Source organism: Mya arenaria, chromosome 16 (genome assembly GCF_026914265.1).
Source record: "Mya arenaria isolate MELC-2E11 chromosome 16, ASM2691426v1".
Lineage (NCBI taxonomy): Eukaryota > Metazoa > Mollusca > Bivalvia > Myida > Myidae > Mya > Mya arenaria.
Genome location: NC_069137.1, coordinates 4,756,343 through 4,900,521, shown reverse-complemented (window position 1 = coordinate 4,900,521; position 144,179 = coordinate 4,756,343). Strand labels below are relative to the sequence as shown.

At 34.0% G+C, this 144,179-nt stretch overlaps 2 protein-coding genes across 7 annotated transcripts; one reads left to right on the top strand and one right to left on the bottom strand.

Annotated features, from left to right (window-relative positions):
• The first annotated feature begins 7,640 nt into the window (after positions 1-7,640).
• Positions 7,641-38,888, top strand: LOC128221080 (unconventional myosin-Va-like). The gene is made up of 11 exons (XM_052929523.1): positions 7,641-7,651; positions 24,667-24,787; positions 28,945-29,022; positions 29,819-29,912; positions 33,328-33,474; positions 33,772-33,923; positions 34,320-34,560; positions 35,180-35,307; positions 35,937-36,094; positions 36,697-36,868; positions 37,801-38,888. Exons 3-11 carry the CDS (start codon positions 28,984-28,986, stop codon positions 38,038-38,040), a joined length of 1,371 nt encoding a protein of 456 aa, XP_052785483.1. The 5' UTR covers positions 7,641-7,651; positions 24,667-24,787; positions 28,945-28,983; the 3' UTR covers positions 38,041-38,888.
• A 25,005-nt stretch (positions 38,889-63,893) lies between these two features.
• On the bottom strand, positions 63,894-127,404 carry LOC128221069 (uncharacterized). Of its 6 annotated transcripts, none has more exons than XM_052929508.1 (4): positions 127,261-127,404; positions 124,930-125,136; positions 66,441-66,592; positions 63,894-65,474 (listed from the first exon to the last, which is right to left on the bottom strand). In XM_052929508.1, exon 4 carries the CDS (start codon positions 65,234-65,236, stop codon positions 64,292-64,294), a length of 945 nt encoding a protein of 314 aa, XP_052785468.1. In that variant the 5' UTR covers positions 65,237-65,474; positions 66,441-66,592; positions 124,930-125,136; positions 127,261-127,404; the 3' UTR covers positions 63,894-64,291. The 6 variants fall into 4 exon arrangements, with proteins under 6 accessions (XP_052785468.1, XP_052785471.1, XP_052785469.1 ...); XM_052929509.1 differs by having other exon boundaries at positions 127,271-127,398; XM_052929513.1 differs by having other exon boundaries at positions 124,930-125,149; positions 127,271-127,389.
• Between the last annotated feature and the right edge of the window lie 16,775 nt (positions 127,405-144,179).

The following is a 144,179-nucleotide window of genomic DNA, read 5'->3' as shown; positions in this document are numbered from 1 at the left end:
TGCTTGTTACGTTTACAGGACATTCATCTGCTGACTGGATTCAGTTTGACCAAACTGCAAACAATTTAATTGGTCGACAGTCATTATTGTATGAAATGTTTTACTAACTTAAACCAAAACAAAGAATTAACAGGTTTAATACAGTTGGGAGGAAAAGCTGATTGACCGAATGATAGATTGACTTGAAATTTTGATAAAGGACAAATTTGTGGTTATTCAAATTTATAATCATTGAGGTTAATAATAGATGATATGAACACTATTAAAAGTAATATAAACAATGGTTAAGGTACTTACAAGTTGTAAAGCGCAGCCATGTATCTTCGTGTGAAGACATGTTTCTCTTTTACATAGACCATATGATTTCATAATTAAAGGGAAACAGTTCGCTGGGATCTTAAATTCATGAAATTAATTTCCCACGGATATTTATGATTTTACAGTATATGTCTTCAAAGGGCCAATCAAACCTCATCTAACAGAAATTCAATCAATCAAATCATATTTTACAGAATTTCAACCAATCAAATCATATTTTACAGAATTTCAACCGATCGAATCATGTTTTACAGATGGTGAGGAATGGGAAGACCAAAGAAAGCTGCTTGTCCAAGAGATTGAATCAGAGCGACAGAACAACCTGAGGCTGGTAAAAGGAAATAATATACTTCTACAGAGATTTGAGAATATGCAAGGGGAAATGCAGGTTCGTTCATTGATTTTATCTGTTCCCATCGATGCTAATAAGTTATTATGTGGGTGGTGTGTATGTTTTTTTTATACTTGCGCTTGGCCAAGGCCCATTCGACGAGTGCTCTGATAAGATTGATAGTCACTTTAGGTTTTTTAACAATAGTGCACAGACAGGATGCAAACCTGGTTATACTACCCTAGTTCTTTAACAAGATGTTTTATGCTTTATTAAATAAAGGGTCAGTATTTCTTTTAGCCGTAAAGCATTCATTTTTTGATCATAAATATAAGAAGTGCAATCTGATCTTTTGTCAGCAGTCTTTTATCTTTTGTTTCAAGACATTTACTAAAAAATATTCTAAGACAAAAAAATAATAAAACGATCGAACCGTTCAATCTGTAAGAGTACAGCTTTGAAAAAGTGATTTAAAACAAAACCCTACCCTCACACTATAAATGGCGTTCAGGTAAGGCTAAACACAGTACTTAATAATTGTGGCCTTATAAAGAATAACATCATATTCTTCTATACTTACCAGATGTTACAAAGTCCTACGAATGGCCACAAGCGTACACCATCAGACATCAGCATGCTGAGCCTGGAGTCAGTGACACCGGAAGGACAGAAGGAGGAAGAAGACAAAGACAAGGATGTAAGTGCCTTTATAAAAGGTAAACGTGCTGGTATAATAATATTTATGCCTGAAAGTACCTAAATTATGATATAAGCACACAAATAATGGGTTAAAGGGACATATTAAGGATATTAGATCCTAAATGATGATATAAGGGTTAAGTGGCTGAATAATAACAAATAGTGCGTAAATAAATATAGTGTCTAGAAGTAATGATAAAATGTGGGTTATGACTATCAAAGTGCATAAATTATGATATGCCTTAATAATCATTAAAGAGCCTGAATAATGATTTAAATGCCCGAAACCTTTTTATCCCAAAATGTCTTCTTTATGAATTAAGCGCCAGAATAAATTGAACAAATATATTTGCACAAAAAATGATTCCTCCTTAACGATACCTGAGATAACAAAATAAGCTGATACATTTGTTTATCCTTTTGCCGGGATCAGGGATACGGTACGGAGAAAAAAAAGAAACAAGCACCTGCCCCTTTTAGTGTTGTTGCCATGGGAACAGTTATGAAAGAATCCTCTCAACCGATTGCTTTTGCTGCTGCTGCTGCATCAGAAAAATCAGACCAAGAGATGGTATGTTACCTGATTTATGGGAATAGACTTGGCCTATGTGTTTTTAGGTTAAAACATTTAGGGCAGTTCCAGAATTTTATTTTATGGGGAGGTGGCGACACTACCCTCATTTTTCCTCTCTTATCCCCTATCACCTATTGTGAAGAATTGAATAGGGAAGGTAGTTCTTTTAGGAATCTAAAGAGTAATTTCAATGGGTTATTATCGCTGCTACTGGGAAATTGGACTATTGAATGTAAATGTTTGATGATGAAAAAAGGAATAATATACTAATGATATTAAACTAAAAATGTTTAACTTAAGTAAGATGTATATTTTTGGCGTTAGTTCCTTTTCTAGTGACTACTGTTTCGTTTTTTGTAGCTGGCACCTCCAACACAAGAACATTGGTGTGTTCAAACGTGGCATTGTCACCACTATAAAGTTTCTATTCATAGCACTTTTTGCTATTAATAGCTCATTGATTCTATTTATAGCACCCTATTTCTATTTTTAGCCAGCACCACCAGCGCAGAACATCGATGTTGGTCTTATGTTGAAACTGCAAAACAAAATTAAAGTACTGGAAAAGGAAAAACATCAACTCAGGTATTCACTCAGAGTATTGTTAAATCGTTCTTTTGTTGTTGTTTTTTTTAAAGAAAAGGCCGTTGAGGATCTTTGTGTTGTCTTGAAATGGAAATGTGACGTCCTTTATTTTGTCATTGGCAAGGTTTTTCAACAAAACTAATTTTGTCATTGGTTAAACAAATATTACAAGTCAAATAGTTGATTAAATCAGTTTAAGTAAATGATGTACATTACAAGTGACAGTTAAGATAATTCAATTGACAATTGCGAAATGTATAAAGTCAATGACTTTAAAGTTTTAGTCCATGATTGAACAGTTCAAGTCAATGATCATAAAGTTCCAAGTAAATTATTTTACAGTTCAAGTCAATGATCATAAAGTTCCAAGTAAATTATTTTACAGTTCAAGTCAATGATCATAAAGTTCCAAGTAAATTATTTTACAGTTCAAGTCAATGATTTAACTGTTCAAGTCCATGATTTTACAGTTCAAGTCAATGATTTTACAGTTCAAGTCAATGATTTAACTGTTCAAGTCCATGATTTTACAGTTCAAGTCAATGATTTTACAGTTCAAGTCAATGATTTTACAGTTCAAGTCAATGATTTAACAGTTCAAGTCAATGATTGAACAGTTCAAGTCAATGATTCAAAGTTGAGGTCAATGATTTAACTGTTAAAGGCAATGATTAACAGTTCAAACCCATGATTTTACAGTTCAAGTCAATAATTTTACTCTAAAAGTCAATGACTTTACAGTTCAAGTCAATGATTTTACAGTTAAAATCAACATTTGTTTAATTTATGACAACGACTTTTACAGATAACAGTTCGTGTCCTTGATTATATAGTTCAAGTTATTGATTTTACAGCTTAGTTATTCAAGTCCATGATTTAACAGTTCAAGTCAATGATTTAACAGTTCAAGTCAATGATTTAACAGATCAAGTCAATGTTTGAACAGTTCAAGTCAATGATTTTACAGTTCAAGTCTATGATTTTACAGTTCAAGTCAATGATTTTGCAGTTCAAGGCAATGATTTTACAGTTCAAGTCAATGATTTACAGTTTAAGTCAATGATTTTACTCTTAAAGTCAATGATTTTATAGTTCAAGTCATTGATTTTACAGATAGACTCATTAGTTGTTAAATTTATGACAACGACTTTTACAAATTACAGTTCATGTTCATGATTCTATAGTTCAAGCTCTTGATTTTACAGCTTAGCTGTTCAACTCCTTTATTTTACAGTTTAACTTTTTGATTTTCATCTTAAGTCCGAGTTTTTTTCAGTTCAAATTCATGATTTTATAATGGATGTCATTTTTTTTACATTTTTACAATTTAAGTCCCTGATTTTTACAGCCCAAAATAATCATTTTCCAGTTTGAAACTTGACAAACTGGAAGAGCAGATTAAAGAAGGAACGCCGGGTGACTTGGCCTTTAACACGCTTAAGGTAGGTTCTCAAATATTAATTTGACATTCATTACAGACGTTTATGTCCATATAACTTTGCATTTAATGGTACATGGTTTGCCATAGGTCTTCAAGGCAAGATACAAGGAATTCAAATTTCATATTTTTGAGCTTTTTTACAGACTGTGAATACCTATTAAATTGTCAAAATATAATACTGTAATCATTTAATATGTTAAACTTTCTAGGGTTATAGGGAAAACTTCGGAAAGTCATCAAGTGAAGGAGTTAGTCTGTTGTCAGAGAGTAGAGCGTATGAGAGTTTGAATGTATTCTTGGTATGGGAAACACCCCTCATTACTTGGTCTAATCTGTTACCTTTGTATTTTAATAATGGGAGTGCTGCACTCTCACAGATTTACCGTTTTTACAACAGTTTTGCCTTGGAATGAGGAAATGCAAGAAATAACAAGACAACGAGCATTTACAATCAAGAAAATGTATTATATGCTTGAAGGTGTTTTAAAGAGATGTATTTGTAAAATAAAAATGTTCACTCTTTTAAATATAACCAATGCTCCCTATTTGAAATCAAACATCAGTGCGCACTAGGGTTAAAACACATACTCAATGATGTCATTTCCGAAATGACGTTCCGTTCGCATACATTTTGAAGCTCTTTTCTGAAAAACTTCAAAAAAGATCTCACGTTATATCCTTTTTGTAATAATAAGATTTTTTTTGTTTCAATGTAAGATTGCAAAATACTTCATCTCATTAACACTGGTGAAATAAGGTTTTTGTTGCTCACTCAGTAAAATATAATGCAATCTTACACAGACGCAAATAATAACCCTTTATATAAGGAGGAAATTAATCTGTAATGAAGTTTAAAGCGCATTTTCTTAATACAATAATTTGGTCCTACTTAGTTACCATGTTGATTGAAAAAAGCAAAATACTGATAAAACTGGTTTATTTCGGCCATGTGAGGGGAATAATCCACATTAATTTAAAAAGTATGTTCACTCATTTGAAACTATAGGGGTATCATATTCATTCAGTGACACCTTTTCTTCATCTGTTTTCATAGATGCAAGAACTGGAAAATGAAAATGATAAACTGAAACGTGAGGTGGCCAAGCTGATGGAATCAATCTCTAAGACATCAAACTTCAACAAGGGACAGAAGCCTACAGCTGCTGGCAAAGAATTTTTAGGTGAGTTTAAAAAATAAATAAAAAAATAAAGATAAGAAGAATATTCTTTTAGTTCATCCTAAAAAAATAATTTGTTTTTTGCAGTGGTATTACTTATTCTCTGAAAATGCCCTGACTCATCTTTTTATAGACTCAATGGGTGCTATTCATTCAATATGGGTCTTAATTGGATCTAAGATTGGTGTAGCATATCGGATTGGGAGGTGTAAGCAACCAATACAGTGAGTAAGGTCAATGGTGTATGACAATGATATTTACTAAAGATGCATATTTCAATACAGATCCCACTTTTATAATCACATTTGTGTGATCCCATATGCTTTGAAAATAGAAATAAATGTCATTTAAGGAAGTTATCTCAACATGGGTAACTTAAGGAAACTGATGTATATAATGCCATATTCAAGCTAGGCTAAATTGTTTTGTTTTTTGTGTAATTTATTGTATGTTCCCATTTTAGGGGTTCTGAAACTAACATTATGTCAATTAGCTTAACAAAAATCATGATGAACTGTTATTTACTTTGTAAAATCATGTTTAAGTAAGAAATTAGGCTAATTGAAATAAGATACTTAAGCTTCTCCTATTTTTATTTTTTCATGAAAATGGGGCCTCAAACTTTAATGTATAAACATCATTCTGGAAAAAAGCTTAGTTTCAAAATTGAATTAACTTGTTAAGATAATTTGACTGCCGTTCTTACACACTTCAAAAATGAGATCTGTTAGGAAGTTAATTAGTTTTTGTGATATAAATGAAGGTCGTAGAATAGGCATGAGACGTGGGAAGACTGATGGAGACGGAGCGGAAGACGGAGCTAAAATTATTATCGGTATTTAACCTTAAATAACCTTCGACACCAGTCTTTATTATATGCAATCTTGACCTTCAGAAACATGTCATATTAGCCTTTGACACCATTATTATATGCACTCTTGACCTCCAGCAATTTGTCACTCCTGTGCAATGGTATGTCATAATGTGACCCCTTTAACTTCATTTTGAAATAAAGGTTGAAAGCTTAAAGGTTCTGAGTGACATTGACTAAAGGAAAAGATAAAACCTTTTTGCTTTCTTACCTGGAACAGCAATCTACATACCATGTTACGCCGAATCTAACTTTAATATATACTGTTACTAAAAACATTGCATTGTGATTTCTTAATGCTTTTCAATGAGTAACCTTTAGTGATCCATGACCTAAATATTTCATGTCAGCAATTTTTTTGGCTCTCCCAAAAAGGTGCAGATCATTCAGTGATTTTTATAATATCAATATTGTTTGAATCAAGCTCTAAAGTTCTGAAATCTGAATTGAGAGATTTGAATTTCAGACTTTTGGATTATGTAAAGATTGTTTATTGCTCATACATTTGCAGCAAAAACAGTAGAAAGTAAATTTTGGAACCAAAACAAAAGACTTTGAAAACAATTTCAAAAGGGTATACTCCCTTCAACCTTGCTTTGGGCATGAGTCCCTCATATTCAAAGAACTATTTTAAGGTTGGACAATTTTAAACCAATGGATAATCAATTTATACATCTCATCAGATAAGTGGAATTTTATCATCATTGTATGCAACGTTTTCTTTTTACTGCATATTATACTTAATGATAAATACTAGTAATATATTACCTCAATTGACCCTTTGCATCCGAAAGGCACAATGATGATCTATGCAGGCTTACAGAACACGGTCCTGTGCATCAAATTGCATTTTATCCATATAATCATACCTTGACCGTTATTATCCTTTGACCTCTATTGCTTGTTTCCCCTTTTTCCAATAGCCAAGCACATTTATCCATTCTAAATGGCTGCATGTAGTTGTAAATGGTTCTGTCTAGTCACTGCAAATCATTATAAAGGAATGAAAACAAATATTGTAATAAAGAAATCTAAGTCTAATCTAAATGTTGTGTCCTATACAAATATAATCGACAGAATGACCTCCCTTTATGAAAATGGTTGTCAAAATTATCTCCCTTAATACAATTATGAAATAAGATTACTTAAGTAAAATGTACTGCATTTTTAATTATAGTCGAAAATATTACATCCCTTTATGAAAATTCAAACAAAGTAACCTCCCTTTGTCAAATTTTAGATAATAGTTATAATAGTAAACAAATGATGAATCTCCCCTACAGAACAATTTGAAGCTCAGGCAGATGAACTAGAGAGGAGGCGTGAGGAGTGTCTACAGATGCGTGTCTTGTTAGCAGAAAAGAGCATCGCCACACATTCTATTGCCAAGCTGTCTCACAATGGACAGGAGGAGATTGCTAATGTAGACAATGAGCTGACAATGGCGTATAAATCTCAAAGGGACATCATTAGGTAAGTTTTTCATATTTTGAGAGTTAGTTCCCTTGGATTGATATGATCGTTTAAACAGAAAAGAGCATCTCCACTCATCATGATTATTGCCAAACAGTCCTACAAATTGGCAGGAGGAGGAAATTTTAATTGAAGACATTGAGCTAACAATGACATTTAAATCTCAAAGGGACATAATTAGGTAAGTCTTTAATATTTGAGAATTAGCTCCCTTGAATTGATATGATCTTGTTAACAGAAACGAGCTTCTCTGCATATTGTATTGTCAAACAGTGATACAATGGGCAGAGGGAGATGAAAAGTGAATACAATGAGCTGACAATCTCAAAGGGACATAATCAAGTTTTTACTACCTTGTTTACCTTGAAATCTCAGATGTGTCTAGTAGATGAGAGTATTGGTACCTTTTTTGTGGCCAAGTACTCGAAAAAGACCAAAAGGAAATATTATGAAGAAAGTGAGAATAGCAAAACTTCCTCTGAGGGACATAAGTTGATAAGGTATTTTGAGAGTAAGCTCCCTTGGAATGATAGGATTTTATTTTGTGTTATTGGGTAAAGTGGACACATTTCGCAGCAAAGCACTTATACATTGAGCAAGACGATTTCGTAATGAAGACACTGAGTGATAGTGGAGTACGCCTCTCAAAGGGACATACTTACATAAAAAATGTTCTTTTTAAGTTCCTTAAAACTTAATGTAATGAGAGGACTTGCTATTTTTGAGTGGCCTATAGGTAAGAGAAGGGTAGAAGAAAACAATAAATTTAGCAATAGTGTACATATTTCAAAGTGGCATAATTTGTCAGGGTTTGTGATTGTAAGTTAAGTTCCCTTGAGATATGTTTTCTGTGTGACTTACATAGAAAAGTAAAAGTCTTTAAATTGAAAGTTACCAACACTGGCAAGTGGGCAGTAGTTGAATGCAAGTTTAATTGGAAAGTGTCTAAATCCAGGCCTAATTAGGAAGTGGCTGAATGCAGGCCTTATAGGAAAGTTGCTGAATGCAGGCCTCATTGGAAAGTGGCTGAATGCAGGCCTCATTGGAAAGTGGCTGAATGCAGGCCTCATTAAAAGTGGCTGAATATAGACCTCATAGGAAAGTGGCTTAATGCAGGCCTCATTGGTTAGTGGCTGAATGCAGGCCTCATTGAAAACTGGCTGAATGCAGACCTCATAGGAACGTGGCTTATTGCAGATCTCATTTGAGAGTGGCTGAATGCAGGCCTCATTGGACAGTGGCTGAATGCAACCCTCATAGAAAAGTGGCTTACTGCAGACCTCATTTGAGAATGGCTGAATGCAGGCCTCATTGGAAAGTGGCTGAATGCAGGCCTCATTAAAAGTGGCTGAATATAGACCTCATAGGAAAGTGGCGTAATGCAGGCCTCATTGGAAAGTGGCTGAATGCAGGCCATATTGGAAAGTGGCTGAATGCAGGCCATATTGGAAAGTTGCTGAATGCAGGCCTTATTGGAAAGTGGCTGAATGCAGGCCATATTGGAAAGTGGCTGAATGCAGGCCTCATTAAAAGTGGCTGAATATAGACCTCATAGGAAAGTGGCTTAATGCAGGCCTCATTGGTTAGTGGCTGAATGCAGGCCTCATTGAAAACTGGCTGAATGCAGACCTCATAGGAACGTGGCTTATTGCAGATCTCATTTGAGAGTGGCTGAATGCAGGCCTCATTGGACAGTGGCTGAATGCAACCCTCATAGAAAAGTGGCTTACTGCAGACCTCATTTGAGAATGGCTGAATGCAGGCCTCATTGGAAAGTGGCTGAATGCAGGCCTCATTAAAAGTGGCTGAATATAGACCTCATAGGAAAGTGGCGTAATGCAGGCCTCATTGGTTAGTGGCTGAATGCAGGCCTCATTGAAAACTGGCTGAATGCAGACCTCATAGGAAAGTGGCTTATTGCAGATCTCATTTGAGAGTGGCTGAATGCAGGCCTCATTGGAAAGTGGCTGAATGCAACCCTCATAGAATAGTGGCTTACTGCAGACCTCATTTGAGAATGGCTGAATGCAGACCTCATTGGAAAGTGGCTGAATACAGGCCTCATTGGAACGTGGCTGAATGCAGGCCTTATTGGAAAGTGGCTGAATGCAGGCCTTATTGGAAAGTGGCTGAATGCAGGCCTTATTGGAAAGTGGCTGAATGCAGGCCTTATTGGAAAGTGGCTGAATGCAGGCCTCATTGGAAAGTGGTTAAATGCAAGCCCAATAGGAAAGTGGCTGAATGCAAGCCTCATTGGAAAGTGGCTGAATGCCGGCTTCATTGGAAAGTGGCTGAATGCAGGCCTCACTGGAAAGTGGCTGAATGCAGGCCTCATTGTAAAGTGGTTGAGTGCAGGCCTCATTGAAAAGTGGCTGATTGCAGGTCTCATTGGAAAGTGTCTAAATGCAGGCCCCATTGGAAAGTGGCTGAATGCAGGGTTCATTGGAAAGTGGTAGAATACAGGCCTCATTGGAATGTGACGGAATGGAGGCCTCATTGGAAAGTGGCTGAATGCAGGCCTAATAAGAAAAAGTGGCTGATTTCAGACCTCATGGAAAGTGGCTGAAATCAGGTCTAACTGGAAAGTGTGTGAATTAAAGCCTCATTTGAAACCTATCAGGTTTTATTGGAAAATGGCTGATTTCAGGGCTCTTTTCAAAGAGGAAATGAGTGACTCTGGTGATCATAATGAACTACAAGTTGCCAAGGGGCTTCCCTACAGTATTTCTCTTTGTGGAGAGAAATATGAGAAGGATTATATATCAAATGAAGTTTTATAAAACATTGTATAAGAAACCACAGGAATTAAATAAGGAAAAAATAACATATATCAAAATATCACCTTACTTGAGATTACATATTAATAGAAAATAAAGTTTGAAAAATGTGGTTGAAACTGATGAGATAGGAACTTGACTGGGCTTTTGTAAGAACATGAATGTGGTTGTATGATGTTCTTGTAAAACATGTGTGATAAAGATGAACAAAGGCAGTCTTACATATATGGTTTGACTGATGTTATGCTTTGTTTGTTGGGCCATTGAAGTCAGAACTTAACATTAGTACTTGACATGCATTTCCATGACAATTAGTTAACGACTTGACACTGGTAGGAATGCAACTTTTGGGCAAATGTTTGAAAAGTAACTTGTCCAATTAGTAATGCAAAAAGGAGAAATGACAAAAATGAATTTTCTGCCAGGGGCATAGCTTGTGATTAAAGCTATACTCTCACAGATTAACCTTTTTTTATAGCTTCTTTAGTTTTTGTCTTGGAAGTAGCAAAGGTTTGTGTACATATCTAACAACCAGTGATATAAGACTGCTGACAAAAGATGAGATCGCAGATTTTCATATTGCCTTCGAAAAATTAATGTTTTATTGCTTAAAGTTATACTTACACTAAGAGAAATGCATAAAACATGAATTATATAATATGAAAACCTGCAAGCTGATCTTTTGTCATCCGTCTTATATCACTGGTTTCCATTCATTTTTTTACTAAAAAATTGCTCGTTCAAGACAAAAATGATTTTTTTTCAAAACGTTAAATCTGTGAGACTGCATCTTGAAGATGTGTATAAACATGCCTGACATTTCCTCCGAAGTAAAAGAGAGTTTTGCTGGAAATTTCTGAAATTTGCAAACATTATAATTGAGGGCAAAGGGATTTGTTAAGGCCCTTTATCCAGTAACTTGTGTTAAACACTGATGATATTGACTAGTGTTTGAAAATCGGACTTCATTTGCTATCGATAATCGAATTGAATCGGGCCAAATATTTCGATTTACTATCGGACAATAATCGATAGTTCATAATATCAGTAAGGAATACATTCTTTAAACAAAGAGTCATCATAATCATTAATGACGGAATAAGTATGATGTGTGATGCCATAATCATGCTTTTTGCAAGAGAAACTGCACTTCCATTACCTTTTTCTGTCTTAAATAACTTAAAGAAAACACATAACAACACAACACATACTTTATAAGTACACATCAATTGCAAAATGATGCACACCTCATCAATCAAGTTACCTAAGCATGTTATAAATGTAAGAGCATATTATAGTTTAGTGAACCTGCTTAACATTTAATAACCTGCTATATTGAACATTTAATTAGAATTTCTTAATTTCATAAAACTTTCACAAAAAAGTAAATTAGTTAATTACAAACGGTACCCAAAAATGTTTCAAATACAGAATGCATCGGAATTCCGTTTTGTTACCCTTCACATCATAGAGACAGGTTTGATGAAGGTTTTATGGAATACTAAACAATTGAAATCATATGTAATTTTGGGAGAGTTTGTATTTTTAGCAGAAGTGTTAACATTTACTGCAGTTGTGTAAGCGAGTGATCATCCTTGTTAAAATGAACTTAACGGGAATTTACGAAAGGAAAAATTTACATTTACTCGACTTTTAGCACAAAACAAAAAACTATATGTAGATACCGGAAGTAACATTTGCGACATCGAATTTGGACAACCACTATCAATTGTCGCCGACATAGCATTATCAGCGACGATTAATCGATTGTACTCGATAATCATTTCATCACTAATATTGACCATGTTGTTCCTCTTGAGTGATTATTGTTACTAAGCTTTAAAGCTACACTCTCACAGATTGAACCTTTTGACAACTTGTTTTTTGTCTTCGAACGAGCTATTTTTGCGAAAATCCATGAAAACCAGTTATATACGACTGCTGACAAAAAAAGCAGATCGCAGATTTTTATATTTAAGTTCAAAAATTGATGTTTTATGCATTTTTCTTAAACCGTTAGAAACGTTTTAAGCCAGAAAACATTAAATGAAAGGAAACATAAAAATCTACGATCTGATTTTTTTGTCAGCAATCTTATATCATTGGTTCGAAAAAAATGTTCGTTCCAAGACAAAAAATGAACAAGTTGTCAAAATTTTCAATCTGTGAGAATGCAACTTTAAATTATAAGCAGCTGAGTGCCCTATTTATCTCAACCTTTGTTTCAATTATCAGCTTATGACTCTGTAAGCTTACTATATTTAATGGCAGGGATAAAAACACTTCATCAATCATATTATTTTGCAGGCAGTTTACTCCTTATGAGGTTTAGTATTGATCATGCAGTATTTAGATGAGAGAAAAATATTTCCTACTAGGTTCTCATCTTATGTTTTTGGAAAGAAAATAATGAGTGGTTGTATTTTCTATATATCATTTATTTACCGAATTATACATAACATAGTACAATGAAAGTCTTACATGGTACCAGGAAAATGACATCGAGCTGAAGCAAACAAAACAAAGTGTGAAATTCATACTAAGGACCGCTAAAATGACATCTAGCCAAGCAACCTAAACAAAGTGGGACCGAAAAATAACATTGAGCGTGTAGAAAAATCGACCCCTGAGAAATCGAGCCATCCAATCAAATTTTAGATAAATATAAAGACAAAAAAATGGTCCTTTTAATTTTGTTCAAGCCAACGAGGATATTTATAGCCATGCGATATAGAGCCAACTTAAATTAATTGTTGTTGTTTTACAATATTTCGCACCACTTTTCCTTGTGTATGTTAATTAACTCACAGGAATATTTCGTAACAAAACAAATAAACAATGTAAAACTTTAACATGTATGTGTTCTTTACATTCGTTAAATAAACAATTTCTTGGCTTTTACTGTAAATGATAAACATATTTTCTTTATAGTACTTCGTTAATAATAAATCAGTTCTGAAGTGACAATTTTTTGTTGCCAAATATCTTCAAAAACTGTAACATTTTTGAGTCTAGGAGGTATAATCTGCAATTTGAAAGGTGAACACGAAAAAGGTGTAACTGATATTTGACACTATATCAGATGGAAGGTTTTTGCTTTTATTATTTGATGAAAGGTAGATAAAGATTTGGTTTAACATTGCAGTGTTTAATAAATGTTTTGCAATATACAGTAGGGTAAACTGTGTTTGTAAGGAGAAATTTAAAACTTCAAAATACAGTTTTTTTAAAAGGATATTTAAAGGGACACGTTCATTTTTTATAATATAATGTATCAAAAATAAATAATTTGTATGACACATGAAAAAATGCTTGTTTCGATGATATTTTTTTTCAAAACTTAAAAGAAAAGCTCGATAATGCTAATTATTATTTTAGAATGTGAGAAAAATGCTCTTATTTCCCTTTAAGTGTATTTTATTTTAAATTGTCAACAAATATTTGGCATGTAATCTCCTTAAATTAAATAATGGTAAAATAGTGTTAGTGATAATGAACACAGTAGTATACATGTATATGCAGTCAAATAACAATTTTTTTGTGAAAGTACAAACTTACAACTTTTAATTTTATATTGTGTTCACTACCTACTAGCTAAGTTGGTCAGCCACTGAATATATCTACAACTTCATGTGATTAAAATCAGTAACAGCTAATTTACTGAAAATAAATGTATTGGAAAACTTGAATAATGTTGCTGTCTCTGAACAAAATATAATTTTCACTAAAGGAAACATTGTATCTGAACAATTATGCATGTTTCTGTTTTTAAATTAATTGTATCTTAATAAGTAGTTTAACATGCACCTCCTGATGTTTTAAGAGTAATTCTTTCATGCTTGAATCAGTTCATGAATACAGATAAACATGCATAACTATAAATATATATGCAAAACGCTACAGAAACATGCTCAGTAACAAAAATTTAAACATAAAGCCGGTTTAATGGCAATGAACAAACGCCAAAGACATAGAACACAAATTCACAAACAAGACACATAGAACAGCACACAACTCTACAAAAGCAGAGTGCATAGATACTATATAAACTGAAAAAAAACAACAATAAATGTTACATGTTGTAGTGTCTACTCCTGTTCAAAATTAAAACTTCTTCAGTGTTGAAAGCAGCTTAAAGCTGCATTCTCACAGATTGACCATTTTGACAACTTTTTAATTTTTGTCTTGGAATGAGCCATTTTTTCCGTGAATATATGTAAGCCAGTAATATAAGACAGTTGTTCATGTTTACCATCGAAAATTGACGAGAGTTTAGCTTTAACATGCAGACTTTGTATACGATGTATTGTTATAGCATGCCTGAATTTGCTTGAAGAATGTGAACAATCTTCCTCTGTCATATATTAATATATATATATTTTTAAAGTAAAACTGTCTACTCATGTTTAAATTTCAGACGTCTTAATTAAATGATGGCCAAAAAATATAAACTATTGTACAGTTAAATGGTGTCTTCTCCCTTTTAAAATTCAGACTTAATCAATTCAGAGAATAGCTTAACATGCAGACATTCTATAATATTTATTGTAAAAGCAATGCTGAGTTGGCTTGAAAAAGGTTAATTACATGGCCAAAAAATGTAAAAATTATAATGTGAAACAGTTTCTACTCATTAAAATTCACACTTAAGTAAAAACAGTAGCTTAAAATGCAAATGATGTTAAATGATTATTGTCAAACTTATTAAATGCTTAAATTAGCGGACAACAACAGATAAACTTCCTTTGCGGTGAAGCGATAGAAATGTAGTGTATGAAACTGGAGTTAAACTGGTTTTACGGAAGTTTAACTGCATTTTATACAGTATACAGAACAGTAGGGACACACCTTGTCGGCCAGTTTATGACATCATTGAAATTTATACCTTTAATTAACCTGTGTGGATTTTGCGATTTTTGTTGTTATTTTGTAAAAAAAATGTGATGGTTATTTAATTACACCAAAATTAGATGGGTATTTTTAAGATTATAGATTTTATACCTCCAAATCTTCCGTCCCGATTCACAAAAAGTTGCCATTATGTGGTTTTAATGAAAAATGTGATGTTTTTTTAGAAATGCCAAAATTTGATGGGGACTTCTGGGATTATGGATTTTATACCTCTAAATTACCTGTGCAGATTCACAAAATGTTGTAATTTAGTAATAATGTGATGGTCACTATGGAGATTAAGGGATTTAAGATTTAAATAAAATGTCTTTATGGTGGGCGGATAGTGACAGTTTGGGAGTGTGTGCGTATTTGAATGAAAAGTCGGGACAATTTGAACAACTTGAATTGTGAGAATCAATTACTATCAAGGTTGTATAAATATCCTCTAAAAGATGATTTATTTGATTTTTTTAAGAAATACCTACATGTAGCTAGCACATGAGACTGTATTAAAATTAGAACATATGAAAAATTAGCGGACCATAAAACTGCAGTTTTATAATTACACATTAATACCATGAAAGTAAGTTCAGTATTTGAATGAATACTGTGGAACAGTTAGTGAATTAGTGGAGCTTGACTTCATCTTAAGTTGAGAACAGCATTTTCGCAGCCAACTTTAGTGAAACGAGGTTGATATGACAATTACTACAAAATGCTGGTTTGTCATTTTAACATTCAATTGACAAATGAAAGGATTATGTTTCATCAATAGAAAAATGGAGGATGGTTGTATGGATTATTTTAACATTCTCTGACATACAAGTGACAAAGCAGAGCTTAGCTACCATGCATGTCATGTTTACTTGCCAAGTAGTTACGTTTGTGAAAACCAGAGACGCAACCTGGATAAAATAGGATAAAATAGGAACAGAACAGAACATTTTTTCCCACGTTTGTGAATACCAGACACAAAATGTGGATAAAGTATGAACAGAACACATTGTTAACTGTTCAACATTATACAACTCAATTCAATACAAATTCAATTCAATTCACTTATTCAATAAGTGACCATTGCGCAGACCACAAAGCTTACATGCATGTCATGTTTACTTCCCAAGTTTGTGAAGATCAGAGACAACAATTGGATAAAATCTGAACAGAACAGAACAGAACACCAATTAATTTCAACATATACAGTAAATTGTCGTTACAATGACATGAACACATGGCAAGGATACATCTGATTATAGCTTGCTGAAGATGCATTAAGACTGATCAATGTTCATTGGTGGTTCAAACTTTGAAAAAAATCTGAATACTCAGTTTTTAAAAATGTAGGTTTGACATGGATGAGCGTGGACAACTATAAATCTGATTAATTTTGTTTGTTGTTTTCTTTAAGATTTATTCAGTTGGGTTAAACATTTAGTAAAGGAAGTATTAGCTCAAACAAGGGTAGTAAATAGGATTAACAAAATTATTCACAGCAGAGGATTACCAAAAACGTTGTTTCATAGCCTGTATAATTATGCACATAAAAATATGTGTCAAATGGTTATTAACCTTATGATGACAATTGAAATACATATCCTGGAGGTCATGAACACTGTACTAGTCCAGAAGCCACCCCCAACATATGGGTTTCTAACATTAGAACAACAGTGGATTAACTGCTTATGGAGTGGCAGCCAGCTGATCAGATTTTTTTTCCGGCCGCCTCATTTTGAAACAATGGGTGACCAGGGTTTTATTTCTGGTCTGGGCGCATGTGTCAGTGTTGTTTGTAGTTACTTAACCAGACCAGTGGGTTTTCTCCTGATACTCCAGTTTCCCCCACAACACAAGGCCACATTGCGCGGAAAATCGTGTCAACGAGAGTGACTTAGTAAGTTATCATACCTTTCTTTACAATCGTCATATATGTACTGTTTAATTAAACTTAAACGGTTTACTTCACACAACTCAGGTATAACATCTGTCACAATGCATAAATGCAACTTACATTTCTTAACAAAGTAATGCATTTTTAAATCAATGCAAACACATGTATAAACAAACATACCTTTTGAGTGATAAACCTTTAATAACTTACTAAATAATGCATTTAGGGAAAATATTAATTACTGATAACAAGAATGTAAATTGTATTTAATAGCTGAAAACGCACATTAAATGAGTGGTGAATGCAAAAAGATTTATTGCTATCTACCATGATCTCATACGGTAGAAATACCGTTGTTTTGGCATCATCTTTCAAATTAAACTTGGTATCCTTCATAAGAACCATTGTTTTCGATATTTATTCATCCTTTTCGGTAATGTAAAACAAAAGTGCTGTTTAATTAGTTTAAGGACAAGTACTCCCAATTTCAAATTGTTAAACAGACATTTTGTCTGTCTCAAAGTGTTACACGATCCTATACCTGTACTCCAATGTAAATTAAAAAGAGAATAATTTGTTATTTTCACCTTACAGCTTGGCTTTTTATGCAATCATTAGAATAGCTGACAGGAGTCGCCACGAACTAGGAGTCCCAAATTATCTTTAAATAAATCCAAAAAAAATATCGTTGCATAATTTCTGTTTGATTCTGAAAGAACATATCTGTGTTTTCTAAATAATGTACTGCCAAAAATTTATGATGTCTCTGATTCGGAGTTTCTAATGTCCCTCTAGTCTGGGGACGACCCTTAACTTTATTCCCAGAGATTCCAGATATTAGCAGATAAAACCTTTTATGGGATTTATACATTATTTCAGCTTGAAAACATATTGTGTTTCTATCTAATGTTCTGCCAAACAGATATGAAGTACTTCACTTTGACATTAACTGTATTTCCTAGGATCCCAAATTTTCACAAATAAAACCAATTTTTCGATCGAATTAACTAATTTCAGCTTTAAACTTTAATTAATACACATATTTTGTGTTTTTGCATGCAATTTTCTGCTAAAAAAATGATGTTACTTTGTTTAATGTGTACTTATACCCGTACGTAGCTCTTGCTTTTAACAGAATACTGAAATTGCTATGTGGATATGTTGGGGTTCGCACCTATGACCTCTAAAGTGATACAGTATAAGTGGCATTATATACGTTTGGAAATTTCCAGGTAAGATATTGTTGGAAAAGTTAATGTTCAGCATTTAGCTAACTAATGTACAACAGTACTGTTTTGTTTCTGATTTCAGGAGCCGTTATGTCATTAAACATATGAAACTCTAAGATAAAATTATTAGACATAATCGTTTTCAGTGCGTTGAAATTGATTGTTAAGGATATTTGGAACCACTGCGATCATGGGAGATATTGAAGAAGTTTTGAAGAAACTGGAAGCAACCAACCCAAGGACTGTCAGAAGGTTTCCGAGCAACCTATCCTGTGAAATCATCTTTGTACCAAATCCCTAAAAGAAAAAAAAAATGCTGAGAACTCTGCATTTTAATTTATTAAGCAACCCTCAGATTATGGTTTTGAGACAAATGATCTGATTGGTCAGTCTGGTTTTAACCCTTTTGATACTGATGATCTGATTGGTCAGCTTGGTTCCAATCCTTTTGAAACAGATGATATGATTGGAAATGAGGATGATTACTATGACGATCCATTTGAAGATGAGGGGGCTGTTGAAATGTTGGCAAATTTGATTTGATTAAGGATGGTGGCTCTGTTCCGAGGGAATCCAGTTTGTCCCAGTATGATGTCGATGTCAAACAGTTTCAGCAATTCAGGAATAAGAACCCAAGAACTGAAATAAGTGAAGATAATGATATGGAAAAGGAGAACCTCAAACCTGATGGAAGTATAAGACTTGGTAATAAAGACAAAGATTGTATTGGAAAAATGGCTTTGTCTTTAAAAGGTGAAAAAGGAGAAATCAACTATCAGCAAAAAGATAGACCTGCTGGTGAGGATTATGATGATGATTATGATTACATCAATGATAATATTGATGATAATGAGGAATATGTTGAAAACACTTTCACTAATAAAGTGTACTTTACTGTTGGTGAAGTGTAAAAAGAAAACATAAAGGCTAAGAAACCAGCGGACTTGGAAGAAACCGTTAGACAAAATACTGAAAGTGACCTCAAACTTCCTCCAAGGGAGGTAAATCAGGGTGAGAATCTGAGGCAAAACATTGCAAAAGAAGTCAAGTTCTCACCAAGGGAGATAATACGTCAAAGCAGCGATGCAGGGTCAGCGAAAATTGTCTGTGATTGTGAAGATTGTATAAATCAGACTGATGTTGCGGAATGTCAGTGTGAACATTGCTCACAGTCAAGGGATGTAATTATCAATCCTGAATATTCTGAGGATCAAAGGGAGATAACCTGTTACTGTGAAGAGTGCTTGAACCATTGGGAAGAGGTGGATTATGTTTGTAAATGTGAACAGTGTCAGTTTGATAGGCAATGTTTATTTAAACATTTTAGCCAATCAGAGATGCCATGTCATTGTCCAGACTGTGTTAAGGATTTAGCTGTTATTCATACTGAGAATGGTGCATGTGATTGTGAAAGTTGTAACCAGTCTAAACATTCTAAAAATAGATTATCACATGACTTGTCAGCTGTTCATGATTTGGAGATATCTAGAAATTCTGGTCAGGAATTGCGTCAAAGTGATCGATCTGTTGAATTTTTAACTTTGAGAAATTCCTCTTTAGAAAAGAGCTTTGATTCAAAGGGAAGTAATTCTCCAAGATCAATAAGAAGCGGGAGTAGTAGAAATAGTGGCGTTCATCCGAATAGGCAGGCTGATATTCTGTTGCATAATAATGAACTGTTTAATGGTGATCATGTTCATGAATACATTAACAGTCTTGATATCGGTCAAATGAAAATTGGTTCTGATGAAACTTATCAAAATTTAGACAAAGTTGGGCCTAATGGTGTTCAAATTGGTTCCCAAGTGGGAAACAAAAGTAGTGATGGTAATTCAGCTGGTATTAAAAACAATGATAAAAGCAAACATGTGGCACACAAAGTGTTTGACCATAGTGTTGATCGTAACAGTTCAAACAAAAAGGGATTTGAAATGTCAGTAAAAGACGACTATGCAAACTTACTGCATATGAGAGAAAATGTGAATGAGGCTAATGAAGAAGGAGCCAATTCACACGGAGGGGAAAGTGTTCACTCTCGTGAGGACAGCCTGGTGGAGGAAGATAGGGCATGTTTGTGTGAAGATTGTACCAGCTCACTCCCCCCCTTCTCATAAGTTTAACAGTCAGTCATATCACACGGATATCACAGGGTAGGTCATAGAGTATATTGATATAATATACATGTACCAGGTAGCCTCATTATACATTTTGTTGGATATTTTTGAATTTAGTAAGACATCTTGAAACACCAGTTAAAACAAACGAAATAGTTGTGTTGTGAATTATCAGTCTCTTTGTACTCACAGTTTCAAACTTAAGTTGTTTATCCACACTTGTGGTAGGTTGATGGGTTTTATAATTACATAAATATTAACCCAAACTTAAGGTAAGTTGATGGTTCTCTAACCCAAACTTAAGGTAAGTTGATGGTTCTCTAACCCAAACTTAAGGTAGGTTGATGGTTCTCTAACTCAAACTTAAGGTAGGTTGATGGTTCTCTAACCCAAACTTAAGGTAGGTTGATGGTTCTCTAACCCAAACTTAAGGTAGGTTGTTGGTTCTCTATCACAAACTTAAGGTAAGTTGATGGTTCTCTATCACAAACTTAAGGTAAGTTGATGGTTCTCTAACCCAAACTTAAGGTAAGTTGATGGTTCTCTAACCCAAACTTAAGGTAAGTTGATGGTTCTCTAACCCAAACTTAAGGTAAGTTGATGGTTCTGTAACCCAAACTTAAGGTAAGTTGATGGTTCTCTAACCCAAACTTAAGGTAAGTTGATGGTTCTCTAACCCGAACTTAAGGTAAGTTGATGGTTCTCTATCACAAACTTAAGGTAAGTTGATGGTTCTCTATCACAAACTTAAGGTAAGTTGATGGTTCTCTAACCCGAACTTAAGGTAAGTTAATGGTTCTCTAACCCAAACTTAAGGTAAGTTGATGGTTCTCTAACCCAAACTTAAGGTAAGTTGATGGTTCTGTAACCCAAACTTAAGGTAAGTTGATGGTTCTGTAACCCAAACTTAAGGTAAGTTGATGGTTCTCTAACCCAAACTTAAGGTAAGTTGATGGTTCTCTAACCCAAAGTTAAGGTAAGTTGATGGTTCTCTAACCCAAACTTAAGGTAAGTTGATGGTTCTCTATCACAAACTTAAGGTAAGTTGATGGTTCTCTATCACAAACTTAAGGTAAGTTGATGGTTCTCTAACCCAAACTTAAGGTAAGTTGATGGTTCTCTAACTCAAACTTAAGGTAAGTTGATGGTTCTCTAACCCAAACTTAAGGTAAGTTGATGGTTCTCTAACCCAAACTTAAGGTAGGTTGATGGTTCTCTAACCCAAACTTAAGGTAGGTTGATGGTTCTCTAACCCGAACTTAAGGTAAGTTGATGGTTCTCTAACCCAAACTTAAGGTAAGTTGATGGTTCTCTAACCCAAACTTGAGGTAAGTTGATGGTTCTCTAACCCAAACTTAAGGTAAGTTGATGGTTCTCTATCACATACTTAAGGTAGGTTGTTGGTTCTCTAACCCAAACTTAAGGTAATTTGATGGTTCTCTAACCCAAACTTAAGGTAGGTTGTTGGTTCTCTAACCCAAACTTAAGGTAAGTTGATGGTTCTCTATCACAAACTTAAGGTAAGTTGATGGTTCTCTAACCCAAACTTAAGGTAAGTTGATGGTTCTCTAACCCAAACTTAAGGTATGTTGATGGTTCTGTAACCCAAACTTAAGGTAAGTTGATGGTTCTCTAACCCAAACTTGAGGTAGGTTGATGGTTCTCTAACCCAAACTTAAGGTAGGTTGATGGTTCTCTAATCCAAACTTAAGGTAAGTTGATGGTTCTCTAACCCAAATTTAAGGTAAGTTGATGGTTCTCTAACTCAAACTTAAGGTAAGTTGTTGGTTCTCTAACTCAAACTTAAGGTAAGTTGATGGTTCTCTAACCCAAACTTAAGGTAAGTTGATGGTTCTCTAACTCAAACTTAAGGTAAGTTGATGGTTCTCTAACTCAAACTTAAGGTAGGTTGATGGTTCTCTAACCCAAACTTAAGGTAAGTTGATGGTTCTCTAACCCAAACTTAAGGTAAGTTGATGGTTCTCTAACCCAAACTTAAGGTAAGTTGATGGTTCTCTAACTCAAACTTAAGGTAGGTTGATGGTTCTCTAACTCAAACTTAAGGTAAGTTGATGGTTCTCTAACCCAAACTTAAGGTAGGTTGATGGTTCTCTAACCCAAACTTAAGGTAAGTTGATGGTTCTCTATCACAAACTTAAGGTAAGTTTATTGTTCTCTAACCCAAACTTAAGGTAGGTTGATGGTTCTCTAACCCAAACTTAAGGTAGGTTGTTGGTTCTCTAACCCAAACTGAAGGTAAGTTGATGGTTCTCTAACCCAAACTTAAGGTAAGTTGATGGTTCTCTAACCCAAACTTAAGGTAAGTTGATGGTTCTCTAACCCAAACTTAAGGTAAGTTAATGGTTCTGTAACCCAAACTTAAGGTAAGTTGATGGTTCTCTAACCCAAACTTAAGGTAAGTTAATGGTTCTGTAACCCAAACTTAAGGTAAGTTGATGGTTCTCTAACCCAAACTTAAGGTAAGTTGATGGTTCTCTAACCCAAACTTAAGGTAAGTTGATGGTTCTGTAACCCAAACTTAAGGTAAGTTGATGGTTCTCTAACCCGAACTTAAGGTAGGTTCATGGTTCTGTAACCCAAACTTAAGGTAAGTTGATGGTTCTCTAACCCAAACTTAAGGTAGGTTGATGGTTCTCTAACCCAAACTTAAGGTAGGTTGATGGTTCTCTATCACAAACTTAAGGTAAGTTGATGGTTCTCTATCACAAACTTAAGGTAAGTTGATGGTTCTCTATCACAAACTTAAGGTAAGTTGATGGTTCTCTATCACAAACTTAAGGTAAGTTGATGGTTCTCTAACCCAAACTTAAGGTAAGTTGATGGTTCTCTAACTCAAACTTAAGATAAGTTGATGGTTTTCTATCACAAACTTAAGGTAAGTTGATGGTTCTCTAACCCAAACTTAAGGTAAGTTGTTGGTTCTCTAACCCAAACTTAAGGTAAGTTGATGGTTCTCTATCACAAACATAAGGTAGGTTGATGGTTCTCTAACCCAAACTTAAGGTAAGTTGATGGTTCTCTAACCCAAACTTAAGGTAAGTTGATGGTTCTCTAACCCAAACTTAAGGTAAGTTGATGGTTCTCTAACCCAAACTTAAGGTAAGTTGATGGTTCTCTAACCCAAACTTAAGGTAAGTTGATGGTTCTCTAACCCAAACTTAAGGTAAGTTGATGGTTCTCTAACCCAAACTTAAGGTAAGTTGATGGTTCTCTAACCCAAACTTAAGGTAAGTTGATGGTTCTCTATCACAAACTTAAGGTAGGTTGATGGTTCTCTAACCCAAACTTAAGGTAGGTTGATGGTTCTCTAACCCAAACTTAAGGTAAGTTGATGGTTCTCTAACCCAAACTTAAGGTAAGTTGATGGTTCTCTATCACAAACTTAAGGTAAGTTGATGGTTCTCTAACCCAAACTTAAGGTAAGTTGATGGTTCTCTATCACAAACTTAAGGTAAGTTGATGGTTCTCTAACCCAAACTTAAGGTAAGTTGATGGTTCTCTAACCCAAACTTAAGGTAAGTTGATGGTTCTCTATCACAAACTTAAGGTAAGTTGTTGGTTCTCTAACCCAAACTTAAGGTAAGTTGATGGTTCTCTAACCCAAACTTAAGGTAAGTTGATGGTTCTGTAACCCAAACTTAAGGTAAGTTGATGGTTCTCTAACCCGAACTTAAGGTAAGTTGATGGTTCTCTAACCCGAACTTAAGGTAAGTTGATGGTTCTCTATCACAAACTTAAGGTAAGTTGATGGTTCTCTAACCCAAACTTAAAGTAAGTTGATGGTTCTCTAACCCAAACTTAAGGTAAGTTGATGGTTCTCTAACCCAAACTTAAGGTAGGTTGATGGTTCTCTAACCCAAACTTAAGGTAGGTTGATGGTTCTCTAACCCAAACTTAAGGTAAGTTGATGGTACGTTGATGTTTTTTTAACCCATACTTCAGGTAAGTTGATGTTGTTTTTTTACCTTTTGAGTATATCAGGTGATTGTCTCCCTTTTCCTTAATCTTATTAATTGTCTGGTGTTTCTTTTATGACTTATACGACTTAAAATTAAAAGAAGTCAGAATTATTTTTTGAAATGAATTGATAATATAGAAGATAACTGCTTGGGATATGTATTTCGTTGAGTGAGCACTTTTTCAAATGTTGGATTAATCGAGATATAATCCACCGTTTTATTTCAATAACCCATTGGAAAGCATGACTATACATATAAACACATATATATTATTCTTAGAAATGATTTAATATTTTCAAATTGTTCTATTTTTAGATTGTTGGAACAACAGCTACAAAATACAGAAAAGGAACTGAACGCGAAGACGAGCGAATACCAGAAGGAGATTACAGACCTGAAGAAGGAAAATGAGAAACAAAACCAACTCATACAAAAGGTAAGATATCTGGAAAGGTAAAAAAATACCGATACCCATTTGGCCAAAAAAGTGAAGGCAAATCACCTTTGAAAAGTAAAAAATAATACACCTGTGGCCAAAATAATTAAGACAAAAGGCCTACTAAAACTTTAAAAGTACACCTTTTTAAAGTTAGAAATACACCTTTCACCAAATTTGTATGGACAAACCATACGTACAAAGACCACATCCATAAGTACAAAACCTCATGCATTCGTATATATTACTGGAAATTTAGAAAATACACATTTGGCTTAAGTTATATGGACAATCAACCTTTGAAAAGTTAGAAATACTCCTTTGGCCTTCATTGTATGTTCAAAACCAATACTTTATTTGGTGGAAATACTACACAATTGGAAATTTTGTTGGAGACTTAAAGTATAATTATGAATATTTTAGATAAATGTATGCTCCAGTTAATAAAATTAATGGCTTAGTTTTTTAGCGATAAAACATTCCTTTTGTTCAATTCTTTAAAAAAGATACACACAATCTAATATGAACTATATTTCATACAAAAAATATAACCATTTATACAATATCATTAAGAATGATAGCATGGAAATAGGTAACTGTGGACCACTTACCACAGGGGTATAATTCGACAATTGAATACATTTCTCCACATTACCTCAAAGCTGAGCGATATCAGAGCAGTATGTATACCTCAGTATTGTATTATAAGTTTATGTTTAAATTTGCATTAATTGTGGCATGATTTAGTATAATGAAATATATTACTGTAAAAAAAATATTGTGACATTGTATTATTATTTTTAGCTCGACTATTCGAAGAATAAGGAGAGCTATACTACTCACCCAAGCGTCGGTGTCGGCGTCACCCCTTGGTTAAGGTTAATTAACCAAGTTTGATAACTCTACTTTGCATTTAATGCCAAAAATAGGCCTTTATTATTTGACTTAGATATTCTGGTTAAGGTTTTGCTTGCAAGCACACATAGGTTAATATCTCAGCAACTGCTTGAGGTATTGCATTGAGACTTGATACAATGGTACTCAACCATCCAACCTACTTAATTTACCAAGTTAGATAACTCATGTTTGCATTTAATGCAAATAATTGCCCTTTATTATTCGACTCAGAAAATCTGGTTAAGGTCTTGCTTGTTAGCACACTTTTATTTTGCCGAAGAACTTCATTGGTGTCTTCAATAAAAAAATAAACTAAAACAAACATATGTTGTTATTGATTAATTATTACAATTTCGATAAGTAACAACCTGTCCTGCAAACTTATGTACTCATTTTTAACCTACCTCCAAATAGAGAGCTCACAGTTGACCGCCATTTTCTTTGAGTAAAACAAAAACAGTTACCGCGAAAGTCGATAATTGTCCGTTGAGCTTGAACATTTTTACACATTAGGAAGAATTTTAGCATTTTAGATTTGCTTAAAAGTTGACCCCGTCTTATAAGCGAGTCGAAACAAAAAGCACCAGATTTCATGGGCAAAGTTAGGGGGCCGTATTATAAGCGAATCGCCTTATAGTCGAGAAAATACGGTATTGCATTGAGACTTTATACAATGGTATTCAACCACCCAACCTAATTGGATAATCTAGTTAGATAACTGTGTTTTGCAAATAATGGCCCTTTATTATTACACTTAAAAATTCTGGTTTAAATTTTGTATGTAACCACATTTATGTTAATATCTCCGCACATCATGTATTGCATTGAAATCTAATCTAACAGTGATCCATGCATGTTTTGCAAAAACTTTTCAATCCTTACACTGAACAGCGGCGGAATAGTCGAGCGCGCTGTCTCTGTGACAGCTCTTGTTATGTCAAATTGTTATCAATTTTGTTTTGTGTTGTTTATGTATGTAAGATAGCTAAAGGTTATATTCGTTTTCCTCCTTACTGAATAGTTGTATTACCAGGGTAAAATCATGATTACCGGTACAGTATTTATCCTCATATGGGTGCCCATTACAAGAAATAAAATACAAACTTTCATGTGTTTGTATAACAAAACTGAAAGTAAAGAAAACTTTGTTTTGAATGGGGATGTTATGTATGTAAGATGATGACTTGGTTAAAGTAAATATAATTATACCACATACTTGAATCACTTTGGTAAAACCACGATTACCGTTTTTGTTGTCATGGATGTGCCCACTACAAAACGGAACCAGTACTGAAACTAACAAAAACAAATGTTTTTTGTTGATATGTATGTAAGATGATCACAATACTTAAGACAAAAATAATATACCGCAGAACTGAATAACTTTGGTAAACCATGACTGATGTATTTGTCATCATGGATATGCCCATCATGAGAAAGAAAAAAATGCTGGAATTGAAAGAAAACATTGTTTTGTGTTGTTATGTAAGTATGACGATATCTAGGTTTAAGACCAATTTTCCTTACTGCATATTTGAAATAATTTGGTTAAACCATGATTACCATATTTGTCCTCATAGATATGCCCAGCAGTCAAAACTTTATAATTCATTCTAGGATTTTCATGTAAATGTAGGAAACACAAAAAAGTCTTGCATAGAAACATTAAAAAAAACAAGGATACAAAGTTTCAGGGTTTGTTGCATTTCAATATTGCTTAACTGTCCTTAGAATGCCAAAAAACGAAGGCAAGAACGGGTAAGTTCAAAAGCATCATGAACCATCAGCCTGGAATGTAGAGTGATTGCATTGAATCAACCTGGAATGTCAGTAAATTTCCTCATCAATTAACAGAATGCAATTTGTGACAGTAGATCCAAAATCAGAAAAAGTAACATTAGTGGTAACTGTGTCCGCCTCTTACCCAATAGGTTCTGCGTCCAATACCCTTCAAGGAAAATTTCTCTCAAAAATGGCACAAGTTTTACGGTTTCTACCCAGGAAAGGACTTAAATGTGATCTATATCAGCTTACAGATGTTTTCACAATAAAACTTGAATAAATTAGTATTAATTGATATTTTAAGAAAACATTTATTTGAATGTCATGAAATTTAACATGTTTGTGTTTTAAGGCATGTTTCAGTTTTTGAGTAGTTGAGTGGGTTACATTTAAGTTTGTCTAGGTATTGTTTTAGCATCAGTGTCGTTGGTATCATCGTCATCGTCATAATGTAGTAAAAACTTGGCCATATTAAAATGTTCATGATATCCAAATGGAATATAGTACACCTGTTTTGAGAGATATTATGAACATGTACAGCAAGGTCAATTACTCTGGCTCAATTAGAAATTGAGTTGTGTCCCTTGTTTGGCTTAAAACACACACAAAACAATTGAGTAACGATGTGTGCTCAAGGATGCTTTGGTATGGCATGCATGAGTAAATGTTATGTATTTAAATGTCTAGGACCTGTTTCAATAACATATCTTCGTCGTAAAACCTTACGCTGCTTTAAAGAGTGCTCCGATTCAACTGTAAAATAACGGGCTGAATCTATTTGATAAATGTCCTTAGAATATCTTTATTGAAATGCATCTTACACCAAAAACAAAGATGGAATAGATTTAAAAAAAAAATCCTTTTTTTTAATTTTATGAAAGGTATAGTAAAAACAAATACTCAATATTTTTTGAAGTCATAAACAATTCTGCTTTGTATGGAGTGTTACCCTTAATGTTGCATTATTTGTGAATTATGAAGTCTTATGCATCTATGTTGGTTGTCTTTAGTGTATAAACGTTGATTCAATACGTTTTACTGTACAATATTTAGTATTGAAGTAAATTACTCTATTTAAAGTAAGAACTAAACTGAGGGCTATTCCATTTAAACATATATCCCCCAGGGGGACGGCACTTTTAAATTATGCCACCCCTCTACAGAAATAAAATTACTCTTGTGGGGTCCAAATTAGCAAGAAAAGACACCCACCTATATATTTTTTTTAGATAATTGCCTTCCCCCCATGGGTTAAATGTTTTACTGGAATAGCCCTGAAATATTTGTTATTTAAATCATTTTAAGCCCTCTTATTCAAGTTCCTAACTCAATCTTTGTTTAACAGACGACTGGGGAATATTTTGTCTGGCAGCGTCGCCATTATGTGTTTGCACATGTAGCACGTTTTGTAGATGTTCCATATCGATTTTTTGTTTTTGGGTATAAAGGTCAACTAACACCCATCTTCTACATTTCAGTCGCTGTCCCTTACCAGTGAAGCCAAGATCGATGCTACTATGCAGCATGAAATCACCAGACTCACCTCAGAAAACCTGGTAAACCTTGTCTTAATTATCTCGTCTGTTTTTGTTTGAAGATAAAGAGTTGTATGTGTACTGTGGTATTATTGGCGTCATTGTCGTCTTTTTGCAAACACCTTGACCTTAGCCATAAACAGTGGTCGAAATAAGTACAAGCCCGCAAGCCCTGCACTGGAAAAATGTCTTCATGGCTTGCTCAAATCCTGAATTTTATATAGCAGGGCTTGTTAAAATATTTGATTCCAAGCAATAGTATAAGATTTCGGGCTTGTTGATCCAAAAGTCTAATTTCAATGACTGCATAAATAAAAAAACACTTTTAGGTTATTCAGAAGAAACTTGGTACACTTGTATAAGCAACTATTGCCACTATTACAGCATTATACACATACTCTAGCTTTTATAAAAAAAATAGCAAATTAGATGCTACATGATCTGAAAGCTCATATTTCATGTAACTTTTTAATGTCTAAATTGGACTGCTAAAATATACATAAAACCCAAAAATTACTGCGAAGACCCTGGCAAAGCATGGCAGACACGTGTAGATAAATTTGTTTGAAATTACTGTTTACGTCAGCCTCACACTTTCAAGTGCGGTCAATAACTATTGACTAACTTGTTATAGAGTCTTTAAACTTGGTATGTGTCAATGTATTAAGTGCGGTCAGTGGATTAATTTTTTTGATTTTTGGGTCATCAGGTCAAGGTCATGGTGACGTTTACTAAAGTTATGTGTGGGTGCTCCCAACAGCTTTGCGGAATTATAGTCTTAGTTTGATCTTTATAGAAGTGTCTGCATTCATTTCAGGACCTGAGCGAACTTGTAGACCAGCAAGCTGAGCAGATCAGAAAGCTGAAGAAAATGCTGAAGGTGTATGCCAAGAGGTTGAAAGAGGGTGAAGGTAGGCTTATTCTTGGTTCAGTTATTGCCTTTAATCGAAATTATTACCAAAGGTATAAAAAGTATCTACAAATGTACCAAAGAAACAAACTTCAGCTGAATCTATGTTTTAGTTAGATTCTTAATGATTTAGAATAGGTGGAGTGAGCGCAACGAACATGTCCTTCTTAATCATTAAGATATTACTTCAGATCATCTAACTGACTTAGAATACAACCTGGTAGATACATTGTCAATGCAAATTCTGACGCAGGGAGTGTGTATCGATGAGTGGCAGTAGGCGGACCTTTTAAACACACACAAAAGTTGAAATTCTTAATGATTGAGTCTACTACTTAATGATATCTCTTCTCCAATCTCATTGGCTGAAACTGTAGGTTCTATTCTTATTACTATAAGCTAACCTTGCAGTGGGAAAGTAGTTCAAATTCAACAGATCCCCAAGGAAGCCATGTGGTTCTCTATTTGCATCCTCAATGCAGGGTAAATTCTATGTCAGATTTTCCATGAGAAAATTGCTCCTATGTGTTCAAAATTGGTGAGAGAATATTAATTTCAGTGAGATTTTTAATAAGAAGTGGATAATGCAGTGATAAAACAATGATGGACAGTATTGTATTTTGTGATAATATCAATAATTCTATAACGTACAGGTAGACCATAGTCGACAACCACGCTGTAATCCATAGGCGTAATCTATAATACCATGATGCTGTTATGCAATAAACAAGAAAAACACGAAAAACACAAACTGAGCGGAAGTGCAAGAATATCTTTGAGTTATGTATTTTCAATGCAATTTAGACAATTATTATGCGAGAAATTGCGAAATTGCTTATCAGAATTATCCCTGTCAATGTCCATCAGCTATGGAACTCTGTCATTAAACATAGTTAAATGTTTGTCAGGTGGGCCTGTCCTGTAGCTTATACTGTGTTATTATAACTCTGTTTCTTGACCAATGCATACTAAAGGAGCCCCAGGGAGACCCTACCGCCCCCTATTTACATCCTCAATGTCCCTTAGCCCTACAACTGGTAAGAAGAAACATGTCAATGTTTTGTTAAAAACGAGTGGCCCGATTGTTCAGAACTTCATGAAAGTTAACATCATGGTGAACATCAGTGCACTAAAAGTTCCACGGACACACTTGGTACTGGTTTCTCGAAACTTCATGTTTTTTCATGATTATCAGATAGATAACTTCAATTAAATAGTAAAATACTTTCCAAAAAAAGGAAATATTTCACCAATTATGGTAGAACAAAAATAGTGAGCTTAGCTTAATCAGGTTATAACAGACTTAAGTAGTTCGAGAAATCAGCCCCTGTGTTCTGCAGTTTTTCTGAAAATATTTGAGATAACCGTTTAGTCTGTGCTTGTTTTATTTAGATATATATGAGGTCAAATAGCTAGTTCACCTTTTAAAGTTAACAACGAAGCTGTTAATACCATTGTTAACTTAAAACAAATTTCTGAACATTCAGCCAATTTTGTTTAAAATATTAAACGCTTCATTATCACTTATTTTATTGATTTGCTTCACTTTGCATGGCAAAAAAATGTTTATTTTTTGATAATTTGTAAAAATAATTCAAGAGAAAATAGGAGGTGTTTTCATTGTGACCCAATGAAATGTATTCTTTAATAAACTTGTTTTAGATACAAACGATTGATTCATTAGTACATCTTACAAACTGTACACAACAAGTTTTAAACTACTTCTAGGGCTTCAAAAGTGAAATAATAAATTTTAAGCAGCCAATTGTGGGAAAATGGTTATATTAATGTTTATTGATTGGTCCATATTTATCCAGTAATAACCGTTGACCAAAAGAAATGCTTTTATGTCCAAATTAGTCGAAAGACCTGTGAAAAAAATATATTCATATTACAACAGTTGGCTTAGATTGCCCTTCATAGTAAGATGGATAGGTTATCTGCAGGCATCAACATTTCACATAATTGTACATTCAATACTTTACTTAACTAAACAGAAAATGCCTTATTGTGAAGGCAAAGAACAGAAGTTTCTTACTGTAAGGAAGAGAAAGCATTGTCAACAAACACATATGTTTATTTTCCTTGTGAATTTTGCAATGTCATTAGAGATGATAGATAAATAAATGGCAGGTTCAGTGGTCGAAATTAGCACAAGCCCGCAAGCCCGGCACTGGTAAAATGTCTTTTGGGCTTGCTCAAATTCTGAATTTTATATAGCAGGGCTTGTTACAAAATTTGATGTCAGGCATAAGTATAAGCATTCGGGCTTGTTCATCCAAAAGTCAAATTTCGATGACTGCAGGATATTAGTTACTGTTGTTTTGTTCTAAATCCTCTTACTTTTTTATTAAATACTAACAATGGTCGCATAGTCTTTAAAGGGTTGCATGTCAAATGGTAGTCACTACCTGTATTTGTCAGGACCAAGTTACATCATTCAAATAGGAAGTTTGGAAAGTGTTTGTTATCAGTATTTAATGATAGGACGTTGTTAATGTCCATTTACACTTGCTATTGATCAAATTAAAGTAGAAAGTGAATATTGCATGTTTCGAGGCGAGTTTCGATGATTTTTTTTCATGTTTATCTGTTATTGTGGTTTCTTTTAATTTAAATATTTTGTTCATTTTTGTCTTTAAACATGTAATTTCTTCAATTGTGAATGAATCAGTGTTGTAAAAATATATTGTCAAGGAAATGTTTATAAATAAAATCATTACAAACTTTTATAGCATCTATATTAATTAATGCAAAAGATCACAGCAGGAAGTAAATTGTAAAAAAAGGTCAAATTTAAGATTTCTTTTCATATATTTCTTTGATGTAAACCACTTTCCTTTCATGCATATTTATCTCCCTTTTTCTTCTACAAATAAAGAGCAAAATAATACAGAATGCTTTGAAAATAATGCTTAGGACAATCATAGACATGGTTTATAATCTCCGTTTTTGTGGCAGAAAATCAGGCCAAGTATAAGGAGACTAAAACCCTGAGTTACTTCCCTAGGGTCATCATTATTTCTCTTCACTATTTTTAACTGTAGAGCCTCCAGCAGATTTAGAAAAAGAAGGAGCTAAGAATATGGAAAACGTTGTAATAGATGAAAAAGTTATTTCCCTTGGATTATAATCAGTCCCTTATATCAGTGAGAAAAAAAAATGAAAATAGAATTGAAACATTGGAACAGTTATGAGCCAGATCGAGCAACAGTTACTTCCCTAAGTCATAACCGCCCTTTGATTTAATTGTCTCCCCATTTTCAGTGGCACAAGTTCAAGCAAAATAAGCGAGAATAAATAAAAAAGAAACAAGATATGTAGCACAAAAGAAGCCAACAAAAGATGCTTTGGGAAAAGTTATTATATTTGAACATACATTACTTGCCTTTGAATTGATTATCTCCCCTTTTCAGCTGCTGAAATTCAAGCAGAGTTAGAGAGAGAAGAGACGAAGAGCGTGGAAAATGTGGCCCAGGTGAAACATCGGGAAAGGAACTACATGGGCATGTTAGAATATAAGAAAGAAGATGAAACTGCGCTGTTGAAAGCTATAATACTAGGTACTGTATGTTTGTCTTGGCATGTTTAGTCTCTTTCTGGCCATTTTGTCTTTCACAGTTAAACTGCTTTAGAGCTTTCTTTGCATAGACATTTTATAAACTAGTTTCAAATTTTATGAAATAAAATGATGATTAAATTTGGAGCTGTAACGATGATGATGATGATGATGATGATGATGATGATGCTGATGATGATGATTGGTATTGTGATGATGATGATGATGATGATGATGATGATGATGATGATGATGATGTTAACTAACTCAAGATATATAAGAATACAATGTTGTTTTTCAGAGCTAAAACCAAAGGTGGCTTCTGGCCTGTTACCTGGGCTTCCAGCCTACGTCCTGTTCATGTGCGTTCGTCACACTGACTATGTGAACGATGATGAGAAAGTTAGATCATTCCTGACCAGCACCATCAATGGAATTAAGAAAGTTGTCAAGGTAATGTTCTATTGATTTGATTTTTTGCAAATTTAATGATAATTTTAGTTAAAAAGTACTGACACAAATTTGTCTCTTCATCCTTACATGGGCTAAATGTTAGTTACATACAAAAAAAAATGTTGATAATGATATATTCATTGGTATTATCCAAGAATCTTATGACAAGTGCTTCTCTTCCTTGACCTAGTCTGGAAAAACTTTGTAGGAATGTTGTTCATCATTTTATCACACAGAAAAACAGCACACTCTGTGAAACATCATGATGACCTTCATAGTTTGACATTAAGTCTTATTGCCTGCCAATTCTTGACAAATTTTTCACTCATTGAAATGATACAAATCTTGTGAAATCCAGATCTATTTTTAGAATCATTATGTAATATCTAATTTTAGAAACATCATGACGACCTTGACCGTGTCACTTTGTGGCTTGCAAACACCTGTCGTTTCCTGCACACATTAAAACAGTACAGCGGAGAAAAACAATTCCAACAAGAAAACACTCCTCGGCAAAATGAACATTGTTTACGGAACTTTGATCTTGCCGAATATCGGCAAGTCTTCAGTGACCTTGCCGTGTGGATTTACCAGACGTTAATTAAGCTGATGGAAGCCACAATACAGCCATCTATTGGTATGTTTTGGGTTTAAAAAAATCTTTAAAAAAAGAAACTAGAAGTTAAACACACTTTATCTTTTATTTTGATGGATCTTTTACACAATAATTGTTTTGCTATTCAATTGAAAGATTATTTTTTAGCCTATCTATTTTTGTTGAGGTATGATAGTTTGGATGTTGTTGTGGGCAATGTAGAAAGACTGTAGTTTCAGTCCTGGCTTAAAACTGTATTGTACTGAATAGTTTGTTAGGGTAGACATATTGTGATTAAACTTGGTATGTAGGAAGACCTAATACAGGACTACCATGGGATTGCATTTGGAGCCAATAGGGTCAATGTCAAGATCACTGTTACTTAAAATTGAAAAAAAAAAACAGTTTAAAACAGAAACTGAATCCCACAACGCAGTCTGGAGATATTCACATGAAACTGATTACAAACTTGTTACAGTACATATATGTAGAGCATGGCCAATAACTCATTGAATGCTTAGATAATTATTGAATTACTCCCCTTCATCAGCTGCTACACGACATACCAATGCTGATGTTCTCTCCGTTATAATCGTGTTGTATAGGTACATGTATATGAATAGCTGAGAACAAAATGGTCAGGATTTTCTTCCCTTTACAGTGGCAGCAGTATTAGACCATGAAGCTATTGCGGGCCTTACGGGTAGCAAACCAAGCGGGCTCCGAGGTCGCAGCTCCAGTCGTGCAGATGACACGCCAGAACATTCCCTCGATAGTCTCATGAAGGCTGTATGTAATTTTTTAATATTTTATATGCTTTATAGATAGTTAGATAGATTTATTTCAGAAATAAAATAACATGGCATTTAAATGATAAAAATACAAAATAAATAAATGCATCCATGTTAAAACCATATTTATATTTTGTGTTATAATTTAAAATACATATATAAGACCTTTTGGATATCAGTTGGTTGGTCAAAGGTCAAGGTCAATATTTGTATGAAAACTGAGTTCACAGTTCAAAGTTTAAAATGTTTGTCTTCACTTTCCTAAGACAAGCATTAAAATCAATGATTATATTCTTAAACACCTTTATTCAGTTCTGAACAAGCAACCCTCAAGTTGTTTAATATTTGACAAACATCTCTTGTTATAATATGCATAACATGTTCTGTTCTTACCTTTATACAACTCTAACCAAGCAGCCCTCAAGTGGTATTGTATTTGACAAACATCTCTTGTTATAATCAGCATAATAAAAAAGCTGCTTATGCAATGGATTCTTAAGTATTTTTTTTTGCCAAGGCGGCATGTGTGAGTAGTTTTATCACTCTTGTGTTTGTAAAATTGCACATTTCTGAATGGGAAATCCCATTAACATAAAAATAATCATATGCTTTAACTCTAAATTACAGATGAACCAATTTGTACGAGTTCTTACACAACATGCTGTGGACCCGGAGATGGTTAAACAGATATTCCGTCAAGTGTACTACTTCCTCGGTGCGAGTGCACTCAACAATCTCCTACTCAGGAAGGAGATGTGTAACTGGTCCAAAGGCATGCAGATTCGGTGAGTCAGTGGTTACACACCCTTTGTATTTTTTACTCTTTACTGATGCTCAGACCCAAATTTCTAAAAACTTCTTAAGCTTAACAGACTTAAGTAGCTTATTTCAATTAGCCAAAATACATACTAAAATTCATTTTTGATTTATGAAAAATGGTTAAATGTAATAAACATACAGATAATTACTATCTAAAGTATAAAAACTCTTAAAGAAGTAAATATTATACAAGTTATTGAAAAAAAATTAGTGAGTTTAGCTTAATCCTGCTTTAAGAGACATAAGATGTTTGGAGAAATTGGGGCCAGATCATAGGATCAGATCACAGGTTTTCATCAATATTGTTTATTATGCCGAAACAATTATGTTTTCTTAAAGCATTAGTAGCACTTTTGGCCATTAAATGTTAACTTCCTCAAGTAAATATAAAAACTCCGATCTGATCTTTTGTCAGCAGTCTTATATCAGATGCAAAATTGGCTCATTCCAGGACGAAAAAATCAAAAGTTGTCAAATGGTCTCTCTGTGAGAGTGCAACTTTAAAATCTTTAAGCCACCCATCGCATTTCTTGATGTTGAACTATCCATTAACCTTGCTATCTTCCAGGTACAACCTATCCCACATGGAACAATGGTTACGTGATAACAAACCCCAGGAATCAGGTGCGGGTTCCAGCCTGGAACCCATCGTCCAAACCTCCCAGCTTCTTCAGGCACGAAAAACCGACGCTGACGTGGACAGTGTGTGTGACATGTGCTCCAAACTCACTGTTCCCCAGGTAAAGGGCTGTTTTTACTGCATAGAACTGAGTAGTGTTATAGTTACTGCAGGGCTTTCAAATTTACCAAGTAGATGGATAAAAAATAGCAATTAGTGGCAACCCAATCAGCAGTCTTTTTATTGCGCCTTTGAAAACCTGTGGTTGGCGGTCACCCTTATCTCCACCAACCAGTAGTTGAACAGCTACCTTCAGTTGAATGAAACTCCTTATATATGGATCTCAGAATTTTGGACCTGATTTGTATGGACTCGAGTGATATTATATGGAGCCTAGTAGTGCTATATTGAATACCGATAACAGTGTTATATTTAGCAGCAATTGTATTAGCTGTTGTCATATTATACCAAAAGATAGACAGCATTTTTAAAATGAAACAAGACATATCGCCTCTCCTCTGTCCAGGTAGGGTCTGGTTGCATTTATAATTCCATAATTCCTGTGAGAATTATGTACTGATTTTTTTCGATTTTAAGATTGTCAAAATCTTTAATCTCTTCTGGGTGTATTCGTAATTCCTGTGATAGCTCTTGTATTATGTTCTGTATTTTGAACTATTTTCACACAGTCAAAATCTTGAGCTTCAACTGGGGGTGTTCATAAATCCTATTATAGCTGTAGTATTTTGTTCTATGACCAGACTGTCAAAATCTTGAACCTTGGGGTGTTCATAAATCCTAGTATGCTATGCAATATGTATTTTGTTTTATTTACAGATATCTTGAACCTAATCTGGGGAATTAATAATTCCTTTGACATTTATATAAACAGTAAAAATCAGATTTGACCATTTTTTTAGCCATTTTCTTTAACTGCAATCAGTCCAGCGAGATCAAAATCGGTCAAAACTGGCAAATGTTAAATTGTCCGATTTTAGCAGCATTTTCTTTGTTACCTCTATTAATATGTACTGTACTTTATTCTATTTACAGATTGTCAAAATCCTGAACCTCTACACACCAGTGGACGAGTTTGAGGAGCGGGTTCCAATATCGTTCATACGCAAAATTCAGCAGAAGTTGAAAGAACGTGTAAACACTGACAATTCCCTCCTTATGGACCTGAAATTCTCGTATTCTGTTACATTCCCGTTCACCCCTTCCAAAATCATCCTAGAAACCATAGAAGTCCCTGAACAACTGCATATAAACAAGCTTGTTTCGAGATGTTAGCTTGTAGCTTACACGCTCTCGTGATTCATTAAGTGTGTAGCTATGGTAATGATAAAACTGGACCAATAGCAAAATAAAAGTTTAGCCAATGATATGCCGAAACAACTGCAGATGCTAGCTTGCCAATTGCCATGTTTTATATAAAATTGTAGCAATTGTAATGCTATGTTGTACCAATGAAAAGTAATAGTAATGGTAAACTACACTTAACCATGGTTATGTTAAATTGTACCAATTCTTAAAATAACATTGTATCCATGGTGACCTTTTAGCTACATGTAAGATATGAATGGCTTATTTAAGGTGTAGCCATAGCTATGGCAAGCTGTAGCAATGTCAAATATGAAAGTTGTAGTTGCCGTAGTTATGTTTTGTTGTAGAATGAAGATAAATTACATGTTTTCGAATCACATTTTTTTGATGGATTGATATTATTTTGACACTTAACCATGTTTCAATGATAATGGTCAACTTTTTTACCTATACTCATGTGCACTATAGATCCAAGGATGATTTTATCTATTGGATGAAATCTTTTCCACTTTTTCTGTAAATCCTAAATCACCTTAGAAATACATTTAGCTGTGCACACTGCCATAAGTGTATGTAAACAGTTGTCTCATTTAATGAAGTCAGCCTAGGATTGGATAAAGATTTTTTTATATAGCAGAATTGATTCTATCATTGTTGTACATTATATCATTTTTAAGTTGGTAGCAAAAAGAACTTTATTCAATAACTTTATTTAAATAAATAAAGAGGCAATGAGTTCATTGTTTATCTCATGCATGTTGTTAAGTGATGCTGTTTCATTCCAACCCCAAATCTCTCTCCCAGTGATCCCATCGGATAGTGTAATAAATGTCTTCTTATCACAGCCATGTGATTTTGTATGCCAATGTGAAAAGTCATGCTGATATTCATGGCTTTGTTGATAGTCATATTGTGATGTGTTATCATGAGTGGTTATTTATTGCATGCTGATCAGTAAGTATAAGTGAAAATATAATCTTTATATCACACGTTGTGTACACAAATACTTTTTCAAAATGGCTTATTATGAAAGAAAAGGATGATTTTGCATGCTTTCAAGTAGTGCAGTTCTATTCCAACCCCAAATTTCCCTTCCATAGAGCCCAATAGGTTTTTTGTTTTTAAAACATTATTTATCAATATGTAAATTTTGTCATATCCAATAGTGTGTGTTTCGAGAGTAGTGGCTAATAATGAGTCATATGGCACATTCCATAATTGTACTTGAACTACTTTAGGTTTCTTTAAAAGTAGAATATAAGAATTTTGATTATGTATTTTAAATGTATAATTTATAATGATAAAACAAGTATTGCTATATTGTTATAAATAAATGATTGTTGTTATGTTAAGCATTGTTTTATTTGAAGAATATCATGAAAGTGATAAATATCATGTTAAAAACAAACTCAGTTTAATGCATTGTTTTTCAGTGTTTACAATATAGGGATATTTTTTCTGTTAAATACTTCTGTTTGCAAATGAATGTAGCAGAGCATACTTTTCAGTCTTTTAATAAGTTTTGGAATTAAAAATAATTTGTACTGCTAAAAAATCAACACTATTTTAAAGGTATGATTCATTAATGGATAACTTGGGGTGTACTTAAAGCCATGAACATTCAATGCATCAAAGACTTGAAATGCTACGTTCATTTGTAAACAGTAAGTTATAGTTGAACTTGCATTTAGTGTGTATAAAAAATGGTTGTTAACTATTTAAGCATATCATTTTCTTGTTGTTAAAATATAAAATGACATAGTTACTACTACATGTCCACTGTTTTAAGAGTTAAATGGCATACATTTTGATATGTGAGTGCAAAAAAGCTTCTACATATTCATTACATGTGTGCTCGATTTATTGTATCAAATCATTTTGATATCTTTGTCATTTGTTTATGAAGTTCATGTAATCATGTAATCATAAATATGAGCAGATTTCATTAATATACTGACACAAAAACTGATACCATACAAAGGATTTGTCTGTCTCAGTTTTTACAGAGACAATCTTTTAACTTTGTTTGCAGATTGGAATAGAAATATACAGCATACATTTCAGGATATAAATATATCGACTTAAGGCATAAGTGTTAACATTTGTTTGTCAATTTAGTTTTGACCTTAATTTTTATATTCCAGGGGCATGTCACTTAAAATAACCTACTCCAGAATGGAACTGAGTTCAATTCTTGTCTATGATTTTGAAATTTTAAATCTAAGGTCAATTTTGTCAGTCGAATAGCACATATAATGTTAATAAATCATATGTATGTTCCTTCATGTAATTATCCGGATAAATATACACAAAGCGCATACATAATATGTCAAACATTTTTGTAGTTTGTTTAGAAAATTGTGCTTCTATTTTGTACTTTTGTAGACAAGAGTTTGTATTGAATATTCTTTAAAGAGCTACATATTAAAACATATTTTTTTTATTTACAATTCGCATATTTTTTACCGTTTTTTTAACATAACGAAAACACTGTAATATTTTTATTAAATATTTCTATAACTTAATAAATTGGTTCCCTCTGCATGACATTTTTTTGGAAATGTTCAGTGAACTGTAGAATGCTTTAATTTCCATAGACACTAGTTTCACTATTTTTACCAAAGTTAATGTCTTTGGCCTATTTGGCGAGGTCTAAATTATGCGAGGCCCTTAATTGCACCTAAATGCAATGGTGAAAAAAATATTGTGTTAGATTTCAAATTGCAACCTGATTGATTGTGGAAACTTTGCAAAACTTAAACATTTGCGAAATTAAAACAAACTACAGTATACTAGCACATTCAAGTATGTTTTCAAGTATGCATTATTTTATGGTTAATATACACATTATACAGATATTTTGTTTACTTGTTAGATTTTGTAAATAAATTTACATCTGTTAAGTTTGATACATAGACATTTTCTACAAAGTTTTTTCCCCAGATACATATATGCAATATAATTATAGGAAAATGGCTTTTGTTACTGTTATGAGTTTACACAAATGTCATTAAATATTGTATTAAATGTATAATAAATAAACAACGGGCCGTTTGTTAAGAACTTTGTTAAAGTTAACAACGTGATAAGCGTCATTGATTTGAAGTTTTAAAGGTGAAACATTTGATGATGTGCGCACATATTAAACTATAATCTAGTTCAGCTAAAACAGTTTTTCAATTTTAGTGAGATTAAATACAGCTGATCACAAGTGTATCCATTAATCTTCCAGAACAGTATCACTTTGAAAGTTGACGATGACCACGGTATCAACGTTGTTAATTCAACTTAATATGTATATGTACCGACTTCAAATAAAGATGCTTGTATCTTGTTGTTAATTTTAATACTGTTCTCAACAATCAGCCCATTGAGTGATAGTCATACTTGATTGGATATTTATCTAATGCGTGTTTGTTGCTTATTTGTTGTATATGTACATTAGAAATGTGCTCTAGTCTGCTTTTACTGTAAAAATCAACAACAGCAACACAGGAAGAAATCTATAATGTACCATGCTGAAAGAAAATATTATGGTCATTTTGATGAAAATTGGTATTTCGGAGGAAAATGACAACAAAATAACTAATGTATTTATATAATGGCACAAAGATGTTAGCAACTTAGCATGCAGTGTCGACATATTCCATGGTCATGGGCATCTTGTGGATGGTGATTTACTGTTGTTGTTGAAGTATATTCCGTTGAAACAATAATAAAAACATTTTTATATTCCAGATATACAAAATATGAGCACAATCAAAGTATTCAATGTGGTAATTATACGTTCAAAATAAACAAATGGTGTATGCTAAAACGATTTTTTTGTGAATTATACGATGTCAAGATATATTGTCAAAATCTGAAATTGATAAATAATATTTGGCTTGTCAAAGTCTGTAGTGCATTTGCATGTTCTGACCCATATTTCTTGAAATCTCTTAAGTCAACATGATCAGTGTAAGTTCACAGTATTTGTTTTAGTACAATTTGTGAATATTTTCTATTTGAAGAATTCTGAGACTTTAAAAAAATATTGTGTTTTTTTCCTGGATATCTAATGCTAAAGATTTAGTAGATAAAATCAAATTTGTAAAACAGACTACTTCAATGTACATTTATTTTATATAAGATTGAACTATATTAATATTTTGTAACACAAACAAAAACAAATCATGTACAAATATGAATATAAGATCATAAACATTATATGTTGTTCATATGAGCTACCCGGAAGTATTTAGATGGTTAAAATGCATTCCATTGATTTCGTCTTTCAATATATTTGATATTAATGTATGCAATGTAATTTTTAGCTTGTCTTATCATCAAGCCGTTAGCAATAGTATCATAGGTTTGATATCTTTTGATCCAATATAATTTTGGTAGAATTTCAAAGACGACTAGAGTAATGAATAATGATATGTAATTTTATACAAAAAAACAACAACAACAACTCATTGTATGTCGTTATTGCACTTTGTTTATCTACTGATGTCGACCATGAACTGACCAGTTTGGTATGTTTTCAAGGCGAGAGAAGATGTTTGGAATAGCTTACAGTATCAATTTTAACATATTATTTCTATTCACATCACACCCTGTCAAATAATAGCAGAATACTATAGGATCATTGGGCATTTAAATATCACATGGTTGAACATCGGGTACCAAAAATTTAAAAAAAATATACACACAATTTCTGCAAAAGCATAACAATGGCAAACTGCAATAGTATAAAGAATGTTGTAATTCGTATACCTTGATAAGCTGCTACATCTAAACCAAGTTATTTTATAACTGTATGTTAAAGATGATACTTAAACTATATTATTGTTGTTGTGTGTAATTGTCTGCTTCCTTGAACGACTTTTTTAGTAGATTTCTAGATTGCATTAAATACCTGAGCCGTTAAGAAGGGACTCTCACAGGTTGTATGGGGATGATCGTTGTTTTTTTTTTCAAAAATGTGATACAATTGAGTTGATTTTTCCTATCTTAAAGTCTTTGTTTAAGCCGAATATGAGTAGTCTTTAAACTTGATATGCACATTGCTTTTGGTCAGTAGAAGACCCGTATATAATTCGTCGTCAGTAGTTAAAAGGTCAAGGTCGTTGTGACCTGTTTAAGAAAATATTGATGATCACTTCCGACAGGCGGCAGTGAATCCGCTTCGCGGAACTCTAGTTTTACATCTTTTGTTGATATATTCATCCGACAAGCGACCCTGAGATTTAGTTATACATTACTTCAGTCTGATACTATAAAACGTTAGAACGCCCCTTTAAAATTGTGGTTATCATTGTAGTTTTAAATCATTTACTATATGGCATTTAGTGTTTACTAAACTGTGTCAAATATCAGAGTTGTTTTAATATGTTAATTGAGTTTTGCATTCAACCCACTTGTACAATGTATATTTATTTTGAATTGTGATTGCTTACTATGGAATAATAAAGCGTAACATGCATCGTGCATGTTCAAAACATCGTCTTTTAATATGCTTTAAGTGCGCAGTAAGTATTACCTTATTTTATGCTTGACTTTTCAGTACAATATCATGTTGTTGTTCTTAATTCTTGACAGCGCAATAAAACATGGTGTTATTTTATGCTTGACTCCGCAGTAAAACTTATTTTTAATTCGATTATTCGAATAATAATGAGGCTCATACTACTCGCCCCGGTGCTGGCGTCGGCGTCCGGTTAAAGATTAAGGGCAGGTTGGCATTTTCACTTCTAACTCCAAAACCCTTTTAATGCACTTAATACATCACAGAATTGATCACACATAATTAGTCAGGACCATCACACATGATGTTTCATAACTCCATATTATCATAAATACAAATTAATTATGTCCCGTGATTGACGAAGGAACTTAGGTTAAAGTTTTATGACGCACTGTGTCAGGTTAAAGTTTTAGCCTTCATTTTAATGGCACATTAGACTGAATACTTAACACACTTATTCACGACCATCTTGCAATTAGGTCACATAACTCCATATTAGCCCTTAATACAATATATGGCCTTTTAATTATACTTTCTTTACCTTGTATTGCTTTTGAAAGGCACATTGTTTTGTTTGGTTTACACAAAGACTGGTTATTAGAATGACTTGTGTCGTTGCTCGGGCGGGAGGGCAGCGTCAAATTCACCAATGGTATCAATTAATTTAAGTAAAGGTTTGTCATATAGTGACCAATCTTGGTATATATGATGAGTTTATTGAGACCTATTATGGGATTGTGTTTGGGGTCCCAAGTGTCATGATCAATGCCACTTTCTAAAAATAGACAAATGGTTAGTACTGAATAACTTATTAAGGGTTGACATATTATGACCAATCTTGGTACATATGATGAGTTTATTGTATATTTATTTTGAATTGTTATTGCTTAAATCGTGCGTGTTCAAAACATCGGTTTCTTTTATGCTTAAAGTGCCCAGTAAGAATTGCTTTATTTTATGTAAGACATCTTGTTATTTTATGCTTGACTTCGCAGAAAAACATCCTGCTTTTTATCTTTAAAATCACAGTAAAATATAGTTTAATGAATGCTTGCTGTGCAGTAAAACACGGGTGTTATATTATGCTTGACTGTCCAGTAAAACAATGTGTTATTTCATGGTTTACTTCGAAATAAAATATTGTATTTCGTCATGCTTGATTTTCAGTACAATATCCTGTTTTTTTTTATTCTTGACAGCGCAATAAATCATGATGTTATCTTACGCTTGACTCCGCAGGAAAAAAGTGAGTAATTATTCGCTCGACTTTTCGAATAATAATGAGGCTTTACTAATAGCCCCCGGTGCTGGCGTCGGCGTCCGGTTTACGTTTAAGGGAAGGATCCTCCATAGGATCATTAATACAAATTATGTCCTGTGAGTGACTAAGGAACTTAGTCCATTTGCAAAACATTCAAGCAAATATTGTATTTATTCAAGTAAAATGTTATCAGCTCGTGTACAATTGAATATAAAACGGCATTGTTGTTAACAAAGAGACATGTTGATATTTAAATATTTGTCAAATAGCAAACTAAATAACAAGCTAAACTGCATACACATACACATATGTTTACACAACTAGTTTATTAATGATTCATTCAACGGACGTCAGAGAAAATATTACGAAAAGGAAAATACAGGGACATGTCCATTTGCCAAACATTCAACAACATGACGTCAACTGTTAAACGTCGCTTGGCTCGTGCCCGAAATACAACGAAGAAGAGACTCAATACGTATAAACAACTCAGACAGACTATACATGCATCAACATAGCTTTATCAATAAATGCTGGGGCTACCACCACCTTGGAACAATCAGGTTGGGAGGTACAACTAAATAATCATTGTGCAACCTCACACTTGTCTCAATGACACTCAAAACCTTTAAAAATATAAATATCGTAATATCTGCTTAAAGTCATATCTAACAAAATATGTCATTTTTTTATTCTTAATGAAATACTTCAGGCGATATTCAAACCATTGCTTTTAGACAGTTGTAATACACTATGCGTAGTATATTGCCTCAATATTAACCATGAGGAATATATCGAGGAGGCAAGGTGGTGCTATGGTCAATACTGCTAGATAGCATATTTCCTCAATGTTAACCAAGATGGGCATATCGAGAAGTCGAGATGGTGCTCTGGTCAATACTGCTGCATAGTATCTTGCCTCAATGTTAACCATGGGGCATATATCGAGGAGTCAAGATGTTGCTATGGTCAATACTGCTGCATAGTATCTTGCCTCAATGTTAACCATGAGACATATATCGAGGAGTCAAGATATTGCTATGGTCAATACTGCTGCATAGTATCTTGCCTCAATGTTAACCATGAAGCATATATGGAGGAGGCAAGGTGGTGCTATGGTCAATACTGCTGCATAGTATCTTGCCTCAATGTTAACCATGAGGCATATATGGAGGAGGCAAGGTGGTGCTATGGTCAATACTGCTGCATAGTATCTTGCCTCAATGTTAACCATGAAGCATATATGGAGGAGGCAAGGTGGTGCTATGGTCAATACTGCTGCATAGTATCTTGCCTCAATGTTAACCATGAGGCATATATGGAGGAGGCAAGGTGATGCTATGGTCAATACTGCTGCATAGTATCTTGCCTCAATGTTAACCATGAGGCATATATGGAGGAGGCAAGGTGGTGCTATGGTCAATACTGCTGCATAGTATCTTGCCTCAATGTTAACCATGAAGCATATATGGAGGAGGCAAGGTGGTGCTATGGTCAATACTGCTGCATAGTATCTTGCCTCAATGTTAACCATGAAGCATATATGGAGGAGGCAAGGTGATGCTATGGTCAATACTGCTGCATAGTATCTTGCCTCAATGTTAACCATGAAGCATATATGGAGGAGGCAAGGTGGTGCTATGGTCAATACTGCTGCATAGTATCTTGCCTCAATGTTAACCATGAGGCATATATGGAGGAGGCAAGGTGGTGCTATGGTCAAAACTGCTACATAGTATCTAGCCTCAATGTTAACCATGAGGCATATATCGAGGAGGCAAGGTGGTGCTATGGTCAATACTGCTGCATAGTATCTTGCCTCAATGTTAACCATGAGGCATATATCGAGGAAGCAAGGTGGTGCTATGGTCAATACTGCTGCATAGTATCTAGCCTCAATGTTAACCATGAGGCATATATCGAGGAGGCAAGGTGGTGCTATGGTCAATACTGCTGCATAGAACCATGCTTCAATGTTATCATGGGGTAATATATCGAGAACGCAAGGCGGTGCTATAGTCAATACTGCTGCATTGTATCTTGCGTACATGTTAACCATGAGACATACATCGAGGAGGCAAGGCGATGTTATGGTCAATACTGCTGCATATAATCTTGCCTCAATGTTATCCTGGGGTAATATATCGAGAACGCAAGGCGGTGCTATAGTCAATACTGCTGCATAGTATATTGCCTCAATGTTAACCATGAGGCATGTATTGGGGAGGCAAGGGAGGCACGTATTGGGAAGGTAAGGCGCGCGGCGCTATGGTCAATACTTCTGCATAGTATATTGCCTCAATGTTATCCTGGGGTAATATATCGAGAATACAAGGCGGTGCTATAGTCAATACTTCTGCATATTATATTGCCTCAATGTTATCCTTGGGTAACAGAGAATACAAGGTGGTGCTATGGTCAATACTTCTGCATAGTATATTGCCTCAATGTTATCCTGGGGTAACAGAGAATACAAGGCGGTGCTATAGTCAATACGTCTGCATAGTATATTGCCTCAATGTTATCCTGGGGTAATATATCGAGAATACAAGGCGGTGCTATAGTCAATACGTCTGCATAGTATATTGCCTCAATGTTAACCATGAGGCATGTATTGGGGAGGTAAGGCGCGCGGTGCTATGGTCAATACTTCTGCATAGTATATTGCCTCAATGTTATCCTGGGGTAATATATCGAGAATACAAGGTGGTCCTATAGTCAATACGTCTGCATAGTATATTGCCTCAATGTTAACCATGAGGCATGTATTGGGGAGGCAAGGCGCGCGGTGCTATGGTCAATACTTCTGCATAGTATATTGCCTCAATGTTATCCTGGGGTAATATATCGAGAATACAAGGTGGTCCTATAGTCAATACGTCTGCATAGTATATTGCCTCAATGTTAACCATGAGGCATGTATTGGGGAGGCAAGGCGCGCGGTGCTATGGTCAATACGTCTGCATAGTATATTGCCTCAATGTTAACCATGAGGCATGTATTGGGGAGGCAAGGCGCGCGGTGCTATGGTCAATACGTCTGCATAGTATATTGCCTCAATGTTAACCATGAGGCATGTATTGGGGAGGCAAGGCGCGCGGTGCTATGGTCAATACTGCTGCATAGTATATTGCCCCAATGTTAACCATGATGCATGTTTTGGAGAGGCAAGGCGGTGTTTTGGTCAATACTGCTGCATAGTATATTGCCCCAATGTTAACCATGATGCATGTTTTGGAGAGGCAAGGCGGTGTTATGGTCAATACTGCTGCATATTATCTTGCCTCAATGTCATCATGGGGTAATATATCGAGAACACAACGCGGTGTTTCAGTCAATACTGCTGCATAGTATATTGCCTCCATGTTACCCATGAGGCATGTAATGGGGAGGAAAGGCGGTGCTATTGTCAATACTGCTGCATAGTATATTGCCTCATTGTAAACCAAGAGGCATATATCGAGAACGCAACGCGGTGTTTCAGTCAATTCTGCTGCATAGTATCTTGCCTCAATGTTAACCATGAGACATATTTCGAGAACGCAATGCGGTTTTATGGTCAATTCTGCTGCATGGAATCTTGACTCACGGTTAACCATGAGACATATATCGAGAACGCAATGCGGTTTTATGGTCAATTCTGCTGCATAGTATCTTGCCTCGCGGTTAACCATGAGACATATATCGAGACGCAATGCTGTTTTATGGTCAATTTTGCTTCATAATATCTTGCCTCACGGTTAACCATAATACATATATCAAGAACGCAATGCTGTTTTATGGTCAATTCTGCTGCATAGTATCTTGCCTCACGGTTAACCATGAGACATATATCGAGAACGCAATGTGTTTTATGGTCAATTCTGCTGCATAGTATTTTGCCTCACGGTTAACCATGAGACAAATATCGGGAACGCAATGCTGTTTTATGGTCGATTTTGGTGTATAATATCTTGCCTCACGGTTAACCATGAGACATATATCGAGAACGCAATGCTGTTTTATGGTCAATTCTGATGCATAGTATCTTGCCTCACGGTTAACCATGAGACATATATCGAGAACGCAATGCGGTTTTATGGTCAATTCTGCTGCATAGTATCTTGCCTCACGGTTAACCATGAGACATTTATCGAGGAATCAAGGTGGTGCTATGGACAATCCCGATGCATAGTATATTGCCTCAATGATAATTATGAGGCATATATTGAGGGGGCATGGCGGTGCTCGTGTCAATACTGCTGCATAGTAAACTTGCCTCACGGTTAACCATGAAACACATATCAAGGAGGCAATGTGGTGCTATGGTCAATCCCGCTGCATAGTATCGTGTCTCAATGTTAATTATGAGGCATATATTGAGGGGGCATGGCGGTGCTCGTGTCAATACTGCTGCATAGTAAACTTGCCTCATGGTTAACCATGAAACACATATCAAGGAGGCAAGGTGGTGCTATGGTCAATCCCGCTACATAGTATCGTGCCTCAATGTAAACCATGAGAAGTTAAATTAACCGCCAAACCCCGTTATACAATAATACTTAAAATCCGATTCAATGCTTTGTACATGTATTTAAGTGATAATCCTTTTAGATGTATAATAGTTTCTTAGCTTAAATGGGTCATGTAAATAAGATTAAGTTTTTAGAAAAGACTTAATTGTTTTTATCCTTTATCAAGTTCAAGTTCAATATTTTATTTGCTTAAGGCCACCGGCCCAACACAACAAATATGTATATTACACACATGCAAAAGCAACAATGTCAACATCGGTTGAGCATGTATAATATGATACAAACACAATTTCAAAATAACAAACACAAGAACCCAACAAAAACACAAAACGAAAGCTAAAGAGTTAAGAAATAAGGAAGGGCGAGTCGGAATACAAGTTTGAATGTGTAGCATGCATTAAATTCCTTTTCGAAGCGAAATAGAAAGGATCTTCAGAGTACACATTGTAATCAAATACTATACACGATACTATGGCACAGGAAGCACCCCTGCAATAACTTGCATCCCATCTAAGTCATCGAGACGTCACCCACCCAGATGTGGTTGATCTAGTGGTACCCACCGATACGTCAGGCACACTTCTTAAGGACCCTCGAGATCACAAGTAATTACACAACTACAACCATTACTGCACACAATACACACATGACTGAAGTAAGTATTAATACTACTTATAACGATTTTATAAAGCTTGTAGTAAAATATTTCTATGTCGCATTGCAAAGTATATATACATAGCAATATCCCTTAACATTTTTTGTTCACATCAAGATGATACAATTGTTAAAAGTAGCATTTTCATAATATTTATTTGGTATATTTTTTTTTGTTTTGATTATAATACAATAAAAACGATATTTAAGCAAAAAATGGTATTCTGTTTCAACAACATCTTTACATAATTTACAAAACCTTTGATCTCGATGAATATTAGAGTATCGACCATATTCAATCTCAATGTTATGTTACGGAAATACGCAAGAGCATTTCTCTATTTGCGTATATTGACGCAGTCTAAGTAATTTTCAAGGCACAAACTTGAATTAAAAGAAGAGAAAAATTTAATTTTTACAGAATCTATAAAAGAAGAACGCCATTCCTCGCGATACTGGCCATTAAGTGATTGCTTCAACAAAACAATAAAATGAGTTTCATTTAATACTTCTTGGATATACCAAACGTATCCAAATCCACAACTAAGCAATATATTCTTTACATATGTCACCCAATTTCTATGACCATGTTGGTCTGCCATCATAAGCATATTATAAGCCTTTTTAATACATCTGTCATCTCTTACCTTCAAAATTATAATCCAGTAATTAATAACAAGCTTTACAGATATATACAATTTCAATATACATAGAAAAACGACCACACTCGCCTAATACAGCAACATTTGTAGTTTTTAGTAGTCTATAAATTCACCACGATAATACCATTTATTGGCTCTTGATACTATGCCCCCATTTTTAAAAACCATGAATATAGTATTTCTGGTGTTAACAAATAGTTTTAATTCGACACAAAAGTCACAGAGTGCATTCAGGAAACGCTGGAGACCACATGGGGTATCCGCTAGCATAGCAAGATCGTTAGCACAGAAGTGTTCTGTCCGGAAAAAAATGCATTTCTTTGTATTTTGGTGGATGTATAAGGCTTATAAATCATTTATATACAATATAAAGAGTATAGGAGAGGTCATGCAACCTTGTTATTAAACCTTGAGGACAATCAAAACTGTCTGAGACATCACCTCTTGGAGAGCGAAATCGGGCTTAAACACATTTGTACATCGAAGTAATTGTAGAATATAGTTGTCCGGCAATGCCATTTCTTAACAATATATTAAATAGGCGTATTCTATCAACAAATTCAAAAATTGTTTGAAAATCAACAAATGCCACATAAAGCTTTCTGCCCTTCATAGATAACTGACGTTTTGTCAATGCATATAGAATAAAAGCATTTTCCGTTGTGCGATATCGCTCTCTAAATCCACCCTGAGACTCAAAAATCTGGTCGTGAATATTGACATAAAAAGAAATACGTTTACATAAAATAGTAGTTTTTATTTTACTAAGTACGTTTAACAACGAAATGCCCCGGTAGTTATCATAAAGAGTTTGTAACAACTTTTTTAAATATAGGGATTATAACATTTCGCACCATTGATTCGGGTATACTCCAGAAATAAATATCCTGTTAAAAAGATTACTCAACAATGGAAGAATATGATGTATACTGTGTATGAAGCATTCTGGCACTAAACCATCATTACCGCCACTTTTACCAGCTTTAATCCCTTTTATGGCTCGAATAATTTCGTCATCTCCAATGTTTGCATTTAAGATTGTATCTGTTATTTCATTAGTTTCAATGTCTGTTACTTCTTGAAATGTCTTTTCCGTAGTATCAATGTCTTCAATTAAATTTTCAAAGTGCGTTTTTCACTCAGCAATAGATATATTTTCAGTTCGTCGTGTGCTAAATAAACGTTTAAATTTAAACCAGAAATACTAAGTGTCATTGCAATTATCTATCAAGTCATTCAGTATAGATTCATTAAAATGTCTTTTTTCTTTTGTCACAATAATCTTTATAATCCTTTCTTGCTATTATGTAACTTGCAAATTTATATCTGACCTATCTCTCCTAAATTTACGTAACCTTTTCTATCCATCAACAATGTCGAGATATGATTTTTAAGTCTCCTGTAATTCAATTTTATGCATGGATGTGCACTGAACTCTTGTTTTTTTATGCTTTGTCATGTTGTGTTCAAAAGTCAAATGAGACTAAACTATAAAACTGAGATATTTGATCAATTCATCATACGGATGTTTAGTCCGATAATTATATACTCGCACGGTTTATCACCTATCTAAAATGTCAACAATTTTATCGTGTGGTGCGGTCTCCATCACAAGCACATTAATTAACGCCTGACTTTAAATAGCATCGTTTACCTCTTATGTTCGTTAATTTGCCCGTTTCGTATCGGTTAAGAACTGGTTGCAGATTGCCATATAGGATAATATAGCATGAATGTCTCAGAAGTTTTATTTTTGAAAAAAAAATCAGAACGTGCGTCAGGGCTATTCCATTTAAACATATAACCCAGGGGGGGGGGGGGCATGTTTTTGGTGGGGTGTCTTTCTGGCTAATTTGCATCTATAGGTGGTTGTCAAATTTTGAAATTCGCTTCTGATGCTGGGTGTCGAAATCAAATATCGCATATGATGGTGGAATCAGACTGATCGAACAGAATATGCTGTCGGATTTCGGGTATAGGGTTTTCGTATTTTGGAATTCTTAATTCTTCGGTGTTTTTCGTAGAGCATTTTTTGGCAGCTGCTTGACGTCCAGGGTCTTTCGAACGCCCTTGAAGAAAGAGGCTTTGCCCATTTTGCAGAAAGACTGAAGGCTTGTTTTTGATATTTTGCTAGTTATATATAAAACGCTGTCAAATCCAATTTATCAATACTTTCATCGTTGGCAGCTGCACGGTTCGTACAGTACTCGTATGTCTTCGTACCATTTCGAAAAATGTGCGAATCGTTCTATTCTGATTAAATAGCTTTTAATAAACTCTGACAGCTAAAAATAATCGAATAAAAAAGTAAAATGTTTTTTAAATTTATTCTAAGAGTACTACTGTAGTATCACTAGTGATTTAAATGATAAACATTTCATTTGTAATTGAAAAATGGACCATAAAAAAACTAATTAAACATGTTATATTTAGCATCTAGATGAAAAATAGGGTAGGTCTGAAAAGCTGAAACAAACATGTTTTAAACCTTAGATTTAAAGTTTTTTCTTTGCATTATTAAAAAAATGTAGATGTTTTGCACAGATGTATCTTTTGTTTTACATAAATCTAGATTTACTTCATCAGCAATATTTCCTGGTTTAATATGCAAAACTTTTGGATTTAAAAAAAATATGAGCAATTTTAGGAAGTGGTTGGCTGCCTTATCTTTTATAAACAAGGTATAGAAACTACATATATGTGGGATCCTTTGTGCAATCTGCTAAACACTTGACAAGGCATTGGATAGTTGGTCCACCAGAGGTGATATATTTGATAAATATGTCAGATATTGTTTATCTAGACATCGGAAACATTCTTTTCTTACATAGGGAAATCGATATATTAAGTACACCAATGGACAGATGCCCACTATGCATTGTGAAGTGGTTGACCAGCTTTCCAATGGCATGTCTGTCAGACTTAGTATCTTTATTTCTACATGTATGCAATTTACAATGCCACATGCTTGATTCACTTCTTAACATGCCTTTTAGAAATGTCTTAATAATTTTGTTTCTCCTCTAATTAAATAGTCTGGCTATTATTTTTTTATAATGAATTACAGCATGGTTTAAAGGTCATATTTGGCCTTGCAACATATTTTAGATTGGAAATTTCATCTATTATTAAAAGTTCAAACAAATAGTGAAAGTTCCTGTTTTCCCAATGAAGACTTAAAATCCTAAACCCTTGCTCAGAGTAATGTATGTTTCTAATTGGCGAAACAATATGTTTATATGAACAAAATATTATGAATGCAAAACAAAGCATATATCTAGATTTTTGATATTCTTATATATTAAAATGTTAAGTGTTTTTATAATTCAAAATGAGGCTACCAGCCTTGTAGTTCAGTGATTTGTTTTGTGAAATTTCCTGCCTTTTTAATGAGGTTTCCCCTTGCCTAATAATGTCCATTTTCCCCCAAATATAACTGTTTCCCAATTTGATAAATGTAGACTACGTTAATGAATTAAAATGCAATAGATTTCTTAAAAAATCAAAACAATCTTGACAATACTTTATCTTTAACAGCAAAATGTATGTATACATCAAAAATTGAAAACATGTACATGTATACTTGTCCCTATGTATGTGTGTTACGTTTTAAGATGATCAACCTTTCAGACTTTGATAATTAAAAGTTATTAATCTGAACAGAATCTGCTTTCATATTTATAAGAATTTGTTATAATTGATCTCATCATCGTTGTTAACTCCCCTGTAGCTGCAGTTATTTAACCCTGGTCATACTAAATTTCAACTATTAAATTTAAAACAGTTTGGGTGTTAACTGTCATCACTAGAGACACGGACACAACAGTTTCAAACATCAATGTTGTTGATCCAGGGTTGTCGGACAATAAATCGGGAAAAGTGACAAAAGATCATTATGCTGTTATAGTCAATACCGTTGCTGAAAAACCGCAACCTATCCGAAAGACAGTGACATATAGAAAACTGAACTCAATTGATATAGACTCCTTCAAAAGTGACATTGAATCATCAGAAATTTTACGTGACAATCTTGAAAGCACAGATCCCGAACAACTTGTAGGAGTATATACAAATGTACTATCCACCTTACTCGAAAAACATGCCCCACTTCAAACAAAGACAATAGTGTTACGACCTTCTTGTGCTTGGTATACTCAGGAGTTACATGACGCAAAACATCTGCGGCGTAAGTTAGAAAGAAAGTGGCAATCATCTAAACTGACTGTTGACCACGAAATTTACCGAAATCAATGTGCAAAAGTAAATAATATGCTGGTAGAGGCTAAAGCGAATTGTTATTTGGATAAGGTAGCAGCTTGTGATCGAGATCAAAAACAATTGTTTCAAATCACAAAAGATCTACTGAACGGTCCAACTGAGACATCTTTACCTACAAACAAAAAAAAACTCATAAATTGCCACAAGAGTTTAGTGACTTTTTTGTTAAGAATATAGAAACCATCAGAAATGAGATAAAATCAAAATTAGTTCTTAAACCAGTCGAATCAGAAACAGAGAAATTGAGTGTTGAAAATAGTCGGACTCACTTTGAAACAACATCAGCAGAAGAAGTTAAGAAAATAATCAATAAATCTTCCAATAAATCATGTGAACTGGATCCGAAACCAAAATGGCTATTGCAATCATGCCTCGATGAACTTTTACCATTTCTTTCGAACATTATCAACATTTCGCTCAGCACAGGAAACGTTCCATCAGAGTTTAAAGGATCTTATGTTCGACCTCTTTTGAAAAAAACAAACACTGGATCAAAACATTTAAAAAAAATATAGACCTGTTTCAAATCTATCATTTGTATCAAAGACACTAGAAAAAGTAGTGAGTTCTCGCATTGATGAACACTTGACAGAAAATCAACTTCAAGAAAAACATCAGTCAGCCTATCGTAAATCCCATTCGACAGAAACTGCACTTATCAAAGTCCAAAATGATGTTCTTAAATCCCTTGACCATGGTAATGCAACCATCTTAGTAATGCTAGATCTATCTATCTGTTACAAATACTTGAAAATGTGTTCGGAATCGCTGAAAAACCACTGGAATGGATAACATCATACCTTCAAGATAGAAAACAGACAGTATACATTGATGGGGTGCTGTCAAACCCGGTCACACTGAATTTTAGTGTTCCTCAGGGGTCCGTATTAGGACCGAAATTTTATACAATGTACACTAAACCCCTTGGTGCCATTTGCAAAGAGCATGGGCTGCAATACCATCTTTACGCCGATGACTCACAGCTGTATTTATCTTTCAAACCATTAGATGGCATTTCTAAGGAAGAATAATTACAACGCATTCAAGCGTGCCTACGAGACATAATATCATGGATGAATCTAAACATGCTCAAACTTAACACTGATAAAACAGATGTCATCATGTTCTCATCTCCTCATAACTCCAAACACATTGAAGATATATCGGTAACCGTCGGTGACTCGAAAGTTAAACAGTCTGTTAATGTAAAAAAAAATAGGTACCATCTTTGATTCAAACATGAACATGGAAGACCACGTTAATTCAGTATGCAGATCATGTTATTTACATCTTAGACAAATAGGCAGAATTCAGAAATATCTGACAATTGATGCATCTAAACAACTTGTTACTTCAATGGTTATCTCGCGCCTAGATTACTGCAATGCACTACTGTATGGAGTTTCTCAAACATTAGTCAACAAACTGCAGATTGTTCAAAATATAGCTGCCCGCATCATCACCAGAACCTTGCGGTACGATCATATCACACCTGTACTTAAAGAACTACATTGGTTTCCAGTGCAATACAGAATTAAGTTTAAAATTTTAACGCATACCTACAAAGCTTTAAACGGAAAATCACCAGAATATTTGGAAGAAATGCTATGTGTTTACAAACCACGAAGAAATCTGCGATCTCAAAACAAAGCACTTACTTTAGTGATACCAAAAAGTAAAACTGTAACCTACGGCGACCGACGTTTTGAATATGCAGCTCCGAAACTGTGGAACGACCTACCATCCGGGGTGAGAGACTCAAGTTCATTGTGTTCTTTCAAACGTGCACTTAAAACACACTATTTCAAACAGGCGTATGAGTAGCATTTTTACCAGGAATGATCTGTGACAGTGATTCCCGAAGTTTGTGTGACCATTATGTGATTTTAAACATAATTTTACAACCTGTTTTAATTCTACCATGATCTTTTAGTACAGTTACATATCCTATGTAAACGGTTTTGATTATTGATACAATATATAAATACAATTTATATGTCAGGCGTAAATTATATTAATATCATTTTTAATTTTTTTTCAAAATTTCGCTAGACTATTTTTTATCGTATGATATTGATATTTATTGTTTTTAATTCAGACGACCAGTTAAATACCACATTTCATTTTATTGTGTTTCATATTTTTAGTATGTTGTACATTTATTGTTCAAAAGCTGTCTAGTATTTTAATGGTATTGCTGGTAGTTAGCTAGCAGATTATATCGTTGTAAAGCGCCTTTGAACGTGTATATGAAAAGGGCGATATATAAGTTTGGTAAATAATAATAATAATAATAATAATAATAATAATAATTAAGGCCAGCACTTGTTTTTCATGGCAGAATGTTTGCCTGTAAAAGAATCAATTTGCTTTATAATAATAAAATGAAGCATTACACTATTCACTTGAAATAGCTATTGATGGTTATTTTTACTTTTGTAGCTGGAGTCACCATCGAATCATTCAACTGATCCAATACATGTTTCTAACGAGCCAACTACGCCAACCATACATAAATCTGACGAGCCAACTACGTCAACCATTCATGTATCTGACAAGCCATTTGAGCGAACCAAGTCTGTACCAAAACATGTGACCCAATCGCGTGCCACTGTTCAACGACTTCTTGGGTCCTTGATGACAGTGGAAAAATATCAGACAGGCAAAATTGAAAATAAATAATTAAAAGTTTTATTGTGAGCTATTGTTATCTGTCAGTATCAGTCTTTAATCGTTCGTCGTCATGCATTCAATTTAAACGGCATTTCCTTCGTAACTGCTTGGCCATTTTTTGTTAAACTTTATAGGTATGTTTCTAGTGTGGTCTCCCTTTCATTCGTATTCAAATAACTCTGGTTGCCACGTCAACCGAAAGGAAAAAAAAATATATGCATATGACAAAAATCATATGCATAGAGCTTAAATTATTGGTGTCTAACATTGTCTTGTAGTCTTCTTCTTCTAACCAGAAGGTCTATTGTTCCTCTACAAATATTGTTTATAGTATGCCTCTGAATTAAAAGCTTGCTTATTCCCGTTTAACTTACTCTTATTTTTGAGGTACTGGAATGAAATATGGACCTGTCAACTTTTGTACAGTTTAAAAAACAAATTTGTTGTGCTAAGATGACCTTTACTGGAAATGAAAATTTTGTAAATTTTCGCATGTTTAAAGTTTGTTTTGTTACACAGGTAACACCCCCTAAGAGTTCATAAGGTGAACGACTTTATAAAAGCACAGCCTCCAATTCGACAGTTATATAGGTTTCGGAATGAAGAATCCTTAAAATTAGTAAAACAAAAGACCCTAAAAAAATAATTGATGGATTAGTTATAAACAAGTGGAGAATGACAGGACGGGGAGAAGCGTTACAACAGGTGTCCATTGCAAACATACCCAAAAAAGACATGAATCCTTTCGAAAATTACAAATTCAAAAAAATCAAGATTAGGATCTACCGCTTTGGATGTCTGCATACTTTCAAATCTTTCACCTAGTATATCGACTAACACAGATATTTCGGAAAAAGTGATGCCTTTACATATGATCAGACTCTTCCTAACAGTTATCTCATACATCGACTCAGATGAACTGCTGAATAAACCTGAGTTTCGCGAAGATGATTTTTGGCATGAGCTCCACGTAGTTTTACCGTTTTTGAATTCGAGTGTTTCCTTCTTGGGTTATCTGTGTGGATGGAATTCTTTTGTGGAGCAATTTTTAGGAAACTTTAGAATATCCTTTATTTCCTCTGCACTTAAAGTGCTTTCTACACATTCTGAAAATTCACCAACAGACATCGCTCCTAGACGGATATATTGGAACGCGTTACCAAGAGTGCTTTTAAAATGTTTTACAGAAATGTCGGATGGATTTTTTTTTATTTTTATCTAGGTTTCTGTCTTTGTTAAGTCCATCTTTGATTTCATGATTTTTTGCCCACTCGATTGCCCGACGAAGTATGGTCTTTTCATCAACGTGAAACGTATCTCCTCTAAGTATGTATTCGAAACATACCCAAAAAAGACATGAATCCTTTCGAAAATTACAAATTTAAATACAAAAAATCCAGAAGAAGTTGAAAAAATTAACAAAATGATTGAAAAAAAAGAAAACGAAAAGAATTCGAAGAATTAGAAGAGGGCATCTAGATCTGCATTCAAAAAGAAACCTAAACAAACTTATAGATGCTCATAAAAAACGACGAGAATTATTAATGACAGAAGTAGATACTTTTGGAAAGAACTGGGATAACGAGCTGAAAGAAGTATATTCGTGAAGGCCGACCAAAACGAAGGGGGGGGGGAATCAAAAACCGTGTTTAGAAGCGCAAAAGAATTAAAAAAGAAAAAGAGTCATGAATCGTTTGATGGTACGGAAATGGAGAACACTCCTGATACTCCAGATAATGACGCCACGAAAACTGCCTTGGGGGAAATCAACAATAACAGATTCTTAGGAAAAGAACCGAGTGGGGACATGGAACAGGACATGGAAGAACAGGACATGGCAGAACAGGACATGGAAACTAGGTCCTGGCAGAACAGGAAACGGCAGAACAGGACACACCAGAACAGGATACGGCAAAACAGGACACGGGTGAACAGGATATGGCAGAACAAGATATGGCATAACATGAGGGATGCATCTAAAACAATGAAATCTCTTCACAGGAAACAAACAAGTATAAATCTCCAGCTCATAATGAACAACTGTCACTCTTTTACAGGGAAAGCATCGAAATAGAGGCAATCATGTCCGCTATGTCTCGATATCAATGCGGTGTTGCGAGTATTGAAGAGGGCTCGAGTGCCTGTATGGGTATTTCATTGGACATGGCCATGCAGTTTTTCAAAGGGGGCGTCTCTTAAAAAGGCACAGAAATGCCTGGGATCATAAACCAATTTGTTGCTACTATTCCGGATGTATGTAACACATGGCATGAAAACAAATTTGGTCCTTTATTGCTAACTGAAGCAGATGAAACGCTATGTTTTACTTATAACTTTAGCATTGAAAAATAAACTGGTGGGAAGAGAATACTGGAGGGAAAAAGCAACTAGTACATGAACTGTTTCAGGATGCTTCGGAATCAGATGGACGGAAAGCAGTCATTGTTACACTTAAACCAGCCCACATATATGTTGTCTTAATAGGTATTCTTGAAGTAGCTTATGCGCTTGAGTTTGAGGGATGTTCGAAGTTAAAATGTGCTTGGTGTTTGTATCTTGACATTTGTGCAACATAGTGCAAGATCTTTCTTTTTGAACAATTTACCTGTCGTAATTGTCTACAAAGGAAGTGAAAATGGCCCTATTGCGTATTTGACAGAGACTACAGGGTGTTGATTGCAGTCGGATGATAGACAGTTTACAGTGGTCAAATAAGGACCAAACAGTAAAATCTTAAATTGGATCAAAGTTGAAGTCATTGATTGTGCCTGCACTTGGGTTTGCTTCAACTGAAAAGGACAGGAAACTCCTAAAGTTTGTTCTAACGAAGATAACAAGTAAAACATACATAAACAAGAAGATGAATAACCTAAGGTTTAAAAAACATGGGCTAAAGCGCAATGATAATGAAATGGCTTCTGCTCTTGGGGAATGGGAAAATTGTGAACAAACATATGACACGAACTATGAAGTAAAAAATAAAAAAATAGCAGTATGACATGAAGGCTCCGACGACCATTGCTTGCAGAAAAATATTCAGTATTAACAAGTTGCATGCTGTCATTGTCAGGGTAAGGGTTTGCAACATCACCCTCGACTCATATGTGAAACACTTTTTGTCGTCACTGGCTGGCAGTGTTAATTATGCAGCAAGCCTTATAGCAGCATATACTAACACTCAAAATTTGAGGTCAAAATCACAGCTAGCTAAGCGGCATCATTAAGGGAAAATGTAAATCCAGATATTTCACTGCAAAGGACAACTCGCGATAGAAGTACTCCATCAGTGAATAGTCACTATGACATGCATGCGTTGCAGCTTTCACTTAATGAATTCAGTGAAAACGGTTGTGTTTTGACCAGAGATGATGCGCGAACACGAAATAAATCTGCTCAATTTTGTTGTTCACTTCTAAGGTGGCTCCTTGACCTAGATAAAGTGAAAGTACAAAGTTTGGCAGAAGGGGACTCAAAATTCCATTCAGTGGAGAGACTGCCCAAAGCAGAAAATAGATCGCTAAGTCAATATGGGGTGAATTCCAATAAATCTGCCCATGAAGTGGAACTTGATTACCAAAGACATTTGATTAAGAAAAGTTTAGGGAATATATGACAGCTGCTCAAGAAGAAACAGTACGCAGAATAGACACAACTATCAAAATTATCTAATTCAAAATGGAAACATGATTGGAAAGGATCCTTTTTTCAGTGGAAATACTACAGACAGTAAAGGTTTCAATTCTTATAAATCCAAAAGCTAACATAGATGTATACACTTACACAGAAATTATAGAAAATAGAATCACAGCTTTAGACATAATTTTAAATGAAAAGGAATACACCATAATAAATATATATGGACCTGCTAGACAATGATGAAAAAACCTTTATTATTGGTGGTGATTTCAATACTGTTCTAGACTGTACATTAGACAAAAAATGGTATGATGGACATCCCAAAAAATGCAGAAATACTTTAGCAAATATAATAGATTTTTGCGAATTAGCCGACATATGGTGTTTAACGCATCCCTCAAAAATGCAATATACATGGCATATGAGTAGTAAACCTCATATACACTGTCGACTTGATTACTTCTTAATATCAGATAATATTTTAAACTACATAAAGCATAGTTATACAAAACCAGGTTTTAGAACGGACCACTCCGTTGTTATTTTAACGATAGATCATTTAAAAAGTGAAAAAGGCCCAGGGTACTTTGAATTGAATAGCTCTCTTTTATTAGATACAGAATATCAAACAAAAATAAGAAAGTGCATCCGTAAAACATTAAACTTAAATTAAGAAACCAATCCAAACATTTTATGGGAAATAACAAAAGGTTCAATCAGAAATGAAACAATAATATATGCATCACATAAGAAATCAATATTACAATCTAAAGAAAAAAACAACAACTAATAAGCGATATAACTTATATGGAATCAAAACTAGACAAAATTACACTTAATATTATCGACAGCATCACGCAAGAAAAAATACAAAAAGAGAAAGAACTAGATGGTATTTGCAGCAATCAAATAAAAGGAAATATTTTAAGGGCAAAAGCAATACACGTTGAAAATAATGAAAAGAACACAAAATACTTCGCAAACCTTGAGAAAAAACATGCAGAGAAAAACACAGTTAACCAATTGTGTGTTAAAGAACTGTAGTCAAGTTAACAGTGAATACTGTTTATAACCGTATGTTTTATTGTTTTTACATGAAAGTTCAAAGGTTGTATTTTTTGTCTTTTTTTCCATCTGGATTTTGTTGGCGATTGCGGTGTTGTTACTGTATCAGACGTTCAATTAAAGGGTCATGGGCTCAAGTCCCACTCAGAACTTCATCCATGATAGTACTGGTTATCATACAGGGAAGGTTAAGGGTTCTAAATGGCTTTTTATATTAAAAAGTATACATATCTTCGTCGCTTTATAGGAGCTCTGCACAGCTACTAGCATGTTCATCTACGACTTTTCCACTTTTATACTTAGGCTATGACATTTTGCCGGATATAATTGTGTTCGTAATGAATTCCTTTGAGCAATACTGTATTGACTGACATCACACCAAAAACAATTTCTCTTATATCGCAATACAAAAAACAACAACTCTTTATAACATTTTCATACACTAATTTTAATCAAAGCAAAATAACTTATTTTTCATGTAACTAATAAATCCATATGAATATCACAAGCAATATTGTAACAAGCAAATTCGTTGAATTGATGTCCCCCGCCTGATTAGGTAAAGTTAATGGATTGGAAATGAAAAGTAGGTGGAATATTATATTAACATGTAATATGGCTGCAGAGAAATGGACCGTTATGAACGTTGGATATAAGTTGAGTTGTTTAAATTATTATCGTGTGTTTAGACATACATGTATGAACATAATCCGAACAATCACTACAATGAAATGGTTTCGGACAAGATTTTTGTAAGATTTGACCTAGTGACCTTATATTTATCACATGTGACCCAGTTTCCTATTCTTTTAATCAGATGTGTCCCAGTTTTAAACATAAGAGAGTTCATCAAGGAAAACATTCTGATCACGTTTCATGAATATTAGACCATATATAATGCCTCTAATGTGTTCCAAAGACTTTTCTAAGATCTGAGCTAGTGCCCTAGTTTTTGAACCCATGTGACCCACTTTTACAAACGGTCCATATTTCATCAAGGGGTACATCCTGACCAAGTTTAAACATAATCTGACCAACATTACCATGATATGGTTCCTGACAAGATTGGACCTAGTGATCTATTTTCGATCTTATGTGACCCAGTTTTATATACGTCCAAGAGTTCATCAAGGAAAACATTTTGATAAATTTTCATGAAGATTTGACCATGTATAATGCCTCTAGTCTGTTGCAAATATTTTTTCTAAGATTCGACCTAGTGACCTAGTTTTTGACCCCATGTGACCCACTTTTACAAGTGGTGGATATTTGATCAAGGGAAACATTCTGACTAAGTTTGAATTTTTTGATCAATGCCTACCAAGATATGGTTCCGGACGGATGGACGGAATGACAGACAACGCAAAAACAATATACCCCTCCCGAAACCTTTGATTCGGCGGGGGAATATAAAGGATGTTAATTTTAACAAGCATCTTTATATATTAAAGCAAGAAATGATATCATGAAACATAAAATAAGTTAAAAAGTTAACAGGTCTGAGTAAAATCCAGAGCAAAGCAAATAGTTATATAAATACTAAAATTATCATGTCAGAAAAAATATTAATTAAATCAATTAACACAGTCTCTTTTATCACAAAGTTATGTCCTCTACAAATGGAAATGTTGTGAAACCGAAAGGGACAAAAAGGCTTATGCCAGTCTGAAAAATATTAAAGTTGTTTTCATTATTAAGATTAAAACTTGGACCTTTTATGCTTGCAAATCGCTTCTGAATGAGATTATTCTGGGTCGAAAAAAACAAATAGTGGTAGGACCCCCAAACGGTTAATTTGCTTCTGTAGGGGGAGGTCTAGTTCAAAAGTGCCTTCCCCTCGTGGGTTATATGTTTAAATGGAATAGCCCTTAATAATATTGCATCACACTACTGAATCATTTTAAAGTTAAATATAGCAAAGCTTCAGTGTAAACTGTTCCCACTTTTTTTCACATAAGTATTGTTACTTTCCATCATCATCCATTTTTTTTCTTTCCTTGCCTTTCGAAACTCTATTAGAGGTGTTCGAAAATAGAATTTTGTGTAATATGGAGAACTGATTATTCCATTCCACTTTTGCGTTTTCTATTTCAGCTGATCCTACGCCACATTGGTTCGTTGTGAATGTTATATTGAGAGGTGTCGGTTGAAGTTCCATTTTAACAACAACTTTGTAAGGATCCTCCGATGCTCTGAGGCAAATTGGTGAATCGAATTCGAGATCGTACGCGGACAAATCCTGTATTGTAGTTATGAAGCTGTAATTAAGCCTCGTACGAGCGATTTTGATGTTCATTTTAACGGTAAAGTCAAGATTAGGATCTACCGCTTTGGTTGTCTGCATACTTCCAAATCTTTCACCTAGTATATCGACTAACACAGATATTTCGGAAAAAGTGATGCCTTTACATATGATCAGACTCTTCCTAACAGTTATCTCATACATCGACTCAGATGAACTGCTGAATAAACCTGAGTTTCGCGAAGATGATTTTTGGCATGAGCTCCACGTAGTTTTACCGTTTTTGAATTCGAGTGTTTCCTTCTTGGGTAATCTGTGTGGATGGAAATCTTTTGTGGAGCAATTTTTAGGAAACTTTAGAATATCCTTTATTTCTTCTGCACTTAAAGTGCTTTCTACACATTCTGAAAATTCACCAACAGACATCGCTCCTAGACGGATATATTGGAACGCGTTACCAAGAGTGCTTTTAAAATGTTTTACAGAAATGTCGGATGGATTTTTTTTATTTTTATCTAGGTTTCTGTCTTTGTTAAGTCCATCTTTGATTTCATAATTTTTTTGCCCACTCGATTGCCCGACGAAGTATGGTCTTTTCATCAACGTGAAACGTATCTCCTCTAAGTATGTATTCGAGACACATTTCAGAGACCTGTAAAAATCCATCCGTTTCGATCACCGTTATGGCATTTTGATCGATATAATCGAAGCTGCATTTCTGAGACCGACGTTGCCATATAGCAAAGCGAGTTCTAGTATTCCACAAACGCTGTCGTCTCGGAAGATGCTTTGAATATATTGACTGCATAAGTTGATAAGTGCGGGTACTTGGTAGAAATATGCCATCTCAAACATCGGGCGGGCAGTGCTTTCTGTAATATGTGTCTTCTCTGAATACAAGTACCTGTAAAATCGAGAAAAAAACACTGATATATCTCGACAGCTAAGACCGAGAAATTGTCAGGCATTTTACGAGTTTGTACAATTGAGCAAAAACATGGGTTTGGATACTTTTTCGAAATAGGGAGTACCACAATTAATACAAGTGTTCTAATTTAACGAAAAGGATGAATACATATCGAAAGCAATGGTTCTTATGACGAATACTGTGTTTAATTTGATAAAAATGTGCAGAAAACGCGGTATTTAAACCTTATGTGACGATAGTTGATCATAGTACACCTTTTATGACCCACAAGTCATTCAATATGTGTGCGTATTTCACCTATTAAATGCACTGTTACAATCGTGTAATCAGTAATTAATATGTTCCACAATGTTATATTTAGTAAGTAGTTAAAGGTTTATTATTCAAATTTTATGTTTGTTATACACGCATGTGTAATGATTGCATAGACCAGTAACACTTAAACGTTTAATAATCATCCATTTTGACACATAGTATGACTGATCAAGTGGGCAATTATATCTATCATAGAATATCATTTTCGAAAATGACTAAATCACATCAGTACTGAAGGCTACAGCCGACACATAATTTTCAAAATTATCGCTTTTGAAGACGAACAATATGTGTTAAAACTGAACGGTTAGGAATTATTTGATTAAGGTTAGACCATAATGTCAGTATATCTCTTGAGCGTGCTCTTCGGTGTCTGTAGTTTCTCATTCCAAGATATAATGTTAAGACACCACAAACTATGTCCATCATACCTTACGTGCATTTATAAGTATGTGTTTTCGAATTGTACAGAACAATGTCAAATTAAATAGAATAATGAAAACGTTACCTTATAATATTTAATGCCAAATAAATCTGCAGCTTGGTGTCAATTGTAAATCAGAATTAAACGGATCTAGTAGACGTAAGAATGATTAAAATGCACAAAAAACATATATGGTAACTTACTTTAAAAGTAAGTCCATGAGTTCGTAACTGAACGTTGAAATCTGTATTATATCTACTTTGTCAGCCGCTGGACCAAACAACATGGCCTCAAAAACAGTGTTGCGCGACGCCAAGATCATCTTGTGGGCTTTTATGAACTGCACGTCTCCATTCTGAATAGACAAAAAAACATTTTTTGGTTAACTGTGGCGTTAAGAAAAATAATATCAACTGTAATATAATAGTAAAAAGGCACACAACATTACAATGCTATACTACCTTGTGAAGATGCACATCAATATACTGTAAACCGACGGTGTGAAAGGACTCAACATTCTACTGTTTTGTTGTATAATTTTAGTCTGTTTATATATATTTATCAGTTATCAAAAAGCGGCTTCACCACTCGTAAACTAAATCGTTTGGTGCTCTTTACTATGGTGTGAAGGCACACATCATTCCACTATTATTCTATGATGTGAAGACACATACAGTTTCCTGGTACGCTTTGGTTTAATTTTATAAAAAGAATTACACTATACCCTATTATACCGTTAAAGTATGCTTTTAAGACACACATTATGTAACTGTTATATTGCGGGTGACTACACTCATCTTTTAAATGTTAAACGTAGGTGTTAAGACACAAAACATTATATGCATAAAATTATCGATCGCTATAGTTAAAAGCTTGTGCTTTTAAAAAGGAAAAAAAAAAAAAATTAACCATGCTCAATTTTTTTACGAAGAATACCAAGTCACCTAGTTTCTTGCAGGAATATTTTGGATATAATCAAAATGAGTTATTTAACATAACAAGCAAAACAGTAACGTTTTAAATCTACACAGCACACACTATTCAAAGAAAAAGAAACGTGGCAAATGTACTAGATTAGGCCTTGTTATGGTTAAATCATATTGACCTATAATAAACTTTGCCCATGGTTATGTTCATTGATAATGGGTTTGAGCGAATATTCGAATATCATTTAATGAATGTCAACATAAGTATTGTATAGGACATTCGGACAGACGGGATGAAACAATGCAATGCACTCATAAATAATTTATCTTGTAAAAATATAAAAAAAAAGATTTTAAAAGGTATTTCTTTTTGGGTTTGTGCAAATGGAATAAAATGGAAACACATTCTTTCAATACACGGTTCATCATGCATTTAGGCTTTACACATGGCCATTTGGGAAAAACAATATTTTATTATTTTAAGATATAAAAATAAAATAACATATAGGTGATTATTATGTTACAAAATATGTAAGTGTTCAAATCTTGCCACACTTCAAACGCGTTCGAAATACTTAATACGGGCTCTAAACCGAGCGAAGCTCGGCAGAGCCCTATTACGGTCACACATAGCACTACTTTTGTTCAAAAGTTGCACATACTATCAGCCTGAAAAAAAGACGTAAAGGTGATGGAACCAGTATTTTTTTCTGTTCATAAACTATATTGAGCGCGTGCATGCCGGACACCAACGTCATCAGAGCGTGACGACACGAAAAAAACAGGCCCATGAAATTTAAACTATGCGATGCGGCGAAATAGCGCCCCACTAGTTATTAAAATAATTCAAAATATGCTTATAAACAATCACTATGAATACTTTTGGTGAACCTCAACAATGGATGAGTGAGATGTTTTGACTGAGATCAAAGGATGGGAACACCTTTCAATTGAAACTAAAAAGTTATACAGGAATTGTGTGACAGGTGAACTCTTGTGCCATGCAACACCACTTTTGTGTCAATTAAGTTGGGCGAGAAAGGTGCGGGAGTGGTATCCCCTCCTGCCAAGTGAAACCATGGCTGAGCGCAAGAATATGACTGAAAAGATCAATGGACGGTTGCGGTCTGACATCATGTGAATGATAAAGATTGTATGTTATATTAAAATATTTGATATGTAAAAATATACGACCAAAAGTGGATTATTTGTTTATTATATGTATCATAGAGTACACAGTGACAAACACAATTTTTATAATTCTCAGACCAAGAGATCACCCAAGGGACCGAATCGCCCCAATCAGATAGCTCGACTGGCCACAACTGCAGTCCAAATACCAGGTAACAGAAATGCAACACCACTTTTTTGTGACAGATGTTATTAAATTAAGAAGTTGGAATGGGAGGGTGCGGGAGGGGTTTCCCCTTCTGCCAAAAAAATCATGGCGGAGTGCAAGATTATGACTGAAAAGATAAATGGACGGTTGCGATCCAACATCATGGCTTTGTGAGCTATTGTGACTGTAAAGATGAATGGTTTTGCTTTGATCCACAGATTGTGTGAAAGATTGCAAATAAATAGTGCCGAGTGACCCCTCGTGCCAAGCAACACTATGGGAGATGAGAGATTGTGACTGAATATGTTGAGATAAAGGCTGACACCATAAGAGTGCAAGGTTGTGATTGAAAGACAAATCGGCAAATGCGGGTTGATGGTTTTGCTGTTGGCCACAGATCGTGTGAAATATTGTAACCAAATAGTCAGTCCAGGGTGTGGAGAAGGCGAACCATCCTGCCAAACAATCCCAATGACTGAGTGAGAGTTGCCATACCCTTACAATGAAACAACATGGCTTTGTGAGAGAATCATCAATGTTTCTAAAATACACTTACTTTACAGGTGCACCTGTATGTTATCAAGCTGTGCAATTCTTTATTCATACGTTCTGTTCTATATATATTTTAAAACTTTAAAATGGAGTTGCACCTCTTACATAAATACAACTGCACCTCTATATTTACGATGGAGGTGCACATCTTCAATATACCAATGCACCTCTATATTTAGACCGCCATGCCTTTTCTTAGACCTGCACCTTAGAAAATTAGGTGCAACTCCATTTTTTCAATTTACATCGCCGATTAGTAATTTTTCACCCAAATGGTAAGTCAAACTGTACTGGCTTGCTCACACTCAATTTCATGGTAAAGTTTGTTATAAAATTGCCATTGTGTCAAAATTTCTGCTTAAAGAAGTTTGTGTTGTTGACAGTAAATACTGTAAACACTATCTGCGATTCACTCAAATCTGCATGCGATAATGCACCAGTCAATTGTACCCCCCCCCCCAGATCCGGGGAATAGTATGGACTTTGACATTTGGTCCAGCCAACCCTGGCTAAAATCACCGCCCTGGGGGGACGAATGATGGTAAGGTCCCCGCCAAATGCCCCTGCACCCCAGTGACCCTAGGTAAGGCCCATTCCCCGCTATATTTAAAGCGAAGACAAAACCACCGCATACACCCGGCACTGCGGGCCACCTGAAAGGTAAACACACGGCCCATTTCCCCGTCTATCCCCTATATACCCCCGGACCTGGGGGGCGTGGTTACAATTGACTGGTGCATAAGACCCCAGCTTCTCGATAAATCTTAAGCGTAACAGACTTAAAAAGCTTGAACCTTTTATAAAATGTTTCCATAAATTAGGACAAAGAAACATGACATACAAAATAAAAAGTCATGTACATACAATGTACTAATGCTCAATAGCAATATGTTTGGTCATAAAGAAGTTGTGTTACTATAGTTTAGATTTCAGTGTAAATCACTTGTAAATGGGATATGTAAGATTAGCACAAATTACAGACTATTTTAGTATTTCAGAATGCATCCATGCCACCTGGTTTTTGACATTACTGTTGTGGACAGATTTTCAGCAATGCAGGTATTGCCATGTTATGTATTACTGGAGGCAATAAGTTTGGAAAAAAAACCCAGACTTTTGTCAAGGTCTCCCTGAAATAAATTGCCATTATTTTTCTTGCTCTTTCATATTAACATTCGCTTGTTATGACATCATGATCAGTGTTTATTTCAATAACTCATTGATGAACTGTTTCTTTCCGAATTGAATTTCTTTCATGCCGTTTTTGTTGCGGCTTTGAAATAATATCATTTTCTAATAAAAGCTGCTGACCTTCATTGGTCTTTGGACTGTATTGTGCATCTATTCGCACTTTTTGTTTGTTCTTTTAAGCAAACATTGCATTAATTGCAAACAAGTATCACAACTTACTACACATGATGCAGAATTATGTTTCATTTAGTGTGCATATGATTTTAAGCTTATGAACATGAACAACATCTACTTAAACAATCACAGCAACATAATGAGATCCCTATCTAAAGAAATATTGCTACTTTTCATTCATTCATACTGTCAATCATTCATGAACCTATTCATTTACTTGAAGTTAATACATTGAAAAAATTTACATCTCTGATGGCAACAGCAATAAAAAGTGAGTAGGGGGATTGAGATAAGTACCTTTTCCCTTTATGCATTAAAGAAAAACCCTAAATACACTCAAAATGTCTTAAAGAGTACACCAGATTGGCACCAAAAATATTATTTTCTGTAGCGAATTTCGGTACAAATGTTTCATAAAATTTAATCAAAACGTTCAACCTGTGAGAGTGCAGCTTTAATAAATTAAAACACTAATTTATTGTTTATTTTATATAGCCATCCTGGTTGCTGAAGCCACAAAGGTATTTTCAAGGACAAGAACCAATTCTGATCAAAACATGGTCTAGTGATGGAATTCCATACCCGTTCTTGGCAAGGATTTTTTAGAAAGGAATATTGTCTGCAAGTAAGAATGATTTCTTAGAAAGTCTGGTTAAAAGGCTTTCAAAATACATCTGGGTACTCGATTAGTAAAGAATAACCTTTGAGTTGTTAAAAAAGTTATTGCCAATTGTCTAAAAGACTATATATTTAATATTTTTTGTCATAAATATTTTGGAATTAATGAACTTTTCTGCACATTTATCACATTGATGCACCAGTCAATTGTAACCTTGGACCCTCCAGGTCCAGTGGTAAACCGGGGATAGCCGGGGAAAAGGGCTGTGTTTTTACAATTCAGGTGTCCCTGCAGTGCCGGATGAATGTGTTGGTTTTGTTTTGGTGCAAAATATAGCAGTGCCGGGCATTTGGTGGGTATTTTAACATCATTGCTTCCCTGCAGGGCGGGGATTTTACCCTGGGTTGGCTGGACTGAAAGTCAAAGTCCCCGCTATTCTCCGGGCTTGGGTGGTGTTTACAATTTACTGGAGCATAATTCCTACATAAAAGGTTATGCATGTCTCAAATGAGTGTTTACAGGCATTTTTCATACTTTTACAGTAGAAGAAGATCTTATTCTGTGTCAAACATTGATTTTGTGTCTTGCTTGCAGAATATGATGTGCCAATAAGCTCCAGTTTGCTGCGGCTTTTCGCCCATGCCAGTGGTCCTGCAATCTTGATCCAGGAGTTGCAACTCTGAATCTAATATTTCAGAATGAAGATGTTAGTTAACTTTGTAGTACTTGTTTATGTGTAAATGATTCCAAAGAGTGAGATTTATACTAATCAGGTGTAAATAAGCAACTTATAGACACTGGTTAAGAGCTGTAATCTTAATTTTAAGGCAAATCTAGCCTTCAAAACATATACTTTAAGCATTTTCATTTTAAACTTAGCATAATTATGCTATCACTGCATTTTCTACATCATGTAGCCATCTCATACAAAACAATAGCAGTTGTCATTAATCTTTTAGTTTTGGTGTTTTTTGCCATTCCCTTTGCTGCGCCATTTGTCCCTGGAAGCATTTCAGTTTGGTTCTATGTCATTTTTTATATAAACGCTAAGCTGATAAAGTGGAATAATCTTATTTTGCTTTGAAAAATCTTAATAGAGTAGACAGGCCATATTTATGGTGCTGTCTTATATATATATATATATATATATATATATATATATATATATATATACAAATCCAACCTTTGGGATATTTTGCCTATTTGAACAACCTTTGGAAGACATTATCATTACATGCTATATATCCTATAATAATATATCCTTTGCATATTCCTTCTTAAAATATGTATAAATAAATGTAGTAAAGCATTTTTACTGATGTTTTTTTCCAAAAATACTAGCCATCGAGAATATACAATTTTTGACTGTCGCCTAAAGGTAAAGCGCCGGATGTTCATGAAAAAGTACAACCTTTGGGAGAAGTACCCTAAAGGTTGTACTGTATATGTCGCCAATGGTTCAATATAATATATAATGTAATGACTACTTAACTCAGTCGGTAGAGTGGTCTCAATGGCTCGCGACAGACTCTGTTCGAATTAAAGCGGTAAATATCGGTTAACCTAATTCTTTAGTCCTACTGACAACGTTAACATGCCAGTTCGGTAACCATGATTTAAATAGCCATCTCTTCAATCCTTTCAATATATTGTCAAATTATTATTTCTTGCATTTTGTTTGCTGTGTTCATGACAATATTTGAAGCTTATTTTAATTCAAAGTCGGGCTAGGTTGTGATTTTACTCTCACACTAAGACAAAGTTTTATGAACCTTAATAAACAATAACAACAAAATCTATGCCATTATTATTAAACCACATACATGCTGTTTGTCCAATGACATGCTCTATTGCCGTTTTCATCATTGCATTACTCTTGTAAAAAAGCAGCATTGTTTGCAATTATGACGGGGTTGCTTAATTGCTTCAACCACCCGTTGGAGTGTAAGCTTCTTTACACTCGCACTCGGGCCTTGCCCATTCGACGAGTGCTCTGGTAAGAGTGTTAGTTATCTAAAATATTTCGAGAATGGTGCACAGACACAATAAAACCCTGGTTTGAGCCAATCCAATTCTTTGACGTGCCGCAAAGTTTGCACTGTCACACGGGACCCTGATTAACGTCCATCCCGGAAAATGATTAGTATATTAATGTTGCCGTTGGGAATCGAAACTGTTGTCCCTGGATTGACTAGTGTGACACAAGACCACGGAACCACCCGAAAAACGTTGACAAGCTATTAACCGTGTATTTCGGTATTATCTCCCTATAAATGGCGATATCAGTTAGCAATGCGATGGTTGTCGGAATACATCCTCCGGCGGGATTATGTATGCCAAAAACGTGCCCTGATATCCAAAAGCGTAGTAAGCAGCTAGCCTATTTCATTTTCGTGAGCTGGAAGAACATCACTAATTATGAAACGGGTATAAAATTACAAGTTATTATGGCTATAGACAAAATGCAGCATGGATGACTCATTTAAGTAAAAGTTTTATAAGAAAAGTTGAAATTGTTGTGTATAATGTCCTCATCCTGTTATGCCAATGCCAAAACGAGATTGTCTGATGGAGGGGCAGACATCGACGGCCCTAAACTTGGAGGAAGAATTGGCGATTGAATTTTATATATGTCTCTGGTGTAATGTCGATTGTGATTTCATACGTTTTCTACTCAGACTTAAACAGACGTGTCGTTGCAAACCCACTGTTCCTTTACTTTAAATAACAAATAGAAATCTATATACATTGTAAATTTATTATGTTTTCAATTTGAAAAGCTTAAATGCTATGAATATATGTACATATTCATTTTGTACATATTCACTCGTATCTGTTTGATTGTTAAACCATTCGAATTAATTATGTTAGGCTTTTTTCCAAGAAAATAATGATTGCAAATCAAATCAGTAACGTATTATTTCACTTGAGAAACAACCACCAGAAACCATACATTAAAATTACACTAAGAAAAATGATTTGTTTTAATAAATTTAGTGCAGTTAATCTCTCCAAAATAGATTTAAAGGTGCACTTGACAATTATACTTGAATATTTGATACGGTATAAAAGCGGTAACAGCAGGCGAGAAAATGAACAATATAAGATAAGAAGGTACAACACTCGCCCCAGGCGGTAGGTCCTGGCGCGAGGTCAAGACTGTCTGTACATCATCTTTCCGCGTATCTATACCCCATTTAAACAAAGCGACACACGAACCTTCCCTAGATTGAATATCAAATTGATATTGCCACTTACCGTTTTTTTCTTGATTCCATCGTGTATGCGGTCGAACAACTTTTTCCTTGTGTCGATCTCTTTGTGGTTAATAAAGGTGATAGGTTGCCCCTCTTTCCCATTTCTAACCTACGCCCCTTAGAAGGGGTTTACATACTTTATTATTATACGGCTCCAGACATTAATTAAGTAGAGTCCGAAAATTAAACCGTGGTGTATTAAACATTGTTGTTGTATTTTAAACATTGGCATAACACATGTAAATGGGGGTAGACGATATATAACAAATATAAGATATTTTGAACATTACGTTTGAGATTCAAAGATTCATTTAAATATGTATCAAAATAAATCTAGGAACATTTTAATTTATTCAAAAATGATTCTTATATAGTTTTCCCATCAATTTATAGAAGTTATTTCAATTACAAATCGAACTTCAGTTTCACAGACAAACTCATTCGTTTCACGATGTCTCTCCCAGAGGAGTCCGACTGCAAATATTAATTGTTCAGATATTAAGAATGTGTTCATTGGTTGCACGACACCTAGTTTAGTTTCAACTCATTTTACTTATTTGTGGGATTATATTGTTCCTGAAACAATTCTTAGTCAGTAAAACCTTTAAAATTGGTTATTTTTTTTTGTATTCGAATAACAAGGGGCCACATACATCCGCTGGGGACTTTTGGACACCAAATAACTGGGGGTTGACGTTTTCACTTAAACAAGATTATGGTTACACCATAAAAGTCGAGACCATTGAAGTATAAAAAAACCGAAAGGAATGAGGTCACAGGAGCGGAATTTTATACGGGATAATGAGGCCTAAATTGAAATTGATTCGACTATGTTTTTTATTGAAATCCCTGTAACGGAAAAAGATTCATCACAATTTTAGAAAAGTCCTCGGTACACACAGAACACAATGCTTGACAAACCTATTGACTATTTGACATAAGATTTTGTTTTATTTTGACTGACGAAGAGGTGTATCACTGTTATATTATTGAAAGGCATTTACTGCATGATTTAAAGACTAATTAACCCATAACAAACACTTTGCAAACACATCCTAGCAGTAAATGAACAGTTGTGTTTATGTAAGGTTTCTTCGTGTTTCTTAACATGACTTTTTCCTCAATTATACACCAATGATATATCTGAATCAATACGTTGAATAAATAACTGAGACGGAAATAAAAACGTATGTTTTATAATTATCAAGGTTTAAACGAAATCCTTATTTAATTTACATGGAAAAGAGCTCTCATTTAAAATACGTTTAAGCGACATACAATATACATTGATTTTTATTACTTCTTCAGGAAGGATCGATTAAGATCATATCGTTATTTACATGAAGCTTACATAGGCCATTTTTCCGGCAACAAATTAGAGGGAAGAACGGAACAATAACACTAACATTATTTTACGGATTATTAACATTTGTTTGAATTTTATTAATAATCTTTATACGTTCTTAACCATACGACTTACACTGAGCAGAGATTATCAGTTGAAATTTTAAAACAATTCACACTTCTATAACATATTAGACTTTGACCTTGCTTTAAACATGAGAAATTAGTGAGAAACGCCAATAGTGTGATTTTTATTCCCCTATATTTTGGGACATACATATTTGCATTGGTCCTTCAGTACGGATGTCCTGAAAATCTTGTGACAAGCATATCATCAACTTTTATGTATTTACTTCAATCTTTGATTTCGCATAACTTGACTTAAGAACGTGAAGCTTTCTGTAAGACACAACCGCTTCATTCACTGGCAGGTATATTGTCCTTAAGTCTATAATAAATTCATATAGTGTACTAGATGCCATTTTTTTCTAAATCAAACAGCTTATAGAATATTCAGTGTTTCACATATATCTTACTGTATGAAATTATGGAATAAAACGAAAAGGACTTCATGGACTTATGCATGGCATAAAGAACGATATAATAATTAACTTTTAACATTACCGAGCCCGGTAAACAAACTTATTATTACAATTATTTTGATGATGTATTATCAACGTTGTGATGACAAAACTTTTTTTTTTTCTGTTTTCCTTTTTACATGAAAGGATGAGGTACTTTAGAGTTTGATTTTACATATCGGTCTAACCATAAACTATTAAATACATGTCACCACAAAAACATAACGTCAAACGAACGAACCAATAAAGGAAGAAAATATCGGAAAAAATGTATAAAATATAAAGGCTCAACCATTTTTCAATTCTTCTTATTTAAAGATTGTACACAACCATTGTAATAATAGAAGTCCAAAACGATACATGGTATATGCTATGCAAGGTGATGGTGTTATTTTGATAAAGCTTCGGGTCCAAGTACATTGTAGGTTTTTGACCCACGCCTAATTCATTCAATAAAAAAATATTCAAATCGAGAAAATAAATTATATCCAGTGAAAAAGAGCATACACTGGACCAGGGGCGACATGTTTATGTCTAGATAGTCCAGTATGGGTGATAATTACCTCGTACTTGAATACTTAATTGGAAAACAATCGAACGCGGGCCGTTTGAAAAACAAAAAACAACAACAAAAAAACAACATACATATGTAGATGAACATTTGAAAAAAAAAACAATCAGAAAAGTAAATCATTAAAACATGTCAACGTATTCTATGGTATTGAAGAAGTTTTAGAATTCAGACAGAAGTGAGGCAACTGGGAATTCATTCAACATTAAAGAGGTCAGTTCACATTATTATATATGTATGCACATTGGACGAGACGTCCTGTTCTCAGAACACTCTCTTGCCTAGGAACTGTCCGCGAGTCTTACTCATCCTTTAAAAATATCAAAGTTACCGTACTCTAGCTTTTAGATTTTTAAGACACGCATGCTATCCAATTTTTAAATTACAACAAGTCAAGACCAATGAAAAAAAAAACATATCCAAAATTCAGAGCTGTGGGACCACATGTTTCATTCATCGTAGAGCCCGTGGTTACTCATTTGGCGAATTTCCCACAAACAAATGGGATTAACCCACCCCTTGGCCTCAAAAATATGTTTCAGTTACACTTGTGGCTGTGAGGGAGTCAAGCCATATTGCAGCCTCTATATGGTGCGGGCTGACCTTTATAAACTCAACAACGGCAATCATAGACGCCAAGTTGCGACATGTAAAGCCCGATAAATGAGCCTCAGACACAGTCAGAATGTTTTCTATGTTATTGCAACACAGACTTACATGGAGTTCAACAGTAAGACGAAAAATATTTATATTTAGTATGTTATATAATTTTGTAACGATCAACTTGGAAAATCTCAACTGTTGACCTCTCAGTGTTATCTTAAGACCTGGACGATGTGTGTGCTACGTCGCCTTATAATTGTGAAACCGTTTTGAAAATCCTACTATGTATGATCGATACAGCCAGGACAATGTTTGCTCAGGATGGATTGATGTACTTACGTTTTGTTGAAAATCATAGTATACATGACTAAGTTCAGTCAAAATAAGTTCCATCAACAATACTCATTTTGATATTTAACTTGTATTGTGTCCTTGACATTTGACGTACAAATCAGTGTTTTATGCGCTAAGGGCTTCATGGTGATACTTTCTACATGGTAAAGATACAGTTCGGATGAAAGCACTAACACACACTTACCCACTTAGTGATTAACTCTTTTGTATAATCATTATTTAACTTGACACTGACGCTGAGGCACCAGTCATTTAATATGTATGCGTTTTCAGCTATAGGCTATACGGTTATAATTCCTGTTATCAGTTAATAATATTTTCCGTAAATGCATAAATAAGTGAATGTCACTTGAAGGAAAAAGAACTATTGCTTGTGCGTTCAAACCGCTTGTATGCATCGTACTTAGGCGGGATTCCGATCGTTTAAACTACATAAACAGACTGAAAAAAAGCTACGACATCGTGGCTTAATAAAATCTATCTTGATTACAAGAACAAAATAGACCATTCCGAATCAACAGTATTTCTTAAAAAACGCTTTTCTACGATCATCATAATTATCAAATCACTATTGAACCCTCGGACAAATCCCGCCAAATATGAGATTCTGCGATGACCGTGATAGTATGCAACTGACTCACTGGTATGTTTTGCCTATTAAGCGAAAATAGTAATCTAAAATCTACAGCGTGCTTAAAAGACGAAAGAGACCGTTTAAAATTATAAACATATTTATATGATATAGCACCATTACTGATGATAACATTTTACTGAAAATAATTTATCTATGTCCTATTCTAGCATGGCACATAGTACTCTTACTGACAATATATTTTCTGATCCCTAAACAATACTTTACTGTTAGGCAGAGATAAAATATAAATGTCATGCGTAGGCAATTTAAAAGGCAATTTACTTCTATGCCCTTTTATATTAAAATGTGTTTACACCTCAGAGGAATAATTTTGGACACTATATTAAATCATTTTCTTGCTCGACATATTTTACGGGTAACAAATGTCGCATGTGTCTGGTTCAAACATGCAATTTGCATTTTTGTAATTTTATATGAAGTTACAAGAATGTGATCCTCACCCTACAGTTTGTGGTCCAAGTAGGCACATAACAGGTCAAAACAAGTCCTGAATTGTGCACAAAATGACCCCGGTTTATGGTTGATGCCCTAATAGATACATATTAGGGACACAATAGGCACGAAGTGAACAGATTATGACGTTGCATAATTTGTCGCCCTGGTAACCGTATAAGCTAGAATTGCTAGTCCATAGCTGAATTTATAGCTATATCCGCCTACTGGTTGTTGCCCTAATGACACATCAGAGGGAAATTCCAGTCCTAGACGAAAACCTTTATGTTTATAATAATATATCAATTGGTTACAATCAACTTTGAAAAGCAAACAATTCGAACCTCTTAATTTATTATATACTTAGTTAATGAATGAATCAACAATACTATTTAACTGTTGACCTCTGAGTGTTACCTTTAGACATGGCTGATGTGTGCACCACGTCGCCTCATAATGATGAACCTTCATGGCAAAGCCGTTTTGAAAATCCTATTATGAATGATCAAAATACAGCCAGGACAATGGTCGGTCAGGATGGGTGGATGTACTCACGTTTTGTTGAAACTCATATAATGTATTGTTCATCCCGGACTAGCTTCAGTCTAAATAAGTTCTATCAACAGTGTTCATTTTGATATTCAACCTGTAAGTGTGTCCTAGACATTTGACGTACAAATCTGTGTTTATGCGCTAAGGGCTTTATAGTGATCCTTTATATTGGTTAAGATACAGTTCGGGTGGAAGCACTTACAAACATTAACCCACTCAGTGATCTTTTTTAATATTTTCCAGTAAATGCATTAATTCGTGAGTTGTTAAATATTAATCTCTCAATATTCATCTTTGTTATACATGTGTACGGATACAATTTGAATGAGAGTGTCACTTTAAGGAAAAAGAATTATTGCTGTGCGTTCATACGGTATGTAGGTTCGTATGAAGGCGCGCGCCCAATCGTTCAAACTGCATAAACCGACGGAAAAAGGTACATACATTATCACTAAGAAATGGTTGCGTAAATAAAACCTATCTGTGTTAATTAGACCATTCAAAAGCAACAGTATTTCTTCAAATCCGCTATTCTACGATCATCGTTATTATCAAATCACTATTGAACCCTCAGACGAACCCGTCAAAAATGAGATTCGGCGATGACCGTGATATTATGCAACTGACTAGTATGTTTTGCCTATTAAGCTGAAACATTAATCTTAAGTCTACAGCGCGCTTAAAAGACGAGAGAGACATTTAGAAACGTTTAAAATTATAAAAAATAGTATGTGTTGTGGCACCATTATTAATAATAACATTTTACTGAAAATAATTCAGCTATGCCAAATTCAAGCATGGCACTAACTACTCTTACTGACCATAACTGTTCTAAACCCTAGGTAATACTTGTCTTTAAGGTCCAGGTAAAATGTTTATGTCATTTATATGCAGCTTAAAAGTAAATATAAATTTATGTCCTTTTATATCAAAATTGTGTTTACACTCATCAGAACATTGGATCTACAAAAAATATAACAAAAATAATAAATTGGACAACATGAAATTCAAAAACAAACATTTGGAAAAACAAATTATTATTTAACATAATACCGTTTGGATAACAACCGTTTAAACCGTCTGGTAACATACTTTTTAGTCTTCAAAATGTTGCAACGATATAACCCAAAGGTCGGATTGCCAAACCATTTCGGACACTTTTTTAAAGCATTTTCTAGAAAGATTATTGTTGTTCTTTACATATAACTGACCGAAAATTTCGCGTATGTCATGCTCAAAGTGTTTGCATGTTGGGGGTGGGGATGGGGAGAAGGGAAGGGCGACTTTGTACATGTGATATATTCCTTTCTTGTTAGAATGTTTATTATTCAGTTATAGAATTTACATTGTATAGTAACACATAATAGCCTTACTCGGTAACTCGATTTTATCTTAAGTGACAACAGAGTGACATCATCCAACTGTTTGTGGCCCAAGTACCAACAATAGGGACACACTAGTCCTGAACTTCAAGTGACATCCGCATTATGGTATTAAGAATTATGATATAGACATGCTTGTTCTGAATTAAACATATAGTGTTTATTGGCATGCCATGGCGGGCTAGTAGGCATAAGGGGGCTACACTGGTACTCAATTGTACATTACGTGTCATCGCCTTAGTAAGCACACAATATGAACGTACCAGGCACAAACTGAAACTATATTGACCTCATCCTACATTTGGTCGCTCTGATATACATACTTAAGCGATATATTAGTCATGTAATGAGCATCATGTGACATATGCCGACTGGTTATCGTCAAAATAAGCACATATTTAGTAGGGTCAAATCGGACCTAAACCTCACATAGTGGCCTCCTCCTTCTTGTTGTGGCTCCAGAAGATACCTTTTAAACCAGGTTTCACATAGTGAAACCTTGTTATCAGAATGACGAACGTCGTTGTTCGGGAAGGCGGCCGAACGGCCTGCCAGGCGCCAAACATACACACAACAAACATCAAATCAACTTAATTATAAATAACACAGGCTGAAGCTCTTCTGTCAATCATTAAAAAAACAGGTTTCGTCTCACTGTGGCGTTTCTTGTGGTATTTGGCATACTGGTTGTCGCTCTCAGAGGAATATAGTGATATTCTAGACCTAAACAAACCGATTAGTGACTTTCGCCTTACGATTGTATACAAGTACAAACATTCTGAACTGACCATAAAGTAATATCTGCCTACTGGCTGCCGTCTTTAAAGCAGACATCAGTGTTTTTACCTAAACAGGATATATTGGCCTCAACCTAAGAGTTGTGACACTACGAATTGTCGCACTAGCGACAAACTAGTTCTGTAATGGACATTGTGACCTCCGCTGACTGATTGTCGCTCTCCATTTTAGGGACAGGAATTCTTTTAAATTTCCTCCGCAGTAGGAACCTAGGGACAAACATATTCGTAACTGAACGTTCATCGTCGTGATAATGAGTGATTAATGAGGTAGTATAGTTCAGATATATTGGCATATTTATACAATCTAAATATCAATTAGAATGTATATCTCGAGAAATCAGATCACTCCCTTAACCTGCTATCGAACAATGCTAAGAAGAGACTGGTCAACAACCTGTGAGGATATCTGGATAGGTAACTTCATTTTTAATATATAGATGCTTTTGCTGTCATTTTGATTTACATGTATAACGTTGTTTTAAGAAAGGATTATTATGACAAGTTATTCGTCCTTTATTTAAAAGGTTTTTCAACATACATTTATTCTGAACGATCACTCAACCAAAATGTTTGTAACGTGTTACTGACATTTTAATCTTAACGACTAAACATTTTTACGTGACCAATAATTTGCCAACACTATATTTGCCTAAAAATGTTAATTCATCCGAAATCAATCCGAAAGTTTGCCAAGGACATAAATGTTTATAGTGACATTCGCTGACTGGTCGCTGACACATAAAAGATATATGATTGTACCGAACTGAACTGAACTGAATATATAGTGATCTTTGCCATAATTTGGCGCCCAAGTAGATTCATAAACGTCTCTACTTAGCCTGAGCTAAACATTATAACTGTTGTAGGCGATCTACAAAAAAAGAGTTTAACGAACTCTGTTTTGGACAAGGCATACTTATTTAAGGATAATGCGAATATTTAGTACATGTGGAAATTAAGTGCCTTTAATCACATTTATATTTAAGATTGTTTCTTGAAACAAAAGATATAAACGTTATTTCGGTTTTAATGTTGTTTAAAGAATGATTTAAATTGTTGTTCATTTATGCCGTATGTATGTATGCATGCGCGTCCCCGATCGTTCAAACTACATTAATGGACAGAAATCGCATATCACTAAGATGTCGTTACGTCACAAAATCTATGTTTATAAACTGATTATACCATAAAGAAACACATTGTTTCATGAAATCCGCTATTCACCGATCATCATTATCAAATCACTTTTTAATCCTTGGACAAAAAGTAGCAATATTGTCAGGGTTATTGTGTTACAGCTGTAATCTTACGGTATTAATATACATGAAATGCAGCAGCCCGGTAACCTTAAACTCTAAATGTTGTTACAAGGTTATATCATGTTCGTATTGTCCTGATATTTATATCCTGTGATAGATCCCCTCGGAGATGGGATTCTGCGATGACCTTTATATTATGCAACCGACTAGTATGTTTTGCTTATTTCAGCGATATAATTTTAGTAATCTTAAATCAATACTGCGCTTCAATGACGAGTGATATATTTGTATTCGCTTCTAGTTATACACTTATGTATATATAATAGCATCATAACGGATGGTAACGGTATAATGAACATAACTTTATCGGCATATTCTAGCATGGTACATTCTACTGTTACTGACAATAAATTTTCTGATCCTAAACGATACTTTACTTTTAGGCAAAGGTAAAATATTCATGTCATGCGTAGGCAATTAAAAAGGCAATTTACTTCTATGTCCTTTAATATAAAAATTGTGTTCACAACTCAGAGGAATAATGGATCAACAAAAGCAAAAATTAACCGAAAATAAATAAGACAACAACAAATAACAAATGCGATTACAGTAAATATTAAAACCCGTATGCAGAACTGTATTCTTTTTAAACACAGTAAATTTCGGGCAAAAGAAGATTTTGTCATCTGGTAAAATAATAGCATGTCTCCCAAAGGTCGCAGCGATGTTACCCAAAGGTCGGATTGTGTTAAACATAACGGACACTATATAAAATCATTTTCTTGAAAAAGCACTGTTGCTCTTCATATGTTATGAGGAATAAATGTCGCATGTGTCAGGTTCAACGCGGGGGAGGGCAACTACTTCAATTTCAAACATGCACTTTATTCATTTTTTTTGTAAGAATGTTTACTATATAGTGACAAAAATACCCGTGTATAACAATACATGACAGCCTAAAGCGTACAGTCGATATTATTTATAATGTTATGTGAAATGACAAGAATGTGACCTCATCCTACAGTTTGTGGTCCAAGTTGGCAGATAACAGGTCAAATCAAGTTCTAAGTTGTGCATAAAGTGACTCCGGTTTCTGGTTGATGCCATAATATATACCTAATAGGGAAAATAATGTCCCGAACCGATCATTTAATGTACTTTGCCATGACAACGCGGCAAAGTAGTCAAAATATGGGGACAAACTGGTACTCAGCTGTACATAAAGTGTCATCGCCCAATAAGCACATACTAGGAACATACGAGGTATGACCTTAGGCTATTTATGCGATGTTGCGGAGCGGTAAATATTTAAAAAATAATTATGCTCTTTCATTAAACAGTAATGAACAATCTCTGTCTATACAATTCATGATTTTCTAAAGTGGACACTCGAGCCTCTTATAACGTTACATAGTGTGACAACAAAGTACTGTTTGTGGTTCAAGAGAGCACATAATAGAAACAAAGTGGCATATCACCTGACTCTATATTGATCTCCGCCTACTGGTTGTCGTCCTGATATAAATATTATAGCGATAAATAGGTCTTGAAAGGAGCCTCAAGTCACCTCTGCTTTCTTGTGTTTGCACTAGTAGACACATATTAGGGACATAATAGGCACGAAGTGAACAGATTATGATTTATGTACATTATCTGAACATATAGTGACCTCTTTCTACTGATTGTCATGTCATGTCATGCGAGTTTTGACAGCCAATGTAATTGGCCCATTTTTCAAATCCTATATAAGGCGAGTTTTGTAGCCAATCAAAACGGAGGAAACTCATATAAGCCGAGTTGTGTTGATATTGGCAGAGTTTGGTCGATATGGAGCGAGTTCTGGAATATATTGTCTTCATTTATCTGGTATTGGTACCGCAAATGTCTTATAGTAATAGTTGATTAATAATCATATATATGCATGCCTTGTTACAATGTTATAGAATAATATAAAGAAAATCCCCATTTATGATATAATGTTATTAATTAGGTGATATCATAGTGGCCTAGTTATTTGTCTGAGGTTAGCTGTATTTGCCTGAGCCCGAAAGGACGAAGGCATATACATCTGACCGCGGACAAATAACTGGACCATTATGAAGTCACCTAATTAATAAGTATAAGTATTTAATTAATTGACTTTTACCATTTTCGTTAAAAACAATCTTATAACTTACCAATTCACATTGAAGCCATATTTATCCCTTATTCATTCATGGTGTCTGCTTATCTAGAATTGACTTTGCTGATTTTTACATGCATCTTCAAAGTGACATTGCAAATTCTTATGAAAAAACTCTGTACATTAATGATTATAAGGAAGCATTTCTTTTCATCTTAATTTCGTAAATCGTTAGCCAAACGTCAAATGTTTTACCTTCGTCGTCCATGTTGTCGGTGTGCACAAAATATTCGTAAAATACAAGTGTAATATCAAACCGTACAAAGTGGTTCAATCATTCAATAGGTTCAAGTATTCAAAATAAGTTAATACGATGCACGCAATTTTCAAAACAGTCAGAAAACGGAAAACAAAATGGCTGTTTTAAAAATGATTTCCAGCATATTTCTCATAATAGACGAGTTTTGAAAGCCAATGAAAATGACCCATTTCTCAAATCCTATATTAGGCGAGTTTTGTAGCCAATCAAAACGGAGGAAACTAATATTGACCTAGTTTTGTTGATACTGGCCGATTTTAGTTGAATTGTCTTCAATTGTCTGGTAATGGTACCGCGTTTTCTCTGTATCTCGTCAAATACGTAATAGTTGATTAATAACAACATATTCTAATAAGTGACTTCTAGGGTGACGACCGGTCGGCTAAAGTCACTATGTGTTCGGCTCGGACAAGTATGCTTATTTTTAATGGTGACAATCAGTAAGCGGAGGTTATTATTTTCAGTTCAGAACTATTATGTCGCTATCATTTGCCTACTTGTGCGACAACCAGTAGGCGGAGGGCACTTTTTCCTGTTCAGGACTTCAGTGTCGCGTTTAAGTGCATTATAGGACGGTAACAAGAAAGCAAAGATCGCTTTATGTTCATTTCAGGATTTATATGTCCTTGTTATGTTAATTTACATTATGAATGCATACATGTGCTTTAATTTTGATTTACATATATTTCAAATAAAACAAGTATAATCACAAGTTATTTGTTATTAATTAAACACTGATTCGACATAATTATATACTGAACTATCACTCAACTAACATTCATAACGGTGTTAAGGTGTTGCCGACGATGCACATCTTCACGACTTTATGTTTTATGTCACCAATAAATCGCGAATGCTGTTTTGTCTATAAATTGTTTGTTCGACATATCGTTAATCCTTATTTCGACTAAGGATTAACGCTGTATAAATGTGTATATTGGCATCGGCTTACCGATTATTGCCCTAGAAGAAACAAACCCGAGACATGCTAGTACAAATCTGAACTGAACTGAACATAAATGGTTATACGCCATGAACTGGCAGCAAAGAATTCTCATAAAACGGACATAGTAAACATCCACTAAACATTAAGTGCTGTAGGCAATCTATATCATTCGAGTTTAAAAGGGATTGTCTCACAGATGAAAAAATAGCGAAAAAAAAATAAAATTGTCGAAAAATGACATAAACTTGGCATCGATGTGTACAATGCATTTGGAAAAATTAGACCTTTGGGTAACATCGTTGTGACCTTTGGGAGACATTGAAACTTTTCACCAGAAGGTCATATCTTCTTTCGACCTATAGTCATTGTGTGTTTAATAATAAGATATTATATTGCGTACGTCTTTTTATCTACTAATTATGTTATACCAGTTATTATTTGATAAATATGTTTGAGTTTTGTTTTGTTTTAGAACCAACGTTCTGATGAAGTGACTACACGCGCTTTGATTCGGATGGAGAAATAAAATTTGCTTTTTTAACTTCCTAGACATGACACCTAATTCATTGTTTACTTAGGAATTGATAATTAAGTATCGTTTGTGGTTACAAACATATTGGGTTGGTAGTCAGGATGAACTATTTATATATTCCTTTTTTATAGGTTTTTACACTGATAGCCAGAAAAAGTCCCATAGTATTTTAGTTCATTTAACATTCATCAACTGTTATTATGCTATTATTTATAAAAAATACTACAGCATAAATGAATAATTGGGATCGTATACCAAATATCTTGCTCTTCTTTGAAGCGCACTTAAGATTTGGAGTTACTTGTTTGGCCTAAAAGAGTCAAAACTTACATAAAAACTATATCACGGTCATCGCAGAACCTCCCATCCGGCGGAATTCGAGCCAGCATTTAGAAATTTAGCTAACCGCGCTGCTGTATTTAAACTATATTATTATGTTGAATTTTATTAGAGAACTGCTTTGACATAATTACACCGTGAATGTGCCTTGTTTTAGCCCGATGATTAAAAGGGATTCGATGATTGTAAAGTAGTGTAGAGTATTAATGATAGATCCAGATTTTCACGATAAATTCTCGGCAATTTTTATTTGCATGATTTTATTCAGTTTTTGTAATAGATTAGGAATGGGAGTTGATAAAATAATGTTGTTTTTGAATGGTTGATTTAGTTATGTTCAACATATATTTTGTGACGTCACGATTAGGATTCGACTGTTTTATTTTTTATTCACAAACATGTGATATTGATCTATGTTTGCCCTCTTAGTGAAAAGGGAATATCTCCTAATTCTGTCATTTTACGCAGTATGTATGATCGTTAGCGTACCTACATACGAGCCTACATCCTGTATAAACGTACAGTAATGTAATAATTCCTTAAACGACTTCGGTGGTCTCTAAATAGTTGTCAAAATGGCGGTCCCTTGTAGATGCGTGTGTGCGTAAGTGTGTCAGTGCTTGTGTAAGTGTGTCCGTTCGGCTTGTCAAGACTGTAAGTTGAATATGCATAAAGGTTCACCATGGCGAGGCGGCGTGCCGCACATAGTATTCTTAACCATGTACCTCAAAGATCAAGGTCAGTTGTTAATTGTCAGAGTACTGTTAAAAGTAGTGATCTATAATGAAGCTTATTCGGGCAGTATCTTAACCATGCAATATATAATTTTCAAAAAAACGGAAAGTTCAAAATTTATGAATAAACGTGTCGCAGGTCCGTGTATGTACGCGTTGACGTCCGTCTATTTCTACACTACCTTTGCCAGGATGTATGTTTGGTACATCAATTTTCAAATAGAACCAACTGTACGTTCCAGTAATGAAAGTAAAGTTTTGTTTTTCGCATATAGCATTTTTGTCGCAACTCACTTCAAATGTAACAAATATCGGCCGTTAATGCCATACCTTCAACATATGTTCCAACTTTCTTAAAAACACATCGAAGGGCATAAAAGGGCGTGGAAAAAACAACAACAATTAGGATAAACGAAAGGGCACACTGATGTGACATAAGTGACAGACAACTGCAACATCTAAAACATTGTGACACATAAAGCAAATAGCGGTCACTTAGTAGTCACTTACATAGGGTTTAAAAGGCCTATGCTAAACAAAAATTGACATCCATATACTGGAGGTCGATCTATTAGGCACATAATAGGGGCAAACAAGACCTGAACTGAATATATAGTTACCACTTCCTATGCTATTCCTGGTAGGCACAAATAGGTATAAACATATTGGGCACTATCAACAAACATTTTTAGACAGGTCACTGTGACTCGTTTATTAATGAAAGAGCATGTCGCATATGGCATTTTTAAATGTGGGTGGGCGAATATGTCATATCTTATACAAGAAATATAATCATTTTTTTTTATTTTGTGTTATCTATTGATAGAAAAATCTTATGTCGATCAAGGCATACTATCCTAAAGTGGACACTCGAGTGGATTGATTATATAATGTTGTAAATGTTTTGTTGTCTATAATGTTCGTTAATACTGATAAAAATATCTAATGTATAACGAAGCATCTATGCTAAAGTGGACACTCGAGTGGTTATATAATTTTTATTTTATTAATGTTTTGTTGTTTTAGGTCATGTCGCCAGAGTATTGGATAACATAACGTTGTAAAATCGTTATAAACCAGTTTATAGCCATGTCTTTCAGGCAGAATACTATTCAAAGGATATAAAATCCTCGTGTCAAATAAAGCATGATATACAAAATTAGACATTCGAGTGTTTACATAATGAGCGTAGTGACTAAAACCTTCTGGTAGTCGCCAAAGTAGGTACCTATTAGGGACATAATGGGCCTAAGGTGAAAATCATGTGACCTCTGCCTACTAGTTGTCGACTTAGTAAGCACATTTTAAGGAATGACTGGGCCTGATTTTAACATGGTGACATTCGCCGTTTGGTTATCGACCTAGTAGGTGCATAATAGGAACATAATGAGCCTCAGCCGAACACAAAATGACCTCCGTCTACTGGGTGATGCCCAAAAAGGCAAATATCTTAAACCATAGCATATTGGTTGTCGCCCGAGTAGGAACATAATAGCGACATTCTATGCCTGAATAGAAGACAGGGACACCTCAGCCAACTGGTTGTCAAAGTTTTGGAATCATAAAAAGGACATTTTCAGTCTTGAACAAAACATGTGCGAGTCTTTACCTTAAAAAAAACTTTAATAAACAGTGGTCTTCACCATGACCTGGCGCCCTATTAAAACATGCCCTGAGTCTGAGCATATAATGACCTCATACTTCTGAGTATTGCCATAGTTTACTCATTATAGGGAGTAACTAGACATGAACTGGGCATAAAGTAACCTCAGACTAGTAGAAACATAAATGAGACGTACTTTATGCAGTGACCTCCGCATGACCTAGTGCAGTAACGGGCATTAATAAGGTTATCAACCATGCTCAAACGTTCGCATGCCATCTATATTATTGGAACATACTGGGCCTGAGTAAACGTATAATGGCCTACACGTACCGATTGTCGCCCTCATGTGCACATCTAGTGAATCAGCCTTCTGGTTGTCTCCCTGGTTGGCACAAATAAAGACATACCAGACCTGATTTGATCACATAATAATTGACCGCCGCCTACTGGTTGTCGCCCAGGTAGGCATTCAATAAGGACATATGAGTACTGAGCTGAACAAACAATTATATCCGCCTACTTGTTACCCCGCTAAAAGACACAGTATAGGGATATACTAGGCTTGAACTAAACAGATTGTTGGGAAGAAATATAGTTGGAACATACTTGGTTGAACTGATCGTAGATCCTGGTTATGCCTGACGCCCTAGCATATGCATAAAAGAGACTTACTAGTCCTAAACTGAATGTATAGTGACTTCCGGCATGACCTTGGACCATAGCTTATACTAAACCTAATCTGAACATATGGTGACCGCTGCTTATTGGTTGTTGTCCTAGTTTACACATATAAGGGAAATACTAGACATGAAGTGCATGTACTTAGGCCATAACCCGGGGCCTTTGTTGGCACATATAAGGGACATAAATAACCTGGGCAGAAGGCTGGAAATATAGTAACCTCCTCCAGCTGGTAGTCCACCCATTAGGCACATGTTATGAGAGTATTAAGCTTGAGGTGAACCTTTGAAGTCCACCGCCTGCTTGTTGTCGATCTAATACTAGTAAGCACATAACAGGGACCATACTAGTCATGAGTTTAAAATATAGTTACCTAAACAAACTAATTGTCGACCTTTTAGGTACATACTAGGGACGAGACCTTATGTGAACTAAGCTATGTGTTCTTTACATTTTGTTTCGAAATTATATACCAATTGAATGGATTACATGGAACTTCGAATTATTTTTGTAGCCGCGTACCATATAAGACGTTTTTGATTATCTATACAGTCGAACCCCGTTGGCATGACATTTTCATTAACAGATGTAGAGCAACATTAAGGAAATACTCAAAAAATGCTTGTAAATAATGTCAAAAGTATTTTGACAAATACAACCTTTGGGTAGCATCGTTGCGACCTTTGGGAGACATTGAAAATTTTCACCAGAAGGTCATTTCTTCTTCTCGCTAATATAATTGCTAACGTTTTTTATGTAATATGTTTTATTATCCCGGTTGTTATTTGAAAAATATATTTGAGTTTTGTTTTGTTTTTGAACCAACGTTCTGATGAAGAGGCTACACGCGTTTTCATTCGGACGGTGAATTGATTTTTACTTTTTTAATTTCCTAGACATCGCACCTTATTAATTCTTTACTTTGGACTTTAAAATAAGCCATCGTTTATTGCAACAAACAAATACGAATTACATGGTACTTCAAATAAAATTTCTTTGACGCGTACCAAATAAGACGTGTTCAATTATCTATACAATCGAAACCCGTTGGCTCGATATATCAGGGATTGGCATTAATAATTCGAGCCTCACGAATATAGAGCCAAGCGGTATTGCGTATTGTATGTGTATATTTATACGTTAAATAAAGACTTGTTAACCTCGTTTGTTGTTTGCTACGTTATCTCCTAAAGAGTAATTATTACCGTGTGCATATTGTGCAGTTCACAATATAACACATTTAATAATATGAAATAATTTGAAATTTATTTACGCAAAACAATTATATAAACCCATCCATAGAAAACATAAACAACTAATCTTGATACTAAGTTAGTAGGAATACGTGCGAATAGCTTAGGTTGTCCTCTCAAGATTGCTCACCATTTGACAGTTGTATTAATTCTTTCATTTGGAGAAACCTTCAGCGCAATAATTTTATCTGAAGACGCCTGATCAAAACACAATCAGATTTATACCTGTACTGACATTACTTTTAAAACGCACATTAGATGAGTTTGGACATACATACATAAATGTCACATAAGGCAAATGTTACGAAAGTTGAATTGGAGATGTTAATCCAACGTATTTATGATCAATGCGTACTTTGTTGGTTTCAAGATGTTAATAATAGTAAAAAGCTAGAAACGTATGTACTTATGAAAATAATTGTTGTATGTGAACCCAATCTTAACTATATTAATATAATCAAACATAGAATAGCATTTTCACGATTCAGGTGTTCTTAACATAAACTTATAAACTTGATTAAGCTAGTTACAGAGGCATCGATAGAGCAGAAAGACTGTGTACAACGTAAAATATATATGTACTGTCGAAACTGAATATCATGATCTGCTAGTGTGTCCATACTATAGATATCTGAGATCTTTATGTTTATCAAGATATTATTGTTCTTGGCCAACTTTACAATTTTACATGAATTAAAATATTTAATGAATAGTTATCAATTATGTACGCTACATAAACTTGCAAACTGTATATATCTTGCATGTGACCAACGTAATAATTAAGTTGTAAATATGTACACGTTATTGTTACCAACAAATGAACTAGAACAACAAGTTTTACAGTTTTAAAAGATAATCCATCAATATATAAGTCAAAACCAGAATTCAAACCAACATTTAGACACTAAAACGTCTCATTCTATTAAACTAACACAGTGGGCGATTTGTTAAACACGAAATCCTCGTGCACGTTCTTATCAATAAAATATTTATGTCAAATTTGTTCTTATACATGTATTCAACAATATTCAAACCCTATATTTTCATCAGGCACGTTATTTACAAACTTAAATTATTATTGTGTAAATGGAAAAGTTAATGATAACTTAGATTTAACTTGTTCATAGTTTAGATATTTAACAACATAATTTTCTTATGATTAATAGTTACATTTGTGTTTGTATATGAATTACTTGCTAACCGTCTTTAAATTGTATTATGTATAATAGCAATGACATTTTATGTTTATGCTAATAAAACTTAAACTTGACTCTGACATACTTTTAACATCTGTATTCGTACCAGCTAAAGACAGAAATTACAGTGAAAGAATGTTTGCTCAAACTGTTAAACCATTTAAATCTGATAATGATTATAATACCAATCAAGCAAATATAATCGATCGGCTTAGCCAAGCAAACAAGTCAAGGTGTGAAAACTGTCATCGAGTAATACACACAAAACAAAATGTTAAATGTTTACTAGAGACCGGAAAATGACATCCAGCGTTGAGAAATATTTAACCTCAAAAATCCAAGCTAACCGATCTAATTGTATATGAACATATTGAAAAAACAAATACCTTAAATCTTGTTCGAGCTAAAGAGGATATCGAACCTTGCGATACCGAGACACCGAGTTTCGACTGTAATCGAATAGTAATTCATTGGCATCAGTGGCCGATCTGCCGACATGAAAACCTATCATATTTATCATTTTGTCACTTCCGATTGCACTTAAGTTTGGGTCGCAATTTTTACACCTTACTTAATATATTGCTTAACGCTATGCTTCTATACCTTTTATATTCACTCGCGTTACCACGCGTTCTTTTCTGTAATATATTGGTGTTATTATTACCCTCTCTCAATGACTCCGGGTATTCTGCGTTATTTAACATTATGTTTTACAATTTGAGCAAATTTGGCTGAACTCATTTCAAATGAATTCTTAAAAAAAAACGCCATTAACATATTGTTGCCGGAGCACTTTCGCTATAGAAGATATAACATTCTTAAATTCTGATTCCAAGATTATCCCATCTAGCGACTCATAGGCCTTAAAAGGCACATTGAATTCGTTTTCATTATTCGCAGCACCAACAGTTTTTTAAAATGCTTATACAACTCATCTATAGATAAGCCTTCTGAGATGGGTATACTTTTCTTGTACTGAGTTTTCATTTTTTTTCCAGACTGTTTTGTTTTTGTTATTGCCATGTTAGCAATTCTACACCCTCATTCTATGTATTATTATTATTATTATTATTATTATTATTATTATTATTATTATTATTATTATTATTAAACGCGGTCAATCGTTACTGTGCGACTGTAGTAAATTTAAGAATGAATTACGTTTATCGTTATCCCACGCAATGTGTATACTGGGGATGTCCAATTGATCAAGTAATTGAATTCCTGTTTGTAAACAAATACCGTATAGAATTATTGTTATTGCCGAGTGGTCATAGAAATGTGTGGAAGGAAGTATTTCAAAGTTGCTCAAAAGAGAGAAATATCGATAGTTAATGATACAATAATCTACCGGGTTTTATGGAAAGTAAAGTCGCTTATTTTACTATCCTTACTAGTAACTTTTTCCCTGGTTGTCTAAACATTTATCTTTACTTATTATGTTAGGAACATTCGTCAACATTTCTTCGAATTGCTCGTTGTCTATATTATTGTCAAAACGTAAGAAGCCAATTTCATCCGCCATGCGGCCGTTTTAATCGCAATTTAATGCAAGTATATAATCAGTGCTATATATTTCGATTTCCTGTTTAGTTTTACCATTTGTATGCCTTTCAATAATCGTAATATTATATTTAACACTATCCTTAAAATAAATGGAGATACATCCACTATAACGATCTTTTTGTATTTTTATTACCAAATAAATTACACTGTGCGAATAAGAAGTTCTATGAAAATCAATGACTAAGTTATGACGTAAAGTAATCTTGCATAAGCGTACACATAACGGTAAGGACAATGTAAGAGAAGGATTATGCAATAAAAGTATTTAAAGATAACCCTCCTTATACAGTTACGGCTTCATCATCATTCATTCCTATTAACAGGCTTTGCGTTTTGAAAACCTTGCAAATCGGGACATTGAATGATAAGATAAAAGATATAATCATTACATTTTTAACTGAAATATTATCAATCAAAATAGTTAATTGAAACTTGTCAGCGTTATCGCGCTTATTTGACTGTCAGGTTGTTAAACGTATATTTCGCGTGTCGTCTCCATGGTATTATTATATCAAGCTCAGTGGATACACTTATGTTTGTTGCCTTTATGTCTTAAATATAAAGATTTTATTAGATCGTGATATTTGATAATTTTGATAATATAATATTAAGTCGAAGTCAAAGTCAATATAGAAAATCAAGTGTTTAGTTTAGGAGATCATTTTTTTGTTATGCTCTAAGACATAATGGCCATTGTAGGTAGAAATGAACAAAATGCATGTATGCTAAACGTAATACCCCCACAATAATTTTTCATAAACAGATGTAGAGCAACAGTATGGAAATACTAATAAATGCTAATAAATAGTTTCCAAAGCATTGGAATAATACGACCTTTGGGAAACATCGTTGGGACCATTGGGAGACATTGAAAATTTTCATCAGAAGGTCATATCTTCTTTCGACTAATAGTCATAGTCATATCCCAGTTATTATTTGAAAAAATATGTTAGGTTTCTTTCGACTAATAGGCATGATGTGTTTAAAGGGACTGTCTCACAGATGAAAAAAATAGCGAAAAAAAAATAAAACTGTCGAAAAATGACATAAATTTGGCATCGATGTGTACAATGCATTGAAACTTAATTATTGAAGTAGCACATAGTTAACAATTAATTTAAAGTTAGCAGTTATTTCGTATTTTTCCATTAAAAACATACTGGGCCTGAGTAAACATATATTGGCCTGCTTGTACCGGTTGTGCCCTCATGTGCACATCTAGTGAATCAGCCTACTAGTTGTCTCCCTGTTCGGTACAAATAAAGACAAACCAGACCTGATTTGATCACATATTAATTAATGACAGCCGCCTACTGGTTGTCGTCCAGGTAGGCATTCAATAAGGACATATGCGTCCTGAACTGAACAAAGAATGATATCCGCCTACTTGTTACCGCGCTAGAAGACACAGTATAGGGATATACTAGGCTTGAAATAAACAGATTGTTGAAAATAAATATAGTTATTACTAGGTACTAGGTTGAACTGATCACACAGTGTCATCCTCGTTATGCCTGACGCCCTAGCATATGCATAAATGAGACTTACTAGTCCTAAACTGAATGTATAGTGGCTGCCGGAATGACCTTGGATCCTAGCTTATACTAAGCCTAATCTGAACGTATGGTGACCGCCGCCTATTGGTTGTCGTCCTAGTTTACACAAAGAAGGGAAATACTAGACATGAAGTGCATGTACTTAGGCCATAACCCGGGGCCTTTGTTGGCACATATTAGGGACACAAATAACCTGGGCAGAAGGCTGGAAATATAGTAACCTCCTCCAGCTGGTAGTCCACCCATTAGGCACATGTTATGAGCATATTAAGCTTGAGGTGAACCTTTGAAGACCACCGCCTGCTAGTTGTCGACCTTGTTCTAAAAGCACATAACAGGGACCATACTAGTCATGAGTTTAACACATAGTCACCTGTACAAACTAATTGTAGACATTTTAGGTACATACTAGGGACGAGACCTTATGTGAGCTAAGCTATGTGTTCTTTACGTTTTGTTTTGAAATTATATACCAATTGAATGGATTACATGGAACTTCAAATTATTTTCTTTGCCGCGTACCAAATAAGACGTGTTCAATTATCTATACAATCGAACCCCGTTGGCATGACATTTTCATTAACAGTTGTAGAGCAATATTAAGGAAATACTCAAAAAATGCTTGTAAATAATGTCAAAAGTATTTTGAAAATACAACCTTTGGGTAACATCGTTGCGACCTTTGGGAGACATTGAAAGTTTTCACCAGAAGGTCATATCTTCTTTCGACTAATAATCATGGCGTGTTTTATAATAAGATACTATTGCGAACGTCTTTTTATCTAATATGTTATGTTATCCCAGTTTTTAGTAAAAATGTTTAGGTTTCTTTCGACTAATAGGCATGATGTGTTTAAAGGGACTGTCTCACAGATGAAAAAATAGCGAAAAAAAATAAAATTGTCGAAAAATGACATAAACTTGGCATCGATGTGTATAATGCGTATAATGCATTGAAACTTAATGAAGTAGCACATAGAGTTCGAACCCGGGTCCCGACACCTTTCATTTTGGTACTTTTTTTACAATTTTGACAATAAAGCGTAACACATTTCTATTAGATAATTGTCCTGAGATTCGTTACAAAAAAAATTGGTGCCAATCTGTTATGACCTAATAATAAAGTATCGTTTATGGTTACAAACATATGGGGTTGGTAGTCAGGATGAACTATTCATATATTCATTTTTATAGGTTTTTACACTGATAGCCAGAAAAAAGTGCCATAGTAGTTCTGTTCATTAAACGTTAATCAACAGTTATGATGCTATTATTTATAAATATTAATATAGTATAAATAAATAATTGGGATGGTATACCAAATATCTTGCTGTTCTTTAAAGCGCACTTAAGATTTGAAATTACTTGAATGGCTTGGATAGTCATAACTTACATAAACATATAGAACAAAACAGAACAGAACGGAATGTTTATTTAAATTAATAAATCATCATTATAAACACAGAATGAAAAAGTAGCATGCATGTAATAAATAAATAAGTAATGCCTATGGATTATTTGGTAACTATACCAACAATACATATGGTATACACAAAACTAACATATTTAACAGCAATATAATGTGAGAATGTCTTTTAAGATATCATGTATTTATGTCTCTTATCTTAAAAGCCTAAATACAAAAAATCGCTAATTTTATTAACATAGTTTTTTTCCAGAATTTAGTTATGATATAGATTTTATCATACTTGGATTTCTAACATAATATCTAGGAGTATAGGTCTGTCGGATTTCATTATACATTGGGTAAGCAAAAACAAAATGGAACTCGTCTTCTATATCGTTTAGATGGCACAGTGTGCACTTTCTGTCTTTTCTAGGTATATTTTTATAAAAAAATATTTCACGGTCATCGCAGAAACTCCCATCCGGCGGAATTCGAGCCAGCATTAAGAAATTTAGCTAACCGCGCTGCTGTATTTAAACTATACTATTATGTTAAATTCCATTAGAGAACTGCTTTGACACAATTACACCGAGTACCTCGTCTTAGCCCAAGGAATTAAAAGTGATTTGAGGATTGTAAAGTATTGTAGAGTATAAATAATAGCTCTAGATTTTCACGATAAAGTCTCGGCGATTTCTTTGCATGGTTTTATTCATTTTTTGTAATATATTATGAATGGGAGTTCATTAAATAATGTTGTTTCTGAATGGTTGATTTAGTTTTGTTCAACAATGATTTTGTGACGTCACGATTTGGATTCGACTGATTTAGTTTTTATTCACACACATGTAGTATTGATCTTTGTTTGCCTTCTTAGTACCTCAAATATCAGTGGTTATTTGTTAACGGATCGTTGGAATATTTTATCTACACTGAACCTTATCCGGGCTGTATAATTATTTACCATGCAATATAAGATTTTCAAAAAAGGAAAGTTCAAAATTAATGAGTAGGCTTGTCGCTGGTTTATCTACTTGTTTTACTTGTTATGTACATCCGATCAGAACCAAGTACCGGCTGTCTTGACGTCATCATTTTTAAGATAGAAACAAATGTTACATTCCAGTAAAGAAAATAGAGTTTTGCTACTCATATGTAGCACCAATAAATGTCAACCTGTCGTATTTATCGCAACTGATTCCAAATATTACAAACATCGGCAGCTTTTGTCATACCTTCATCAAATGTTTTAATTGTCTTGAAAGAGTCGATATACAACGAAGGGCATAAACTGACGTGGACATTTTTACAATGATTAGGTCCAAACGAAAGGCACCATGGTGTGCTATATGTGAAAAAACAGGCGCAATTTCTAAAACATTGTGACATATGCGGTAGATGAAACATTTCAGGGTGATATATCACATACAATAAATAAACGACATACACCTATACAGTCCTCCATTTGTTGACTTTATGCTCAAATATCAAAAACGTCTGTCACGTTTTTCAAACAGAGATATGATCAGACAGTGCGATCTTGTTTATCTTTTTTCTCAAATTTGTTAAATTTACGTCTAAAAGAGCAATGGTTCGGGGGTTACGTGGAACATTTTTTGCTTTTGTTTTACCTTCTGTCCACATATATTTGAAAACAAAAAATAATTATTCACATTCCATGGTAGCATGTAAATGAATATCAAATGCAACCTTTCACCAGATATATGTTAGCCAGTTATTTTATACACGATGTATATTATCTTAACCAGTTTGAAATTAAATAAGAGTTTTTGTTTTTGTTTTAAATACTTATCCAGAACGCATAGTAACATACCTTTTAGCGAGCGTTCTAAGATCGTAAAAATATTTTTTGCGCGCATTCATATTGCTTTAATCAAAATTCTAGCTTTTTTGTATGAACACTTTTATGTTTTTCAATGCCCTTTCACCTGATCTCCAATTTTTCAAAAGTTTTTCTTTGCGGTGGTCTGCGGTGGACATTTAAATAAAATAATAGGGTTTGTGATGATACTGCTGATTACCTTGGAATGTTTAATGATCTTACAAGTATCAAGATTATAAACTTAGTTTTCACAAAATGAGCATTTATAGAAATATCGAAGACTAAACCAATATATTTTTTGGTTAAACGAGAAATGTAAATCACATTAAAATGAAGTTGTTTTAAGACAACATTAACAATAAATTTAAAAGAAGATGGATTAATTGAACAAATAGTTATAAATCTTATTACGTATTTTAATTCTGAGATAAGGTTGTTGTGCACATATCTTGAATATCTGAAATACGATCTGTCTTAAACAAATTACATTTCAATCGACGCATTAAATAAACAAGAACAGCAGTACGAGTAGTAAGTCAAGAATTGTGTTAATGAAAAGTCTGTGAACCTGGGAACTGTTCATTCATAATCGATGGATATCAGAAAACTGCATTGTCAATTATCAAAACGTATTGATCCTGTAAACACTGATATTTTAAAAACATTACAGTGACCTTTGATACTTTTCACTTTCAGAAGTTCAACTTCTAGTTTTGTTTCTAAACACTGAACCTGGTATTTGTTAAGCTCGAACCATTCATCATCTTTACTCGAAACATACTTTAAAACGATCAGACCAAATGCACGTATCACATATTCAATTATGAATCTTTACAACCTTATATAATGCCTAGTGTGACTGTTTACAGTAATTCCAGTTATCCGCAGTTTGTCTTTATTTTTCTTCAATTTATAATTTCTTTCATGTGAACGTTTCCCTGAAAACAAATATCAGGTTAATTTAATATGCAAATCAATATATTTTAAATTATTTACAGCTATTAAAACAATAGAGTTTGAAAACAACCATGGCAAAAGAAGAACAAGGTTATGACGAACAGATTATAACAAAAGTACATGCAAAATAAAGATGTAATAAACACAGACTGTATAAGATTCAATTAACATCAATTGTACTTTGTTGCCGATGTTAAGTTTTGAAAAGTGAAATTGACATAAAAGGAATGCATAGGCACTATACGATCGGTTTTGTTAAAATCGCAAGTTTATTCTATATTGTGTTTTGTTTATGAAATAGTTGTATCACCATCTTAAACCAAAAAATAAAACGAGCCTGTCAATCATTTTGAAAGTTTGTGTGATTTTCTGTCCTAGAGCTAGATGTTTTGGCTGTTGGTACCGTTATGAACAAAACAGAGTTTTGACTAAAGCATAACAGATCATCCTCACATTACACAAATATAAAACAGAAATATAGAACACACACGCACGCATGCACGTACGCACGCACACAAGAACAAGCACGCACGCACGCACGCTCGCACACGCACGTACGCACGCACGCACGCACGCACGCACGCACACACACACACACAGACACACACACACTCAAGCAATCAAAACTTAATATATTTACATTAGATCGCGTTTTAAATGATTTTTGTCATCAACAACAGATTTTTTAGAAATTACTCAAATGGAAAGAAAATGAAAAACATCAACCACGTTTCACACAAATCACCGTGAAGGATGGTTGATATGAAAGTTATTTAACACAGGAACCTTGAATATTACAGAAATAAATAAAATGAAATAAGAAAACAGAGGCATAATTGCCGTTTATGAAGGCACCTGATACATATAGATTGGAGGTACACCATTTGTGATAAAACAGCAACAGATAAACATGTAAAAATGGAATATAAGACTGATTGTATGTTGTTTGTTTTAATCATATACCTTGCAGTGCGTTTTTCAATTAATTAATTGTATTAGACTTCCAAACTCTTTCGTTCAGAAAACAATCAGAGTCAATTATTAATGAACAAAGAGATCAAGTCACTCTTGAACAAATGCAAACTTTCCATTAGTTTTTTAACTAAGCCAGCCATTAATTTGTGTCATTTTAACTTCTTTAAATATAGACAATGCAAGAGATTTGAGTAATAAACGCTTTAACCAAGCTGACTTAAAATAGACCGCCTGTGAAAATACCCATCACAAGACGGTAGGCGGAGTCGAAATAACAAGACCGACCAATCAACGATCCGAATCCGCTACAGGGATAAGCACCCTCTATTGAAAAATGCACTGGACGCGTGGCCTCTGTAAACACACACGGGGCTTAATGGTCTTATCCGATAAATCAGTACTCAACCACATGCTACAAATGCATTTGCGTTTACGATTGGGGAGGAATTATAAGCAAGTCATTAGTATGATTTTTTTTCAATTGCTAAAGTGAATTTGATGTTATATTTTAGATACTTAGACATTTGGTATCTTTATAAATATAAACATAATTCAAAATAAAATACTTAATCGATATTAATGTCATTACTACACACGTTTTTGTTTTTGATTCTGAAAATTGATATGGTTTCCGTTAATGTAGGTCTTATACATTTGACTTAAACATAAACTATTTCAATGAGGCATTCATTTAATGAACGCTACAAATCAATTATGTGTTATTTAATATCATTGTAGTGTCCCAAGTCCTATCTCAAGCCTTCTTTAAGTGACAATTGATCCCCGACCCGAAACTCGTGTGAATAACTTCTGGGTATTGATCTTCCATTTCAATTATCTTGTGTTCCCTATTTTTACATAACATTTATTCAGCATTAAATGGCATTCATAGGAAAAGAGTAAACAAACAAGCTTCACCCAAAGTTAGTAGGAATACGTACGAATAGATTACGTTGTACCGATATATTAAATATTTGATAATATAGTTTATTATTAATAGTTATTTTTGTGTTTGTATATAAATGACTTGTTCACCGTCATTTATATTGTATTATGTATAAAAGCAAGGACATTTTTATGTTTATGGTAATAAACCTACTTGACATACTTTTTACGTCTGTATTCGTGCCAATTAAAGACCAAAATTAAAGTGAAAGCATGTTTGCTCAAACTGTTAAACCATTTAAATCTGAAAAAAAATATGATACCAATCAAGCAAATCTAATCGATAAGCTACTCGGCTTAATGAAGAACAAGCAAACAAATCAAGGTGTGAAATTCATACCTGAACCAGCAAAAATGACTTTGAGAAAAGCAAACAAATCGAAATGTGAAATTCTTACTAAGGACAGCAAAATGACATCGAGCGTTGAGATATATCAAACATCAAGCTAGTCGATCGAATTTTATACGAACATATTGTAAATTCAAATACTTTAAATCTCGTTCGAGCCAACGGAATATCGAACCATGCGATACCGAGCCAAGGAGCTTCGACTGTCATCAAATATCAATGCTTTGTCATCATTGGCCGATCTGCCGACATGAAATCCTATCATTTTTATGATTTTGTCACTTCCGAAAGCATTTTCGTTTGGGTCTCATATTCATCCGCCTTTTATAAGGCAAATTGAATATTTTCATTATTCGTATTTATTATTATTATTATAACCATTATGATTTCTATCATTAAACGTTTTATCATTACTTTAAATATTTATACCGTATTGAATTATTTACCGTATTTCTACCTGTACCTATTGTGATTTTTTTCAGTAAATGAGTCATCTAAGCTATGAATGTTTGTATTATAAATATTGTCACACAACGAGTGTGTTTTTCTTATAGCCATATCTCTGTAGAATTACTATATCATATCCTCTTAAGATGTTAAAAAATTCAGAATCGCAAAGTTTTTCTACCAAGTCCATTTATATTCCACGATAGAATGCAATAACCAGTACTACTAAATTCTGAGCTATGTCTTGTTATAAACAATAATCATTTTTTCCAAAAAACAACGCTTGCAATTATCATTGGACTTTTTAAACTATGCGAATAATAAGATTAGTGATGCAAATCAAAAACTATGTTATGATGTACAATAATCTTTCATAAGCGTACACATAACGGTTAAGGCAATGTCAGAGAAGGATCATGCAATGCTAATACATGTTTAACGATAACATTCATTTTACAGTTTCATGCTTATTAACAGCCTTATTGAACGAATATTTTGCATTCAATGTATTATGAGTGCGTCGCCATGGTATTATTCTATGAAGCTCATTGGATATATCATAATATGCTGCCTTTATGTCTTAATTATACAGATTTTATTAGTTTGTGATATTTTATAGTCTGCAGACACAACGTCAAACAACACAACATTGATAACTTTGGACAAATCCGACCTTTGGGTAACATCGTTGCGACCTTTGGGAGACATTGAAAATTTTCACCAACCGGTCATTTATTTTTTCGACCAATAGTTATTGTTTAATAATACATTATTATTGCTTACGTTTTTTATGTGACATGTTATATTATCCCAGTTGTAATTTGATTATTATGTGTGAGCTTTGAACATGCATGGAAGCTCACTATGACCAGGAGGCGTGTCTCACACAGTATCCTAAACTATGTAACTCAAAGGTTAAGGTCAGTTGTTAATTGTCAGAGTACTGTTGAACGAATTAATCTGGAATAAAGCTTATCCGGGCAGTATCTTAACTATGCAATACTCTAGTACACACTTTTGTATACACTTTTTAAAACACGGAACGTTCAAAATTGATGAATAAACGTGTCGTGTTTGCGTCCGTTTATACCGACAGAGCATTGTCCAGGATGTATCTTGAGTACATCAATTTTCAAATAGAAACAAATGTTCGTTCCAGTAAAGAAAGTAAAGTTTTGCTACTCGCTTGTAGCATTTTGTGGCATATTTATCGCAACTTACTTCAAATGTAACAATCATCAGCCGTAAATGGAATACCTCTATCATATGTTCCAACTACCTTAAACACACATCGAAGGGAATAACAGGGCGTTAAAAAATAAACAACATTTAGGTTTAAAAAAAAGGGCACACTGATATGGCATATGCGATAGACAACTGCGACATCTAAAACATATTAAAAAAGAGCAAATAGTGTGATATTAAGAACTTTACCCCTGAAGTAAATTTTGAAAAATATGCGACATATGATGTAGGTTTTACATAAACGGTAGGAAAAATATTCAAGGATGCTCCATCTCATAAATAATATACAGGCCATACATACAGTTCTCAATGGCAGACTTTATTCCCGAACATCAAAACCTTCTGTCACAGTATTCAAACAATGACATTATCAGTCACTGCGATCTTATTTATCTTATCTAATATTTGCTAGATTTTCGTCTTAAAGATTAATGATGGACCACGTGGGTCAAATGTCGTTTACTTTTATTTTACGTTTATTGTCGACCTATATTTGAGAACAAAACATGATTAATCACAATCCACGGTAGCATTTGAATGCAGATCAAAAGCAACCTTTCCCTTTAAATATGTAAGCCACTATTTTGTCTATGATATCAATCAATTTCAAATAAGAGTAGGAGTCGATCTCAATCTCATTCAAAAACAGATAATCGAATGTTTGGAAGACATAACTTTTCGTGAACGTTTCTGAAGTAAGCAAAATGAGTATTTGCGGGAATGTAAACTGCTTACAATTGTTAACCAAATTACTGACATTCTAACATTCCTGTATAAAAGGTATTATGTTTTATCTTTCCCCATAAATACTTTTTAAACATCAAAACATGTCCAGTCCTACTTTTTACACCAGGGCTCCAATTTTTCGAAAATGTTCCTATGCGGTGGCTAGTGGTAGGCATTTATTAACATAAGATGACTTGTCAGGATACTGCTGATATCATCATTCTGGAGTGTTTTATGATCATATCAAGTTTCAAAATTATAGTCTCAACTTTGAAAATGAAAGTTTCTTGAAATATCGAAGATAATTATTTTGTTTGAACTAGAAATAGAAATCTCAACACATTAACATAATTTCGTTATATGACAAAACAAATAAAGATAAAAGTAGATTGATTAAGTAAAAGGACTTTAATACCTATCACGTACATTAATGCTGAAATAAATTTTATTAGTTATCACAGATATTCAACTCCTAGTTTTTCAAAACTATTTTTTCGCTGGAATCATACATCATCATTATTGGAAATCATATTTTAAAATGATCAGACTAAGTGCACAAACTCACTTATTTAATGGTGAATTCTTACAACAGAATGCCTGCTAAGACGGTTTATAGTAAATCCATGTGTCCGTATTTTTTCTTTATTTCTCTTCATTATTTTTTTTTTCATTTGGCAGTTTCTATAAAAAAAAATATTTATATAAGATAATGTGCAAAGCAATAGATTTTAGAATTATGTAAAAAATTTAAAAACAATAGATATGGCGTATGAAGAAAAGGATAGTTACGAACAGAATTTGACAAAAAAAACTATTCATGCAAGATATAGATATAACGCGTTTAGTCTGTATAAGATTCAAACAGCATAAATCTTGCTTTGGTAACGATACATACATAGTCTTTAGTTAATTTTCTCCATCTTTTTGTGTGGTCTCTTCTTGTGTTCTGGCTTTTGACGTTAAAGCTTTTCGATCACTTCTGATTGATCTCTTTCCAAAATCATACTCTATAATGTCATTTTCTAACTTTTTCATGTAAACACAACTTACTAAGTCAGTGCAGTTATTTATTATGAAAAAGTAACAGAAAATACATGCCATCATGATTTAATAAGTGAAAGTCTGTACTGAAAAAAACCCGTCTTAAGACGGATGGAGGATATATGCGCCCGGTTTCGTTACACTCGTCAGTATTATCTGTTTATCATATATTGTATTTTGTCAATGCAATAGCTTTGATCAGCAAGTGAACACTATCTTAAATGTATTTACAATAAAAAGGTTAATACATAGATACATTAACTTGCATAGAAACATGGCATCAACACTACAAAAAGACAGTTAGGTATGTCACATAAATTAATATACAGAAAATATTTTTGAGCCATACCCTGCGTTGGGAGTGTTTCTGCATGTTGCCTGAAAATACATCAAGGCAAACTCTGCATTAAAGTAACGTTATAATACCGCCTTGTAACACACAGAACTTTTATTCATTTATTTCATTATATTATTGACGACATATTATTTCAATATGAGATATGAAAACACACACCTTCCCCTCCATTGTTTTGTTATTGCTCCGCGACGTAGTTAAATGAACGTTTTATGTGACTTCGCAAAAGAGCCCTGGAATCAACCAATTCTTTGAATGTTTGTGTAATGTTCTGTTCTAGGGCAAGACTTTTTGACTGGTTGTTGGTACAGTCATGTTTTTTGTTGTTGGTGTTTTTTTTTATAGTCAGCATTGCAGTGCTCTCTGTGACAACGTGTTAAGAAGAGGTAGTGCATTTTCAATTAATCATATGAATTTGACTTCTCAAAATTTATTCGATCAGAAACGATCAGAATTAATAATGAACTAACAAAGACATTAAAATACTGCCAGACATGACATAGTATCATTATATGTCTTCAAATTACAAACCATGCGAAGCATTTGAGTAACAAATGATTAAAATCAGCTGAGCTGTGAAAATGCCGATCACCAGACGGAAGGCGGTGTCGAGATAACAGAACTGCCTAATCAACAATCGTATCCGATACAGCGGTATGCATATTCTGCTGAAGAAATCAGTAAAATGGTCGACTGGACACGTGCCCTGTGTAAACATCCTGGAGATGGGGGTATAAATCAATACACAATTCCATTAAAATGCACTAGACTAAGTGATAAGTATGAAAGTGTTTTCTGCAAGAACATTTAGTATGCTTTATTACATTCCAAATTTATTTTTCCATTTTCTAATAAAAGTTCATTTGGTGTTATATTTGGTTATTTTAAAAAACGACATGCACTTTGCATCTTTATAAATATAGAAGTATTTTGAAATATAACTTAAACGGTAATTTTATTTTTGCTTTTTCTTGTGAAAAAATATTATGGTTTACCTCATTGTTTTGTCTTATACATTTTACTCAAAGATGAAACATTACGATGAGAAAAATCTCAGTGTATGAAGGCTTCAAATATATTATAATCTATTTGCATTCAAATGTTCCAAGCTAAATTTAACACATTATGAACACATGAACACATTATAGGCGCTATAAAATACTCCTTAGATACAAAATGTCGTCTGAATAACAATGTTAACACAATCTAAAACAAAGTTGGGAACCAAATTTAGCCGAGCTTATTCAAAAGAGATCGCTGTTTATACGGACGTCAAAATCCAACCAGGCATACTGGAGGATATCATATAATATAACGTCGTTTCCTCTATATTTCATAATAATAATAATAATAATAACCATCTTCAAGTTAGTTAGTTTCAAGTTAGTTCTTGAGGCATTTCCTGTCGTTCATATTTGTACAAATCCGATAGTTTACCACTGGTAAACGTTTAACCAATACTTCGAGGAAGCCTGGAAACGGTGCCTTTGATGGTCAACACAATCTAGAAGTATTAACACCAACAAATATCCAAACACTGGCGTATGATAGAAAAAATCTGCGGTCCTTAACACTTATAGTCATTTTGAGTAACCTTCTCAATACTCCCTCCTGGCTTGAGTCAGGATTGAGAACTATATGTCCCCTACTTGCCTGTATCCCAATGAATTATAGAGGGATTAGCTTATTATCCGCATCAGTAAGCTGTACACTGCGTTTTTGAACAAACAACTATCAAAATACCTCGAAAATGAATATATCCTTGCGGACGAGCAAAATGGATTCCGGATCAATACATCTTGTGAAGATCATGTTTACAAGCCTAATAGTGTTATATGGAACAACAAAATTGCATTTTCAACGTACGTCGACTTGCGACGCTGTTTTGGTAACATTCACAGGGACATGCTCTTATACAAACTACTACTTAACAAAATATATGAGAAGTTTTATATTTCAGTAAACTAAGAATGTTTACGCAAATTCTCTATCTTGTGTCCGGTTTAACACTTCGAAAACGGACTGGTTTTATTGTGTCACTGGTGTGAAACAAGGTTGCACATTGTCACCGACGCTTTTTGCATTTTTTGCCAATGTTCTCGTTTAAGGAAATCAACTTCCGAAGATGTGGCATCGCTATCGGGGACAGTCAAATTTGTATCCTCATGTAAGCTGACGATATAGTGTTAATGACACCGAAGAAAAGTAGCAAAACATGCTTGAAAAACATGCTTATTTTTTTTTAAAAAATACGAATATCATACATGAATTTCAATCTGGGTTTCGAGAAAATCATTCTTGTCACACAGCGTTGATAAGAATAATTGATGATTGGATTGATGGAATTGACAATGGAAACTATGTAGGTGCTCTCTTCCTTGATTTACGAAAGGCTTTTGATCTAGTAGATCACCAAATACTTTTACATAAATTGAGATTATACAATTTCAGTGATAATACCGTTCAACTGATAACTTCGTACTTGAAAGATAGACACCAAATTGTAAAGTTTGGGGGTTTCCAATCTTCACGAAGATGTATAAGGTCTGGAGTTCCTCAAGGATCCATTCTTGGACCTATTCTTTTTCTTATATATATTAATGACATTACCTTTGAAATAGAAAATTCCTTGATTGACTTATATGCTGATGATACTACCCTATATGCAAAAAGTTCAAATACGCAGGAAATTGAACGTACGTTGCAAATAAATTTAGATATAATATCGGAGTGGTGCAAAATAAACAACATGGCAATACATCCATTGAAAACGAATTGCATGTTGCTGGGTTCAAATGCAAAGTTAAGAAATGCATGTGCACTCAAATTATTCGTAGACAATGTACTTATTGAAAATGTAACTTCGAAGAAATTGCTTGGAATTGTTATTGATTCATCATTGTCATGGAACCTGCAAGTTGACTTTGTCTGCAAGAAAGTAACTGCAAAGATAGCTCTTTTAAAAAGACTTAATTACTTTTTAACGGATCAAATGAGACATTTGTTTTATAAATCGTATATACTTCCTATGTTTGACTATTGTTGTAGTGTTTGGGGGAAAAGCAAGCAAACGCATACGAAACGAATAACCATGCTTCAAAAAAGAGCTGCTAAAATTATTCTCTTTAAGCCTATTAGAACGCCATCGCATGAATTATTTAAACAATTAGAATGGCTTCAATTTGAATACCGTTGCAAATATCAAACGGCTGTTATGGTATATAAATCTATTAACAATCTTACACCGAGTTATATAAGAGACATTATAAAGTTATCAAACAATACAAGATATGGATTACTATCTTCTACGCGACAAGACATTGCCCACATTCGACATAAAACTCAATACAAGAAACACTCGTTTGCATGCTACAGCGGGACAGTTTGGAACTCTTTACCAGAACGAATACGTAAATCGAACACGGAAAATACATTTAAAGCCTGCTGCAAGAAGTTCTTTTTACATCATCAATTGCAAAAACCGTTGTAAGAATTGTACGCATAATTCCATGACTATTGTTTTTACATTATATATATCTCGATTAAGGTGTTAAATACATGTGTGACTGTCCTACTTACTCAGTTAATAAATTTTAATGATACGATTTGTTAACCTTTAGGTACAAATTGATGTATTGTTCGGCATTGATCTTATAATTAATGTATTATATTCATGTTTCTTTATGTTTTCGTATAACATTTTAATACGTACCCTTTTGAAATAACATAAATTTATGCTTACGTTTTCATTCTAAGCATTTATGTGTGTGTGCGTGTGTATGTTCTTTCAGAAGGCCACATTGTAAATAAGTCGTGTGTTATGTTTGTTTATAATATGATGCCTATGTCTTAATGTGTTACCTTCTTTAAATAAAGTTATTATTATTATTATTATTATTATTATTGAAGCCCTAAACAGTTACTATACACGTTGGCGTGTCGTTGTCAATACGTCTAAGTCGAAATACATGAACTTCCGGAAAGGCCGCACACAGCAAATTCAACACTCATTTCGAATTGGCGAAAGTGAACTTGAATTTGTTAACAAATATAAATACCTCGGAGTAATTTTCCATGACAAAGGCGATTTTATTTTCACATGCAATGGCACAAAGGGCATAAACTAAAAGACATTGGTTTCAGGCCATACGAGAATTAAGTTGTATAATTCTTGTGTTGTACCTGTATATTACTGGACCTCAGTATGGAGATTCAAGCAGTTCCAATCCTCACACAATGTCCAAAACCGTTGATAAGATATGCCCTTGGCGTACATAGATTCGCCCCTGTTTCCGCGCTTACTGGCAACACTGGCTTATATCCTAACCCGTAATAGACGTTGGATTAACATGCTGCGCCTCTGGAATAGGCTCGTGCTCATGAACCTAAACGGACTGTGCACCCAGGTGTTTTAAATGGACTATAACAGGTGAACTTGTAATTGGTAAAGCGAGTTTCAGAAGATCGTGACACACATAGGGCATATAGACAGTTTCAATAACAAACCACTATATAAACATTTTGTCAAGAGGGGTCTAATCTATGTCGAAATTAAGAACGTATACGGTATTAAAGCGATACTTTAAATACGAAAGCTATTTAGACTTAGGCCTGACCAAAAATGAACGTTCTTTGCTGGCCCAAACACGTACTGGTATATTAGCTTTAAGAATAAAAACTGGGCGGTATCTATCTAGGTGAACCTTTGGATGCAAGATTTTGTAGACTATGCGAAACCAAAGAGGTTGAAAATGAGTGTCATTCTGTATTAAAGTGCTCATTGTATACTGCTATAATAATTTCATGCATCGGTCATGTGCTTTCTGAAGATCATTTCATTTATCTTACTGACATCGAAAAATTAGCGTTTTTAGTGAATTAAAAAAATGAGGTAGTTATTGAAATAATGTGAAAGCTTATGCTCTAAGAAAAAGTACACTGTATGCATAGCATTTATACTTGTATTAGTATGTCTTGTGTCATTTAATTTTGTATCAAACATGTATATGTTTCAACATTGTATAACCGACCAAGTATCCTCATTTACTGAAGAAAGTTAGATTAACACATTAACTGTTCGGTATTCTGGAAATCTTTATGAGTACTTTTAATTTTTAATAGTACACACTATTTGCTAAAGAGAAACAGGACCGCGACTTACATACTTATATAAGTTAATATATGTACCAATACTTGAGAATTGTTAACATTAAGGTGACTTATTGTTTTATGAATATCATTTGTGTTGTGCACATGTCAATGTCAAACTTACTTACTTTCTGACTTATAGTATTACTATACCCGAGTATTATTTAATCCGCTCCCCCCACAGAGTCCACATACTTGCATAATAGCTTGGCTTGTATCAGATTGTAGCCCTAAGTGTCCCCTTTGTACCAGAACCTGGTCTTTGTGCGTCACATCACCTTCATTTAGTAGTTTTAATCTTAAACTTTGCATATAAAGACCTTTTTCGTTTAATTATGTAAAACATGAACTTACACCGTTACCCGTATCGCTCTTTCTGAAAAATGACATGGGCGTAAACAAAGCAGAGATATCTAATATTTTAAATGTTATTTAGCATTTCACCATTTAACAGTCTAAGTGCATTTCTTTTCTGATTAGCTGCTACGGTGATATTACTTCCTAATACCGTGGTTATACTTTGTATTTCGGCTTATCCATTCTAGTTATTGGCTTCTGGCTGCGGTTATGATCTTTTACATGTTTAGCAGTTATCTTCACTTGATTAAAATAGAGCCTATTTAAGGTTGATGTCGTTCACACATGGAGGGTACCTCAGATACTTTGATTAACTAGTTGACTGCATTTTTAAAACATTCTTCAGATACTCACTTTCATGCGATGCTAAGTAATTATAAAACTTAAATGGAAATATGATTTTGGAACAATCAACGAAACACTCAAGTTGATTTAAAGAAGATATTAGTAATAATTGATTCTTATGTGTTGTCGACTTAGTTTATTGCAGATACGTAATGTACGTGCATCATGAATTTAGTTTGAATTACTGCTTTAGTTGTCTTGAGGATTTCGAAGAAACTTGTTACATGTGGCGCTTGTATATATATCCTTTAACCATTCATCTTTAAATGCCAGGCCAGACCAGGCTTGGCTGATGCAAGAAGTTGCGACTAGTTCAGTGAAATTTAATGCGTTATTGTTAAAGATTTTACCCAAAGCATTATTATACAGACATTTTCTTATTTAAGGAAAAACACTTTGTTATTATAGACAAAATAACCCCTTTAATATAGCATATGATAATAATATTGTCAATTTGGTTTATTTAAAAATGCCATCAATAATACTATAACAGTAAATCAAAATTAATACAATACAAGTATCCTGATATTTGCAATTACTCTCGAAGCAGGAAACTAACTGCTAAATGTGTCTATTCATCTGTACCAGCATCTTAAAGATTGAAAGGATACGACCAAGTGTATGTTTATACAGTAGATATCAATAGCAGATATTTGTTTATCTGCCTTTGAGAACGTGTTAAACCTCTTGAGAACGAACTATTCTTAATCGGCTTAAACCAACCTTATCTCTCCACTCGAGTGATGATTCTATGCGATAGAAACATCATTATAAAACCACTGATGAATGAGAATGAATACATACCCAATGTATAATTGCATGATCAAAACAAATCCTATAATCCGAATGCAGACAGTTTATTTCCCTATCCGGATGGAAATATCATAGCATTTGAATAAGTTATTAACGAAATTCTTAAACATCAATTATTAAAATATATAATTTTAGAAATAAGTCTTTAAAACATTTAATTTAGTATTTGAACGACATACATCAAATTGTTAAAGCTTGCGATGCATATCCACGAAGTATTTAAACTATGTTTTACTTTGACGTTTAATAAACGGACTCGTTACGCATTTTTATGTCTCATGTACACGTTTACAAAAAGTCTGTAATCGTGTTAGCTCACTTTTAATCTTGAAGACAAGATATCGCTCATTTTGGGCAAACAAAACGATACAAGAAACACATACGTGCCTTCTGCAGTTTGGATTTTTTTGGAGGTAAATATACTAATTCTAACAACTTGTAAGAAATAATTTATTTCAGTTGCAACAGAGCTGAAATAAGAATGAGTTTTTTGTTTGTAAATTCTGTTTTATACATATTAACGAGTTACGTATAGTTTACTACATAATATTATATGTTTTTTAATCGACCGATAAACTGTTTTAAATACGTTTTATGTGTGACTGTCTATTAATGAATATCCCCTTAATGTTTTACAAACATAATTTGTGTGCATAAATGATGATAATGATGGATCGATAAAAAGTAGAATAATGCGTGTGCGTGTGTGCGTGTGCGTGCGTGCGTGTGCGAGTGCGTGAGCGTGTGATTTGCGCGTGCGTTCATATTTCTAATAAATGATTGGTCTGTGTTACATTGATAAATGTGTAAATGCATTTGTCCAGATGGCTTTATTGGGATGAATGAGTGAGTGAGTGAGTGAGTGAGTGAGTGAGTGAGTGAGTGAGTGAGTGAGTGAGTGAGTGAGTGAGTGAGTGAGTGAGTGAGTGAGTGAGTGAGTGAGTGAGTGAGTGAGTGAGTGAGTGAGTGAGTGAGTGAGTGAGTGAGTGAGTGAGTGAGTGATCGAGTGATCGAGTGATCGTGTGAGTGAGTGACTGAGTGACTGAGTGACTGAGTGACTGAATGAATGAATGAATGAATGAATGAATGAATGAATGAATGAATGAATGAATGAATGAATGAATGAACGCATGAATGAACGAATGAACGAATGAATGAACGATGAATGAACGAACGAACGAACGAACGAATGAATGAATGAAGGCACGAACGAGCGAACAGACGAACGGACGAACGAACGAACGAATGAACAAACAAACAAACAACAATCAAACAATCAAACAAATAATAATAATAATAATAATAATAATAATAATAATAATAATAATAATAATAATAATAATAATATACAATTAATTACTTATAAGCTGGACCCAAATATCTTTATTGATTGAGGCGATATAATAGATAATACTGACTTTGCGGTCAACATGAACTGTATATTTAAAAAAAAAATAAGTTAATAGCTGTTTATCTACTTGATTACGCATGTCATAATATCACGTCACGACAACAGTATGACTGTGCCATTATGTATACAGTCGGATTATATTTTAGATCTTCGCTTGTTAATATCATCCGTGCAACATCGATGTTATGTAACTAAGTTAGTTTAGAATTAAACTGATATTAAACGTATTGTCAACCAGGTACGACTGCTGTATATTGATCTGAAAAATACCTTAAATCACAGTACAAATTAATCAATCTTTATACATGAATATTGATTTAAAAAAGGAGAAAATTAAATAGTCTATTTTCATTTTATCACCTTATTTAAATGTGTTTTCGTACATAATTGTTTTTGTGTTTGTTTAGCAAAAACCGGTCTTTAATGTTAAAACACAAAATGTTAAGTCGGAAACACTTAATAAAGAAAAGCACATGGACAGAAATAGCGAATGAATCTATTTCGGGTTGTAAAATTACACCTCGGAGTGAATAACAACTCAAGTGATGTAGGATTTTTTTTTTAATTATCAACTGCTACTTACTACTACTACTACTACTACTACTACTACTACTACTACTACTACTACTACTACTACTACTACTACTACTACTACTACTACTACTACTACTACTACTAATAATAATAATAATAATAATAATGATATTAACAATTATTATATTACTACTACTTATAAGAATAATAATCCAACTGACTGTTATGAAATGCATATCAATTCCCTGACCGAACTCTGAATAATAAAAATGCGTAAAACCTCAAAGCTGCAATGTACGTGATGTTAGCGGCCTATCGGTATTTCGGCCAAGCTGCATGAAGCAAGCGGCCTGGCGACCAGGCAGCCTAGCGGCTTAAATTGCTTCCTAATTATTTTATTTGCGTTTTCTTCTAAAACATTGATAAAACATTGATAAAACATTGATAAATCTAATGTTCCTTTTCACAAATCAATATCCTTTAGCGAATACCAGCATCTTCCCTAGCTGGACTGGTTGATTGAATATTTTTATACTCGCTTCAGAGTGTTGAGGTTTTTAGAAAAAAAAATATTGTTAAAGGGGAAAGCTCATATAAAAATGATTTCTGTTTATCTATGAATAAATATGCTTTGATTTATCATTGTTTTTTTTCCCAAAACGGATGTTCAATTTCATTGAATAGAGAACAAATCTATGCTGATAGGACCCTAATTCGCGCAATTTCGCGCCGCACGGCCGCTCGTCTGCTAACTTCACGAACTTATAGCTAGCTGCCTATTCTTGCATCAAGGGATGTATTGCAACAATCAGATTTGCTGGGCGTTCATAATCAGTACGAAACAAAACAATTATCTATTATGCGCATCCTTTTGAAAATTTGATTTTATAGAAGTCCATTGCATGTACATCATGTAGCCCAGTATTTTCAGGTCACTTATATTTCCAAATAGCAGATAGTTTCTCCTTGTCATGTATATTTAACACTCAGACTCATTCGGTTTGTATTTACATCTAATCCTCCGAGGTCGGTTCAAGTGGCCTTGTGAATTTATATGAGATATATTTGGGTGCCATTTATAAAACTTATTCAGTCAAATCCACACATATGTCATTTCAAAGTGAAGAATATTACTGGTCATAAGATTTTCATGAATACAAGCCAATGTGCCTGGTCAGCTTTTTTTCTAGGTGCATAATTTTGACAATTTTGGTCTAAGACTGGACTCGGAAATAAAGGGCCAAATTCAGATTAACCAATCTCGCCCACACACAATGAGTTAATCCTCTGTAATAACGGCTCAGAAATGAGTAACACGTAAGTGTTTTGTGTGTGGGACATTTGTAAGTGCACGACTAGACCACCCATAATGTACATGACAAGCAGTAAAGATGAAATATTTGATAAATTTGGAACGACTATGGGGCATGATCGTTCCCTGACAATATTCGATAGACCGGGACAGTCCATTGGAGTACATGTACTTAAAAAACGTGACTTCTGTGAAGACATCAATTTTCAGAAGGATGCACCATTCACATATTTATTTTGTTTTATGATCTTGACCGCCTTAAAAAACTTGATGGTTGTAATTCATCGATGACTGCAATAAAAAACAGCATTATGTACGTGAAAATAGCGGCTTAGTGGTGTGAAGTAAGCGGCCTAGCGACGTTATAATCGGATCGTCTAATGATGACAGAAACAATAATAATAATAATAATAATAATAATAATAATAATAATAATAATTATTATTACTTTTATTAATATTATTACTATTGTTTCTGTCATCATTATACGATCTTAGTTTTCCTACATTTCTTGATTTGCTTGTTATTTTTCTTAAGAAGTAGATGAATTCGCCTTTTATATCCATTTGCTTTTTTATAAAGTGCATTCAACTTCCATCTTTAATTTATTTTCAAACGCTAAGCCCACTTCATGCAGACTAAATTACATTACGATTATATACGAATATGTTCAAATCACGTGATACAATTGAAAACGGTTATATTTTAAAAACAACAGGAAACAGAAAACATGCATTTTAACGAATTTTAGAACTGATATTTACAATCCAAAATGTTTATTTTTTATTAGCGAACTGTTTTAAAAGGTAAGTTTCCTTTTAAGAATAATAATTTTAATTGTCATTTGTTTGTCGCAATTACTGACAAAAGGTACTCAAATCACATATGTTTACATCGTATACTATAAACACCACCATGATAGTGAAGCAGATAATCCGATATGATCATTAAAACATAATGTATTTGTACCGTATTGGTCACTTGATGAAGTGGAGTGTAAGCGAGGCATGTGTATATGAACAGGCCCAAATTTCTTGAGACTTCTTAAGCTTAACAGGCTTAAGTAGCTTATTTTATTTAGCTTAAATACTGACTTAAATTGATTTTTTATAAATGAACAATGGTGTATTGTGATAATCATAGAGATAATTTCTATTTAAAGTATAAAATTTCTGAAAGAAGTTAATATAATGCAATAAATTGAAAACAAACAATAATGAGATTAGCTTAATCCTGTTATAAGGGACTTAACATTTTTGGAGAAATCGGGGCCAGATCACTTGAGTGTCACTTCCCTTTTTCCAATCAATTGGTTACTTGAGTTTCTCTTACAGGAATGTGGTTGGAGTGTGAGTGAGAGTAGATGAATCTTGAATTCGGGCAAAGAAGATTTGTAAAGTAAGACAAAGTATATTGAAAACCTTGTACCACACTGGGCCAGTCCGGACAGCAAAAACTTAATATGAACAAACTGTGTTGAGCACCATTACATAATGGTTAAGATCTTATTTCAAGGGTCTGTGCCTTGCTGTTTCAGAGGAAAAAAGTGTTGTTTTTTACTTCAGACGTTATAAACGAAGGCCAAGGCATGCTTTGAACAGGGACAGCTTGGGCATGGTCACTTATGACAACAAAGCTAATATTTTATCATGTTGTTCAATTGGCATTGAAAAAAAAACATTGAGGCTCCTCGGAAGAGTAAACATCGCGTCCCGCACTCAACCACCAATACTTGGGCCTGACATTTTGGGACAGGCCCTGATCCTAGTTAAGACCCCACACACACGTACAACAGCATGCCAATAAGAATAAATTAGTGTTCGGTTTACAGCCATAGTCAGGAGCGTAGCTCTTCATCTATTCGTCAATGTGTTTGCCTCCACTTCTAAAAATTGTTTACCATGGTGCAATCAGGTGCATTCTGGTAGTTCGTATGTTCTTAATAAGGCTGTAGGCAGCTAGGCCTGCATACTTTTATAACCGTATTCATGAAATCGCATCGGCAATTCGACATAACATTTTTAACTTTTGGCGAATTAATGCGCGCACGGTCGTATCAACCCCAGCGCGGTTAGAACTGCGGTGGTCACCGGCCTAATTTACATTTACATTCGCATCGAAAATACCTCGAGGGCAAAAGCTACTGCTTATTAATAAGCTTGCTATAAATAACGCTGTATTGAGTTCTCAATCTATGTTATGCGGTTAATATAGTTCGAATAAACTGCATTTTACGTAATATAACGCGATTGAAATTGTAAAATAAGCAATTATTTAATTATCTGCGAGTTACAGAACGTAATATAAAAAGCAGAATCCTATATACCTGTGTTTCGATTTTGCTTCGGCCGATGAATGATAATATCTGCATGTACAGTGTCGTTTAGAATAGAATGTGGGTCATCGTTTTCGGACAGGGATACTCCCTCTGCGAAGTTGTCAAAACCCGGAAAAATATGAATCATATCATGATGCAATTAAATGCTAATTATGCGTTAAATATAAATTCATAATGTTTTAAATGAATCATTCATTTTATCCTACAAGCATTTTGTTTGTGGGGGGGGGGATTTAGTTATTTCATGAGTATATTTTCTATGTTTTAAATGTCTTGACAATTTTTATTGAGATTCTTATTTTATCCTTGTGTTTATAAAATGTGTGTCGCATTAAACCATAATCTTGTGTAAGCACTTACTAACAACCTTTTAACCCTAAATAAATGCATATTATACATTTTTACCACTCAAATTAAATGGCGTAAAACGTTAAAAGGCTATCGACCTGCTACAATTTGTATCATAGTCATGTAATGCCAAACGGAAAGTATGTGAATATTTCTCAGTTTGTCTCAGTAATATCAGTCCAATATTTTGAGCATGATCAATATTTTTTTTTTAAAAGAACTGATATAAATGTGTTCATATAAATATGTTCATTTTTTCCACCACAAATATACGTAGAGCGCATAATTAAGATACAAGTATGTACATCAAACATATATATATATAAATAGTATGTGGGTTATTCGAACCATAGGTATTTGGCGTTGTAGAAAGAAGGCTTTAACATAAACCTAATTAAAATGTCCAATGCATTTTGTTGGGATTCATTTAGTTGAGCTAACATACCCTGGTAGTAAATTAAGTCTGGTTTCAAGAGTAGAGCAGATTCTACTAAAATTTCCTTCATGCCTTATCCGTGGCAGTGCATTGTTCATGGAACCAAAGCTTCAGATAAGGGTTTAATATGATTTTGAGAATTACTCCCTACCTTATATGTAACGTAGTCCACATTTCAAGTGACTTATACTGCATGATCTCATTAAGAATCAATTTTAAACTCTAAATGTGTTGGCGAAGGAAATTATGAGCAAGCATATACTATCTTTAAAAAAATATGGTGTTTTTTCGAGAACGTTTAGTTTAATTGAAAAAAATACCTTGTAGAATACATTTGCTGAGTGCAATGAGTGCAGTTGTACTTGTGGAAAGTTGCGTATTGATATAAGAATGCAAATGCAGGTATTAAGTTGATCATTTAATTGACTTACACAGCAGAGTATGTGTATAGCTATAATACGGGGACACAAATCGTTATTCATCTTTTTACTTGAATTATTTGGACTTTTAAAAAGGTACTAAATGGCTAAATAGTTAAGTACACGAGTCCTGCTTATTTAATACGACATATGGAAATTTCTTTGCTAGTAGATTTTGCACAATGATGAGCTTGAAATACCAGAACTGAAAGTCTCTGACGTTTTGCCGAACGAGTGTTAAAAGGACCATAGTGAAAAAGTATGTTTACCATTACTTTGATTACTCTTTTAAAACTGGTTAAAGATATTATTTTAGCAAATGATGGTTTGATCAGTTTCGCAAAAATTTAAAACAAGTCTAAGAATTTGAGGACTGCTGTAGCATATATTGCAAGGTCGTACACTGAGGAGCTGGCCGAAAGGATAAGTATTGAAAATGTATCTGTTTACAAACTTTGACATTGGCTCTCCGATATGGGTGCCAGGTTTGTGCTTCGACATTTGAAAGTGACGACAATGCTAAAAAGGGCAATTATTATAAAATTTTTTTATAAAAATGAGTCATTTACCAGGCGGTTGAGCGGCATTGTTGTTTCGCACGAAACCCTGCTTCGAATCCTGGTCCGGAGTGGAACTATATCCAATCAAGGAAATATGGTCTTCTGATTACTTAATATTGCCACCGTTTAGGGGCCATTTTGAGTTAAAAGTAAACGGTTTCTAACTTATCTGAATGTGAAAATATATCACTTTATCAGTATGACCATAAGCACATACTTTCGAGTTACTCTCGTGTACAATGCACAAAATACCCTTGACCAACAGTCACACCCAAGCTTTCTTTTTATAGATTTAATCGACATTTCATGATGTTTGAAGTATTTGTCACATTTCAATTTTAACATTAATTAAGTCACTGTGTATTCCAAATAAATTTAAACACAGCTTGCATAAACATATATCGTCATATACTCGACATTAAAGTCATGAGATAACGCGTTGTATTGTCTACATTCAAAAAAATATTTCTAAGACACAACTTTTATGCTAATCTGGAAAATGTACACTCTTACTTACACTAATATAAAGGTGAACACATATCAATGAGTTTTTTACAGCGACTAAAAACTACATGATATGGGTAAAGGTTCTGGCATTAAAAGACAGCACGTTTACGATGTAACCATATAAACACAGTACAGCAAGATTGCTTATGATTGTTGGGATCACATTTCATTTGACCTGTTTTTAACAACAAAACTATTTTATGCAATTGCTCAGTTTAAGTTCCAACGGCAGGACATTCTCAGACGGGACACTAGTGCTGTCTCTTCATCGCTCAGTTCAGGGTTCAAGCGGTTAACTGTTGGATGTTTACAAACATTAAATTTGAGTATACTTAAATTTGGACTTTCTTTGGACATTAAACAGTAGAGAACTATTTTGCGACATTTTATGTGTTACAAATTTAGTAGAAGAATAACTGACAGGGAATCTCATTTAAAGATGCACTCTCACTCCCACATAAGAAGTACCACCATTTACCGAAACTGAGAAAAATAATGGTTGTTATGAAGGATACCGAGTTAGATATGAAAGAAAGACACAGAATTTCCTTATTATGAGACAATAATTGATTACTGTCGGACCCACCAGTCATTCATGTTCAGTGCGCTCTAAGCTACTAAATACATGTTTACAATCCTATTATCAGCAATAAATAGTTTCCATAAATGAATAATAAAGCAAGAATAAAAAGTTTATCACTCAAAAGGTATGTTTGTCATACATATGTATGGGTTTACTTCTCATACGATTGTCACCATAATATGATTCAAAACTATTTACGTACATATATTTTTCAGTAATATACCATTTCGCAGTTCTTTTTACCGTTAATAGAAACACACATACAATTACATTAAAACAGTCAGCCATATACTATTTACTTTAAAACAGTCAGTCAACTAATCATTCACTATAAAGTTAATGCCGCTCAACTGCCTGGTAATAGTATGAACGCATCATTACGCGGTGAACAGTTTTTCGTTTGCTAGACCGTTCTTTTTATAAAGAAATAAACATATATTAACTGAGCCTGTAACATAATAAAAAAGGTACAAAATAATCAAAAAATAAATAACCTAAACCACTTGTTTTTTTTAATGAATTCCGCAAAATTTGTTGACAACGGAAATAAAAAAGACTTTTATTTAATGACTAGTACGATTAGAATACACATTTTGGAATGGTTACCGGCAGCATGCAGTCTTTACGCATTCCATATAGGAAATTGTTACCTTTGATTTATGTTTCTGTAGATACAGACTGGTCAATTAGTAGCGATTAAAGATTTTAGATACAGCTTTTGTATAAAAGGCCACATATTTTGTAGTCAACCTTATAAGTTTTCATGATAAAATGATATGTACAGTGAAAAACATTTAAATCTGTGATGGCACAATACTAAAATATGTCAAATAACTGTAATGAATCACTATAGGTCCATGACTATGATATATGTGCTGTATTTGGCTTGTAATGGTTCACTCTGAGCTTATTAGTTTTATCTGAGAGTTAGCATATGAACTTAGAATTGCCATTCGTTGTTCTCACGTAGTTGCGTCAGGACCGCTACCCTGGATAGTTAGGGTGGTGCAATTGTTCAATAAAGCATTTTAAAATAAAACTATTATGATAAGCACTTTTGGCATTTGTGTCTATAAACTTTTAAATAAAGTAACAAATGCAACGAAAAGTACAGGTCTTTCTTATATTTTGTAAAGTATTGCATTCACATCAACCTTTGGGCGACACAATAACACGGAATTTACGCATATTTCGAAACTAATTTTTTGAGGGAATTTTTAAATCTTTCAAGTTGAACACAATTAAATTTTCTGTTAAAAAAAGTTTTGTTTTTCACATTTATGAACTCTTACCTTAAACATATAACTATGACAAGAAAATTATTAATAAAAATATAAATGTATCCCAAAGGTTGTTTTCAAAATATACACACTTTTTTGAAATTCATGATTTTTCCCTAAAATGGTATTCCTGCTGATTAGTGCTTACTGACTGAACCTTTTTAAAGCGTCCAAAATCGTTTGCAAAATTGTTTTATTATTTAAAAAAATAAATTAATAGAAAAAAACACAATTACTTTTGGGCGACACAACATATATCCTATGGGCGACACGAGTCTCCCAAAGGTTGCATCAAAGTTACCCAAAGGTTGGATTGTTCTAAATATATATATATATATATATATATATATATATATATAAACTTTACTTGGTCAGATTAATCCAATGCATGGGGAAATAATGGCAGTTTAAAAGTTTGCGGCTTACCGATTGATGGAAATGGCTATTTCTGCTTTTTATGAAAACACCACAAGTGCTTATACTCATTCTAAAAGTGTTTAATATATCATTGCCAAACTTTCAGCATGTGTTGCATACAGCCTGAAATTGAACTATAGAAGTTTTGAAGTCTGTTTTTGCAAAAATATTATATGAAAATATAATTATAGTACATTTTTGTTCTGATAATGTTGTGAACAGTTAAATTGCTTTATTGTGCATATATTACAAGTTTACAACATAAATATATATGTATCAATAACAATAACTAATGATTTGTTGAATAATCTATGTGCTTGTTTTTAGCTCACCTGAGCACAAAGTGCTCAAGGTGAGCTATTGTGATCGCCCTGTGTTCGTCATCCGTCGTAGTTGTCCGTCGTCGTCCGTCATCAACAATTTGACTGTTAACACTCTAGAGGTCACAGTTTGGGCACTATCTTAATGAAACTTGGTCAGAATGTTACTCTCAATAAAATATTGGACGAGTTCGATATTAGGTCATCAGGGGTTAAAAACTAGGTCACCCGGTCAAATTAAAGGAAAAGCTTGTTAACACTATAGAATTCACATTTATGACTGTATCTTCAGGAGACTTTGTCAGAATGTTAATATTGATAATCTCTAGGTCAAGTTTGAATCTGGGTCAAGTGTGGTCAAAAACTAGGTCACCTGGTCAAATTGAATAAAAAGCTTGTTAATACTCTAGGCCCCAATTTCTCGAAACTTCTTAAGCTTAACAGGCTTAAGTAGCTTTTAATATTTCAATTACTCAAAATACATACTTGAATGGAATTTGGTAAATGAAAATGGTTTAATTTAACTAACATATAGAAAATTCCTATTTAAAGTATAAAAACTCTTAAAGAAGTAAATATTATCCAAATTATTGAAAACCAAATATAGTTAGTTTAGCTTAATCCGGTTATAAGGGACTTAAGCAGTTTCGAGAAATTGAGGTCTGAGGTCTCATTTAAGACTGTATCTTCCTGAAAGTTGGTCAAAATGATTATATTGATTAGCTCTAGGCCAAGTTCGATCTTAGTCATGTGCGGTCAAAAACTAGGTCATTAGGTCAAATCATAGGAAAAGCTTGTTACCACTCTAGAAGTCACATTTATGACTGTATGTTCATTATACTTTGTCAGAATGTTTATATTGATTAGCTATAGGCAAAGTTCGAATCTGGGTCATGTGCAGTCAAAAACTAGATCACCAGGTCAAGTAATAGGAAAAGCATGTTAACACTCTAGAGGCCACATTTATGACCATATGTTCATGGAACTTGATCATATTATTATTCTTAATGATCTGTATTGGGTTAGATGAGCGATACAGGGCCGTCAGGGCCCTCTTGTTTTTTTAACTGTTAAAGATGTATAATACAGTTTAAAGACTCATACTTTAAATAATTAAATATTTTCATACTTTCTGCATACATCGTTATATTCAATGATGGAATGGTGCTAACAACATCAAATACAGGGAATTTATATTCATTTCAAACTGCTGAGGTGGTCAAACCATTTTTCCAGGTTATTTGCAGAACCTTAAAAATCTAAAATATACACAATGCTGTTAAAATATTAAAATATAAAATATTAAAATAGTTTAGTACAGGTTAATTGTCAGATAACTGTAATAATTAGTTTTAAATAAACTCAATCTGTTTCGTTTACCTTCTTATGTTTAAAGTAGGAATCATTTATTTGTACTGTAAATGCTTGTATGATATTCAGTATTAGGTAAATTAATATACTTGTGTTTGTTATAATGAGTTTTTTCAAACATTAAAATATTAAATTTGCTTTGCATTGCCTTAACCTTACTCGTTATGCACCTTAATAATCTAATTGGTGTAGACAAATTCATAGTATGTCGTATAAAATGAATTTTTGCCTTTGACACTTGTTTACCTAAGAAAAAATGTACTGCATTAGCAGTTTCTGCAGTTGATTACATACCTAGAGCCCGTTTAAGGCAGTGCCTTATTTCATATTATGACCAACCTTAGTTAAATCTTAAGTAATAAAATTTCGTTGATGTGAAATTCCATATAAATAAAGAAGTTTCGCTTTGTTTATTTGTGAACTGTTTTTATAGATATTGATGTTGTAAATATACCACTAACCTCTGCAGTACATTCCAGGGTCACATCTGTCCACAAACTGTTCTCATAAGCGTACAGCAAGCTCTCAGGAACACCTTTGTCTTCTTGCCAAGGCCTCTCTGTAGGAGACTTCCCTTTGTTGGTTCTATCATCAATTTCCTCCGTAGACACGTCAGTTCCGTCAGAATTTTCCTTGTTTGATGCCATCTTAACAAACGTTTGCCAACACTAAAACACAAAACTGCTATACAATTATGAGATCAGTTTTAGCCTTCTAATACTTACATTCCATGTTTGTTCGCCACTCATTGATGTGTGATAAAATCACGAAAAATAATATTGATCAATCTTTATCGCTGTAAGGTTTGTTTACTTAATACGAGTTTGAGTTATTTTGTGACATACTGGTTAGGGACTACTTTTTCGCCCGTACCAATTACCATGGAAAGTTCACGTGCACGTAACGTTTCATGGAACATTTATCTGCACAGAAAGCTGCAAGTACAAGTGAACCTGCAAGTCGTGCTTCATACAACAATTACCTGCACGGGAAGGTGCACGTACAAGTGCACGTGCACGTCGTGCTTCATGCAACATTTACCAGCACAGGAAGCTGTAAGTACAAGTGAACCTGCATGTCGTGCTTCAAATAACAATTACCTCCATGGAAAGCTACATGTACAAGTTCACGTGCACTTCGTGCTTCATGCAACATTTACCTGCACGGGAACCTATACGTACAAGTTCATGTGCACGTCTTCATTCACGGAACATTTACCTGCACGGGATGCTGCACGTTCAAGTTCACGTACACGTCGTGCTTCATGGAACATTTACCTGCACGAGAAGCTACACGTACAAGTTCACGTACACGTCGTGCTTCATGGAACATTTACCTGCACGGGATGCTACACGTACAAGTTCACGTACACGTCGTGCTTCATGGAACATATACCTGCACGGGAAGCTACACGTACAAGTTCACGTACACGTCGTGTTTCATGCAACATTTACCTGCACGGGAAGCTATACGTACAAGTTCACGTACACGTCGTGCTTCATGGAACATTTACCTGCACGGGATGCTACACGTACAAGTTCACGTACACGTCGTGCTTCATGGAACATTTACCTGCACGGGAAGCTTTACGTACAAGTTCACGTACACGTCGTGCTTCATGGAACATTTACCTGCACGGGATGCTACACGTACAAGTTCACGTACACGTCGTGCTTCATGGAACATATACCTGCACGGGAAGCTACACGTACAAGTTCACGTACACGTCGTGTTTCATGGAACATTTACCTGCACGGGAAGCTATACGTACAAGTTCACGTATACGTCGTGCTTCATGGAACATTTACCTGCATGGGATGCTACACGTACAAGTTCACGTACACGTCGTGCTTCATGGAACATTTACCTGCACGGGAAGCTATACGTACAAGTTCACGTACACGTCGTGCTTCATGCAACATTTACCTGCACGGGATGCTACACGTACAAGTTCACGTACACGTCGTGCTTCATGGAACATATACCTGCACGGGAAGCTACACGTACAAGTTCACGTACACGTCGTGATTCATGGAACATTTACATGCATGGAACGCTACACGTACAAGTTTACGTGCACGTCGTGTTTCATGCAATATTTTCCTGCACGGGAAGCTACACGTACAAGTTCACGTGCACGTCGTGTTTAATGCAACCTTTACCTGCACGGGAAGCTACACGTACAAGTTCACGTGTACGTCGTGTTTAATGGAACATTTACCTGCAATGAAAGCTACACGTACAAGTTCACGTACACGTCGTGTTTCGCATCCTCTTTAAACCGAAAAATTACTTCAGGCTCGGCCTTCAACTGTGTATCTGATATCATCGTGTACATAATACATGTAACATCTGTTAGCACGAAGCGTATCAAATTCTTAAAGTTTCACAAATCGAGGTATATATTTTGATCATCATTTTTGGAAAAAAAAGTTAACATTAATGGCTTCAGAAAAATGTCGTCTAATAAAACATATTGCTGTTTTATATTTAAGTTATATGCCACGACGTTAATGAGCATGATATTATTTTCTTTTTAAATCAGACATTTTGTAACCAAGATGTTGATGGTCAGGTCATTAGTAAATATATAACTAAGTTTGAAAATTAAAAACATATATATTTCATTTCTCATCATGTAAAACAAACATAAGACTAAACTTAACTTATGTCACTCACATTTTATTTACGTATGGATGTTTACATGTTTTAAATTGATAGATTGAAAGTTCGTATTATACTAGTTTAGTATTAAAATAACATGTCAATAGTAAGAAAACATTCGTACGTACGTATATATACCTATAAACTAATTCTAATCCTCTTGTATCCTTCAAATGAATAAGAGAAATCAAAATGCGTTCATCACGTTCATCATGTGTTCAGTCGATTTTCCGGAAATAAAGGTAAGATGCAGTATAAGTGATACTTGGGAAATATCGGGGATTTCCCTTGTAGATTAGGCCGTACTTGATAAACTTGATCGCTGTAAGCTATCTGAAGCCTTAACGTTCTATTGGATATTTCATATGACAGTGAGATAATACTGTCACATCAATACAACCGAACGAGATGCACAAGAGTCACCAGAGGTTTTTCAAAACGTGCTATACCAGTTTAGATCAAATACAATCAGAGAAAGTTTGAATGTTGAATACTAGTAATTACACCGAATGGATTAAATATGTAATGTAGCAACCCAGATGAGCCAAAACATATCAGCTGTGTGGAGTACTATATTGGTACAAAAGGGATACACATTATAAGACTAAGTCTGCCACTCTGGTTTCTTACTATATCTGTTTCCTTCCATTCTACATATATTAGAATAAGAATTAGAAAATTGTAGAGAATAAAAAAACAGCAAACAAAAACATGTGCATGCATCGAAAAAACATCCTGCAATGTTTCTAAACAGTGGTTTGACAATGACATATTTTAAACACATTTCTTGGAGAAATATCTAACTGATTTGCGTAATTGAACACAGACTTGGAGAAAGAGACGGCCATGTACTCGACGTCGTAAAGTAACGGACTAGCAGGGGGACCCACACCCCGGACGTCTTCACAATTGACATTCGAAAGCTTTTCAGAACCTGCGTTACGCTAAAGCAAATGTAATCAATGAATTTAGAGTCATACGGTGTATATGGTCGATAATGAAGATACCCATTGCGATCTTGAATCATGCGACTGTGTGCACTGCTAGCTCCATTGGTTGACATACTGTCTAGCGCTCCAAGGATCCTCGTTTCAGCATTACATTGGCCATACTTTATACCCCCAAGTGCACGTAACAGATTACAGAAGTGGACGATAAATGACTGGTATGGCACGGAATACTGGTCTGGTCCCATAACGTTTATATTCGAGATTAAGCATCGACATTTTAAAGAGTGGATGAATGCAGTATCCAATAGTTTGAAGGCAGCAATTTATGCAGCTAGCTTAGCTCGTAGAGTTATTGCCTTGTAGTATGGGTATCCCCGTTTCGAGGGTCACCTTCTGCAAACACCATTGTACCCAACTTTACATTTTACGGTACCAAAATAACATGGTTATTGCCAAGTATGACTCTAAGAGGATGTCTGGTCCAATAAAAAGTATCAAAAATGTTAAGCCCGAGAACGTTTAAAAGGGAAAGAGTGTAATATCATAGCAAAGTTGGTAAGAGAGCTATGGTCTAGTGCTCAAGGGGCCGTGAGTTCAGGTCATACATCGGCCAGACAATTTCCTTTAATGCCTTAAATGTTATTTAATAATAGATACGCATCATCCCGATTGTTCTATCCTACAATGTTTATAAAACAAAATCTGAATACTAAACAGGCTATACAGATGTTGTCAAACACCTGTTTTGTATATCGGCGATAAGATAGACATAATGCCTGTCTTAAGTTATTTATATACAATACATAAACACTTGTAATAACAACTGTCATTGGTGCTTCCGAAGCACACACATTGATTTGATTATAAACTTTAAAGCTGCACTCCCACATTTTACCGTTTTTACAACTTGTTTAATTGTTTGTCAGTGATAAACCAGTGATAAAAGACTGAAAATATATGACTGAAACCGTTACTAACAGTTTAAGAAATATTCCTTAAACGATTCTTGAACTTTAATATAAAACATACAATCTAATGCGTTATCAGCAGTCTTATATGACTGGGTTACATGCATTTTCGCAAAGATTGGCTCGTTTCTCGACAAAAAAAATGAAGTTGTCAAAATATTCGTTCTATGAGAGTGCAGCTTTAACACGGCTTATTTTGATATGATAATCACCATTTTAAGGAAGTAAAAGATGTCTTACCTTGATCGTGCATTGAAAAAAATACCTGAGGAGGAAGTTATCTCCTGGTTAACAAAATAAAACATCTCATTTTGATGATCTTGTTTACATTAAGACCAAATAAAGTTTGTTTTGTGCAATATGGATTTATCGTATGAGTATTTATTATCATACATGATATTTATATCAGATTTAACAGTCGGAAACCCATGGCAAATGGCAGTCTGCTTTCAACCTGCATATTAAGGATTACGATTCATCGTAGACGTATGTCTCCATCTTTAACATATGTGAAAAGAAAGTTTTACCAATTCGTTTTTTAACATTAGATGTTTCGTATTATTACTTGTACTTGAACCTGTACGAGTAATTTGCGGTGCAAGAGAAGCTGCAGTAAAATTATTCATTGTTCGGTGCTCTCGACTTTATTGCTCACCCTTGATTTAGCCCCATATGTACCCTTCAAAAGGCAAAGAGTGATAGCTTCGAATTGGTGAGGGTCAACATATGTCTGTATTAATGTCTGGAGGTCAGTTACGGCATTGTCTGACCCTATCTTAAATATTGTTTTTGGATTAGAACACCTTTTCTTATGATCTGTCTATAATTGTAGGACAGCCTTTTGCTAAACTATAAATTCCCAACTTACATAAAATTTAAATTCGCATGGTAATAACTCTACGTATCGTTAATACGCAAACACGCATTTCATACATTATAAACGAAAGTATGGTAAACTATAAGAAAACAAGTCAGTGCTATCTCACAGTCAGTAATATCTCAAATATGGATTTTAACTGTCAGTCGTTTGCAAAGAAGACAATGATTTATTCAAAAGCAAGTTGCTCAACTTTTGTTTTAAAAAATCTTTGTGTATATAAAGCAATTGTCCTTCAATCGATTGGGATTATTTACTTTCTAAATAAACAAATGAACGAACGCGGCTTATGCATACACAAAACGAAAGTAGTGGAAATGAATATACTTATTACATCGAACTACGTCTCGAACTTGAGTAAGATTGTCGTTTAAATGAAAACACCGATTGATCATACTTGTAAAAGTGCTTCTACCTATTTTTGACAAAACGTTTCTGAATCATTCACTTTTGCGACGTTAATTAGAAACTCCGTATACAGTACACATATGGAAAGAGAAAGTAGTTTGAAAGTTAAGAATAATCTTATATTAAGTTGATTTACTTTTTTATTTCCAAAGAAAACTCGGATTAAGTCCATCAAAAACATATTAGGCAATCGAGGACGGGGTGCTACTAGAATAGATTTGGGGGGACAGGTACAACACATATTCACATTTATATTTCCGCCATCTTGAAATGAGCAAACTATTAGCAGACGAAGTATTTCAAATCACAGCGCAGACCTAGTCATAAACATTTGGTAGGACGCTTAGTATTAAACCTTCCTGTTAAAACATCCAGATTTTTCAATAAATCAAAATGTACACGTATTTCTGCAATTTCTTTCTTACCTTTTTAAAAAAATAAATAATAATACACTATACAAATTGTTTTCGAGTGAAGCACAGAAACAAATGCTCTTCTTGATTTTAAAGTAATGTACAAAACCCAATGTCCTTGTCTAACAGTGCGCTGATGCACGTTCTCATCTTAAGCTCCTAAGCAACCAAATTACTCGTCAAAGCGGTCTTTAATTTCAGTATTTACCTGTGACCTTCATACCTAAACAAGATACTAAATGTTATTCAAAACTGCTTTCGTCTGCCGTATAACGCTATTTAAACCCTCAATGTTTCTTCGCGTTATGTTGTATGCTTAAAACCAATACTATAACCTCGACTGTGCTGTCTAAAACAAGCGCTTGTGCAATTTAAAGCATGTATATTATTCATGTTATTCTTTGACGAATAATTTCGAATAGCTTCAGTTTATACACCCGTTGTACGGTGTAGGGTTAATTGTTAAACTGTGTAACAATATGTGAAATATAACATACTAGTTTATATAGTTAACATACATGAAACATGACAAACATTCATTCTAACTTTCGTTATTTTATCATTAACATTGCTCGGTTAGAATTCAATTTACTTAATGTAATATCTGACCTTTCCCTGTCCATTATGAAGGTCATATAGAAGGTAATATATTATGGGCTAAAGCCAAACTGGTTGTGGTTCGTTCTATGTCCGAGTGTGCACAAGAAACAGACTGTGTTTTAAAAACAATACTATTCAATCAACAACATTAGTTGTTATATAATATGTTTTAGAATATGTTTATCTCATTCAATATTAAAGTGCTTATTAGATCGTAATAACAAACGACTAATGATATGAATAACATTCCATGCTAATATAATACAGTTATGGTAACAACACCAAAATATGCATGACATCAACTGCTACGTATCATACACTTACAAGGTTCAGAACTGAATGTTCTCACTAATATATTATCGACTCTCAACCCTGGTGTCGCTATACCCGGTTACTATGATTACGATTGCAAACAATTATAAAAAACAGTCAAACACATGCAAAGGGCTTTCTTAATTACTGGTGAAATTTTGAAATACTGAAAAATATTCTAATTTAACATACAAAAAAGCACAACCAATAGAGCACATTGCAATTAAAAGAATGACTCCTTAGAATTAATTTAATACATACCTTACAAGGAAATGCTCTATGGAAATGACTTAAGAACTCAGTTGAAACCAAAGAACTAAAATGCGCCAAAACCCTGCAGATTGCTATTCTCACAACATCAAAAATCAATCAGGGGAAGCAGACAACACGACATATTAGTAATGCAACAGACAACACTTTTAGAAAATGTTGAAATATTAATAGGTCTAAACTTATAACGATAATTGTATTGCATTATTAGTGAGCAAATAAATGGATAAATAAATATGATTTTATAAATTATTGATAATTTGTAAATATAAATAATTTTCCGAAAGAGAAACATTAGATTATTATCATGGCCTTTCTTAATACAATGCGTCGGCTTGAGGGTTTAGTCGAAATTTTCTTGCATTTCATTTAGAAGCAAGTTATTTTGCATCTATTGATATTAAGATCATATTGAGTTAGTATTGTGCACTATGGATTTATCGAATATATGCGTTTTCGTTCAACACTATTTAACAAACAGTAGCATTTATATTTCGTAGCCATATTTATTTCACATTGAATCATTGGAAGAAAATGGAGTTGGCTATTAGTATTTAACCTGCATAGAAAAAATAACGATCCGTCATTATCAATCAATTTAAAGGCCTGCATTTATAATATAAAGAAACATATCTGAAATAAATGTTTTACTAATTATTTAAGTAACAATAAAGATTACAAAATGCTACTGTTAGTTGTACTTTTACATATAATATCCCTTTCAAGTAAATGTTGCTCTTATACATAACATTTCCTTAAGATCGTGTAGCACCATTTCCTTTCACAATGCAAGATCCTAAGCAAATATGTATGACATAAATGACCTTGATATCGACTTCTTGTTTTAAACTTGCACAATGAGCACATACCTGAATTACGTAGAATCATTTTGAATCACAAGTCCTTTACAACATTTCTAATCAATGAATTCTAATGCATTTGACACTTAAAGTAATTGGTGAACACCAATAAATAACAACGATAACATTAAATGTATTGTAATTGGAATGATACATTGTAACTGCTGAGATCTATTTGTTCAATATCATAAAAAATGTTGGTAGAAGGTTCCACAAGGAACCCAAATAAAGCATTCCAAGTCCTAGGGTTAAGGTTAGGCTAAATCTAACTATGTTTAAAGTATTGTGGTTAAGGTTTATTTGGTTATTCGAAGTCTTTAGATTTAGGTTAGATTTAACCCAACTACGTTCAAAGTCCTTGGGTAAAGGCTTTGTTAAATCCAGCTCCTTGTACTTGTGTTAGGGTAAGGTTAAATCAAACTACATTCAAGGTCCTCGGGTAGACGAATGTAGGGAATCGGTTTGAGTAAACGTAAGGTACCTTTCACACCCACCTTTGAACTTTGGAAGGCCCTTAAATCCATTACTTTTAATGTCCTTTTCTTAAGGTAGGATTTACACCAGGTACGTCCAGAGTCCTTGGGTAAAGCTAATGTTATATTCAACTATGTCCAAAGTCATTGGGTTCAGGTGAGGTTAAACCCAACAATATTCATGGACAATGCGTTAGGGTAATGATTAAACCATCAACATTACAAGTCTGAACAGTTTCTGTACAAGATGCAAACCCTTTAGGTCGGGTATATTTTAAAAAAAACATTAGGTTATCGAGCAATTTTCCGAGGTCAGCTCCTGAGGTGTCAAACTCCGTTTCCAAACATAAAATAGGGATTTGAAAGACAAGAAAGGCAAGATGAGTGAAGATGTTTTGATGAAGATGTTTTGATGAAGATGCTAATAAGCAAAATGTTTGATCGAGGTTGGAAACTAACACTGTCATAATGTGTTAATGATGAAAGATGAAACACTGTCGTAAATCAGGGTTTAAACTTTCAAACCTAGTATGTGTTTACAACTTCGCATTTTAGATCAAGCTTTCGAAATAAATCTCTCGTATGTGGGAGAATATTCCTGCCTCATTTCTGCATGAAAAGCTTTAAATCGATATTCTGAAAAGCGCTAGTTAGAGTTGATCGATATTTAGTTAAACATTCCCTTTAAATCCAGGAGCATTCGCTCGTCATTGATAAAACGAGAACTATCTTATTGAGATTTAGCATTTCGAATTTCTTTTAAAAGTAAGTCTACATACATGTTTTCTACTTTCGGATATTTTGCTTTAGCCGTCTTTTCCCGGCCATTTGATTTAATCGAAATTAAACAAACCGTCGGTCAGCACACAATAAATTTAAGAGAAAATAATTCGTGTAGACTTGTTTTGAATACATTCTGAGCCTCCTAGATATGTTTGACTTATGACTTTGATAAAAAGAGTAGGTATCGCGTAAACGCTTCGACAGAGCATGCACTTATAGTATGACGTGATGTCTTTTAAAAGCGACTGCGCAGTAAATGTGTATGTATTAAGTCCACTGGTAACATTTACGCCTGCGCGAATGTCAATATACAATAGCGGAAAAAGAGTGCATACGGGACTTTGAAAACACATACGATAAATAAAAGGAGATTATATTGTGAACTCAACCGAGAAACAGGCATGTAAGTTTGGTTTAATACGTACGATTCAATGTTTATTTAATATTTTATAACAATTATACTTGCATTGCAAGTCAAAAACACTTCATGGTTATCATATAACTTATGTTTCTTCTCTAAAAGTAATAATTGGATATCTTGGTGTGGATATAATGTTTGGTTTTTGTCACTAATCGTATTAAAATGTTGGCAATGCAAACAGTTTTGCTGTCTATATAAACATAAGGATACGTATTCAATCCATGAATGTATAATGCGTGATAAATCTTCTCTTTTGGCGATATAGTACAGACCCTAGAGGTATTTGTGTGCATTTTTTGTCCAGAGCGTTTCTTGGTATATTTGTTTCGGGGGGATCTCTGAAATTCATTTTTAGCGAGGGTGGACAGCTGGCATCCCCCAGGTTACCATATTTATCACGACAACAGCCAAGATGGCCGCCGTTTTCTTAGCCCATTGCTAGTCTTTCAGTATTTATCATAAATATTTAACATAAACTTTTATTGAAATAAGTGTTTGAAGTAAGTTATGAACATATGCCCAGCTTTCTAACACACTGACCATTAAGGTCAGCAAAGGTCAAGGTCAAGGTCATTTCAAGGACGAAATGTGAAAAAGTGTTAAAATATCAGTTATTTACCTCAAATTGTCTTTAATAATTTACAAATTATTTTTAAATCTTCCATTCAAAGTGCATAGTTTTGTAACAAATAATTAATTCCTATCATAGTAACCCAAAAGAGGACCAACATCTGGTATGTAAGACACTAAGTAGTTTGAACTAGAGTTGTATATGCGTTTGTTTGGCTCCAATTGGCTTTTATGGTTCCAGCATGTGGTATGCAAGACTCTTAGTTGTCTGAACTAGAGTTATATTTGTGTTTTTTTGGCTCTATTGTGTTTTTATGGTGCAAACATGTGGTATGTAAGACACCTAGTAATCTGAACTAGAGTTGCATATTTGTTTTTGGTTGGCTCTAAATGTCTTTTATTGTGCCAACATGTAGTATATAAGACACTGAGTAGTCTGAACTAGAGTTGTTTATGTGTTCGTTAGGCTCTAAATGGCTTTTATGGTGCCAACATGGGGTATGAAAGACTATGAGTAGTCTGGACTATATTTGTATATGTGTTTGTTTCGCTTTAAATGGCTTTTATGGTGCTAACATGTGGTATGTAAGACACCCAGTAATCTGAACTAAAGTTGCATATTTGTTTGTTTGGCGATTAAGGGGCGTTATGGTTGTCAACATGTGGTCTATTTGGCACTGTGTAGGCTTTACTAGAGCTTGACATTATATGAGTTTTATTGGAGCTACAATGAGATTTACTAGGCACTAAATTTACTTCGATATAACCTTTTGTGGATGGATTTGCTTGGCACTAAATAGTATCCAATATAGCGAAAATGTGGTTCATTTAATTCTTCATCGGCTCGAAAGACTCCCATAAATGACATGTTTAACACAAAACTAAGTAATAAAATGTTTATTGAATGCAAGGTAGACTTGAACAGAGGCAATCGTTGATGACTGCGTGGTCGATTAGACTCGGTTGTAGACAAAATGTGATTGATTAGGCTCTGAGTTGGCCTTGGAAGAACCTTTCTGGGGTTTTAATAATGAGTAGGCTTGACTGAACAAACTAGAAGGGAGTATTGAGCTCTTAAAAAGTTGTTGAGTACCCATTGTATCTGAAAAAGACAATTTGGAATTGGCTTGGCACTTCGAAGGCACTCGTATGCTTAGGTAGACACATTTAATGGTTTGCTAAACACGTATACATTTAACATGAGCCAAAATACATTGGGGTTGTTAGTTCTAAACTATTTACAGACTAGGTCGGTAAAGAACTGGATAAACTTGAACAGTGGTTGACTTTCGGCTGAATGGACTTATGTGAATTTTACACAAATAGTATACATGTAGTTTGTTAAGCACTGAATGAGGTAAAGTGTGGTATATTGCGATTAATCTGATTTTATGTTAAGTTTGATATGGAAAAAGAGATAATATATAATTCGAAATGCTCTTTGCTTTTAATTATGTTTTGATTTTTTTCAAATGAAATCCAGTCAAGCATAATGATGTTATAAATAACACAGTTGATATTGTTTATATTCGCATTTTAAAATTCAAATGACCATTTCGACCTTGATTTAGAATTGCTTGGTTTTGTATATCATATTATGAAGTTCATTACAAAACAGTTATCCTCTATTCATTAAGATGCATATTTTAAACAGTTACAATGTCATATTAAAGCCTCTTTGGAGCAGCCTGCTTTTGGTTACATGTATTAGGATCTGACCACGCCTAGCTGCCTTGTTTTAACAAAAATTTAAAATGGTTCACTGTTAAACTTAAGAGCCCATTACATTTCTACAACATATTGTGAAATTAAATTCAAATTAATTTTATACATTTTTTTTACCTTTAATGACCATGAAGAAGTCAGTAGTGTATGCTAACAAAAATCACATTGTATAAAAGATACATCCCGTTAGGTTGCACTTTTGATTGTCACCCTGTAAGGCTAACAAAATTTGTTATAGCAACCTTTCGACAACCTTCGGTACGTTTTATTGGCATTGGAAAGCTACACTCTCACAGATTTATCGTTTTGACAACTTTTTTTTATTTTTTTTCTTTGAATTAGCCAATGTCTGCGTAAATATCTGGAAAACAGTGATATGAGACTGCTGACAAAAGATCAATTGTCAGTTTATCATAACAAAATGATGCGTTATGGCTTAAAGCGTAACTAACGTTTTAAGAAAAATGAAATTTCCAGCAGTTAACCAAGGCATTGATGCCAAAATGAGCCGATTTTAGGACATTTTTATATTAAAAAGTGTCGAATCTGACAATCTGTAAGAGTGTAGCTTTAAGAAATCATCTGAAAAGTCGACCCTTAAATATTTTTTTTTAAATGAGGGAACATACAATTTACATTCCTGCCACAAAAAAATAAATAAACGTAAATTATTTTCAAATTTTGAGGTATTTTTCATACTTCAACCTTGAAGGACATTGACTTTGACCTTGAAGTGGTCAATGGTACGTGTCAATTTGAAATTCATTATAGGAGAAGTAATATATCCATGTGAATATTCACCCCTATATGTTATTGATTATTGCCGCATTCCAATATAATGTTTTAACTGAAATTGCAAGTTATGGCAGCCATCTTGGGCGCCATCTTGGATTCATCGATCCTCACCACGTGTTTGCAATAAATCATACCACCTCCATATACTTGAGACTTTGCCAAACATTTGGGTATATACCATTGCTTGTTTTACTTTCGTTTCCAGTCTTCCCCAATTCCACTGATTTTCACTAATCTATTAATGCCAATACAGGTGGTGTTTAACCATTAAAGGACCACCACAGTAATTTATTCTTAAGTAAAATGCTTTATACATGATACATGGCCACAGATCATTCATTTATAAGAATTTAAAGTATTGATGTATACACATAAATCAAATCATTTAATTGCCAAAAAACTCAAATGAATATTGTTTGTTGATTAAAATTACAATTAGAAATTGTTCAGAAAAGTCGATATAGGTAGGTGGTACGTAATGGTCTGGTGTATCTTACCAGAATATCTAATGCGGTTCTCGTTTGGATTATAATGATGGGAATTGATAACATATTATTTAAATATGCTCTTTAAATGCAATATTGCATTAGTTTGCAAATGATTAAAAACAATTTGAGGTAAATAACTGATATTTTAGCACTTTTTCACATTTCGACCTTGAAATGACCTTGACCTTGACCTTTGCTGACCTTGATGGTCAGTGTGTTAGAAAGCTTAGCATATGTACATAACATACTTCAAACATTTAAGTCAATATAAGTTTATGTTAAATAGTTATGATAAATACTGTAAGACTAGCCATGGGCTGAGAAAACGGCGGCCATCTTGGCTGTTGTCGTGGTTACCATGGTAACCTGGGGGATGCTAGCTGTCCACCCTCGCAAAAAATGAACTTCAGACATCCCCCGACACAAATATACAAAGAAACACTCTGGACAAAAAATGCACACAAATACCTCAAGGGACTAGACTACTATTGATTTCGCCGACAGACTAATGGTTCAAATCCTTCGTCTGAAACTGTGAATGAAAAATATCCATTTTAGAATATACAGACATTCCTTGTATATGTACAGTTATCCACTAATGAGGAGCAAGTACAGTTATTTACTAATGAGGTTCATGTACAGGTATTTACTAATGAGGTTCATGTACAGGTATTGACTGATTAGGTGCATGTACAGGTATTGACTGATTAGGTGCATGTACAGGTATTGACTGGTGAGGTACATGTACAGGTATTGACTGATGTGGTACATGTACAGGTATTGACTGATTAGGTGCATGTACAGGTATTGACTGGTGAGGTACATGTACAGGTATTGACTGGTGAGGTACATGTACAGGTATTGACTGATTAGGTGCATGTACAGGTATTGACTGATTAGGTGCATGTACAGGTATTGACTGATTAGGTGCATGTACAGTTTTTGTCTCTAAAGGTTAATGTACAGTTACATACTAATGACATGTACAATTATTAACTGATGAGGCATATGTACATTACTAATGATGTGCATGTACAGTTATTGTCTGATGAAGTGCATGTACAATTATTGTCTGATGAAGTGCATGTACAGTTATTTACTAATGATGTGCATGTAAAGTTATTGTCTGATGAGGTGCATGTACAGTCATTTGCTGAGGACATATATGTAATAATTAACTGATGAGGTATATGAACAGTTATTTACTAATGGCGTGCATGTACAATTGTTTACTAATGCGGTACATGTACAGTTATTTACTGATGAGGTGCATGTATAGTTATTCTCTCATAAGGTACATGCTCAGTAATTGTTTAATGATGGACATGCACAGTTATTTACTGATGAGGTGCATATACAGTAATAACTGACGAGGTGCATGTAAAGTTATTGTCTCATGAGGTACATGTACAATTATTGTTTAATGATGGACATGCACAGGTATTTACTGATGAGTTGCATGTACAGTTATTGACTGATTAGGTGTATGTACATTTAATAACTAATGAGGTACATGTTCAGTTACTGACTAATGAGGTAGGTGCATGCGCAGTTATTGACTAATGAGGTACATGCTTATTTATTGACTAATGAGGCACATGCCTAGTTATTGACTAATGAGGTACATGTACAGTTATTGGCTAATGAGGTACATGTACAGGTATTAACTTATTATGTACATGCCTAGTTATTGACTAATGAGGTACATGCGCAGTAATTGACTAATGAGGTATATGCAAAGTTATTGACTAATGAGGTACATGCTTAGTTATTGACTAATGAGATGCATGCACAGTTATTGACTAATGAGGTACATGTACAGTTATTGACTAATGAGGTTCATGCTTAGTTATTGACTTATGAGGTACATATACAGTTATTGACTAATTAGGTTCATGCTTAGTTATTGACTTATGAGGTACATGTACAGCTAATGACTAATGAGGTACATGTACAGTTATTGACTAATGAGGGGCATGTACAGTAATTGACTAATGAGGTGCATGTACAGTTATTAACTAATGAGGTGCATGTACAGTTATTGACTAATAAGGTACATGTACATTTATTCACTAATGAGTTGCATGTACAGTTAATGACTAATGAGGTACATGTACAGTTATTGACTAATGAGTTGCATGTACAGTTAATGACTTATGATGTAATTGTACAGTTATTGAATAATAAAGTGCATGTACAGGTAATGACTAATGAGGTACATGTACAGTTATTGACTAATGAGGTGCATGTACAGTTTTTGACTAATTTGTTGCATGTACAGTTATTGACTAATGATGCACATGTACAGTTATTGACTAATGAGGTGCATGTACAGTTATTGACTAATGAGGTACTTATACAGTTTTTGACTAATTTGGTGCATGTACAGTTATTGACTAATGAGGTACATGTACAGTTATTGACTAATGATGCACATGTACAGTTATTGACTAATGAGGTACATGTACAGTTATTGATTAATGAGGTAGATAAACAGTCATTGACTGATGAGGTGCATTTACATGTTTTGACAAATATTCAGTTAATACATTTGAATTGCTCTTAATCAATATCGGCAATAAAATCTTTATTAAAACAAATATATTTAGTTTACTTTTGGCATCATTATCATCATCATCATCATCATCATCATCATCATCATCATCATCATCATCATCATCATCATCATCATCATCATCATCATTATCATCATCATCATCATCATCATCATCATCAACATCATCATCATCATCATCATCATCATCATCATCATCATCATCATCACCATCATCATCATCATCATCACCATTATCATCATCATCATCTTTAGAAGCAAGTTAACTCCAATTAAACAAAATAATATTGTGCGTCTATTGATGAGAACTATTAATATAAATACCATATTTAGTTTGTATTGTGCACTATGGATTTATCGAATGAATACGTTCTCTATTTAGCAATCTGCAGCATTTATAATTCATAGCCATATTTATTTCACATTGAATGATCGAAAGCTCATGAAAATGGCTACTAGCATTAAACCTGCATATAAAGAATAACGATCCGTCAATGTCAATGAATTCAAAGGCCTGCATTTATAAGATAAGACCACACCAAATAATTTTCGTTTCTCGGATTTTTGTCAAAAAAATTGAGAGAGCAAGCGGGGGAAAATAAAAAGTATAATTTTGTCAGTTTTCATAAAACCCGAAATGAGCGAACAAAGTATTTGCTTTCTTATCATCAATAAAAATAAGAAATATTGTTAAAAAAATGCCCTGAAACCCATTTGAATGCAATCTAAAACTGAAACTCTAATGGACATTGGGAAAATGTCCGAATACATACTTATTATTCATCCGTTTTTGGTTAACACGTAATATGGATAAACCAAATTCTTATATAATTAAAGCATATTTTCAGTTGGATAATTATGCATGATATAAGAATCACTTTACCATCATTTGCAACTGTATTAAGACATTCATTAGGATCGATTTTGGATGTTTAAAAAAATAATGTTTTACACTGGCATCTTCAAACATTAGACTCCATAAACGTTTAAATTTCTTGACTTAATTTTGTTTTAAATATATCAGTAAATTCAAGTATAAGAATATGTTTCGATACCTTTTATGGTCAGTGAGATGAGTTATAATCCCGGTTTATGCTGTAAATAAAAGGTGAAATTAAGGTGAAAAAAATAACTGAGGCTTACCTACTTTTTTGGTCTATCCGGCCCAGTGTTAATATCGCTATATGTGAAAAGATATTAGTTCGACCACTGTTGTTTTGTCAGAATTTGGTCAAAAATGACTTTGATACATCAATTTGGACCAAACAAGTGAAATGTAAAGTGAACCTGTTTTCTTTAGTATTGAAGTAATAAGGTAAAGTTCTCGACACTGGTATTATGACTTGAATAAAATAATACCGTATTAAGTCATTGTTCATCATTCCGATTTCCAACTAAAAAGAATCACTAATAACTAATCCAACTAAATGGCCTTCAACGAGACTTTTAATGATTTTTTTTTACTATGGCAGACTCCAGACGTCGTTACAGGGATGTATTAGAAATGTCAATATAATAAAAAATATCCCTGATCGCTCAATATTGTAGCTACACTAATGACGCTACCAAAATCAAATACACATATTTAATTGCATAATAATTGATTCAATTAATGATCCTTTAGTGCATGAGACGTTGAAAAATGACATCCAGCATAGTCAAAATACATTTATTGTCAAAGATAAGATTAAATTTCCAAAGATTTGAGCCACAGTGTTTATACCGGAAGCCGCCATTTTGATTTAATTTATTGAAACCAATACTAAACCGATCGAACAATACAAAAAACACCACGCATTGGTTACTTCCCTTTACAAAAAATCTTGAACTAGCCGTAGAAAAATTATACTTGATTATTTTTCAGTTTCAAACAATAACTCCTACAAAAGATCTGGTTGGCGATAAAAATATTGGAGTGGGCGCACAAAAAAACAAAAATATATTTTTAACATTTTCAAAAAAAATAAGAGCGGTAAATCCAAGGAACGGAACATCAATTTGGTGTGGCCTTAGGAACAATAGAGATTACAAAATACTACTTTTAGTTGTACTTGTACTTGTTCAAGTAAATGTTGCAGTCAAATTCGGTGGCAAGATTTCACATTAGTGTGTACCGGGATATCACCCGACACTTCCTTAAATGTAGCGCCATTTTCTTTCACCATGCGAGAGCCTACTCAAATATGTATGAAATAAATGGCTTAAGATGTCCTTGTTATCGACTTCATGTTTTAAACATGCACAAAGGGCACATACCAGAGTTACGTAGAATCATTTTGAATCACAAATATAAGGTCTCGGTAAATGTGCAGATACCCGTGCAAGAATAATTTCAGAACACTTCTAATCAATGAATTCTAATGCATATATACTTAAAGTAATTGGTGAAGACCCATAAATTGTAACTGCTGAAATCATTTTGATCAATATCATAAAAAAATGTTGGTAGAAGGATCCACAAGGAACCCAAATAAAGCATTCCAAGTCCAGGGGTTAAGGTTTGGTTAAATCGTTCAAAGTATTGTGGTTAAGGTTTCGGTTATTCGAAGTCCTTAGATAAAGGTTAGATTTAACACAATAACGTTCAAAGTCCTTGGGTAAAGGTTTTGTAAAATCCAGCTCATTGTACTTGTTTAGGGTAAGGTTAAATCAAACTGCATTCAAGGCCCTAGGGTAAACAAATGTAAGGAATTGGTTTAAACCAACTATGTTCATAGTCCTTGGGTAAACGTTAGGTACCTTTCTAACCCACCTTTTGAACTATGGAAAGCCCTTAAATCAATTTACTGTTAAAGTACTTTTGTTAAGGTAAGGTTTACGCTAGGTACGTCCAAAGTCATTGTGTAAAGCTACGGTTAATTCCAACTGCGTCCAAAGTCATTGGGTTAAACTGAGAATATAACAAACTACATTCAAAGACCTTGTGTTAGGGTTAGGTTTAAACCACCAACATTCAAAGTATGAACAAAAGCAGTTTTGGATTGATTTAAAAAAATATACAATTAATATTTGATGTAAACTCTTTATGTCGGGTATATTATAAAAAGAAATATTAGCCTTATTGAGCTATTTTCCAACGAGATTTGCTCCTGAATTGCTTGAAAAGTCCGTTTCCAAACATACCGTAGTGATTTGAAAGACAATGAAGGGCAAGATATGTGTGAATATGAAGATGGTAATAAAGTGAAATGTTTTATCGAGGCAGGTCACTTGTTATATGTGTTAAATGTAGATGTAACACAGTCGTAGATCAGGGTTTAAACTTTAAAACCTAGTATGTGTTTACAACTTCGCATTTTAGATTAAACATTCGAAATGAATCTCTCTTATTTTGGACAATCTAACTGCCTCAATTGTGCAAGTAAAGCTCTAAAATGATATTCTTAAAAGCGCTATTTAGAGTAAGATTTATTTTAAACATTCCTTTTAAATCCAGAGCATTTGCCGCTGTTATACTCGCGTTATTCGTGTGAACAAACGCAGTGCAGTTTATATACATGCTTTCTTCTTCCGGATATTGCTTTGGTAATAAAAAACACATTTCTTTTTTAAACGTTAT

What these genes read in the sequence shown, in the direction of transcription:
- LOC128221080 (XM_052929523.1), top strand. Translation starts at nt 28,984, where the DNA reads ATGCAGCATGAAATCACCAGACTCACCTCAGAAAACCTG. An exon ending in GTTGAAAGCTATAATACTAG is followed by an intron (nt 33,475 to 33,771) that starts GTACTGTATGTT and finishes GTTGTTTTTCAG; the next exon opens with AGCTAAAACCAAAGGTGGCT. An exon ending in TCGATAGTCTCATGAAGGCT is followed by an intron (nt 35,308 to 35,936) that starts GTATGTAATTTT and finishes TCTAAATTACAG; the next exon opens with ATGAACCAATTTGTACGAGT.
- LOC128221069 (XM_052929508.1), bottom strand. Translation starts at nt 65,236, where the DNA reads ATGGATTTTTACAGGTCTCTGAAATGTGTCTCGAATACATACTTAGAG.